Raw genomic sequence first — 144,179 nt, forward strand, 5'->3', positions numbered from 1 at the left:
ATTCAAAATTTATATCGATTTTCTTAGTGTGGTTAGCATAACAGAGCTGCCAGGCTTATTTATATCAATAATTATTTAAGTTTATAGATTTGTTAATGAATTGCTAGTGTTAATGTTTCTTCAAAACCCTGATTGACTGAAGAAATTTACCAAAATTTGGCATTTCAACACGGCAATCTGCCAGATAAATGGATTTTGGGGCTGGAAATATTCATAATTCTTAAGAATTCATTCAAAATTTATATCGATTTTCTTAGTGTGGTTAGCTTAACAGAGCTGCCAGACTTATTTATATCAATAATTATTCAAGTTTATAGATTTGTTAATGAATTGCTAGTGTCAATGTTTCTTCAAAACCTTGTTTGACTGAAGAAATTTACCAAAATTTGGCATTTCAACACGGCAATCTGCCATATAAATGGATTTTGGAGCTGGAAATATTCATAATTCTTAAGAATTAATTCAAAATTTATATTTATTTTCTTAGTGTAATTAACAAAACTGAGCTGCCAGGCTTATTTATATCAATAATTATTGAAGTTTATAGATTTGTTAATGAATTGCTAGTGTTAATGTTTCTTCAAAACCCTGTTTGACTGAAGAAATTTACCAAAATTTGGCATTTCAACACGGCAATCTGCCAGATAAATGGATTGTGGAGCTGGAAATATTCATAATTCTTAAGAATTAATTCAAAATTTATATTTAATTTCTTATTGTGGTTAGCATAACAGAGCTGCCAGGCTTATTTATATCAATAATTATTTAAGTTTCTTGATTTGTTAATCAATTGCTAGTGTCAATGTTTCTTTAAATCCTGTTTGACTGAAGAAATTTAAAAAAATTTGGCATTTCAACACGGCAATCTTGCCAGATAAATGGATTTTGGAGCTGAAAAATATTCATAATTCTTAAGAATTAATTCAAAATTAAATTTATTTTCTTAGTGTGGTTAACAAAACTGAGCTGCCAGACTTATTTATATCAATAATTATTCCAGTTTATAGATTTGTTAATGAATTGCTAGTGTCAATGTTTCTTCAAAACCCTGATTGACTGAAGAAATTAACCAAAATTTAATATTTCAACACGGCAATCTGCCAGATAAATGGATTTTGGAGTTGGAAATATTCATATTTCTTAAGAATTAATTCAAAATTTATATTTATTTTCTTAGTGTGGTTAACAAAACTGAGCTGCCAGACTTATTTATATCAATAATTATTCAAGTTTATAGATTTGTTAATGAATTGCTAGTGTCAATGTTTCTTCAAAACCTTGTTTGACTGAAGAAATTTACCAAAATTTGGCATTTCAACACGGCAATCTGCCATATAAATGGATTTTGGAGCTGGAAATATTCATAATTCTTAAGAATTAATTCAAAATTTATATTTATTTTCTTAGTGTAATTAACAAAACTGAGCTGCCAGGCTTATTTATATCAATAATTATTCAAGTTTATAGATTTGTTAATGAATTGCTAGTGTCAATGTTTTTTCAAATCCTGTTTGACTGAAGAAATTTAAAAAAAATGGCATTTCAACACGCCAATCTGCCAGATAAATGGATTTTGGAGCTGGAAATATTCATAATTTTCAAGAATTAATTCAAAATTTATATCGATTTTCTTAGTGTGGTTAGCATAACAGAGCTGCCAGTCTTATTTATATAAATAATTATTTAAGTTTCTTGATTTGTTAATCAATTGCTAGTGTCAATGTTTGTTCAAAACCCTGATTGACTGAAGAAATTAACCAAAATTTAGTATTTCAACACGGCAATCTGCCAGATAAATACATTTTGGAGCTGGAAATATTCATAATTCTTAAGAATTAATTCAAAATTTAAATTTATTTTCTTAGTCTGGTTAACAAAACTGAGCTGCCAGGCTTATTCGTATCAATAATTATTCAAGTTTATAGATTTGTTAATGAGTTGCTAGTGTCAATGTGTCTTCAAAACCCTGTTTGACTGAAGAAATTTACAAAAATTTGGCATTTCAACACGGCAATCTGCCAGATAAATGGATTTTGGAGCTGGAAATATTCATAATTCTTAAGAATTCATTCAAAATTTATATCGAGTTTCTTAGTGTGGTTAGCTTAACAGAGCTGCCAGGCTTATTTATATAAATAATTATTCAAGTTTCTTGATTTGTTAAACAATTGCTAGTGTCAATGTTTCTTCAAAACCCTGTGAGACAAGAAATTTACCAACATTTGGCATTTCAACACGGCAATCTGCCAGATAAATGGATTTTGAAGCTGGAAATATTCATAATTCTTAAGAATTAATTCAAAATTTATATTTAATTTCTTATTGTGGTTAGCATAACAGAGCTGCCAGGCTTATTTATATCAATAATTATTTAAGTTTCTTGATTTGTTAATAAATTGCTAGTGTCAATGTTTCTTCAAAACCCTGTTTGACTAAAGAAATTTACCAAAATTTGGCATTTCAACACGGCAATCTGCTAGATAAATGGATTTTGGCGCTGGAAATATTCATAATTCTTAAGAATTAATTCAAAATTTATATTTATTTTCTTAGTGTGGTTAACAAAACTGAGCTGCCAGGCTTATTTATATCAATAATTATTCAAGTTTATAGATTTGTTAATGAATTGCTAGTGTCAATGTTTCTTCAAATCCTGTTTGACTGCAGAAATTTAAAAAAATTTGGCATTTCAACACGGCAATCTGCCAGATAAACGGATTTTGGAGCTGAAAAATTTTCATAATTCTTAAGAATTAATTCAAAATTTAAATTTATTTTCTTAGTGTAGTTAACAAAACTGAGCTGCCAGACTTATTTATATCAATAATTATTCCAGTTTATAGATTTGTTAATGAATTGCTAGTGTCAATGTTTCTTCAAAACCCTGATTGACTGAAGAAATTAACCAAAATTTATTATTTCAACACGGCAATCTGCCAGATAAATGGATTTTGGAGTTGGAAATATTCATATTTCTTAAGAATTAATTCAAAATTTATATTTATTTTCTTAGTGTGGTTAACAAAACTGAGCTGCCAGACTTATTTATATCAATAATTATTCAAGTTTATAGATTTGTTAATGAATTGCTAGTGTCAATGTTTCTTCAAAACCTTGTTTGACTGAAGAAATTTACCAAAATTTGGCATTTCAACACGGCAATCTGCCAGATAAACGGATTTTGGAGCTGAAAAATTTTCATAATTCTTAAGAATTAATTCAAAATTTAAATTTATTTTCTTAGTGTAGTTAACAAAACTGAGCTGCCAGACTTATTTATATCAATAATTATTCCAGTTTATAGATTTGTTAATGAATTGCTAGTGTCAATGTTTCTTCAAAACCCTGATTGACTGAAGAAATTAACCAAAATTTAATATTTCAACACGGCAATCTGCCAGATAAATGGATTTTGGAGTTGGAAATATTCATATTTCTTAAGAATTAATTCAAAATTTATATTTATTTTCTTAGTGTGGTTAACAAAACTGAGCTGCCAGACTTATTTATATCAATAATTATTCAAGTTTATAGATTTGTTAATGAATTGCTAGTGTCAATGTTTCTTCAAAACCTTGTTTGACTGAAGAAATTTACCAAAATTTGGCATTTCAACACGGCAATCTGCCATATAAATGGATTTTGGAGCTGGAAATATTCATAATTCTTAAGAATTAATTCAAAATTTATATTTATTTTCTTAGTGTAATTAACAAAACTGAGCTGCAAGGCTTATTTATATCAATAATTATTCAAGTTTATAGATTTGTTAATGAATTGCTAGTGTCAATGTTTTTTCAAATCCTGTTTGACTGAAGAAATTTTAAAAAAAATGGCATTTCAACACGCCAATCTGCCAGATAAATGGATTTTGGAGCTGGAAATATTCATAATTCTCAAGAATTAATTCAAAATTTATATCGATTTTCTTAGTGTGGTTAGCATAACAGAGCTGCCAGTCTTATTTATATAAATAATTATTTAAGTTTCTTGATTTGTTAATCAATTGCTAGTGTCAATGTTTGTTCAAAACCCTGATTGACTGAAGAAATTAACCAAAATTTAGTATTTCAACACGGCAATCTGCCAGATAAATACATTTTGGAGCTGGAAATATTCATAATTCTAAAGAATTCATTCAAAATTTATATCGATTTTCTTAGTGTGGTTAGCATAACAGAGCTGCCAGTCTTATTTATATAAATAATTATTTAAGTTTCTGGATTTGTTAATCAATTGCTAGTGTCAATGTTTGTTCAAAACCCTGATTGACTGAAGAAATTAACCAAAATTTAGTATTTAAACACGGCAATCTGCCAGATAAATACATTTTGGAGCTGGAAATATTCATAATTCTAAAGAATTCATTCAAAATTTATATCGATTTTCTTAGTGTGGTTAGCATAACAGAGCTGCCAGGCTTATTTATATAAATAATTATTTAAGTTTCTTGATTTGTTAATGAATTGCTAGTGTCAATGTTTCTTCAAAACCCTGATTGACTGAAGAAATTTACCAAAATTTGGCATTTCAACACGGCAATCTGCCCGATAAATGGATATTGGAGCTGGAAATATTCATAATTCTTAAGAATTAATTCAAAATTTAAATTTATTTTCTTAGTCTGGTTAACAAAACTGAGCTGCCAGGCTTATTTGTATCAATAATTATTCAAGTTTATAGATTTGTTAATGAATTGCTAGTGTCAATGTTTCTTCAAAACCCTGTTTGACTGAAGAAATTTACCAAAATTTGGCATTTCAACACGGCAATCTGCCAGATAAATGGATTTTGGAGCTGGAAATATTCATAATTCTTAAGAATTAATTCAAAATTTAAATTTATTTTCTTAGTGTGGTTAACAAAACTGAGCTGCCAGGCTTATTTATATCAATAATTATTGAAGTTTATAGATTTGTTAATGAATTGCTAGTGTTAATGTTTCTTCAAAACCCTGTTTGACTGAAGAAATTTACCAAAATTTGGCATTTCAACACGGCAATCTGCCAGATAAATGGATTGTGGAGCTGGAAATATTCATAATTCTTAAGAATTAATTCAAAATTTATATTTAATTTCTTATTGTGGTTAGAATAACAGAGCTGCCAGGCTTATTTATATCAATAATTATTTAAGTTTCTTGATTTGTTAATCAATTGCTAGTGTCAATGTTTCTTTAAATCCTGTTTGACTGAAGAAATTTAAAAAAATTTGGCATTTCAACACGGCAATCTTGCCAGATAAATGGATTTTGGAGCTGAAAAATATTCATAATTCTTAAGAATTAATTCAAAATTAAATTTATTTTCTTAGTGTGGTTAACAAAACTGAGCTGCCAGACTTATTTATATCAATAATTATTCCAGTTTATAGATTTGTTAATGAATTGCTAGTGTCAATGTTTCTTCAAAACCCTGATTGACTGAAGAAATTAACCAAAATTTAATATTTCAACACGGCAATCTGCCAGATAAATGGATTTTGGAGTTGGAAATATTCATATTTCTTAAGAATTAATTCAAAATTTATATTTATTTTCTTAGTGTGGTTAACAAAACTGAGCTGCCAGACTTATTTATATCAATAATTATTCAAGTTTATAGATTTGTTAATGAATTGCTAGTGTCAATGTTTCTTCAAAACCTTGTTTGACTGAAGAAATTTACCAAAATTTGGCATTTCAACACGGCAATCTGCCATATAAATGGATTTTGGAGCAGGAAATATTCATAATTCTTAAGAATTAATTCAAAATTTATATTTATTTTCTTAGTGTAATTAACAAAACTGAGCTGCCAGGCTTATTTATATCAATAATTATTCAAGTTTATAGATTTGTTAATGAATTGCTAGTGTCAATGTTTTTTCAAATCCTGTTTGACTGAAGAAATTTAAAAAAAATGGCATTTCAACACGCCAATCTGCCAGATAAATGGATTTTGGAGCTGGAAATATTCATAATTCTCAAGAATTAATTCAAAATTTATATTTATTTTCTTAGTGTGGTTAACAAAACTGAGCTGCCAGGCTTATTTATATCAATAATTATTCAAGTTTCTTGATTTGTTAAACAATTGCTAGTGTCAATGTTTCTTCAAAACCCTGTTTGACTGAAGAAATTTAACAAAATTTGGCATTTCGAAACGGGAATCTGCCAGATAAATGGATTTTGGAGCTGGAAATATTCATAATTCTTAAGAATTAATTCAAAATTTATATCGATTTTCTTAGTGTGGTTAGCTTAACAGAGCTGCCAGGCTTATTTATATAAATAATTATTCAAGTTTCTTGATTTGTTAAACAATTGCTAGTGTCAATGTTTCTTCAAAACCCTGTGAGACAAGAAATTTACCAACATTTGGCATTTCAACACGGCAATCTGCCAGATAAATGGATTTTGAAGCTGGAAATATTCATAATTCTTAAGAATTAATTCAAAATTTATATTTAATTTCTTATTGTGGTTAGCATAACAGAGCTGCCAGGCTTATTTATATCAATAATTATTTAAGTTTCTTGATTTGTTAATAAATTGCTAGTGTCAATGTTTCTTCAAAACCCTGTTTGACTAAAGAAATTTACCAAAATTTGGCATTTCAACACGGCAATCTGCTAGATAAATGGATTTTGGCGCTGGAAATATTCATAATTCTTAAGAATTAATTCAAAATTTATATTTATTTTCTTAGTGTGGTTAACAAAACTGAGCTGCCAGGCTTATTTATATCAATAATTATTCAAGTTTATAGATTTGTTAATGAATTGCTAGTGTCAATGTTTCTTCAAATGCTGTTTGACTGCAGAAATTTAAAAAAATTTGGCATTTCAACACGGCAATCTGCCAGATAAACGGATTTTGGAGCTGAAAAATTTTCATAATTCTTAAGAATTAATTCAAAATTTAAATTTATTTTCTTAGTGTAGTTAACAAAACTGAGCTGCCAGACTTATTTATATCAATAATTATTCCAGTTTATAGATTTGTTAATGAATTGCTAGTGTCAATGTTTCTTCAAAACCCTGATTGACTGAAGAAATTAACCAAAATTTAATATTTCAACACGGCAATCTGCCAGATAAATGGATTTTGGAGTTGGAAATATTCATATTTCTTAAGAATTAATTCAAAATTTATATTTATTTTCTTAGTGTGGTTAACAAAACTGAGCTGCCAGACTTATTTATATCAATAATTATTCAAGTTTATAGATTTGTTAATGAATTGCTAGTGTCAATGTTTCTTCAAAACCGTGTTTGACGGAAGAAATTTACCAAAATTTGGCATTTCAACACGGCAATCTGCCAGATAAATGGATTTTGAAACTGGAAATATTCATAATTCTTAAGAATTAATTCAAAATTTATATTTAATTTCTTATTGTGGTTAGCATAACAGAGCTGCCAGGCTTATTTATATAAATAATTATTTAAGTTTCTTGATTTGTTAATGAATTGCTAGTGTCAATGTTTCTTCAAAACCCTGATTGACTGAAGAAATTTACCAAAATTTGGCATTTCAACACGGCAATCTGCCCGATAAATGGATATTGGAGCTGGAAATATTCATAATTCTTAAGAATTAATTCAAAATTTAAATTTATTTTCTTAGTCTGGTTAACAAAACTGAGCTGCCAGGCTTATTTGTATCAATAATTATTCAAGTTTATAGATTTGTTAATGAATTGCTAGTGTCAATGTTTCTTCAAAACCCTGTTTGACTGAAGAAATTTACCAAAATTTGGCATTTCAACACGGCAATCTGCCAGATAAATGGATTTTGGAGCTGGAAATATTCATAATTCTTAAGAATTAATTCAAAATTTAAATTTATTTTCTTAGTGTGGTTAACAAAACTGAGCTGCCAGGCTTATTTATATCAATAATTATTGAAGTTTATAGATTTGTTAATGAATTGCTAGTGTTAATGTTTCTTCAAAACCCTGTTTGACTGAAGAAATTTACCAAAATTTGGCATTTCAACACGGCAATCTGCCAGATAAATGGATTGTGGAGCTGGAAATATTCATAATTCTTAAGAATTAATTCAAAATTTATATTTAATTTCTTATTGTGGTTAGCATAACAGAGCTGCCAGGCTTATTTATATCAATAATTATTTAAGTTTCTTGATTTGTTAATCAATTGCTAGTGTCAATGTTTCTTCAAATCCTGTTTGACTGAAGAAATTTAAAAAAATTTGGCATTTCAACACAGCAATCTGCCAGATAAATGGATTTTGGAGCTGAAAAATATTCATAATTCTTAAGAATTAATTCAAAATTTAAATTTATTTTCTTAGTGTGGTTAACAAAACTGAGCTGCCAGACTTATTTATATCAATAATTATTCAAGTTTATAGATATGTTAATGAATTGCTAGTGTCAATGTTTCTTCAAAACCCTGTTTGACTGAAGAAATTTACCAAAATTTGGCATTTCAACACGTCAATCTGCCAGATAAATGGATTTTGGAGCTGAAATATTCATAATTCTTAAGAATTAATTCAAAATTTATATTTAATTTCTTATTGTGGTTAGAATAACAGAGCTGCCAGGCTTATTTATATCAATAATTATTTAAGTTTCTTGATTTGTTAATCAATTGCTAGTGTCAATGTTTCTTTAAATCCTGTTTGACTGAAGAAATTTAAAAAAATTTGGCATTTCAACACGGCAATCTTGCCAGATAAATGGATTTTGGAGCTGAAAAATATTCATAATTCTTAAGAATTAATTCAAAATTAAATTTATTTTCTTAGTGTGGTTAACAAAACTGAGCTGCCAGACTTATTTATATCAATAATTATTCCAGTTTATAGATTTGTTAATGAATTGCTAGTGTCAATGTTTCTTCAAAACCCTGATTGACTGAAGAAATTAACCAAAATTTAATATTTCAACACGGCAATCTGCCAGATAAATGGATTTTGGAGTTGGAAATATTCATATTTCTTAAGAATTAATTCAAAATTTATATTTATTTTCTTAGTGTGGTTAACAAAACTGAGCTGCCAGACTTATTTATATCAATAATTATTCAAGTTTATAGATTTGTTAATGAATTGCTAGTGTCAATGTTTCTTCAAAACCTTGTTTGACTGAAGAAATTTACCAAAATTTGGCATTTCAACACGGCAATCTGCCATATAAATGGATTTTGGAGCTGGAAATATTCATAATTCTTAAGAATTAATTCAAAATTTATATTTATTTTCTTAGTGTAATTAACAAAACTGAGCTGCCAGGCTTATTTATATCAATAATTATTCAAGTTTATAGATTTGTTAATGAATTGCTAGTGTCAATGTTTTTTCAAATCCTGTTTGACTGAAGAAATTTAAAAAAAATGGCATTTCAACACGCCAATCTGCCAGATAAATGGATTTTGGAGCTGGAAATATTCATAATTCTCAAGAATTAATTCAAAATTTATATTTATTTTCTTAGTGTGGTTAACAAAACTGAGCTGCCAGGCTTATTTATATCAATAATTATTCAAGTTTCTTGATTTGTTAAACAATTGCTAGTGTCAATGTTTCTTCAAAACCCTGTTTGACTGAAGAAATTTAACAAAATTTGGCATTTCGAAACGGGAATCTGCCAGATAAATGGATTTTGGAGCTGGAAATATTCATAATTCTTAAGAATTAATTCAAAATTTATATCGATTTTCTTAGTGTGGTTAGCTTAACAGAGCTGCCAGGCTTATTTATATAAATAATTATTCAAGTTTCTTGATTTGTTAAACAATTGCTAGTGTCAATGTTTCTTCAAAACCCTGTTTGACTGAAGAAATTTACCAAAATTTGGCATTTCAACACGGCAATCTGCCAGATAAATGGATTTTGGAGCTGGAAATATTCATAATTCTTAAGAATTAATTCAAAATTTAAATTTATTTTCTTAGTCTGGTTAACAAAACTGAGCTGCCAGGCTTATTCGTATCAATAATTATTCAAGTTTATAGATTTGTTAATGAGTTGCTAGTGTCAATGTGTCTTCAAAACCCTGTTTGACTGAAGAAATTTACAAAAATTTGGCATTTCAACACGGCAATCTGCCAGATAAATGGATTTTGGAGCTGGAAATATTCATAATTCTTAAGAATTCATTCAAAATTTATATCGAGTTTCTTAGTGTGGTTAGCTTAACAGAGCTGCCAGGCTTATTTATATAAATAATTATTCAAGTTTCTTGATTTGTTAAACAATTGCTAGTGTCAATGTTTCTTCAAAACCCTGTGAGACAAGAAATTTACCAACATTTGGCATTTCAACACGGCAATCTGCCAGATAAATGGATTTTGAAGCTGGAAATATTCATAATTCTTAAGAATTAATTCAAAATTTATATTTAATTTCTTATTGTGGTTAGCATAACAGAGCTGCCAGGCTTATTTATATCAATAATTATTTAAGTTTCTTGATTTGTTAATAAATTGCTAGTGTCAATGTTTCTTCAAAACCCTGTTTGACTAAAGAAATTTACCAAAATTTGGCATTTCAACACGGCAATCTGCTAGATAAATGGATTTTGGCGCTGGAAATATTCATAATTCTTAAGAATTAATTCAAAATTTATATTTATTTTCTTAGTGTGGTTAACAAAACTGAGCTGCCAGGCTTATTTATATCAATAATTATTCAAGTTTATAGATTTGTTAATGAATTGCTAGTGTCAATGTTTCTTCAAATGCTGTTTGACTGCAGAAATTTAAAAAAATTTGGCATTTCAACACGGCAATCTGCCAGATAAACGGATTTTGGAGCTGAAAAATTTTCATAATTCTTAAGAATTAATTCAAAATTTAAATTTATTTTCTTAGTGTAGTTAACAAAACTGAGCTGCCAGACTTATTTATATCAATAATTATTCCAGTTTATAGATTTGTTAATGAATTGCTAGTGTCAATGTTTCTTCAAAACCCTGATTGACTGAAGAAATTAACCAAAATTTAATATTTCAACACGGCAATCTGCCAGATAAATGGATTTTGCAGTTGGAAATATTCATATTTCTTAAGAATTAATTCAAAATTTATATTTATTTTCTTAGTGTGGTTAACAAAACTGAGCTGCCAGACTTATTTATATCAATAATTATTCAAGTTTATAGATTTGTTAATGAATTGCTAGTGTCAATGTTTCTTCAAAACCTTGTTTGACTGAAGAAATTTACCAAAATTTGGCATTTCAACACGGCAATCTGCCATATAAATGGATTTTGGAGCTGGAAATATTCATAATTCTTAAGAATTAATTCAAAATTTATATTTATTTTCTTAGTGTAATTAACAAAACTGAGCTGCCAGGCTTATTTATATCAATAATTATTCAAGTTTATAGATTTGTTAATGAATTGCTAGTGTCAATGTTTTTTCAAATCCTGTTTGACTGAAGAAATTTAAAAAAAATGGCATTTCAACACGCCAATCTGCCAGATAAATGGATTTTGGAGCTGGAAATATTCATAATTCTCAAGAATTAATTCAAAATTTATATCGATTTTCTTAGTGTGGTTAGCATAACAGAGCTGCCAGTCTTATTTATATAAATAATTATTTAAGTTTCTTGATTTGTTAATCAATTGCTAGTGTCAATGTTTGTTCAAAACCCTGATTGACTGAAGAAATTAACCAAAATTTAGTATTTCAACACGGCAATCTGCCAGATAAATACATTTTGGAGCTGGAAATATTCATAATTCTAAAGAATTCATTCAAAATTTATATCGATTTTCTTAGTGTGGTTAGCATAACAGAGCTGCCAGGCTTATTTATATAAATAATTATTTAAGTTTCTTGATTTGTTAATGAATTGCTAGTGTCAATGTTTCTTCAAAACCCTGATTGACTGAAGAAATTAACCAAAATTTAGCATTTCAACACGGCAATCTGCCAGATAAATGGATTTTGGAGCTGGAAATATTCATAATTTTCAAGAATTAATTCAAAATTTATATCGATTTTCTTAGTGTGGTTAGCATAACAGAGCTGCCAGGCTTATTTATATCCATAATTATTCAAGTTTCTTGATTTGTTAAACAATTGCTAGTGTCAATGTTTCTTCAAAACCCTGTTTGATTGAAGAAATTTAACAAAATTTGGCATTTCGAAACGGGAATCTGCCAGATAAATGGATTTTGGAGCTGGAAATATTCATAATTCTTAAGAATTAATTCAAAATTTATATCGATTTTCTTAGTGTGGTTAGCTTAACAGAGCTGCCAGGCTTATTTATATAAATAATTATTCAAGTTTCTTGATTTGTTAAACAATTGCTAGTGTCAATGTTTCTTCAAAACCCTGTTTGACTGAAGAAATTTACCAAAATTTGGCATTTCAACACGGCAATCTGCCAGATAAATGGATTTTGGAGCTGGAAATATTCATAATTCTTAAGAATTAATTCAAAATTTAAATTTATTTTCTTAGTCTGGTTAACAAAACTGAGCTGCCAGGCTTATTCGTATCAATAATTATTCAAGTTTATAGATTTGTTAATGAGTTGCTAGTGTCAATGTGTCTTCAAAACCCTGTTTGACTGAAGAAATTTACAAAAATTTGCAATTCAACACGGCAATCTGCCAGATAAATGGATTTTGGAGCTGGAAATATTCATAATTCTTAAGAATTCATTCAAAATTTATATCGAGTTTCTTAGTGTGGTTAGCTTAACAGAGCTGCCAGGCTTATTTATATAAATAATTATTCAAGTTTCTTGATTTGTTAAACAATTGCTAGTGTCAATGTTTCTTCAAAACCCTGTGAGACAAGAAATTTACCAACATTTGGCATTTCAACACGGCAATCTGCCAGATAAATGGATTTTGAAGCTGGAAATATTCATAATTCTTAAGAATTAATTCAAAATTTATATTTAATTTCTTATTGTGGTTAGCATAACAGAGCTGCCAGGCTTATTTATATCAATAATTATTTAAGTTTCTTGATTTGTTAATAAATTGCTAGTGTCAATGTTTCTTCAAATCCCTGATTGACTGAAGAAATTAACCAAAATTTAATATTTCAACACGGCAATCTGCCAGATAAATGGATTTTGCAGTTGGAAATATTCATATTTCTTAAGAATTAATTCAAAATTTATATTTATTTTCTTAGTGTGGTTAACAAAACTGAGCTGCCAGACTTATTTATATCAATAATTATTCAAGTTTATAGATTTGTTAATGAATTGCTAGTGTCAATGTTTCTTCAAAACCTTGTTTGACTGAAGAAATTTACCAAAATTTGGCATTTCAACACGGCAATCTGCCATATAAATGGATTTTGGAGCTGGAAATATTCATAATTCTTAAGAATTAATTCAAAATTTATATTTATTTTCTTAGTGTAATTAACAAAACTGAGCTGCCAGGCTTATTTATATCAATAATTATTCAAGTTTATAGATTTGTTAATGAATTGCTAGTGTCAATGTTTTTTCAAATCCTGTTTGACTGAAGAAATTTAAAAAAAATGGCATTTCAACACGCCAATCTGCCAGATAAATGGATTTTGGAGCTGGAAATATTCATAATTCTCAAGAATTAATTCAAAATTTATATCGATTTTCTTAGTGTGGTTAGCATAACAGAGCTGCCAGTCTTATTTATATAAATAATTATTTAAGTTTCTTGATTTGTTAATCAATTGCTAGTGTCAATGTTTGTTCAAAACCCTGATTGACTGAAGAAATTAACCAAAATTTAGTATTTCAACACGGCAATCTGCCAGATAAATACATTTTGGAGCTGGAAATATTCATAATTCTAAAGAATTCATTCAAAATTTATATCGATTTTCTTAGTGTGGTTAGCATAACAGAGCTGCCAGGCTTATTTATATAAATAATTATTTAAGTTTCTTGATTTGTTAATGAATTGCTAGTGTCAATGTTTCTTCAAAACCCTGATTGACTGAAGAAATTAACCAAAATTTAGCATTTCAACACGGCAATCTGCCAGATAAATGGATTTTGGAGCTGGAAATATTCATAATTTTCAAGAATTAATTCAAAATTTATATCGATTTTCTTAGTGTGGTTAGCATAACAGAGCTGCCAGGCTTATTTATATCCATAATTATTCAAGTTTCTTGATTTGTTAAACAATTGCTAGTGTCAATGTTTCTTCAAAACCCTGTTTGATTGAAGAAATTTAACAAAATTTGGCATTTCGAAACGGGAATCTGCCAGATAAATGGATTTTGGAGCTGGAAATATTCATAATTCTTAAGAATTAATTCAAAATTTATATCGATTTTCTTAGTGTGGTTAGCTTAACAGAGCTGCCAGGCTTATTTATATAAATAATTATTCAAGTTTCTTGATTTGTTAAACAATTGCTAGTGTCAATGTTTCTTCAAAACCCTGTTTGACTGAAGAAATTTACCAAAATTTGGCATTTCAACACGGCAATCTGCCAGATAAATGGATTTTGGAGCTGGAAATATTCATAATTCTTAAGAATTAATTCAAAATTTAAATTTATTTTCTTAGTCTGGTTAACAAAACTGAGCTGCCAGGCTTATTCGTATCAATAATTATTCAAGTTTATAGATTTGTTAATGAGTTGCTAGTGTCAATGTGTCTTCAAAACCCTGTTTGACTGAAGAAATTTACAAAAATTTGCAATTCAACACGGCAATCTGCCAGATAAATGGATTTTGGAGCTGGAAATATTCATAATTCTTAAGAATTCATTCAAAATTTATATCGAGTTTCTTAGTGTGGTTAGCTTAACAGAGCTGCCAGGCTTATTTATATAAATAATTATTCAAGTTTCTTGATTTGTTAAACAATTGCTAGTGTCAATGTTTCTTCAAAACCCTGTGAGACAAGAAATTTACCAACATTTGGCATTTCAACACGGCAATCTGCCAGATAAATGGATTTTGAAGCTGGAAATATTCATAATTCTTAAGAATTAATTCAAAATTTATATTTAATTTCTTATTGTGGTTAGCATAACAGAGCTGCCAGGCTTATTTATATCAATAATTATTTAAGTTTCTTGATTTGTTAATAAATTGCTAGTGTCAATGTTTCTTCAAAACCCTGTTTGACTAAAGAAATTTACCAAAATTTGGCATTTCAACACGGCAATCTGCTAGATAAATGGATTTTGGCGCTGGAAATATTCATAATTCTTAAGAATTAATTCAAAATTTATATTTATTTTCTTAGTGTGGTTAACAAAACTGAGCTGCCAGGCTTATTTATATCAATAATTATTCAAGTTTATAGATTTGTTAATGAATTGCTAGTGTCAATGTTTCTTCAAATCCTGTTTGACTGCAGAAATTTAAAAAAATTTGGCATTTCAACACGGCAATCTGCCAGATAAACGGATTTTGGAGCTGAAAAATTTTCATAATTCTTAAGAATTAATTCAAAATTTAAATTTATTTTCTTAGTGTAGTTAACAAAACTGAGCTGCCAGGCTTATTTATATCAATAATTATTGAAGTTTATAAATTTGTTAATGAATTGCTAGTGTTAATGTTTCTTCAAAACCCTGTGAGACAAGAAATTTACCAACATTTGTCATTTCAACACGGCAATCTGCCAGATAAATGGATTTTGGAGCTGGAAATATTCATAATTCTTAAGAATTAATTCAAAATTTATATTTAATTTCTTATTGTGGTTAGCATAACAGAGCTGCCAGGCTTATTTATATCAATAATTATTTAAGTTTCTTGATTTGTTAATCAATTGCTAGTGTCAATGTTTCTTCAAATCCTGTTTGACTGAAGAAATTTAAAAAAATTTGGCATTTCAACACGGCAATCTGCCAGATAAATGGATTTTTTAGCTGAAATATTTTCATAATTCTTAAGAATTAATTCAAAATTTAAATTTATTTTCTTAGTGTGGTTAACAAAACTGAGCTGCCAGACTTATTTATATCAATAATTAGTCTAGTTTATAGATTTGTTAATGAATTGCTAGTGTCAATGTTTCTTCAAAACCCTGATTGACTGAAGAAATTAACCAAAATTTTGTATTTCAACACGGCAATCTGCCAGATAAATGGATTTTGGAGTTGGAAATATTCATAATTCTTAAGAATTAATTCAAAATTTAAATTTATTTTCTTAGTCTGGTTAACAAAACTGAGCTGCCAGGCTTATTTATATCAATAATTATTTAAGTTTCTTGATTTGTTAAACAATTGCTAGTGTCAATGTTTCTTAAAACCCTGTTTGACTGAAGAAATTTAACAAAATTTGGCATTTCGAAACGGGAATCTGCCAGATAAATGGATTTTGGAGCTGGAAATATTCATAATTCTTAAGAATTAATTCAAAATTTATATCGATTTTCTTAGTGTGGTTAGCTTAACAGAGCTGCCAGGCTTATTTATATAAATAATTATTCAAGTTTCTTGATTTGTTAAACAATTGCTAGTGTCAATGTTTCTTCAAAACCCTGTTTGACTGAAGAAATTTATCAAAATTTGGCATTTCAACACGGCAATCTGCCAGATAAATGGATTTTGGAGCTGGAAATATTCATAATTCTTAAGAATTAATTCAAAATTTAAATTTATTTTCTTAGTCTGGTTAACAAAACTGAGCTGCCAGGCTTATTTGTATCAATAATTATTCAAGTTTATAGATTTGTTAATGAATTGCTAGTGTCAATGTGTCTTCAAAACCCTGTTTGACTGAAGAAATTTACCAAAATTTGGCATTTGAACACGGCAATCTGCCAGATAAATGGATTTTGGAACTGGAAATATTCATAATTCTTAAGAATTCATTCAAAATTTATATCGATTTTCTTAGTGTGGTTAGCTTAACAGAGCTGCCAGGCTTATTTATATAAATAATTATTCAAGTTTCTTGATTTGTTAAACAATTGCTAGTGTCAATGTTTCTTCAAAACCCTGTGAGACAAGAAAATTACCAACATTTGGCATTTCAACACGGCAATCTGCCAGATAAATGGATTTTGGAGCTGGAAATATTCATAATTCTTAAGAATTAATTCAAAATTTATATTTAATTTCTTATTGTGGTTAGCATAACAGAGCTGCCAGGCTTATTTATATCAATAATTATTTAAGTTTCTTGATTTGTTAAAAAATTGCCAGTGTCAATGTTTCTTCAAAACCCTGTTTGACTAAAGAAATTTACCAAAATTTGGCATTTCAACACGGCAATCTGCTAGATAAATGGTTTTGGCGCTGGAAATATTCATAATTCTAAAGAATTAATTCAAAATTTATATTTATTTTCTTAGTGTGGTTAACAAAACTGAGCTTCCAGGCTTATTTATATCAATAATTATTCAAGTTTATAGATTTGTTAATGAATTGCTAGTGTCAATGTTTCTTCAAATCCTGTTTGACTGCAGAAATTTAAAAAAAATTGGCATTTCAACACGGCAATCTGCCAGATAAATGGATTTTGGAGCTGAAAAATTTTCATAATTCTTAAGAATTAATTCAAAATTTAAATTTATTTTCTTAGTGTAGTTAACAAAACTGAGCTGCCAGGCTTATTTATATCAATAATTATTGAAGTTTATAAATTTGTTAATGAATTGCTAGTGTTAATGTTTCTTCAAAACCCTGTGAGACAAGAAATTTACCAACATTTGTCATTTCAACACGGCAATCTGCCAGATAAATGGATTTTGGAGCTGGAAATATTCATAATTCTTAAGAATTAATTCAAAATTTATATTTAATTTCTTATTGTGGTTAGCATAACAGAGCTGCCAGGCTTATTTATATCAATAATTATTTAAGTTTCTTGATTTGTTAATCAATTGCTAGTGTCAATGTTTCTTCAAATCCTGTTTGACTGAAGAAATTTAAAAAAATTTGGCATTTCAACACGGCAATCTGCCAGATAAATGGATTTTTTAGCTGAAAAATTTTCATAATTCTTAAGAATTAATTCAAAATTTAAATTTATTTTCTTAGTGTGGTTAACAAAACTGAGCTGCCAGACTTATTTATATCAATAATTAGTCAAGTTTATAGATTTGTTAATGAATTGCTAGTGTCAATGTTTCTTCAAAACCCTGATTGACTGAAGAAATTAACCAAAATTTTGTATTTCAACACGGCAATCTGCCAGATAAATGGATTTTGGAGTTGGAAATATTCATATTTCTTAAGAATTAATTCAAAATTTATATTTATTTACTTAGTGTGGTTAACAAAACTGAGCTGCCAGACTTATTTATATCAATAATTATTCAAGTTTATAGATTTGTTAATGAATTGCTAGTGTCAATGTTTCTTCAAAACCTTGTTTGACTGAAGAAATTTACCAAAATTTGGCATTTCAACACGGCAATCTGCTAGATAAATGGATTTTGGAGCTGGAAATATTCATAATTCTTAAGAATTAATTCAAAATTTATATGTATTTTCTTAGTGTGGTTAACAAAACTGAGCTGCCAGGCTTATTTATATCAATAATTATTCAAGTTTATAGATTTGTTAATGAATTGCTAGTGTCAATGTTTCTTCAAATCCTGTTTGACTGCAGAAATTTAAAAAAAAATGGCATTTCAACAAGGCAATCTGCCAGATAAATGGATTTTGAAGCTGGAAATATTCATAATTCTTAAGAATTAATTCAAAATTTATATCGATTTTCTTAGTGTGGTTAGCATAACAGAGCTGCCAGGCTTATTTATATAAATAATTATTTAAGTTTCTTGATTTGTTAATCAATTGCTAGTGTCAATGTTTCTTCAAAATCCTGACTGACTGAAGAAATTAACCAAAATTTAGCATTTCAACACGGCAATCTGCCAGATAAATGGATTTTTTAGCTGAAAAATTTTCATAATTCTTAAGAATTAATTCAAAATTTATATCGATTTTCTTAGTGTGGTTAGCATAACAGAGCTGCCAGGCTTATTTATATAAATAATTATTTAAGTTTCTTGATTTGTTAATCAATTGCTAGTGTCAATGTTTCTTCAAAATCCTGATTGACTGAAAAAATTAACCAAAATTTGGCATTTCAACACGGCAATCTGCCAGATAAATGGATTTTTTAGCTGAAAAATTTTCATAATTCTTAAGAATTAATTCAAAATTTAAATTTATTTTCTTAGTGTGGTTAACAAAACTGAGCTGCCAGACTTATTTATATCAATAATTAGTCAAGTTTATAGATTTGTTAATGAATTGCTAGTGTCAATGTTTCTTCAAAACCCTGATTGACTGAAGAAATTAACCAAAATTTTGTATTTCAACACGGCAATCTGCCAGATAAATGGATTTTGGAGTTGGAAATATTCATATTTCTTAAGAATTAATTCAAAATTTATATTTATTTACTTAGTGTGGTTAACAAAACTGAGCTGCCAGACTTATTTATATCAATAATTATTCAAGTTTATAGATTTGTTAATGAATTGCTAGTGTCAATGTTTCTTCAAATCCTGTTTGACTGCAGAAATTTAAAAAAAATTGGCATTTCAACAAGGCAATCTGCCAGATAAATGGATTTTGAAGCTGGAAATATTCATAATTCTTAAGAATTAATTCAAAATTTATATCGATTTTCTTAGTGTGGTTAGCATAACAGAGCTGCCAGGCTTATTTATATAAATAATTATTTAAGTTTCTTGATTTGTTAATCAATTGCTAGTGTCAATGTTTCTTCAAAATCCTGATTGACTGAAGAAATTAACCAAAATTTAGCATTTCAACACGGCAATCTGCCAGATAAATGGATTTTTTAGCTGAAAAATTTTCATAATTCTTAAGAATTAATTCAAAATTTATATCGATTTTCTTAGTGTGGTTAGCATAACAGAGCTGCCAGGCTTATTTATATAAATAATTATTTAAGTTTCTTGATTTGTTAATCAATTGCTAGTGTCAATGTTTCTTCAAAATCCTGATTGACTGAAAAAATTAACAAAAATTTGGCATTTCAACACGGCAATCTGCCAGATAAATGGATTTTTTAGCTGAAAAATTTTCATAATTCTTAAGAATTAATTCAAAATTTAAATTTATTTTCTTAGTGTGGTTAACAAAACTGAGCTGCCAGACTTATTTATATCAATAATTAGTCAAGTTTATAGATTTGTTAATGAATTGCTAGTGTCAATGTTTCTTCAAAACCCTGATTGACTGAAGAAATTAACCAAAATTTTGTATTTTAACACGGCAATCTGCCAGATAAATGGATTTTGGAGTTGGAAATATTCATAATTCTTAAGAATTAATTCAAAATTTATATGTATTTTCTTAGTGTGGTTAACAAAACTGAGCTGCCAGGCTTATTTATATCAATAATTATTCAAGCTTATAGATTTGCTAATGAATTGCTAGTGTCAATGTTTCTTCAAATCCTGTTTGACTGCAGAAATTTAAAAAAAATTGGCATTTCAACAAGGCAATCTGCCAGATAAATGGATTTTGAAGCTGGAAATATTCATAATTCTTAAGAATTAATTCAAAATTTATATCGATTTTCTTAGTGTGGTTAGCATAACAGAGCTGCCAGGCTTATTTATATAAATAATTATTTAAGTTTCTTGATTTGTTAATCAATTGCTAGTGTCAATGTTTCTTCAAAATCCTGATTGACTGAAGAAATTAACCAAAATTTAGCATTTCAACACGGCAATCTGCCAGATAAATGGATTTTGGAGCTGGAAATATTCATAATTCTTAAGAATTCATTCAAAATTTATATCGATTTTCTTAGTGTGGTTAGCTTAACAGAGCTGCCAGGCTTATTTATATCAATAATTATTCAAGTTTCTTGATTTGTTAAACAATTGCTAGTGTCAATGTTTCTTCAAAACCCTGTTTGACTGAAGAAATTTACCAAAATTTGGCATTTCAACACGGCAATCTTCCAGATAAATGGATTTTGGAGCTGGAAATATTCATAATTCTTAAGAATTAATTCAAAATTTAAATTTATTTTCTTAGTCTGGTTAACAAAACTGAGCTGCCAGGCTTATTTGTATCAATAATTATTCAAGTTTATAGATTTGCTAATGAATTGCTAGTGTCAATGTTTCTTCAAAACCCTGTTTGACTGAAGAAATTTACCAAAATTTGGCATTTCAACACGGCAATCTGCCAGATAAATGGATATTGGAGCTGAAAAATATTCATAATTCTTAAGAATTAATTCAAAATTTAAATTTATTTTCTTAGTGTGGTTAACAAAACTGAGCTGCCAGGCTTATTTATATCAATAATTATTGAAGTTTATAAATTTGTTAATGAATTGCTAGTGTTAATGTTTCTTCAAATCCTGTTTGACTGAAGAAATTTAAAAAAAAATGGCATTTTAACACGGCAATCTGCCAGATAAATGGATTTTGAAGCTGGAAATATTCATAATTCTTAAGAGTTAATTCAAAATTTATATCGATTTTCTTAGTGTGGTTAGCATAACAGAGCTACCAGGCTTATTTATATAAATAATTATTTAAGTTTCTTGATTTGTTAATCAATTGCTAGTGTCAATGTTTCTTCAAAACCCTGATTGACTGAAGAAATTAACCAAAATTTAGCATTTAAACACGGCAATCTGCCAGATAAATGGATTTTGGAGCTGGAAATATTCATAATTCTTAAGAATTCATTCAAAATTTATATCGATTTTCTTAGTGTGGTTAGCTTAACAGAGCTGCCAGGCTTATTTATATCAATAATTATTCAAGTTTCTTGATTTGTTAAACAATTGCTAGTGTCGATGTTTCTTCAAAACCCTGTTTGACTGAAGAAATTTACCAAAATTTGGCATTTCAACACGGCAATCTGCCAGATAAATGGATTTTGGAGCTGGAAATATTCATAATTCTTAAGAATTAATTCAAAATTTAAATTTATTTTCTTAGTCTGGTTAAGAAAACTGAGCTGCCAGGCTTATTTGTATCAATAATTATTCAAGTTTATAGATTTGCTAATGAATTGCTAGTGTCAATGTTTCTTTGACTGAAGAAATTTACCAAAATTTGGCATTTCAACACGGCAATCTGCCAGATAAATGGATTTTGGAGCTGGAAATATTCATAATTCTTAAGAACTAATTCAAAATTTAAATTTATTTTCTTAGTGTGGTTAACAAAACTGAGCTGCCAGGCTTATTTGTATCAATAATTATTCAAGTTTATAGATTTGCTAATGAATTGCTAGTGTCAATGTTTCTTCAAAACCCTGTTTGACTGAAGAAATTTACCAAAATTTGGCATTTCAACACGGCAATCTGCCAGATAAATGGATATTGGAGCTGAAAAATATTCATAATTCTTAAGAATTAATTCAAAATTTAAATTTATTTTCTTAGTGTGGTTAACAAAACTGAGCTGCCAGGCTTATTTATATCAATAATTATTGAAGTTTATAAATTTGTTAATGAATTGCTAGTGTTAATGTTTCTTCAAATCCTGTTTGACTGAAGAAATTTAAAAAAAATGGCATTTTAACACGGCAATCTGCCAGATAAATGGATTTTGAAGCTGGAAATATTCATAATTCTTAAGAGTTAATTCAAAATTTATATCGATTTTCTTAGTGTGGTTAGCATAACAGAGCTACCAGGCTTATTTATATAAATAATTATTTAAGTTTCTTGATTTGTTAATCAATTGCTAGTGTCAATGTTTCTTCAAAACCCTGATTGACTGAAGAAATTAACCAAAATTTAGCATTTCAACACGGCAATCTGCCAGATAAATGGATTTTGGAGCTGGAAATATTCATAATTCTTAAGAATTCATTCAAAATTTATATCGATTTTCTTAGTGTGGTTAGCTTAACAGAGCTGCCAGGCTTATTTATATCAATAATTATTCAAGTTTCTTGATTTGTTAAACAATTGCTAGTGTCAATGTTTCTTCAAAACCCTGTTTGACTGAAGAAATTTACCAAAATTTGGCATTTCAACACGGCAATCTGCCAGATAAATGGATTTTGGAGCTGGAAATATTCATAATTCTTAAGAATTAATTCAAAATTTAAATTTATTTTCTTAGTCTGGTTAACAAAACTGAGCTGCCAGGCTTATTTGTATCAATAATTATTCAAGTTTATAGATTTGCTAATGAATTGCTAGTGTCAATGTTTCTTCAAAACCCTGTTTGACTGAAGAAATTTACCAAAATTTGGCATTTTAACACGGCAATCTGCCAGATAAATGGATTTTGGAGCTGGAAATATTCATAATTCTTAAGAATTAATTCAAAATTTAAATTTATTTTCTTAGTGTGGTTAACAAAACTGAGCTGCCAGACTTATTTGTATCAATAATTATTCAAGTTTATAGATTTGTTAATGAATTGCTAGTGTCAATGTTTCTTCAAATCCTGTTTGACTGCAGAAATTTAAAAAAATTTGGCATTTCAACACGGCAATCTGCCAGATAAACGGATTTTGGAGCTGAAAAATTTTCATAATTCTTAAGAATTAATTCAAAATTTAAATTTATTTTCTTAGTGTAGTTAACAAAACTGAGCTGCCAGACTTATTTATATCAATAATTATTGAAGTTTATAAATTTGTTAATGAATTGCTAGTGTTAATGTTTCTTCAAATCCTGTTTGACTGAAGAAATTTAAAAAAAATGGCATTTTAACACGGCAATCTGCCAGATAAATGGATTTTGAAGCTGGAAATATTCATAATTCTTAAGAGTTAATTCAAAATTTATATCGATTTTCTTAGTGTGGTTAGCATAACAGAGCTACCAGGCTTATTTATATAAATAATTATTTAAGTTTCTTGATTTGTTAATCAATTGCTAGTGTCAATGTTTCTTCAAAACCCTGATTGACTGAAGAAATTAACCAAAATTTAGCATTTCAACACGGCAATCTGCCAGATAAATGGATTTTGGAGCTGGAAATATTCATAATTCTTAAGAATTCATTCAAAATTTATATCGATTTTCTTAGTGTGGTTAGCTTAACAGAGCTGCCAGGCTTATTTATATCAATAATTATTCAAGTTTCTTGATTTGTTAAACAATTGCTAGTGTCAATGTTTCTTCAAAACCCTGTTTGACTGAAGAAATTTACCAAAATTTGGCATTTCAACACGGCAATCTGCCAGATAAATGGATTTTGGAGCTGGAAATATTCATAATTCTTAAGAATTAATTCAAAATTTAAATTTATTTTCTTAGTCTGGTTATCAAAACTGAGCTGCCAGGCTTTTTTATATCAATAATTATTGAAGTTTATAGATTTGTTAATGAATTGCTAGTGTTAATGTTTCTTCAAAACCCTGTTTGACTGAAGAAATTTACCAAAATTTGGCATTTCAACACGGCAATCTGCCAGATAAATGGATTTTGGAGCTGGAAATATTCATAATTCTTAAGAATTAATTCAAAATTTAAATTTATTTTCTTAGTCTGGTTAACAAAACTGAGCTGCCAAGCTTTTTTATATCAATAATTATTGAAGTTTATAGATTTGTTAATGAATTGCTAGTGTTAATGTTTCTTCAAAACCCTGTTTGACTGAAGAAATTTACCAAAATTTGGCATTTTAACACGGCAATCTGCCAGATAAATGGATATTGGAGCTGAAAAATATTCATAATTCTTAAGAATTAATTCAAAATTTAAATTTATTTTCTTAGTGTGGTTAACAAAACTGAGCTGCCAGGCTTATTTATATCAATAATTATTGAAGTTTATAAATTTGTTAATGAATTGCTAGTGTTAATGTTTCTTCAAAACCCTGTGAGACAAGAAATTTACCAACATTTGGCATTTCAACACGGCAATCTGCCAGATAAATGGATTTTGGAGCTGGAAATATTCATAATTCTTAAGAGTTAATTCAAAATTTATATCAATTTTCTTAGTGTGGTTAGCATAACAGAGCTACCAGGCTTATTTATATAAATAATTATTGAAGTTTATAAATTTGTTAATGAATTGCTAGTGTTAATGTTTCTTCAAATCCTGTTTGACTGAAGAAATTTAAAAAAAAATGGCATTTTAACATGGCAATCTGCCAGATAAATGGATTTTGAAGCTGGAAATATTCATAATTCTTAAGAGTTAATTCAAAATTTATATCGATTTTCTTAGTGTGGTTAGCATAACAGAGCTACCAGGCTTATTTATATAAATAATTATTTAAGTTTCTTGATTTGTTAATCAATTGCTAGTGTCAATGTTTCTTCAAAACCCTGATTGACTGAAGAAATTAACCAAAATTTAGCATTTCAACACGGCAATCTGCCAGATAAATGGATTTTGGAGCTGGAAATATTCATAATTCTTAAGAATTCATTCAAAATTTATATCGATTTTCTTAGTGTGGTTAGCTTAACAGAGCTGCCAGGCTTATTTATATCAATAATTATTCAAGTTTCTTGATTTGTTAAACAATTGCTAGTGTCAATGTTTCTTCAAAACCCTGTTTGACTGAAGAAATTTACCAAAATTTGGCATTTCAACACGGCAATCTGCCAGATAAATGGATTTTGGAGCTGGAAATATTCATAATTCTTAAGAATTAATTCAAAATTTAAATTTATTTTCTTAGTCTGGTTAAGAAAACTGAGCTGCCAGGCTTATTTGTATCAATAATTATTCAAGTTTATAGATTTGCTAATGAATTGCTAGTGTCAATGTTTCTTCAAAACCCTGTTTGACTGAAGAAATTTACCAAAATTTGGCATTTCAACACGGCAATCTGCCAGATAAATGGATATTGGAGCTGAAAAATATTCATAATTCTTAAGAATTAATTCAAAATTTAAATTTATTTTCTTAGTGTGGTTAACAAAACTGAGCTGCCAGGCTTATTTATATCAATAATTATTGAAGTTTATAAATTTGTTAATGAATTGCTAGTGTTAATGTTTCTTCAAATCCTGTTTGACTGAAGAAATTTAAAAAAAATGGCATTTTAACACGGCAATCTGCCAGATAAATGGATTTTGAAGCTGGAAATATTCATAATTCTTAAGAGTTAATTCAAAATTTATATCGATTTTCTTAGTGTGGTTAGCATAACAGAGCTACCAGGCTTATTTATATAAATAATTATTTAAGTTTCTTGATTTGTTAATCAATTGCTAGTGTCAATGTTTCTTCAAAACCCTGATTGACTGAAGAAATTAACCAAAATTTAGCATTTCAACACGGCAATCTGCCAGATAAATGGATTTTGGAGCTGGAAATATTCATAATTCTTAAGAATTCATTCAAAATTTATATCGATTTTCTTAGTGTGGTTAGCTTAACAGAGCTGCCAGGCTTATTTATATCAATAATTATTCAAGTTTCTTGATTTGTTAAACAATTGCTAGTGTCAATGTTTCTTCAAAACCCTGTTTGACTGAAGAAATTTACCAAAATTTGGCATTTCAACACGGCAATCTGCCAGATAAATGGATTTTGGAGCTGGAAATATTCATAATTCTTAAGAATTAATTCAAAATTTAAATTTATTTTCTTAGTCTGGTTAACAAAACTGAGCTGCCAGGCTTATTTGTATCAATAATTATTCAAGTTTATAGATTTGCTAATGAATTGCTAGTGTCAATGTTTCTTCAAAACCCTGTTTGACTGAAGAAATTTACCAAAATTTGGCATTTTAACACGGCAATCTGCCAGATAAATGGATTTTGGAGCTGGAAATATTCATAATTCTTAAGAATTAATTCAAAATTTAAATTTATTTTCTTAGTGTGGTTAACAAAACTGAGCTGCCAGGCTTATTTGTATCAATAATTATTCAAGTTTATAGATTTGCTAATGAATTGCTAGTGTCAATGTTTCTTCAAAACCCTGTTTGACTGAAGAAATTTACCAAAATTTGGCATTTCAACACGGCAATCTGCCAGATAAATGGATATTGGAGCTGAAAAATATTCATAATTCTTAAGAATTAATTCAAAATTTAAATTTATTTTCTTAGTGTGGTTAACAAAACTGAGCTGCCAGGCTTATTTATATCAATAATTATTGAAGTTTATAAATTTGTTAATGAATTGCTAGTGTTAATGTTTCTTCAAATCCTGTTTGACTGAAGAAATTTAAAAAAAATGGCATTTTAACACGGCAATCTGCCAGATAAATGGATTTTGAAGCTGGAAATATTCATAATTCTTAAGAGTTAATTCAAAATTTATATCGATTTTCTTAGTGTGGTTAGCATAACAGAGCTACCAGGCTTATTTATATAAATAATTATTTAAGTTTCTTGATTTGTTAATCAATTGCTAGTGTCAATGTTTCTTCAAAACCCTGATTGACTGAAGAAATTAACCAAAATTTAGCATTTCAACACGGCAATCTGCCAGATAAATGGATTTTGGAGCTGGAAATATTCATAATTCTTAAGAATTCATTCAAAATTTATATCGATTTTCTTAGTGTGGTTAGCTTAACAGAGCTGCCAGGCTTATTTATATCAATAATTATTCAAGTTTCTTGATTTGTTAAACAATTGCTAGTGTCAATGTTTCTTCAAAACCCTGTTTGACTGAAGAAATTTACCAAAATTTGGCATTTCAACACGGCAATCTGCCAGATAAATGGATTTTGGAGCTGGAAATATTCATAATTCTTAAGAATTAATTCAAAATTTAAATTTATTTTCTTAGTCTGGTTAACAAAACTGAGCTGCCAGGCTTTTTTATATCAATAATTATTGAAGTTTATAGATTTGTTAATGAATTGCTAGTGTTAATGTTTCTTCAAAACCCTGTTTGACTGAAGAAATTTACCAAAATTTGGCATTTCAACACGGCAATCTGCCAGATAAATGGATTTTGGAGCTGGAAATATTCATAATTCTTAAGAATTAATTCAAAATTTAAATTTATTTTCTTAGTCTGGTTAACAAAACTGAGCTGCCAAGCTTTTTCATATCAATAATTATTGAAGTTTATAGATTTGTTAATGAATTGCTAGTGTTAATGTTTCTTCAAAACCCTGTTTGACTGAAGAAATTTACCAAAATTTGGCATTTCAACACGGCAATCGGCCAGATAAATGGATTTTGGAGCTGGAAATATTCATAATTCTTAAGAATTAATTCAAAATTTATATTTAATTTCTTAATGTGGTTAGCATAACAGAGCTGCCAGGCTTATTTATATCAATAATTATTCAAGTTTATAGATTTGTTAATGAATTGCTAGTGTCAATGTTTCTTCAAATCCTGTTTGACTGCAGAAATTTAAAAAAAATGGCATTTCAACACGGCAATCTGCCAGATAAATGGATATTGGAGCTGAAAAATATTCATAATTCTTAAGAATTAATTCAAAATTTAAATTTATTTTCTTAGTGTGGTTAACAAAACTGAGCTGCCAGGCTTATTTATATCAATAATTATTGAAGTTTATAAATTTGTTAATGAATTGCTAGTGTTAATGTTTCTTCAAAACCCTGTGAGACAAGAAATTTACCAACATTTGGCATTTCAACACGGCAATCTGCCAGATAAATGGATTTTGGAGCTGGAAATATTCATAATTCTTAAGAGTTAATTCAAAATTTATATCGATTTTCTTAGTGTGGTTAGCATAACAGAGCTACCAGGCTTATTTATATAAATAATTATTGAAGTTTATAAATTTGTTAATGAATTGCTAGTGTTAATGTTTCTTCAAATCCTGTTTGACTGAAGAAATTAAAAAAAAAATGGCATTTTAACACGGCAATCTGCCAGATAAATGGATTTTGAAGCTGGAAATATTCATAATTCTTAAGAGTTAATTCAAAATTTATATCGATTTTCTTAGTGTGGTTAGCATAACAGAGCTACCAGGCTTATTTATATAAATAATTATTTAAGTTTCTTGATTTGTTAATCAATTGCTAGTGTCAATGTTTCTTCAAAACCCTGATTGACTGAAGAAATTAACCAAAATTTAGCATTTCAACACGGCAATCTGCCAGATAAATGGATTTTGGAGCTGGAAATATTCATAATTCTTAAGAATTCATTCAAAATTTATATCGATTTTCTTAGTGTGGTTAACAAAACTGAGCTGCCAGGCTTTTTTATATCAATAATTATTGAAGTTTATAGATTTGTTAATGAATTGCTAGTGTTAATGTTTCTTCAAAACCCTGTTTGACTGAAGAAATTTAAAAAAAATTGGCATTTCAACACGGCAATCTGCCAGATAAATGGATTTTGGAGCTGGAAATATTCATAATTCTTAAGAATTCATTCAAAATTTATATCGATTTTCTAAGTGTGGTTAGCTTAACAGAGCTGCCAGGCTTATTTATATCAATAATTATTCAAGTTTATAGATTTGTTAATGAATTGCTAGTGTCAATGTTTCTTCAAATCCTGTTTGACTGCAGAAATTTAAAAAAAATTGGCATTTCAACACGGCAATCTGCCAGATAAATGGATATTGGAGCTGAAAAATATTCATAATTCTTAAGAATTAATTCAAAATTTAAATTTATTTTCTTAGTGTGGTTAACAAAACTGAGCTGCCAGGCTTATTTATATCAATAATTATTGAAGTTTATAAATTTGTTAATGAATTGCTAGTGTTAATGTTTCTTCAAAACCCTGTGAGACAAGAAATTTACCAACATTTGGCATTTCAACACGGCAATCTGCCAGATAAATGGATTTTGGAGCTGGAAATATTCATAATTCTTAAGAATTAATTCAAAATTTATATTTAATTTCTTATTGTGGTTAGCATAACAGAGCTGCCAGGCTTATTTATATCAATAATTATTCAAGTTTCTTGTGTTGTTAAACAATTGCTAGTGTCAATGTTTCTTCAAAACCCTGTTTGACTGAAGAAATTTACCAAAATTTGGCATTTCGAAACGGGAATCTGCCAGATAAATGGATTTTGGAGCTGGAAATATTCATAATTCTTAAGAATTAATTCAAAATTTAAATTTATTTTCTTAGTCTGGTTAACAAAACTGAGCTGCCAGGCTTATTTGTATCAATAATTATTCAAGTTTATAGATTTGTTAATGAATTGCTAGTGTCAATGTTTCATCAAAACCATGTTTGACTGAAGAAATTTACCAAAATTTGGCATTTCAACACGGCAATCTGCCAGATAAATGGATTTTGGAGCTGGAAATATTCATAATTCTTAAGAGTTAATTCAAAATTTATATCGATTTTCTTAGTGTGGTTAGCATAACAGAGCTACCAGGCTTATTTATATAAATAATTATTTAAGTTTCTTGATTTGTTAATCAATTGCTAGTGTCAATGTTTCTTCAAAACCCTGATTGACTGAAGAAATTAACCAAAATTTAGCATTTCAACACGGCAATCTGCCAGATAAATGGATTTTGGAGCTGGAAATATTCATAATTCTTAAGAATTCATTCAAAATTTATATCGATTTTCTTAGTGTGGTTAGCTTAACAGAGCTGCCAGGCTTATTTATATCAATAATTATTCAAGTTTCTTGATTTGTTAAACAATTGCTAGTGTCAATGTTTCTTCAAAACCCTGTTTGACTGAAGAAATTTACCAAAATTTGGCATTTCAACACGGCAATCTGCCAGATAAATGGATTTTGGAGCTGGAAATATTCATAATTCTTAAGAATTAATTCAAAATTTAAATTTATTTTCTTAGTGTGGTTAACAAAACTGAGCTGCCAGGCTTATTTGTATCAATAATTATTCAAGTTTATAGATTTGCTAATGAATTGCTAGTGTCAATGTTTCTTCAAAACCCTGTTTGACTGAAGAAATTTACCAAAATTTGGCATTTCAACACGGCAATCTGCCAGATAAATGGATATTGGAGCTGAAAAATATTCATAATTCTTAAGAATTAATTCAAAATTTAAATTTATTTTCTTAGTGTGGTTAACAAAACTGAGCTGCCAGGCTTATTTATATCAATAATTATTGAAGTTTATAAATTTGTTAATGAATTGCTAGTGTTAATGTTTCTTCAAATCCTGTTTGACTGAAGAAATTTTAAAAAAATGGCATTTTAACACGGCAATCTGCCAGATAAATGGATTTTGAAGCTGGAAATATTCATAATTCTTAAGAGTTAATTCAAAATTTATATCGATTTTCTTAGTGTGGTTAGCATAACAGAGCTACCAGGCTTATTTATATAAATAATTATTTAAGTTTCTTGATTTGTTAATCAATTGCTAGTGTCAATGTTTCTTCAAAACCCTGTTTGACTGAAGAAATTTACCAAAATTTGGCATTTCGACACGGCAATCTGCCAGATAAATGGATTTTGGTGCTGGAAATATTCATAATTCTTAAGAATTAATTCAATATTAAAATTTATTTTCTAAGTCTGGTTAACAAAACTGAGCTGCCAGGCTTATTTGTATCAATAATTATTTAAGTTTATAGATTTGTTAATGAATTGCTAGTGTCAATGTTTCTTCAAAACCCTGATTGACTGAAGAAATTAACCAAAATTTAGCATTTCAACACGGCAATCTGCCAGATAAATGGATTTTGGAGCTGGAAATATTCATAATTCTTAAGAATTCATTCAAAATTTATATCGATTTTCTTAGTGTGGTTAGCATAACAGAGCTACCAGGCTTATTTATATAAATAATTATTTAAGTTTCTTGATTTGTTAATCAATTGCTAGTGTCAATGTTTCTTCAAAACCCTGATTGACTGAAGAAATTAACCAAAATTTAGCATTTCAACACGGCAATCTGCCAGATAAATGGATTTTGGAGCTGGAAATATTCATAATTCTTAAGAATTCATTCAAAATTTATATCGATTTTCTTAGTGTGGTTAGCTTAACAGAGCTGCCAGGCTTATTTATATCAATAATTATTCAAGTTTCTTGATTTGTTAAACAATTGCTAGTGTCAATGTTTCTTCAAAACCCTGTTTGACTGAAGAAATTTACCAAAATTTGGCATTTCAACACGGCAATCTGCCAGATAAATGGATTTTGGAGCTGGAAATATTCATAATTCTTAAGAATTAATTCAAAATTTAAATTTATTTTCTTAGTCTGGTTAACAAAACTGAGCTGCCAGGCTTTTTTATATCAATAATTATTGAAGTTTATAGATTTGTTAATGAATTGCTAGTGTTAATGTTTCTTCAAAACCCTGTTTGACTGAAGAAATTTACCAAAATTTGGCATTTCAACACGGCAATCTGCCAGATAAATGGATTTTGGAGCTGGAAATATTCATAATTCTTAAGAATTAATTCAAAATTTAAATTTATTTTCTTAGTCTGGTTAACAAAACTGAGCTGCCAAGCTTTTTTATATCAATAATTATTGAAGTTTATAGATTTGTTAATGAATTGCTAGTGTTAATGTTTCTTCAAAACCCTGTTTGACTGAAGAAATTTACCAAAATTTGGCATTTCAACACGGCAATCGGCCAGATAAATGGATTTTGGAGCTGGAAATATTCATAATTCTTAAGAATTAATTCAAAATTTATATTTAATTTCTTAATGTGGTTAGCATAACAGAGCTGCCAGGCTTATTTATATCAATAATTATTCAAGTTTATAGATTTGTTAATGAATTGCTAGTGTCAATGTTTCTTCAAATCCTGTTTGACTGCAGAAATTTAAAAAAAATTGGCATTTCAACACGGCAATCTGCCAGATAAATGGATATTGGAGCTGAAAAATATTCATAATTCTTAAGAATTAATTCAAAATTTAAATTTATTTTCTTAGTGTGGTTAACAAAACTGAGCTGCCAGGCTTATTTATATCAATAATTATTGAAGTTTATAAATTTGTTAATGAATTGCTAGTGTTAATGTTTCTTCAAAACCCTGTGAGACAAGAAATTTACCAACATTTGGCATTTCAACACGGCAATCTGCCAGATAAATGGATTTTGGAGCTGGAAATATTCATAATTCTTAAGAGTTAATTCAAAATTTATATCGATTTTCTTAGTGTGGTTAGCATAACAGAGCTACCAGGCTTATTTATATAAATAATTATTGAAGTTTATAAATTTGTTAATGAATTGCTAGTGTTAATGTTTCTTCAAATCCTGTTTGACTGAAGAAATTAAAAAAAAAATGGCATTTTAACACGGCAATCTGCCAGATAAATGGATTTTGAAGCTGGAAATATTCATAATTCTTAAGAATTCATTCAAAATTTATATCGATTTTCTTAGTGTGGTTAGCTTAACAGAGCTGCCAGGCTTATTTATATCAATAATTATTCAAGTTTCTTGATTTGTTAAACAATTGCTAGTGTCAATGTTTCTTCAAAACCCTGTTTGACTGAAGAAATTTACCAAAATTTGGCATTTCAACACGGCAATCTGCCAGATAAATGGATTTTGGAGCTGGAAATATTCATAATTCTTAAGAATTAATTCAAAATTTAAATTTATTTTCTTAGTGTGGTTAACAAAACTGAGCTGCCAGGCTTATTTATATCAATAATTATTGAAGTTTATAAATTTGTTAATGAATTGCTAGTGTTAATGTTTCTTCAAAACCCTGTGAGACAAGAAATTTACCAACATTTGGCATTTCAACACGGCAATCTGCCAGATAAATGGATTTTGGAGCTGGAAATATTCATAATTCTTAAGAATTAATTCAAAATTTATATTTAATTTCTTATTGTGGTTAGCATAACAGAGCTGCCAGGCTTATTTATATCAATAATTATTCAAGTTTCTTGTGTTGTTAAACAATTGCTAGTGTCAATGTTTCTTCAAAACCCTGTTTGACTGAAGAAATTTACCAAAATTTGGCATTTCGAAACGGGAATCTGCCAGATAAATGGATTTTGGAGCTGGAAATATTCATAATTCTTAAGAATTAATTCAAAATTTAAATTTATTTTCTTAGTCTGGTTAACAAAACTGAGCTGCCAGGCTTATTTGTATCAATAATTATTCAAGTTTATAGATTTGTTAATGAATTGCTAGTGTCAATGTTTCATCAAAACCATGTTTGACTGAAGAAATTTACCAAAATTTGGCATTTCAACACGGCAATCTGCCAGATAAATGGATTTTGGAGCTGGAAATATTCATAATTCTTAAGAATTAATTCAAAATTTAAATTTATTTTCTTAGTGTGGTTAACAAAACTGAGCTGCCAGGCTTATTTATATCAATAATTATTGAAGTTTATAGATTTGTTAATGAATTGCTAGTGTTAATGTTTCTTCAAAACCCTGTTTGACTGAAGAAATTTACCAAAATTTGGCATTTCAACACGGCAATCTGCCAGATAAATGGATTTTGGAGCTGGAAATATTCATAATTCTTAAGAATTAATTCAAAATTTTAATTTATTTTCTTAGTCTGGTTAACAAAACTGAGCTGCCAGGCTTATTTGTATCAATAATTATTCAAGTTTATCGATTTGTTAATGAATTGCTAGTGTCAATGTTTCTTCAAAACCCTGTTTGACTGAAGAAATTTACCAAAATTTGGCATTTCAACACGGCAATCTGCCAGATAAATGGATTTTGGAGCTGGAAATATTCATAATTCTTAAGAATTCATTCAAAATTTATATCGATTTTCTTAGTGTGGTTAGCTTAACAGAGCGGCGAGGCTTATTTATATCAATAATTATTCAAGTTTCTTGATTTGTTAAACAATTGCTAGTGTCAATGTTTCTTCAAAACCCTGTTTGACTGAAGAAATTTACCAAAATTTGGCATTTCGACACGGCAATCTGCCAGATAATTTAATTTTGGTGCTGGAAATATTCATAATTCTTAAGAATTAATTCAATATTAAAATTTATTTTCTAAGTCTGGTTAACAAAACTGAGCTGCCAGGCTTATTTGTATCAATAATTATTTAAGTTTATAGATTTGTTAATGAATTGCTAGTGTCAATGTTTCATCAAAACCCTGTTTGACTGAAGAAATTTACCAAAATTTGGCATTTCGACACGGCAATCTGCCAGATAAATGGATTTTGGTGCTGGAAATATTCATAATTCTTAAGAATTAATTCAATATTAAAATTTATTTTCTAAGTCTGGTTAACAAAACTGAGCTGCCAGGCTTATTTGTATCAATAATTATTTAAGTTTATAGATTTGTTAATGAATTGCTAGTGTCAATGTTTCTTCAAAACCCTGTGAGACAAGAAATTTACCAACATTTGGCATTTCAACACGGCAATCTGCCAGATAAATGGATTTTGGAGCTGGAAATATTCATAATTCTTAAGAATTAATTCAAAATTTAAATTTATTTTCTTAGTCTGGTTAACAAAACTGAGCTGCCAGGCTTATTTGTATCAATAATTATTCAAGTTTATAGATTTGTTAATGAATTGCTAGTGTCAATGTTTCATCAAAACCATGTTTGACTGAAGAAATTTACCAAAATTTGGCATTTCAACACGGCAATCTGCCAGATAAATGGATTTTGGAGCTGGAAATATTCATAATTCTTAAGAATTAATTCAAAATTTAAATTTATTTTCTTAGTGTGGTTAACAAAACTGAGCTGCCAGGCTTATTTATATCAATAATTATTGAAGTTTATAGATTTGTTAATGAATTGCTAGTGTTAATGTTTCTTCAAAACCCTGTTTGACTGAAGAAATTTACCAAAATTTGGCATTTCAACACGGCAATCTGCCAGATAAATGGATTTTGGAGCTGGAAATATTCATAATTCTTAAGAATTAATTCAAAATTTTAATTTATTTTCTTAGTCTGGTTAACAAAACTGAGCTGCCAGGCTTATTTGTATCAATAATTATTCAAGTTTATAGATTTGTTAATGAATTGCTAGTGTCAATGTTTCTTCAAAACCCTGTTTGACTGAAGAAATTTACCAAAATTTGGCATTTCAACACGGCAATCTGCCAGATAAATGGATTTTGGAGCTGGAAATATTCATAATTCTTAAGAATTCATTCAAAATTTATATCGATTTTCTTAGTGTGGTTAGCTTAACAGAGCGGCGAGGCTTATTTATATCAATAATTATTCAAGTTTCTTGATTTGTTAAACAATTGCTAGTGTCAATGTTTCTTCAAAACCCTGTTTGACTGAAGAAATTTACCAAAATTTGGCATTTCGACACGGCAATCTGCCAGATAATTTAATTTTGGTGCTGGAAATATTCATAATTCTTAAGAATTAATTCAATATTAAAATTTATTTTCTAAGTCTGGTTAACAAAACTGAGCTGCCAGGCTTATTTGTATCAATAATTATTTAAGTTTATAGATTTGTTAATGAATTGCTAGTGTCAATGTTTCATCAAAACCCTGTTTGACTGAAGAAATTTACCAAAATTTGGCATTTCGACACGGCAATCTGCCAGATAAATGGATTTTGGTGCTGGAAATATTCATAATTCTTAAGAATTAATTCAATATTAAAATTTATTTTCTAAGTCTGGTTAACAAAACTGAGCTGCCAGGCTTATTTGTATCAATAATTATTTAAGTTTATAGATTTGTTAATGAATTGCTAGTGTCAATGTTTCTTCAAAACCCTGTGAGACAAGAAATTTACCAACATTTGGCATTTCAACACGGCAATCTGCCAGATAAATGGATTTTGGAGCTGGAAATATTCATAATTCTTAAGAATTCATTCAAAATTTATATCGATTTTCTTAGTGTGGTTAGCTTAACAGAGCTGCCAGGCTTATTTATATCAATAATTATTCAAGTTTCTTGATTTGTTAAACAATTGCTAGTGTCAATGTTTCTTCAAAACCCTGTGAGACAAGAAATTTACCAACATTTGGCATTTCAACACGGCAATCTGCCAGATAAATGGATTTTGGAGCTGAAAAATATTCATAATTCTTAAGAATTCATTCAAAATTTATATCGATTTTCTTAGTGTGGTTAGCTTAACAGAGCTGCCAGGCTTATTTATATCAATAATTATTCAAGTTTCTTGATTTGTTAAACAATTGCTAGTGTCAATGTTTCTTCAAAACCCTGTGAGACAAGAAATTTACCAACATTTGGCATTTCAACACGGCAATCTGCCAGATAAATGGATTTTGGAGCTGGAAATATTCATAATTCTTAAGAATTTATTCAAAATTTATATTTAATTTCTTATTGTGGTTAGCATAACAGAGCTGCCAGGCTTATTTATATCAATAATTATTTAAGTTTCTTAATTTGCTAATAAATTGCTAGTGTCAATGTTTCTTCAAAACCCTGTTTGTCTGAAGAAATTTACCAAAATTTGGCATTTCAACACGGCAATCTGCCAGATAAATGGATATTGGAGCTGAAAAATATTCATAATTCTTAAGAATTAATTCAAAATTTAAATTTATTTTCTTAGTGTGGTTAACAAAACTGAGCTGCCAGGCTTATTTATATCAATAATTATTGAAGTTTATAAATTTGTTAATGAATTGCTAGTGTTAATGTTTCTTCAAAACCCTGTGAGACAAGAAATTTACCAACATTTGGCATTTCAACACGGCAATCTGCCAGATAAATGGATTTTGGAGCTGGAAATATTCATAATTCTTAAGAATTAATTCAAAATTTATATTTAATTTCTTATTGTGGTTAGCATAACAGAGCTGCCAGGCTTATTTATATCAATAATTATTTAAGTTTCTTGATTTGTTAATCAATTGCTAGTGTCAATGTTTCTTCAAATCCTGTTTGACTGAAGAAATTTAAAAAAAATTGGCATTTCAACACGGCAATCTGCCAGATAAATGGATTTTGGAGCTGGAAATATTCATAATTCTTAAGAATTAATTCAAAATTTATATCGATTTTCTTAGTGTGGTTAGCATAACAGAGCTGCCAGGCTTATTTATATAAATAATTATTTAAGTTTCTTGATTTGTTAATCAATTTCTAGTGTCAATGTTTCTTCAAAATCCTGATTGACTGAAGAAATTAACCAAAATTTAGCATTTCATCACGGCAATCTGCCAGATAAATGGATTTTGGAGCTGGAAATATTCATAATTCTTAAGAATTCATTCAAAATTTATATCGATTTTCTTAGTGTGGTTAGCTTAACAGAGCGGCGAGGCTTATTTATATCAATAATTATTCAAGTTTCTTGATTTGTTAAACAATTGCTAGTGTCAATGTTTCTTCAAAACCCTGTTTGACTGAAGAAATTTACCAAAATTTGGCATTTCGACACGGCAATCTGCCAGATAATTTAATTTTGGTGCTGGAAATATTCATAATTCTTAAGAATTAATTCAATATTAAAATTTATTTTCTAAGTCTGGTTAACAAAACTGAGCTGCCAGGCTTATTTGTATCAATAATTATTTAAGTTTATAGATTTGTTAATGAATTGCTAGTGTCAATGTTTCATCAAAACCCTGTTTGACTGGAGAAATTTACCAAAATTTGGCATTTCAACACGGCAATCTGCCAGATAAATGGATTTTGGAGCTGGAAATATTCATAATTCTTAAGAATTCATTCAAAATTTATATCGATTTTCTTAGTGTGGTTAGCTTAACAGAGTTGCCAGGCTTATTTATATCAATAATTATTCAAGTTTCTTAATTTGTTAAACAATTGCTAGTGTCAATGTTTCTTCAAAACCCTGTTTGACTGAAGAAATTTACCAAAATTTGGCATTTCGACACGGCAATCTGCCAGATAAATGGATTTTGGTGCTGGAAATATTCATAATTCTTAAGAATTAATTCAATATTAAAATTTATTTTCTAAGTCTGGTTAACAAAACTGAGCTGCCAGGCTTATTTGTATCAATAATTATTTAAGTTTATAGATTTGTTAATGAATTGCTAGTGTCAATGTTTCTTCAAAACCCTGTGAGACAAGAAATTTACCAACATTTGGCATTTCAACACGGCAATCTGCCAGATAAATGGATTTTGGAGCTGGAAATATTCATAATTCTTAAGAATTCATTCAAAATTTATATCGATTTTCTTAGTGTGGTTAGCTTAACAGAGCTGCCAGGCTTATTTATATCAATAATTATTCAAGTTTCTTGATTTGTTAAACAATTGCTAGTGTCAATGTTTCTTCAAAACCCTGTGAGACAAGAAATTTACCAACATTTGGCATTTCAACACGGCAATCTGCCAGATAAATGGATTTTGGAGCTGAAAAATATTCATAATTCTTAAGAATTCATTCAAAATTTATATCGATTTTCTTAGTGTGGTTAGCTTAACAGAGCTGCCAGGCTTATTTATATCAATAATTATTCAAGTTTCTTGATTTGTTAAACAATTGCTAGTGTCAATGTTTCTTCAAAACCCTGTGAGACAAGAAATTTACCAACATTTGGCATTTCAACACGGCAATCTGCCAGATAAATGGATTTTGGAGCTGGAAATATTCATAATTCTTAAGAATTTATTCAAAATTTATATTTAATTTCTTATTGTGGTTAGCATAACAGAGCTGCCAGGCTTATTTATATCAATAATTATTTAAGTTTCTTAATTTGCTAATAAATTGCTAGTGTCAATGTTTCTTCAAAACCCTGTTTGTCTGAAGAAATTTACCAAAATTTGGCATTTCAACACGGCAATCTGCTAGATAAATGGATTTTGGAGCTGGAAATATTCATAATTCTTAAGAATTAATTCAAAATTTATATTTATTTTCTTAGTGTGGTTAACAAAACTGAGCTGCCAGGCTTATTTATATAAATAATTATTCAAGTTTATAGATTTGTTAATGAATTGCTAGTGTCAATGTTTCTTCAAATCCTGTTTGACTGCAGAAATTTAAAAAAATTTGGGATTTCAAAACGGCGATCTGCCAGATAAATGGATATTGGAGCTGAAAAATATTCATAATTCTTAAGAATTAATTCAAAATTTAAATTTATTTTCTTAGTGTGGTTAACAAAACTGAGCTGCCAGGCTTATTTATATCAATAATTATTGAAGTTTATAAATTTGTTAATGAATTGCTAGTGTTAATGTTTCTTCAAAACCCTGTGAGACAAGAAATTTACCAACATTTGGCATTTCAACACGGCTATCTGCCAGATAAATGGATTTTGGAGCTGGAAATATTCATAATTCTTAAGAATTAATTCAAAATTTATATTTAATTTCTTATTGTGGTTAGCATAACAGAGCTGCCAGGCTTATTTATATCAATAATTATTTAAGTTTCTTGATTTGTTAATCAATTGCTAGTGTCAATGTTTCTTCAAATCCTGTTTGACTGAAGAAATTTAAAAAAAATTGGCATTTCAACACGGCAATCTGCCAGATAAATGGATTTTTTAGCTGAAAATTTTTCATAATTCTTAAGAATTAATTCAAAATTTAAATTTATTTTCTTAGTGTGGTTAACAAAACTGAGCTGCCAGACTTATTTATATCAATAATTAGTCAAGTTTATAGATTTGTTAATGAATTGCTAGTGTCAATGTTTCTTCAAAACCCTGATTGACTGAAGAAATTAACCAAAATTTTGTATTTCAACACGGTAATCTGCCAGATAAATGGATTTTGGAGTTGGAAATATTCATATTTCTTAAGAATTAATTCAAAATTTATATTTATTTACTTAGTGTGGTTAACAAAACTGAGCTGCCAGACTTATTTATATCAATAATTATTCAAGTTTAAAGATTTGTTAATGAATTGCTAGTGTCAATGTTTCTTCAAAACCTTGTTTGACTGAAGAAATTTACCAAAAATGGCATTTCAACACGGCAATCTGCTAGATAAATGTATTTTGGAGCTGGAAATATTCATAATTCTTAAGAATTAATTCAAAATTTATATGTATTTTCTTAGTGTGGTTAACAAAACTGAGCTGCCAGGCTTATTTATATCAATAATTATTCAAGTTTAAAGATTTGTTAATGAATTGCTAGTGTCAATGTTTCTTCAAAACCTTGTTTGACTGAAGAAATTTACCAAAAATGGCATTTCAACACGGCAATCTGCCAGATAAATGGATTTTGGAGCTGGAAATATTCATAATTCTTAAGAATTTATTCAAAATTTATATTTAATTTCTTATTGTGGTTAGCATAACAGAGCTGCCAGGCTTATTTATATCAATAATTATTTAAGTTTCTTAATTTGCTAATAAATTGCTAGTGTCAATGTTTCTTCAAAACCCTGTTTGTCTGAAGAAATTTACCAAAATTTGGCATTTCAACACGGCAATCTGCTAGATAAATGGATTTTGGAGCTGGAAATATTCATAATTCTTAAGAATTAATTCAAAATTTATATTTATTTTCTTAGTGTGGTTAACAAAACTGAGCTGCCAGGCTTATTTATATAAATAATTATTCAAGTTTATAGATTTGTTAATGAATTGCTAGTGTCAATGTTTCTTCAAATCCTGTTTGACTGCAGAAATTTAAAAAAATTTGGGATTTCAAAACGGCGATCTGCCAGATAAATGGATATTGGAGCTGAAAAATATTCATAATTCTTAAGAATTAATTCAAAATTTAAATTTATTTTCTTAGTGTGGTTAACAAAACTGAGCTGCCAGGCTTATTTATATAAATAATTATTCAAGTTTATAGATTTGTTAATGAATTGCTAGTGTCAATGTTTCTTCAAATCCTGTTTGACTGCAGAAATTTAAAAAAATTTGGGATTTCAAAACGGCAATCTGCCAGATAAATGGATATTGGAGCTGAAAAATATTCATAATTCTTAAGAATTAATTCAAAATTTAAATTTATTTTCTTAGTGTGGTTAACAAAACTGAGCTGCCAGGCTTATTTATATCAATAATTATTGAAGTTTATAAATTTGTTAATGAATTGCTAGTGTTAATGTTTCTTCAAAACCCTGTGAGACAAGAAATTTACCAACATTTGGCATTTCAACACGGCTATCTGCCAGATAAATGGATTTTGGAGCTGGAAATATTCATAATTCTTAAGAATTAATTCAAAATTTATATTTAATTTCTTATTGTGGTTAGCATAACAGAGCTGCCAGGCTTATTTATATCAATAATTATTTAAGTTTCTTGATTTGTTAATCAATTGCTAGTGTCAATGTTTCTTCAAATCCTGTTTGACTGAAGAAATTTAAAAAAAATTGGCATTTCAACACGGCAATCTGCCAGATAAATGGATTTTTTAGCTGAAAATTTTTCATAATTCTTAAGAATTAATTCAAAATTTAAATTTATTTTCTTAGTGTGGTTAACAAAACTGAGCTGCCAGACTTATTTATATCAATAATTAGTCAAGTTTATAGATTTGTTAATGAATTGCTAGTGTCAATGTTTCTTCAAAACCCTGATTGACTGAAGAAATTAACCAAAATTTTGTATTTCAACACGGCAATCTGCCAGATAAATGGATTTTGGAGTTGGAAATATTCATATTTCTTAAGAATTAATTCAAAATTTATATTTATTTACTTAGTGTGGTTAACAAAACTGAGCTGCCAGACTTATTTATATCAATAATTATTCAAGTTTAAAGATTTGTTAATGAATTGCTAGTGTCAATGTTTCTTCAAAACCTTGTTTGACTGAAGAAATTTACCAAAAATGGCATTTCAACACGGCAATCTGCTAGATAAATGTATTTTGGAGCTGGAAATATTCATAATTCTTAAGAATTAATTCAAAATTTATATGTATTTTCTTAGTGTGGTTAACAAAACTGAGCTGCCAGGCTTATTTATATCAATAATTATTCAAGTTTATAGATTTGTTAATGAATTGCTAGTGTCAATGTTTCTTCAAATCCTGTTTGACTGCAGAAATTTAAAAAAAATTGGCATTTCAACACGGCAATCTGCCAGATAAATGGATTTTGAAGCTGGAAATATTCATAATTCTTAAGAATTAATTCAAAATTTATATCGATTTTCTTAGTGTGGTTAGCATAACAGAGCTGCCAGGCTTATTTATATAAATAATTATTTAAGTTTCTTGATTTGTTAATCAATTTCTAGTGTCAATGTTTCTTCAAAATCCTGATTGACTGAAGAAATTAACCAAAATTTAGCATTTCATCACGGCAATCTGCCAGATAAATGGATTTTGGAGCTGGAAATATTCATAATTCTTAAGAATTCATTCAAAATTTATATCGATTTTCTTAGTGTGGTTAGCTTAACAGAGCTGCCAGGCTTATTTATATCAATAATTATTCAAGTTTCTTGATTTGTTAAACAATTGCTAGTGTCAATGTTTCTTCAAAACCCTGTTTGACTGAAGAAATTTACCAAAATTTGGCATTTCAACACGGCAATCTTCCAGATAAATGGATTTTGGAGCTGGAAATATTCATAATTCTTAAGAATTCATTCAAAATTTATATCGATTTTCTTAGTGTGGTTAGCTTAACAGAGTTGCCAGGCTTATTTATATCAATAATTATTCAAGTTTCTTAATTTGTTAAACAATTGCTAGTGTCAATGTTTCTTCAAAACCCTGTTTGACTGAAGAAATTTACCAAAATTTGGCATTTCGACACGGCAATCTGCCAGATAAATGGATTTTGGTGCTGGAAATATTCATAATTCTTAAGAATTAATTCAATATTAAAATTTATTTTCTAAGTCTGGTTAACAAAACTGAGCTGCCAGGCTTATTTGTATCAATAATTATTTAAGTTTATAGATTTGTTAATGAATTGCTAGTGTCAATGTTTCTTCAAAACCCTGTGAGACAAGAAATTTACCAACATTTGGCATTTCAACACGGCAATCTGCCAGATAAATGGATTTTGGAGCTGGAAATATTCATAATTCTTAAGAATTCATTCAAAATTTATATCGATTTTCTTAGTGTGGTTAGCTTAACAGAGCTGCCAGGCTTATTTATATCAATAATTATTCAAGTTTCTTGATTTGTTAAACAATTGCTAGTGTCAAAGTTTCTTCAAAACCCTGTGAGACAAGAAATTTACCAACATTTGGCATTTCAACACGGCAATCTGCCAGATAAATGGATTTTGGAGCTGAAAAATATTCATAATTCTTAAGAATTCATTCAAAATTTATATCGATTTTCTTAGTGTGGTTAGCTTAACAGAGCTGCCAGGCTTATTTATATCAATAATTATTCAAGTTTCTTGATTTGTTAAACAATTGCTAGTGTCAATGTTTCTTCAAAACCCTGTGAGACAAGAAATTTACCAACATTTGGCATTTCAACACGGCAATCTGCCAGATAAATGGATTTTGGAGCTGGAAATATTCATAATTCTTAAGAATTTATTCAAAATTTATATTTAATTTCTTATTGTGGTTAGCATAACAGAGCTGCCAGGCTTATTTATATCAATAATTATTTAAGTTTCTTAATTTGCTAATAAATTGCTAGTGTCAATGTTTCTTCAAAACCCTGTTTGTCTGAAGAAATTTACCAAAATTTGGCATTTCAACACGGCAATCTGCTAGATAAATGGATTTTGGAGCTGGAAATATTCATAATTCTTAAGAATTAATTCAAAATTTATATTTATTTTCTTAGTGTGGTTAACAAAACTGAGCTGCCAGGCTTATTTATATAAATAATTATTCAAGTTTATAGATTTGTTAATGAATTGCTAGTGTCAATGTTTCTTCAAATCCTGTTTGACTGCAGAAATTTAAAAAAATTTGGGATTTCAAAACGGCGATCTGCCAGATAAATGGATATTGGAGCTGAAAAATATTCATAATTCTTAAGAATTAATTCAAAATTTAAATTTATTTTCTTAGTGTGGTTAACAAAACTGAGCTGCCAGGCTTATTTATATAAATAATTATTCAAGTTTATAGATTTGTTAATGAATTGCTAGTGTCAATGTTTCTTCAAATCCTGTTTGACTGCAGAAATTTAAAAAATTTTGGGATTTCAAAACGGCAATCTGCCAGATAAATGGATATTGGAGCTGAAAAATATTCATAATTCTTAAGAATTAATTCAAAATTTAAATTTATTTTCTTAGTGTGGTTAACAAAACTGAGCTGCCAGGCTTATTTATATCAATAATTATTGAAGTTTATAAATTTGTTAATGAATTGCTAGTGTTAATGTTTCTTCAAAACCCTGTGAGACAAGAAATTTACCAACATTTGGCATTTCAACACGGCAATCTGCCAGATAAATGGATTTTGGAGCTGGAAATATTCATAATTCTTAAGAATTAATTCAAAATTTATATTTAATTTCTTATTGTGGTTAGCATAACAGAGCTGCCAGGCTTATTTATATCAATAATTATTTAAGTTTCTTGATTTGTTAATCAATTGCTAGTGTCAATGTTTCTTCAAATCCTGTTTGACTGAAGAAATTTAAAAAAAATTGGCATTTCAACACGGCAATCTGCCAGATAAATGGATTTTTTAGCTGAAAAATTTTCATAATTCTTAAGAATTAATTCAAAATTTAAATTTATTTTCTTAGTGTGGTTAACAAAACTGAGCTGCCAGACTTATTTATATCAATAATTAGTCAAGTTTATAGATTTGTTAATGAATTGCTAGTGTCAATGTTTCTTCAAAACCCTGATTGACTGAAGAAATTAACCAAAATTTTGTATTTCAACACGGCAATCTGCCAGATAAATGGATTTTGGAGTTGGAAATATTCATATTTCTTAAGAATTAATTCAAAATTTATATTTATTTACTTAGTGTGGTTAACAAAACTGAGCTGCCAGACTTATTTATATCAATAATTATTCAAGTTTAAAGATTTGTTAATGAATTGCTAGTGTCAATGTTTCTTCAAAACCTTGTTTGACTGAAGAAATTTACCAAAAATGGCATTTCAACACGGCAATCTGCTAGATAAATGTATTTTGGAGCTGGAAATATTCATAATTCTTAAGAATTAATTCAAAATTTATATGTATTTTCTTAGTGTGGTTAACAAAACTGAGCTGCCAGGCTTATTTATATCAATAATTATTCAAGTTTATAGATTTGTTAATGAATTGCTAGTGTCAATGTTTCTTCAAATCCTGTTTGACTGCAGAAATTTAAAAAAAATTGGCATTTCAACACGGCAATCTGCCAGATAAATGGATTTTGAAGCTGGAAATATTCATAATTCTTAAGAATTAATTCAAAATTTATATCGATTTTCTTAGTGTGGTTAGCATAACAGAGCTGCCAGGCTTATTTATATAAATAATTATTTAAGTTTCTTGATTTGTTAATCAATTTCTAGTGTCAATGTTTCTTCAAAATCCTGATTGACTGAAGAAATTAACCAAAATTTAGCATTTCATCACGGCAATCTGCCAGATAAATGGATTTTGGAGCTGGAAATATTCATAATTCTTAAGAATTCATTCAAAATTTATATCGATTTTCTTAGTGTGGTTAGCTTAACAGAGCTGCCAGGCTTATTTATATCAATAATTATTCAAGTTTCTTGATTTGTTAAACAATTGCTAGTGTCAATGTTTCTTCAAAACCCTGTTTGACTGAAGAAATTTACCAAAATTTGGCATTTCAACACGGCAATCTTCCAGATAAATGGATTTTGGAGCTGGAAATATTCATAATTCTTAAGAATTAATTCAAAATTTAAATTTATTTTCTTAGTCTGGTTAACAAAACTGAGCTGCCAGGCTTATTTGTATCAATAATTATTCAAGTTTATAGATTTGCTAATGAATTGCTAGTGTCAATGTTTCTTCAAAACCCTGTTTGACTGAAGAAATTTACCAAAATTTGGCATTTCAACACGGCAATCTGCCAGATAAATGGATATTGGAGCTGAAAAATATTCATAATTCTTAAGAATTAATTCAAAATTTAAATTTATTTTCTTAGTGTGGTTAACAAAACTGAGCTGCCAGGCTTATTTATATCAATAATTATTGAAGTTTATAAATTTGTTAATGAATTGCTAGTGTTAATGTTTCTTCAAATCCTGTTTGACTGGAGAAATTTAAAAAAAAATGGCATTTTAACACGGCAATCTGCCAGATAAATGGATTTTGAAGCTGGAAATATTCATAATTCTTAAGAATTAATTCAAAATTTATATCGATTTTCTTAGTGTGGTTAGCATAACAGAGCTACCAGGCTTATTTATATAAATAATTATTTAAGTTTCTTGATTTGTTAATCAATTGCTAGTGTCAATGTTTCTTCAAAACCCTGATTGACTGAAGAAATTAACCAAAATTTAGCATTTCAACACGGCAATCTGCCAGATAAATGGATTTTGGAGCTGGAAATATTCATAATTCTTAAGAATTCATTCAAAATTTATATCGATTTTCTTAGTGTGGTTAGCTTAACAGAGCTGCCAGGCTTATTTATATCAATAATTATTCAAGTTTCTTGATTTGTTAAACAATTGCTAGTGTCAATGTTTCTTCAAAACCCTGTTTGACTGAAGAAATTTACCAAAATTTGGCATTTCAACACGGCAATCTTCCAGATAAATGGATTTTGGAGCTGGAAATATTCATAATTCTTAAGAATTAATTCAAAATTTAAATTTATTTTCTTAGTCTGGTTAACAAAACTGAGCTGCCAGGCTTATTTGTATCAATAATTATTCAAGTTTATAGATTTGCTAATGAATTGCTAGTGTCAATGTTTCTTCAAAACCCTGTTTGACTGAAGAAATTTACCAAAATTTGGCATTTCAACACGGCAATCTGGCAGATAAATGGTTATTGGAGCTGAAAAATATTCATAATTCTTAAGAATTAATTCAAAATTTAAATTTATTTTCTTAGTGTGGTTAACAAAACTGAGCTGCCAGGCTTATTTATATCAATAATTATTGAAGTTTATAAATTTGTTAATGAATTGCTAGTGTTAATGTTTCTTCAAATCCTGTTTGACTGAAGAAATTTAAAAAAAAATGGCATTTTAACACGGCAATCTGCCAGATAAATGGATTTTGGAGCTGGAAATATTCATAATTCTTAAGAATTCATTCAAAATTTATATCGATTTTCTTAGTGTGGTTAGCTTAACATAGCTGCCAGGCTTATTTATATCAATAATTATTCAAGTTTCTTGATTTGTTAAACAATTGCTAGTGTCAATGTTTCTTCAAAACCCTGTTTGACTTAAGAAATTTACCAAAATTTGGCATTTCAACACGGCAATCTGCCAGATAAATGGATTTTGGAGCTGGAAATATTCATAATTCTTAAGAATTAATTCAAAATTTAAATTTATTTTCTTAGTCTGGTTAACAAAACTGAGCTGCCAGGCTTATTTGTATCAATAATTATTCAAGTTTATAGATTTGCTAATGAATTGCTAGTGTCAATGTTTCTTCAAAACCCTGTTTGACTGAAGAAATTTACCAAAATTTGGCATTTCAACACGGCAATCTGCCAGATAAATGGATTTTGGAGCTGGAAATATTCATAATTCTAAAGAATTAATTCAAAATTTAAATTTATTTTCTTAGTGTGGTTAACAAAACTGAGCTGCCAGGCTTATTTATATCAATAATTATTGAAGTTTATAAATTTGTTAATGAATTGCTAGTGTTAATGTTTCTTCAAAACCCTGTTTGACTGAAGAAATTTACCAAAATTTGGCATTTCAACACGGCAATCTGCCAGATAAATGGATTTTGGAGCTGGAAATATTCATAATTCTTAAGAATTCATTCAAAATTTATATCGATTTTCTTAGTGTGGTTAGCTTAACAAAGCTGCCAGGCTTATTTATATCAATAATTATTTAAGTTTATAGATTTGTTAATGAATTGCTAGTGTCAATGTTTCTTCAAAACCCTGTTTGACTGAAGAAATTTACCAAAATTTGGCATTTCAACACGTCAATCTGCCAGATAAATGGATTTTCGAGCTGGAAATATTCATAATTCTTAAGAATTAATTCAAAATTTATATTTAATTTCTTAATGTGGTTAGCATAACAGAGCTGCCAGGCTTATTTATATCAATAATTATTCAAGTTTATAGATTTGTTAATGAATTGCTAGTTTCAATGTTTCTTCAAATCCTGTTTGACTGCAGAAATTTAAAAAAATTGGCATTTCAACACGGCAATCTGCCAGATAAATGGATATTGGAGCTGAAAAATATTCATAATTCTTAAGAATTAATTCAAAATTTAAATTTATTTTCTTAGTGTGTTTAACAAAACTGAGCTGCCAGGCTTATTTATATCAATAATTATTGAAGTTTATAAATTTGTTAATGAATTGCTAGTGTTAATGTTTCTTCAAATCCTGTTTGACTGAAGAAATTTAAAAAAAAATGGCATTTTAACACGGCAATCTGCCAGATAAATGGATTTTGAAGCTGGAAATATTCATAATTCTTAAGAATTAATTCGAAATTTATATCGATTTTCTTAGTGTGGTTAGCATAACAGAGCTACCAGGCTTATTTATATAAATAATTATTTAAGTTTCTTGATTTGTTAATCAATTGCTAGTGTCAATGTTTCTTCAAAACCCTGATTGACTGAAGAAATTAACCAAAATTTAGCATTTCAACACGGCAATCTGCCAGATAAATGGATTTTGGAGCTGGAAATATTCATAATTCTTAAGAATTCATTCAAAATTTATATCGATTTTCTTAGTGTGGTTAGCTTAACAGAGCTGCCAGGCTTATTTATATCAATAATTATTCAAGTTTCTTGATTTGTTAAACAATTGCTAGTGTCAATGTTTCTTCAAAACCCTGTTTGACTGAAGAAATTTACCAAAATTTGGCATTTCAACACGGCAATCTTCCAGATAAATGGATTTTGGAGCTGGAAATATTCATAATTCTTAAGAATTAATTCAAAATTTAAATTTATTTTCTTAGTCTGGTTAACAAAACTGAGCTGCCAGGCTTATTTGTATCAATAATTATTCAAGTTTATAGATTTGCTAATGAATTGCTAGTGTCAATGTTTCTTCAAAACCCTGTTTGACTGAAGAAATTTACCAAAATTTGGCATTTCAACACGGCAATCTGGCAGATAAATGGATATTGGAGCTGAAAAATATTCATAATTCTTAAGAATTAATTCAAAATTTAAATTTATTTTCTTAGTGTGGTTAACAAAACTGAGCTGCCAGGCTTATTTATATCATTAATTATTGAAGTTTATAAATTTGTTAATGAATTGCTAGTGTTAATGTTTCTTCAAATCCTGTTTGACTGAAGAAATTTAAAAAAAATGGCATTTTAACACGGCAATCTGCCAGATAAATGGATTTTGAAGCTGGAAATATTCATAATTCTTAAGAATTAATTCAAAATTTATATCGATTTTCTTAGTGTGGTTAGCATAACAGAGCTACCAGGCTTATTTATATAAATAATTATTTAAGTTTCTTGATTTGTTAATCAATTGCTAGTGTCAATGTTTCTTCAAAACCCTGATTGACTGAAGAAATTAACCAAAATTTAGCATTTCAACACGGCAATCTGCCAGATAAATGGATTTTGGAGCTGGAAATATTCATAATTCTTAAGAATTCATTCAAAATTTATATCGATTTTCTTAGTGTGGTTAGCTTAACATAGCTGCCAGGCTTATTTATATCAATAATTATTCAAGTTTCTTGATTTGTTAAACAATTGCTAGTGTCAATGTTTCTTCAAAACCCTGTTTGACTGAAGAAATTTACCAAAATTTGGCATTTCAACACGGCAATCTGCCAGATAAATGGATTTTGGAGCTGGAAATATTCATAATTCTTAAGAATTAATTCAAAATTTAAATTTATTTTCTTAGTCTGGTTAACAAAACTGAGCTGCCAGGCTTATTTGTATCAATAATTATTCAAGTTTATAGATTTGCTAATGAATTGCTAGTGTCAATGTTTCTTCAAAACCCTGTTTGACTGAAGAAATTTACCAAAATTTGGCATTTCAACACGGCAATCTGCCAGATAAATGGATTTTGGAGCTGGAAATATTCATAATTCTAAAGAATTAATTCAAAATTTAAATTTATTTTCTTAGTGTGGTTAACAAAACTGAGCTGCCAGGCTTATTTATATCAATAATTATTGAATGTTATAGATTTGTTAATGAATTGCTAGTGTTAATGTTTCTTCAAAACCCTGTTTGACTGAAGAAATTTACCAAAATTTGGCATTTCAACACGGCAATCTGCCAGATAAATGGATTTTGGAGCTGGAAATATTCATAATTCTTAAGAATTCATTCAAAATTTAAATTTATTTTCTTAGTCTGGTTAACAAAACTGAGCTGCCAGGCTTATTTGTATCAATAATTATTCAAGTTTATAGATTTGCTAATGAATTGCTAGTGTCAATGTTTCTTCAAAACCCTGTTTGACTGAAGAAATTTACCAAAATTTGGCATTTCAACACGGCAATCTGCCAGATAAATGGATTTTGGAGCTGGAAATATTCATAATTCTAAAGAATTAATTCAAAATTTAAATTTATTTTCTTAGTGTGGTTAACAAAACTGAGCTGCCAGGCTTATTTATATCAATAATTATTGAATGTTATAGATTTGTTAATGAATTGCTAGTGTTAATGTTTCTTCAAAACCCTGTTTGACTGAAGAAATTTACCAAAATTTGGCATTTCAACACGGCAATCTGCCAGATAAATGGATTTTGGAGCTGGAAATATTCATAATTCTTAAGAATTCATTCAAAATTTATATCGATTTTCATAGTGTGGTTAGCTTAACAGAGCTGCCAGGCTTATTTATATCAATAATTATTTAAGTTTATAGATTTGTTAATGAATTGCTAGTGTCAATGTTTTTTCAAAACCCTGTTTGACTGAAGAAATTTACCAAAATTTGGCATTTCAACACGTCAATCTGCCAGATAAATGGATTTTGGAGCTGGAAATATTCATAATTCTTAAGAATTAATTCAAAATTTAAATTTATTTTCTTAGTCTGGTTAACAAAACTGAGCTGCCAGGCTTATTTGTATCAATAATTATTCAAGTTTATAGATTTGCTAATGAATTGCTAGTGTCAATGTTTCTTCAAAACCCTGTTTGACTGAAGAAATTTACCAAAATTTGGCATTTCAACACGGCAATCTGGCAGATAAATGGATATTGGAGCTGAAAAATATTCATAATTCTTAAGAATTAATTCAAAATTTAAATTTATTTTCTTAGTGTGGTTAACAAAACTGAGCTGCCAGGCTTATTTATATCAATAATTATTGAAGTTTATAAATTTGTTAATGAATTGCTAGTGTTAATGTTTCTTCAAATCCTGTTTGACTGAAGAAATTTAAAAAAAAATGGCATTTTAACACGGCAATCTGCCAGATAAATGGATTTTGAAGCTGGAAATATTCATAATTCTTAAGAATTAATTCAAAATTTATATCGATTTTCTTAGTGTGGTTAGCATAACAGAGCTACCAGGCTTATTTATATAAATAATTATTTAAGTTTCTTGATTTGTTAATCAATTGCTAGTGTCAATGTTTCTTCAAAACCCTGATTGACTGAAGAAATTAACCAAAATTTAGCATTTCAACACGGCAATCTGCCAGATAAATGGATTTGGGAGCTGGAAATATTCATAATTCTTAAGAATTCATTCAAAATTTATATCGATTTTCTTAGTGTGGTTAGCTTAACATAGCTGCCAGGCTTATTTATATCAATAATTATTCAAGTTTCTTGATTTGTTAAACAATTGCTAGTGTCAATGTTTCTTCAAAACCCTGTTTGACTGAAGAAATTTACCAAAATTTGGCATTTCAACACGGCAATCTGCCAGATAAATGGATTTTGGAGCTGGAAATATTCATAATTCTTAAGAATTAATTCAAAATTTAAATTTATTTTCTTAGTCTGGTTAACAAAACTGAGCTGCCAGGCTTATTTGTATCAATAATTATTCAAGTTTATAGATTTGCTAATGAATTGCTAGTGTCAATGTTTCTTCAAAACCCTGTTTGACTGAAGAAATTTACCAAAATTTGGCATTTCAACACGGCAATCTGCCAGATAAATGGATTTTGGAGCTGGAAATATTCATAATTCTAAAGAATTAATTCAAAATTTAAATTTATTTTCTTAGTGTGGTTAACAAAACTGAGCTGCCAGGCTTATTTATATCAATAATTATTGAAGTTTATAGATTTGTTAATGAATTGCTAGTGTTAATGTTTCTTCAAAACCCTGTTTGACTGAAGAAATTTACCAAAATTTGGCATTTCAACACGGCAATCTGCCAGATAAATGGATTTTGGAGCTTGAAATATTCATAATTCTTAAGAATTCATTCAAAATTTATATCGATTTTCTTAGTGTGGTTAGCTTAACAGAGCTGCCAGGCTTATTTATATCAATAATTATTTAAGTTTATAGATTTGTTAATGAATTGCTAGTGTCAATGTTTCTTCAAAACCCTGTTTGACTGAAGAAATTTACCAAAATTTGGCATTTCAACACGTCAATCTGCCAGATAAATGGATTTTCGAGCTGGAAATATTCATAATTCTTAAGAATTAATTCAAAATTTATATTTAATTTCTTAATGTGGTTAGCATAACAGAGCTGCCAGGCTTATTTATATCAATAATTATTCAAGTTTATAGATTTGTTAATGAATTGCTAGTGTCAATGTTTCTTCAAATCCTGTTTGACTGCAGAAATTTAAAAAAATTGGCATTTCAACACGGCAATCTGCCAGATAAATGGATATTGGAGCTGAAAAATATTCATAATTCTTAAGAATTAATTCAAAATTTAAATTTATTTTCTTAGTGTGGTTAACAAAACTGAGCTGCCAGGCTTATTTATATCAATAATTATTGAAGTTTATAAATTTGTTAATGAATTGCTAGTGTTAATGTTTCTTCAAAACCCTGTGAGACAAGAAATTTACCAACATTTGGCATTTCAACACGGCAATCTGCCAGATAAATGGATTTTGGAGCTGGAAATATTCATAATTCTTAAGAATTAATTCAAAATTTATATTTAATTTCTTATTGTGGTTAGCATAACAGAGCTGCCAGGCTTATTTATATCAATAATTATTTAAGTTTCTTTATTTGTTAATCAATTGCTAGTGTCAATGTTTCTTCAAATCCTGTTTGACTGAAGAAATTTAAAAAAATTTGGCATTTCAACACGGCAATCTGCCAGATAAATGGATTTTGGAGCTGAAAAATATTCATAATTCTCAAGAATTAATTTAAAATTTATATTTATTTTCTTAGTGTGGTTAACAAAACTGAGCTGCCAGGCTTATTTATATAAATAATTATTCAAGTTTATAGATTTGTTAATGAATTGCTACTGTCAATGTTTCTTCAAAACCGTGTTTGACGGAAGAAATTTACCAAAATTTGGCATTTCAACACGGCAATCTGCCAGATAAATGGATTTTGAAACTGGAAATATTCATAATTCTTAAGAATACATTCAAAATTTATATCGATTTTCTTAGTGTGGTTAGCTTAACAGAGCTGCCAGGCTTATTTATGTCAATAATTATTCAAGTTTCTTGATTTGTTAAACAATTGCTAGTGTCAATGTTTCTTCAAAACCCTGTTTGACTGAAGAAATTTACCAAAATTTGGCATTTCAACACGGCAATCTGCCAGATAAATGGATTTTGGAGCTGGAAATATTCATAATTCTTAAGAATTCATTCAAAATTTATATCGATTTTCTTAGTGTGGTTAGCTTAACAGAGCTGTCAGGCTTATTTATATCAATAATTATTTAAGTTTATAGATTTGTTAATGAATTGCTAGTGTCAATGTTTCTTCAAAACCCTGTTTGACTGAAGAAATTTACCAAAATTTGGCATTTCAGCACGGCAATCTGCCAGATAAATGGATTTTGGAGCTGGAAATATTCATAATTCTTAAGAATTAATTCAAAATTTAAATTTATTTTCTTAGTCTGGTTAACAAAACTGAGCTGCCAGACTTATTTGTATCAATAATTATTCAAGTTTATAGATTTGTTAATGAATTGCTAGTGTCAATGTTTCTTCAAAACCCTGTTTGACTGAAGAAATTTACCAAAATTTGCCATTTCAACACGGCAATCTGCCAGATAAATGGATTTTGGAGCTGGAAATATTCATAATTCTTAAGAATTCATTCAAAATTTATATCGATTTTCTTAGTGTGGTTAGCTTAACAGAGCGGCCAGGCTTATTTATATCAATAATTATTCAAGTTTCTTGATTTGTTAAACAATTGCTAGTGTCAATGTTTCTTCAAAACCCTGTTTGACTGAACAAATTTACCAAAATTTGGCATTTCGACACGGCAATCTGCCAGATAAATGGATTTTGGTGCTGGAAATATTCATAATTCTTAAGAATTAATTCAATATTTAAATTTATTTTCTAAGTCTGGTTAACAAAACTGAGCTGCCAGGCTTATTTGTATCAATAATTATTCAAGTTTATAGATTTGTTAATGAATTGCTAGTGTCAATGTTTCATCAAAACCCTCTTTGTCTGAAGAAATTTACCAAAATTTGGCATTTCAACACGGCAATCTGCCAGATAAATGGATTTTGGAGCTGGAAATATTCATAATTCTTAAGAATTGATTCAAAATTTATATCGATTTTCTTAGTGTGGTTAGCTTAACATATTGGCCAGGCTTATTTATATCAATAATTATTCAAGTTTCTTGGTTTGTTAAACAATTGCTAGTGTCAATGTTTCTTCAAAACCCTGTTTGACTGAAGAAATTAACCAAAATTTGGCATTTCGAAACGGGAATCTGCCAGATAAATGGATTTTGGAGCTGGAAATATTCATAATTCTTAAGAATTAATTCAAAATTTAAATTTATTTTCTTAGTCTGGTTAACAAAACTGAGCTGCCAGGCTTATTTGTATCAATAATTATTCAAGTTTATATATTTGTTAATGAATTGCTAGTGTCAATGTTTCATCAAAACCCTGTTTGACTGAAGAAATTTACCAAAATTTGGCATTTCAACACGGCAATCTGCCAGATAAATGGATTTTGGAGCTGGAAATATTCATAATTCTTAAGAATTAATTCAAAATTTAAATTTATTTTCTTAGTCTGGTTAACAAAACTGAGCTGCCAGGCTTATTTGTATCAATAATTATTCAAGTTTATAGATTTGTTAATGAATTGCTAGTGTCAATGTTTCTTCAAAACCCTGTTTGACTGAAGAAATTTACCATAATTTGGCATTTCAACACGGCAATCTGCCAGATAAATGGATTTTGGAGCTGGAAATATTCATAATTCTTAAGAATTAATTCAAAATTTAAATTTATTTTCTTAGTGTGGTTAACAAAACTGAGCTGCCAGGCTTATTTATATCAATAATTATTGAAGTTTATAGATTTGTTAATGAATTGCTAGTGTTAATGTTTCTTCAAAACCCTGTTTGACTGAAGATATTTACCAAAATTTGGCATTTCAACACGGCAATCTGCCAGATAAATAAATTTTGGAGCTGGAAATATTCATAATTCATAAGAATTCATTCAAAATTTATATCGATTTTCTTAGTGTGGTTAGCTTAACAGAGCTGCCAGGCTTATTTATATCAATAATTATTCAAGTTTCTTGATTTGTTAAACAATTGCTAGTGTCAATGTTTCTTCAAAACCCTGTTTGACTGAAGAAATTTACCAAAATTTGGCATTTCGAAACGGGAATCTGCCAGATAAATGGTTTTTGGAGCTGGAAATATTCATAATTCTTAAGAATTAATTCAAAATTTAAATTTATTTTCTTAGTCTGGTTAACAAAACTCAGCTGCCAGGCTTATTTGTATCAATAATTATTCAAGTTTATAGATTTGTTAATGAATTGCTAGTGTCAATGTTTCATAAAAACCCTGTTTGACTGAAGAAATTTACCAAAATTTGGCATTTCAACACGGCAATCTGCCAGATAAATGGATTTTGGAGCTGGAAATATTCATAATTCTTAAGAATTCATTCAAAATTTATATCGATTTTCTTAGTGTGGTTAGCTTAACAGAGCTGTCAGGCTTATTTATATCAATAATTATTCAAGTTTCTTGATTTGTTAAACAATTGCTAGTGGCAATGTTTCTTCAAAACCCTGTTTGACTGAAGAAATTTACCAAAATTTGGCATTTCAACACGGCAATCTGCCAGATAAATGGATTTTGGAGCTGGAAATATTCATAATTCTTAAGAATTCATTCAAAATTTATATCGATTTTCTTAGTGTGGTTAGCTTAACAGAGCGGCCAGGCTTATTTATATCAATAATTATTCAAGTTTCTTGATTTGTTAAACAATTGCTAGTGTCAATGTTTCTTCAAAACCCTGTTTGACTGAAGAAATTTACCAAAATTTGGCATTTCGACACGGCAATCTGCCAGATAAATGGATTTTGGTGCTGGAAATATTCATAATTCTTAAGAATTAATTCAATATTAAAATTTATTTTCTTAGTCTGGTTAACAAAACTGAGCTGCCAGATTTATTTGTATCAATAATTATTCAAGTTTATAGATTTGTTAATGAATTGCTAGTGTCAATGTTTCATCAAAACCCTGTTTGACTGAAGAAATTTACCAAAATTTGGCATTTCAACACGGCAATCTGCCAGATAAATGGATTTTGGAGCTGGAAATATTCATAATTCTTAAGAAATAATTCAAAATTTAAATTTATTTTCTTAGTCTGGTTAACAAAACTGAGCTGCCAGGCTTATTTGTATCAATAATTATTCAAGTTTATAGATTTGTTAATGAATTGCTAGTGTCAATGTTTCTTCAAAACCCTGTTTGACTGAAGAAATTAACCAAAATTTGGCATTTCAACACGGCAATCTGCCAGATAAATGGATTTTGGAGCTGGAAATATTCATAATTCTTAAGAATTAATTCAAAATTTAAATTTATTTTCTTAGTGTGGTTAACAAAACTGAGCTGCCAGGCTTATTTATATCAATAATTATTGAAGTTTATAGATTTGTTAATGAATTGCTAGTGTTAATGTTTCTTCAAAACCCTGTTTGACTGAAGAAATTTACCAAAATTTGGCATTTCAACACGGCAATCTGCCAGATAAATGGATTTTGGAGCTGGAAATATTCATAATTCTTAAGAATTCATTCAAAATTTATATCGATTTTCTTAGTGTGGTTAGCTTAACAGAGCTGCCAGGCTTATTTATATCAATAATTATTCAAGTTTCTTGATTTGTTAAACAATTGCTAGTGTCAATGTTTCTTCAAAACCCTGTTTGACTGAAGAAATTTACCAAAATTTGGCATTTCAACACGGCAATCTTCCAGATAAATGGATTTTGGAGCTGGAAATATTCATAATTCTTAAGAATTAATTCAAAATTTAAATTTATTTTCTTAGTCTGGTTAACAAAACTGAGCTGCCAGGCTTATTTGTATCAATAATTATTCAAGTTTATAGATTTGCTAATGAATTGCTAGTGTCAATGTTTCTTCAAAACCCTGTTTGACTGAAGAAATTTACCAAAATTTGGCATTTCAACACGGCAATCTGCCAGATAAATGGATTTGGGAGCTGGAAATATTCATAATTCTTAAGAATTCATTCAAAATTTATATCGATTTTCTTAGTGTGGTTAGCTTAACATAGCTGCCAGGCTTATTTATATCAATAATTATTCAAGTTTCTTGATTTGTTAAACAATTGCTAGTGTCAATGTTTCTTCAAAACCCTGTTTGACTGAAGAAATTTACCAAAATTTGGCATTTCGACACGGCAATCTGCCAGATAAATGGATTTTGGTGCTGGAAATATTCATAATTCTTAAGAATTAATTCAATATTAAAATTTATTTTCTTAGTCTGGTTAACAAAACTGAGCTGCCAGATTTATTTGTATCAATAATTATTCAAGTTTATAGATTTGTTAATGAATTGCTAGTGTCAATGTTTCATCAAAACCCTGTTTGACTGAAGAAATTTACCAAAATTTGGCATTTCAACACGGCAATCTGCCAGATAAATGGATTTTGGAGCTGGAAATATTCATAATTCTTAAGAAATAATTCAAAATTTAAATTTATTTTCTTAGTCTGGTTAACAAAACTGAGCTGCCAGGCTTATTTGTATCAATAATTATTCAAGTTTATAGATTTGTTAATGAATTGCTAGTGTCAATGTTTCTTCAAAACCCTGTTTGACTGAAGAAATTAACCAAAATTTGGCATTTCAACACGGCAATCTGCCAGATAAATGGATTTTGGAGCTGGAAATATTCATAATTCTTAAGAATTAATTCAAAATTTAAATTTATTTTCTTAGTGTGGTTAACAAAACTGAGCTGCCAGGCTTATTTATATCAATAATTATTGAAGTTTATAGATTTGTTAATGAATTGCTAGTGTTAATGTTTCTTCAAAACCCTGTTTGACTGAAGAAATTTACCAAAATTTGGCATTTCAACACGGCAATCTGCCAGATAAATGGATTTTGGAGCTGGAAATATTCATAATTCTTAAGAATTCATTCAAAATTTATATCGATTTTCTTAGTGTGGTTAGCTTAACAGAGCTGCCAGGCTTATTTATATCAATAATTATTCAAGTTTCTTGATTTGTTAAACAATTGCTAGTGTCAATGTTTCTTCAAAACCCTGTTTGACTGAAGAAATTTACCAAAATTTGGCATTTCAACACGGCAATCTTCCAGATAAATGGATTTTGGAGCTGGAAATATTCATAATTCTTAAGAATTAATTCAAAATTTAAATTTATTTTCTTAGTCTGGTTAACAAAACTGAGCTGCCAGGCTTATTTGTATCAATAATTATTCAAGTTTATAGATTTGCTAATGAATTGCTAGTGTCAATGTTTCTTCAAAACCCTGTTTGACTGAAGAAATTTACCAAAATTTGGCATTTCAACACGGCAATCTGCCAGATAAATGGATATTGGAGCTGAAAAATATTCATAATTCTTAAGAATTAATTCAAAATTTAAATTTATTTTCTTAGTGTGGTTAACAAAACTGAGCTGCCAGGCTTATTTATATCAATAATTATTGAAGTTTATAAATTTGTTAATGAATTGCTAGTGTTAATGTTTCTTCAAATCCTGTTTGACTGAAGAAATTTAAAAAAAAATGGCATTTTAACACGGCAATCTGCCAGATAAATGGATTTTGAAGCTGGAAATATTCATTATTCTTAAGAATTAATTCAAAATTTATATCGATTTTCTTAGTGTGGTTAGCATAACAGAGCTACCAGGCTTATTTATATAAATAATTATTTAAGTTTCTTGATTTGTTAATCAATTGCTAGTGTCAATGTTTCTTCAAAACCCTGTTTGACTGAAGAAATTTACCAAAATTTGGCATTTCAACACGGCAATCTGCCCGATAAATGGATTTTGGAGCTAGAAATATTCATAATTCTTAAGAATTAATTCAAAATTTAAATTTATTTTCTTAGTCTGGTTAACAAAACTGAGCTGCCAGGCTTATTTGTATCAATAATTATTCAAGTTTATAGATTTGTTAATGAATTGCTAGTGTCAATGTTTCTTCAAAACCCTGTTTGACTGAAGAAATTTACCAAAATTTGGCATTTCAACACGGCAATCTGCCAGATAAATGGATTTTGGAGCTGGAAATATTCATAATTCTTAAGAATTAATTCAAAATTTAAATTTATTTTCTTAGTGTGGTTAACAAAACTGAGCTGCCAGGCTTATTTATATCAATAATTATTGAAGTTTATAGATTTGTTAATGAATTGCTAATGTTAATGTTTCTTCAAATCCCTGTTTGACTGAAGAAATTTACCAAAATTTGGCATTTCAACACGGCAATCTGCCAGATAAATTAATTTTGGAGCTGGAAATATTCATAATTTTTAAGAATTCATTCAAAATTTATATCGATTTTCTTATTGTGGTTAGCTTAACAGAGCGGCCAGGCTTATTTATATCACTAATTATTCAAGTTTCTTGATTTGTTAAACAATTGCTAGTGTCAATGTTTCTTCAAAACCCTGTTTGACTGAAGAAATTTACCAAAATTTGGCATTTTGACACGGCAATCTGCCAGATAAATGGATTTTGGTGCTGGAAATATTCATAATTCTTAAGAATTAATTCAATATTTAAATTTATTTTCTAAGTCTGGTTAACAAAACTGAGCTGCCAGGCTTATTTGTATCAATAATTATTCAAGTTTATAGATTTGTTAATGAATTGCTAGTGTCAATGTTTCATCAAAACCCTGTTTGACTGAAGAAATTTACCAAAATTTGGCATTTCAACACGGCAATCTGCCAGATAAATAGATTTTGGAGCTGGAAATATTCATAATTCTTAAGAATTCATTCAAAATTTATATCGATTTTCTTAGTGTGGTTAGCTTAACAGATTGGCCAGGCTTATTTATATCAATAATTATTCAAGTTTCTTGAATTGTTAAACAATTGCTATTGTCAATGTTTCTTCAAAACCCTGTTTGACTGAAGAAATTTACCAAAATTTGGCATTTCGAAACGGGAATCTGTTAGATAAATGGATTTTGGAGCTGGAAATAATCATAATTCTTAAGAATTAATTCAAAATTTATATCGATTTTCTTAGTGTGGTTAGCTTAACAGAGCTGCCAGGCTTATTTATATCAATAATTATTCAAGTTTCTTGATTTGTTAAACATTTGCTAGTGTCAATGTTTCTTCAAAACCCTGTTTGACTGAAGAAATTTACCAAAATTTGCCATTTCAACACGGCAATCTGCCAGACAAATGGATTTTGGAGCTGGAAATATTCATCATTCTTAAGAATTAATTCAAAATTTAAATTTATTTTCTTAGTCTGGTTAACAAAACTGAGCTGCCAGGCTTATTTGTATCAATAATTATTTAAGTTTATAGATTTGTTATTGAATTGCTAGTGTCAATGTTTCTTCAAAACCCTGTTTGACTGAAGAAATTTACCAAAATTTGGCATTTCAACACGGCAATCTGCCAGATAAATGGATTTTGGAGCTGGAAATATTCATAATTCTTAAGAATTAATTCAAAATTTAAATTTATTTTCATAGTGTGGTTAACAAAACTGAGCTGCCAGGCTTATTTATATCAATAATTATTGAAGTTTATAGATTTGTTAATGAATTGCTAGTGTTAATGTTTCTTCAAAACCCTGTTTGACTGAAGAAATTTACCAAAATTTGGCATTTCAACACGGCAATCTGCCAGATAAATGGATTTTGGAGCTGGAAATATTCATAATTCTTAAGAATTCATTCAAAATTTATATCGATTTTCTTAGTGTGGTTAGCTTAACAGAGCGGCCAGGCTTATTTATATCAATAATTATTCAAGTTTCTTGATTTGTTAAACAATTGCTAGTGTCAATGTTTCTTCAAAACCCTGTTTGACTGAAGAAATTTACCAAAATTTGGCATTTCGACACGGCAATCTGCCAGATAAATGGATTTTGGTGCTGGAAATATTCATAATTCTTAAGAATTAATTCAATATTAAAATTTATTTTCTAAGTCTGGTTAACAAAACTGAGCTGCCAGGCTTATTTGTATCAATAATTATTTAAGTTTATAGATTTGTTAATGAATTGCTAGTGTCAATGTTTCATCAAAACCCTGTTTGACTGGAGAAATTTACCAAAATTTGGCATTTCAACACGGTAATCTGCCAGATAAATGGATTTTGGAGCTGGAAATATTCATAATTCTTAAGAATTGATTCAAAATTTATATCGATTTTCTTAGTGTGGTTAGCTTAACATATTGGCCAGGCTTATTTATATCAATAATTATTCAAGTTTCTTGGTTTGTTAAACAATTGCTAGTGTCAATGTTTCTTCAAAACCCTGTTTGACTGAAGAAATTAACCAAAATTTGGCATTTCGAAACGGGAATCTGCCAGATAAATGGATTTTGGAGCTGGAAATATTCATAATTCTTAAGAATTAATTCAAAATTTAAATTTATTTTCTTAGTCTGGTTAACAAAACTGAGCTGCCAGGCTTATTTGTATCAATAATTATTCAAGTTTATATATTTGTTAATGAATTGCTAGTGTCAATGTTTCATCAAAACCCTGTTTGACTGAAGAAATTTACCAAAATTTGGCATTTCAACACGGCAATCTGCCAGATAAATGGATTTTGGAGCTGGAAATATTCATAATTCTTAAGAATTAATTCAAAATTTAAATTTATTTTCTTAGTCTGGTTAACAAAACTGAGCTGCCAGGCTTATTTGTATCAATAATTATTCAAGTTTATAGATTTGTTATTGAATTGCTAGTGTCAATGTTTCTTCAAAACCCTGTTTGACTGAAGAAATTTACCAAAATTTGGCATTTCAACACGGCAATCTGCCAGATAAATGGATTTTGGAGCTGGAAATATTCATAATTCTTAAGAATTAATTCAAAATTTAAATTTATTTTCTTAGTGTGGTTAACAAAACTGAGCTGCCAGGCTTATTTATATCAATAATTATTGAAGTTTATAGATTTGTTAATGAATTGCTAGTGTTAATGTTTCTTCAAAACCCTGTTTGACTGAAGAAATTTACCAAAATTTGGCATTTCAACACGGCAATCTGCCAGATAAATGGATTTTGGGGCTGGAAATATTCATAATTCATAAGAATTCATTCAAAATTTATATCGATTTTCTTAGTGTGGTTAGCTTAACAGAGCTGCCAGGCTTATTTATATCAATAATTATTCAAGTTTCTTGATTTGTTAAACAATTGCTAGTGTCAATGTTTCTTCAAAACCCTGTTTGACTGAAGAAATTTACCAAAATTTGGCATTTCGAAACGGGAATCTGCCAGATAAATGGTTTTTGGAGCTGGAAATATTCATAATTCTTAAGAATTAATTCAAAATTTAAATTTATTTTCTTAGTCTGGTTAACAAAACTCAGCTGCCAGGCTTAATTGTATCAATAATTATTCAAGTTTATAGATTTGTTAATGAATTGCTAGTGTCAATGTTTCATAAAAACCCTGTTTGACGGAAGAAATTTACCAAAATTTGGCATTTCAACACGGCAATCTGCCAGATAAATGGATTTTGGAGCTGGAAATATTCATAATTCTTAAGAATTCATTCAAAATTTATATCGATTTTCTTAGTGTGGTTAGCTTAACAGAGCTGTCAGGCTTATTTATATCAATAATTATTCAAGTTTCTTGATTTGTTAAACAATTGCTAGTGGCAATGTTTCTTCAAAACCCTGTTTGACTGAAGAAATTTACCAAAATTTGGCATTTCAACACGGCAATCTGCCAGATAAATGGATTTTGGAGCTGGAAATATTCATAATTCTTAAGAATTCATTCAAAATTTATATCGATTTTCTTAGTGTGGTTAGCTTAACAGAGCTGCCAGGCTTATTTATATCAATAATTATTCATGTTTCTTGATTTGTTAAACATTTGCTAGTGTCAATGTTTCTTCAAAACCCTGTTTGACTGAAGAAATTTACCAAAATTTGCCATTTCAACACGGCAATCTGCCAGACAAATGGATTTTGGAGCTGGAAATATTCATCATTCTTAAGAATTAATTCAAAATTTAAATTTATTTTCTTAGTCTGGTTAACAAAACTGAGCTGCCAGGCTTATTTGTATCAATAATTATTTAAGTTTATAGATTTGTTAATGAATTGCTAGTGTCAATGTTTCTTCAAAACCCTGTTTGACTGAAGAAATTTACCAAAATTTGGCATTTCAACACGGCAATCTGCCAGATAAATGGATTTTGGAGCTGGAAATATTCATAATTCTTAAGAATTAATTCAAAATTTAAATTTATTTTCTTAGTGTGGTTAACAAAACTGAGCTGCCAGGCTTATTTATATCAATAATTATTGAAGTTTATAGATTTGTTAATGAATTGCTAGTGTTAATGTTTCTTCAAAACCCTGTTTGACTGAAGAAATTTACCAAAATTTGGCATTTCAACACGGCAATCTGCCAGATAAATGGATTTTGGAGCTGGAAATATTCATAATTCTTAAGAATTCATTCAAAATTTATATCGATTTTCTTAGTGTGGTTAGCTTAACAGAGCGGCCAGGCTTATTTATATCAATAATTATTCAAGTTTCTTGATTTGTTAAACAATTGCTAGTGTCAATGTTTCTTCAAAACCCTGTTTGACTGAAGAAATTTACCAAAATTTGGCATTTCGACACGGCAATCTGCCAGATAAATGGATTTTGGTGCTGGAAATATTCATAATTCTTAAGAATTAATTCAATATTAAAATTTATTTTCTAAGTCTGGTTTTCAAAACTGAGCTGCCAGGCTTATTTGTATCAATAATTATTTAAGTTTATAGATTTGTTAATGAATTGCTAGTGTCAATGTTTCATCAAAACCCTGTTTGACTGGAGAAATTTACCAAAATTTGGCATTTCAACACGGCAATCTGCCAGATAAATGGATTTTGGAGCTGGAAATATTCATAATTCTTAAGAATTGATTCAAAATTTATATCGATTTTCTTAGTGTGGTTAGCTTAACATATTGGCCAGGCTTATTTATATCAATAATTATTCAAGTTTCTTGGTTTGTTAAACAATTGCTAGTGTCAATGTTTCTTCAAAACCCTGTTTGACTGAAGAAATTAACCAAAATTTGGCATTTCGAAACGGGAATCTGCCAGATAAATGGATTTTGGAGCTGGAAATATTCATAATTCTTAAGAATTAATTCAAAATTTAAATTTATTTTCTTAGTCTGGTTAACAAAACTGAGCTGCCAGGCTTATTTGTATCAATAATTATTCAAGTTTATATATTTGTTAATGAATTGCTAGTGTCAATGTTTCATCAAAACCCTGTTTGACTGAAGAAATTTACCAAAATTTGGCATTTCAACACGGCAATCTGCCAGATAAATGGATTTTGGAGCTGGAAATATTCATAATTCTTAAGAATTAATTCAAAATTTAAATTTATTTTCTTAGTCTGGTTAACAAAACTGAGCTGCCAGGCTTATTTGTATCAATAATTATTCAAGTTTATAGATTTGTTAATGAATTGCTAGTGTCAATGTTTCTTCAAAACCCTGTTTGACTGAAGAAATTTACCAAAATTTGGCATTTCAACACGGCAATCTGCCAGATAAATGGATTTTGGAGCTGGAAATATTCATAATTCTTAAGAATTAATTCAAAATTTAAATTTATTTTCTTAGTGTGGTTAACAAAACTGAGCTGCCAGGCTTATTTATATCAATAATTATTGAAGTTTATAGATTTGTTAATGAATTGCTAGTGTTAATGTTTCTTCAAAACCCTGTTTGACTGAAGAAATTTACCAAAATTTGGCATTTCAACACGGCAATCTGCCAGATAAATGGATTTTGGGGCTGGAAATATTCATAATTCATAAGAATTCATTCAAAATTTATATCGATTTTCTTAGTGTGGTTAGCTTAACAGAGCTGCCAGGCTTATTTATATCAATAATTATTCAAGTTTCTTGATTTGTTAAACAATTGCTAGTGTCAATGTTTCTTCAAAACCCTGTTTGACTGAAGAAATTTACCAAAATTTGGCATTTCGACACGGCAATCTGCCAGATAAATGGATTTTGGTGCTGGAAATATTCATAATTCTTAAGAATTAATTCAATATTAAAATTTATTTTCTTAGTCTGGTTAACAAAACTGAGCTGCCAGATTTATTTGTATCAATAATTATTCAAGTTTATAGATTTGTTAATGAATTGCTAGTGTCAATGTTTCATCAAAACCCTGTTTGACTGAAGAAATTTACCAAAATTTGGCATTTCAACACGGCAATCTGCCAGATAAATGGATTTTGGAGCTGGAAATATTCATAATTCTTAAGAAATAATTCAAAATTTAAATTTATTTTCTTAGTCTGGTTAACAAAACTGAGCTGCCAGGCTTATTTGTATCAATAATTATTCAAGTTTATAGATTTGTTAATGAATTGCAGGTGTCAATGTTTCTTCAAAACCCTGTTTGACTGAAGAAATTTACCAAAATTTGGCATTTCAACACGGCAATCTGCCAGATAAATGGATTTTGGAGCTGGAAATATTCATAATTCTTAAGAATTAATTCAAAATTTAAATTTATTTTCTTAGTGTGGTTAACAAGACTGAGCTGCCAGGCTTATTTATATCAATAATTATTGAAGTTTATAGATTTGTTAATGAATTGCTAGTGTTAATGTTTCTTCAAAACCCTGTTTGACTGAAGAAATTTACCAAAATTTGGCATTTCAACACGGCAATCTGCCAGATAAATGGATTTTGGAGCTGGAAATATTCATAATTCTTAAGAATTCATTCAAAATTTATATCGATTTTCTTAGTGTGGTTAGCTTAACAGAGCTGCCAGGCTTATTTATATCAATAATTATTCAAGTTTCTTGATTTGTTAAACAATTGCTAGTGTCAATGTTTCTTCAAAACCCTGTTTGACTGAAGAAATTTACCAAAATTTGGCATTTCAACACGGCAATCTTCCAGATAAATGGATTTTGGAGCTGGAAATATTCATAATTCTTAAGAATTAATTCAAAATTTAAATTTATTTTCTTAGTCTGGTTAACAAAACTGAGCTGCCAGGCTTATTTGTATCAATAATTATTCAAGTTTATAGATTTGCTAATGAATTGCTAGTGTCAATGTTTCTTCAAAACCCTGTTTGACTGAAGAAATTTACCAAAATTTGGCATTTCAACACGGCAATCTGCCAGATAAATGGATATTGGAGCTGAAAAATATTCATAATTCTTAAGAATTAATTCAAAATTTAAATTTATTTTCTTAGTGTGGTTAACAAAACTGAGCTGCCAGGCTTATTTATATCAATAATTATTGAAGTTTATAAATTTGTTAATGAATTGCTAGTGTTAATGTTTCTTCAAATCCTGTTTGACTGAAGAAATTTAAAAAAAAATGGCATTTTAACACGGCAATCTGCCAGATAAATGGATTTTGAAGCTGGAAATATTCATAATTCTTAAGAATTAATTCAAAATTTATATCGATTTTCTTAGTGTGGTTAGCATAACAGAGCTACCAGGCTTATTTATATAAATAATTATTTAAGTTTCTTGATTTGTTAATCAATTGCTAGTGTCAATGTTTCTTCAAAACCCTGTTTGACTGAAGAAATTTACCAAAATTTGGCATTTCAACACGGCAATCTGCCCGATAAATGGATTTTGGAGCTAGAAATATTCATAATTCTTAAGAATTAATTCAAAATTTAAATTTATTTTCTTAGTCTGGTTAACAAAACTGAGCTGCCAGGCTTATTTGTATCAATAATTATTCAAGTTTATAGATTTGTTAATGAATTGCTAGTGTCAATGTTTCTTCAAAACCCTGTTTGACTGAAGAAATTTACCAAAATTTGGCATTTCAACACGGCAATCTGCCAGATAAATGGATTTTGGAGCTGGAAATATTCATAATTCTTAAGAATTAATTCAAAATTTAAATTTATTTTCTTAGTGTGGTTAACAAAACTGAGCTGCCAGGCTTATTTATATCAATAATTATTGAAGTTTATAGATTTGTTAATGAATTGCTAGTGTTAATGTTTCTTCAAATCCCTGTTTGACTGAAGAAATTTACCAAAATTTGGCATTTCAACACGGCAATCTGCCAGATAAATTAATTTTGGAGCTGGAAATATTCATAATTTTTAAGAATTCATTCAAAATTTATATCGATTTTCTTAGTGTGGTTAGCTTAACAGAGCGGCCAGGCTTATTTATATCACTAATTATTCAAGTTTCTTGATTTGTTAAACAATTGCTAGTGTCAATGTTTCTTCAAAACCCTGTTTGACTGAAGAAATTTACCAAAATTTGGCATTTTGACACGGCAATCTGCCAGATAAATGAATTTTGGTGCTGGAAATATTCATAATTCTTAAGAATTAATTCAATATTTAAATTTATTTTCTAAGTCTGGTTAACAAAACTGAGCTGCCAGGCTTATTTGTATCAATAATTATTCAAGTTTATAGATTTGTTAATGAATTGCTAGTGTCAATGTTTCATCAAAACCCTGTTTGACTGAAGAAATTTACCAAAATTTGGCATTTCAACACGGCAATCTGCCAGATAAATAGATTTTGGAGCTGGAAATATTCATAATTCTTAAGAATTCATTCAAAATTTATATCGATTTTCTTAGTGTGGTTAGCTTAACAGATTGGCCAGGCTTATTTATATCAATAATTATTCAAGTTTCTTGATTTGTTAAACAATTGCTATTGTCAATGTTTCTTCAAAACCCTGTTTGACTGAAGAAATTTACCAAAATTTGGCATTTCGAAACGGGAATCTGTTAGATAAATGGATTTTGGAGCTGGAAATAATCATAATTCTTAAGAATTAATTCAAAATTTATATCGATTTTCTTAGTGTGGTTAGCTTAACAGAGCTGCCAGGCTTATTTATATCAATAATTATTCAAGTTTCTTGATTTGTTAAACATTTGCTAGTGTCAATGTTTCTTCAAAACCCTGTTTGACTGAAGAAATTTACCAAAATTTGCCATTTCAACACGGCAATCTGCTAGATAAATGGATTTTGGAGCTGGAAATATTCATAATTCTTAAGAATTAATTCAAAATTTATATTTATTTTCTTAGTGTGGTTAACAAAACTGAGCTGCCAGGCTTATTTATATAAATAATTATTCAAGTTTATAGATTTGTTAATGAATTGCTAGTGTCAATGTTTCTTCAAATCCTGTTTGACTGCAGAAATTTAAAAAAAATTGGGATTTCAAAACGGCAATCTGCCAGATAAATGGATATTGGAGCTGAAAAATATTCATAATTCTTAAGAATTAATTCAAAATTTAAATTTATTTTCTTAGTATGGTTAACAAAACTGAGCTGCCAGGCTTTTTATATCAATAATTATTGAAGTTTATAAATTTGTTAATGAATTGCTAGTGTTAATGTTTCTTCAAAACCCTGTGAGACAAGAAATTTACCAACATTTGGCATTTCAACACGGCAATCTGCCAGATAAATGGATTTTGGAGCTGGAAATATTCATAATTCTTAAGAATTAATTCAAAATTTATATTTATTTTCTTAGTGGGGTTAACAAAACTGAGCTGCCAGGCTTATTTATATAAATAATTATTCAAGTTTATAGATTTGTTAATGAATTGCTAGTGTCAATGTTTCTTCAAAACCCTGATTGACTGAAGAAATTAACCAAAATTTAGTATTTCAACACGGCAATCTGCCAGATAAATGGATTTTGGAGTTGGAAATATTCATATTTCTTAAGAATTAATTCAAAATTTATATTTATTTTCTTAGTGTGGTTAACAAAACTGAGCTGCCAGACTTATTTATATCAATAATTATTCAAGTTTATAGATTTGTTAATGAATTGCTAGTGTCAATGTTTCTTCAAAACCTTGTTTGACTGAAGAAATTTACCAAAATTTGGCATTTCAACACGGCAATCTGCCAGATAAATGGATTTTGGAGCTGGAAATATTCATATTTCTTAAGAATTAATTCAAAATTTATATTTATTTTCTTAGTGTGGTTAACAAAACTGAGCTGCCAGGCTTATTTATATCAATAATTATTTAAGTTTATAGATTTGTTAATGAATTGCTAGTGTCAATGTTTCTTCAAATCCTGTTTGACTGAAGAAATTTTTTAAAAAATGGCATTTCAACACGGCAATCTGCCAGATAAATGGATTTTGGAGCTGGAAATATTCATAATTCTCAAGAATTAATTCAAAATTTATATCGATTTTCTTAGTGTGGTTAGCATAACAGAGCTGCCAGGCTTATTTATATAAATAATTATTAAAGTTTCTTGATTTGTTAATCAATTGCTAGTGTCAATGTTTCTTCAAAACCCTGATTGACTGAAGAAATTAACCAAAATTTAGTATTTCAACACGGCAATCTGCCAGATAAATGGATTTTGGAGCTGGAAATATTCATAATTCTTAAGAATTCATTCAAAATTTATATCGATTTTCTTTAGTGTGGTTAACAAAACTGAGCTGCCAGGCTTATTTATATCAATAATTATTGAAGTTTATAAATTTGTTAATGAATTGCTAGTGTTAATGTTTCTTCAAAACCCTGTGAGACAAGAAATTTACCAACATTTGGCATTTCAACACGGCAATCTGCCAGATAAATGGATTTTGGAGCTGGAAATATTCATAATTCTAAAGAATTAATTCAAAATTTATATTTAATTTCTTATTGTGGTTAGCATAACAGAGCTGCCAGGCTTATTTATATCAATAATTATTTAAGTTTCTTGATTTGTTAATAAATTGCTAGTGTCAATGTTTCTTCAAAACCCTGTTTGACTGAAGAAATTTACCAAAATTTGGCATTTCAACACGGCAATCTGCCAGATAAATGGATTTTGGAGCTGGAAATATTCATAATTCTTAAGAATTCATTCAAAATATATATCGATTTTCTTAGTGTGGTTAGCTTAACAGAGCTGCCAGGCTTATTTATATCAATAATTATTCAAGTTTCTTAATTTGTTAAACAATTGCTAGTGTCAATGTTTCTTCAAAACCCTGTTTGACTGAAGAAATTTACCAAAATTTGGCATTTCAACACGGCAATCTGCCAGATAAATGGATTTTGGAGCTGGAAATATTCATAATTCTTAAGAATTCATTCAAAATTTATATCGATTTTCTTAGTGTGGTTAGCTTAACAGAGCTGCCAGGCTTATTTATATCAATAATTATTCAAGTTTCTTGATTTGTTAAACAATTGCTAGTGTCAATGTTTCTTCAAAACCCTGTGAGACAAGAAATTTACCAACATTTGGCATTTCAACACGGCAATCTGCCAGATAAATGGATTTTGGAGCTGAAAAATATTCATAATTCTTAAGAATTCATTCAAAATTTATATCGATTTTCTTAGTGTGGTTAGCTTAACAGAGCTGCCAGGCTTATTTATATCAATAATTATTCAAGTTTCTTGATTTGTTAAACAATTGCTAGTGTCAATGTTTCTTCAAAACCCTGTGAGACAAGAAATTTACCAACATTTGGCATTTCAACACGGCAATCTGCCAGATAAATGGATTTTGGAGCTGAAAAATATTCATAATTCTTAAGAATTCATTCAAAATTTATATCGATTTTCTTAGTGTGGTTAGCTTAACAGAGCTGCCAGGCTTATTTATATCAATAATTATTCAAGTTTCTTGATTTGTTAAACAATTGCTAGTGTCAATGTTTCTTCAAAACCCTGTGAGACAAGAAATTTACCAACATTTGGCATTTCAACACGGCAATCTGCCAGATAAATGGATTTTGGAGCTGGAAATATTCATAATTCTTAAGAATTCATTCAAAATTTATATTTATTTTCTTAGTGTGGTTAACAAAACTGAGCTGCCAGGCTTATTTATATAAATAATTATTCAAGTTTATAGATTTGTTAAACAATTGCTAGTGTCAATGTTTCTTCAAAACCCTGTGAGACAAGAAATTTACCAACATTTGGCATTTCAACACGGCAATCTGCCAGATAAATGGATTTTGGAGCTGAAAAATATTCATAATTCTTAAGAATTCATTCAAAATTTATATCGATTTTCTTAGTGTGGTTAGCTTAACAGAGCTGCCAGGCTTATTTATATCAATAATTATTCAAGTTTCTTGATTTGTTAAACAATTGCTAGTGTCAATGTTTCTTCAAAACCCTGTGAGACAAGAAATTTACCAACATTTGGCATTTCAACACGGCAATCTGCCAGATAAATGGATTTTGGAGCTGGAAATATTCATAATTCTTAAGAATTCATTCAAAATTTATATTTATTTTCTTAGTGTGGTTAACAAAACTGAGCTGCCAGGCTTATTTATATAAATAATTATTCAAGTTTATAGATTTGTTAATGAATTGCTAGTGTCAATGTTTCTTCAAATCCTGTTTGACTGCAGAAATTTAAAAAAATTTGGGATTTCAAAACGGCAATCTGCCAGATAAATGGATATTGGAGCTGAAAAATATTCATAATTCTTAAGAATAAATTCAAAATTTAAATTTATTTTCTTAGTATGGTTAACAAAACTGAGCTGCCAGGCTTTTTATATCAATAATTATTGAAGTTTATAAATTTGTTAATGAATTGCTAGTGTTAATGTTTCTTCAAAACCCTGTGAGACAAGAAATTTACCAACATTTGGCATTTCAACACGGCAATCTGCCAGATAAATGGATTTTGGAGCTGGAAATATTCATAATTCTTAAGAATTAATTCAAAATTTATATTTATTTTCTTAGTGTGGTTAACAAAACTGAGCTGCCAGGCTTATTTATATAAATAATTATTCAAGTTTATAGATTTGTTAATGAATTGCTAGTGTCAATGTTTCTTCAAAACCCTGATTGACTGAAGAAATTAACCAAAATTTAGTATTTCAACACGGCAATCTGCCAGATAAATGGATTTTGGAGCTGGAAATATTCATAATTCTTAAGAATTCATTCAAAATTTATATCGATTTTCTTTAGTGTGGTTAACAAAACTGAGCTGCCAGGCTTATTTATATCAATAATTATTGAAGTTTATAAATTTGTTAATGAATTGCTAGTGTTAATGTTTCTTCAAAACCCTGTGAGACAAGAAATTTACCAACATTTGGCATTTCAACACGGCAATCTGCCAGATAAATGGATTTTGGAGCTGGAAATATTCATAATTCTAAAGAATTAATTCAAAATTTATATTTAATTTCTTATTGTGGTTAGCATAACAGAGCTGCCAGGCTTATTTATATCAATAATTATTTAAGTTTCTTGATTTGTTAATAAATTGCTAGTGTCAATGTTTCTTCAAAACCCTGTTTGACTGAAGAAATTTACCAAAATTTGGCATTTCAACACGGCAATCTGCCAGATAAATGGATTTTGGAGTTGGAAATATTCATATTTCTTAAGAATTAATTCAAAATTTATATTTATTTTCTTAGTGTGGTTAACAAAACTGAGCTGCCAGACTTATTTATATCAATAATTATTCAAGTTTATAGATTTGTTAATGAATTGCTAGTGTCAGTGTTTCTTCAAAACCTTGTTTGACTTAAGAAATTTACCAAAATTTGGCATTTCAACACGGCAATCTGCCAGATAAATGGATTTTGGAGCTGGAAATATTCATATTTCTTAAGAATTAATTCAAAATTTATATCGATTTTCTTAGTGTGGTTAGCATAACAGAGCTGCCAGGCTTATTTATATAAATAATTATTTAAGTTTCTTGATTTGTTAATCAATTGCTAGTGTCAATGTTTCTTCAAAACCCTGATTGACTGAAGAAATTAACCAAAATTTAGTATTTCAACACGGCAATCTGCCAGATAAATGGATTTTGGAGCTGGAAATATTCATAATTCTTAAGAATTCATTCAAAATTTATATCGATTTTCTTAGTGTGGTTAGCTTAACAGAGCTGCCAGGCTTATTTATATCAATAATTATTCAAGTTTCTTGATTTGTTAAACAATTGCTAGTGTCAATGTTTCTTCAAAACCCTGTTTGACTGAAGAAATTTACCAAAATTTGGCATTTCGAAACGGGAATCTGCCAGATAAATGGATTTTGGAGCTGGAAATATTCATAATTCTTAAGAATTCATTCAAAATTTAAATTTATTTTCTTAGTCTGGTTAACAAAACTGAGCTGCCAGGCTTATTTGTATCAATAATTATTCAAGTTTATAGATTTGTTAATGAATTGCTAGTGTCAATGTTTCATCAAAACCCTGTTTGACTGAAGAAATTTACCAAAATTTGGCATTTCAACACGGCAATCTGCCAGATAAATGGATTTTGGAGCTGGAAATATTCATAATTCTTAAGAATTCATTCAAAATTTATATCGATTTTCTTAGTGTGGTTAGCTTAACAGAGCTGTCAGGCTTATTTATATCAATAATTATTCAAGTTTCTTGATTTGTTAAACAATTGCTAGTGGCAATGTTTCTTCAAAACCCTGTTTGACTGAAGAAATTTACCAAAATTTGGCATTTCAACACGGCAATCTGCCAGATAAATGGATTTTGGAGCTGGAAATATTCATAATTCTTAAGAATTAATTCAAAATTTAAATTTATTTTCTTAGTCTGGTTAACAAAACTGAGCTGCCAGGCTTATTTGTATCAATAATTATTCAAGTTTATAGATTTGTTAATGAATTGCTAGTGTCAATGTTTCTTCAAAACCCTGTTTGACTGAAGAAATTTACCAAAATTTGGCATTTCGACACGGCAATCTGCCAGATAAATGGATTTTGGAGCTGGAAATATTCATAATTCTTAAGAATTCATTCAAAATTTATATCGATTTTCTTAGTGTGGTTAACTTAACAGAGCGGCCAGGCTTATTTATATCAATAATTATTCAAGTTTATAGATTTGTTAATGAATTGCTAGTGTCAATGTTTCATCAAAACCCTGTTTGTCTGAAGAAATTTACCAAAATTTGGCATTTCAACACGGCAATCTGCCAGATAAATGGATTTTGGAGCTGGAAATATTCATAATTCTTAAGAATTAATTCAAAATTTAAATTTATTTTCTTAGTCTGGTTAACAAAACTGAGCTGCCAGGCTTATTTGTATCAATAATTATTCAAGTTTATAGATTTGTTAATGAATTGCTAGTGTCAATGTTTCTTCAAAACCCTGTTTGACTGAAGAAATTTACCAAAATTTGGCATTTCGACACGGCAATCTGCCAGATAAATGGATTTTGGAGCTGGAAATATTCATAATTCTTAAGAATTCATTCAAAATTTATATCGATTTTCTTAGTGTGGTTAACTTAACAGAGCGGCCAGGCTTATTTATATCAATAATTATTCAAGTTTATAGATTTGTTAATGAATTGCTAGTGTCAATGTTTCTTCAAAACCCTGTTTGACTGAAGAAATTTACCAAAATTTGGCATTTCGACACGGCAATCTGCCAGATAAATGGATTTTGGAGCTGGAAATATTCATAATTCTTAAGAATTCATTCAAAATTTATATCGATTTTCTTAGTGTGGTTAACTTAACAGAGCAGCCAGGCTTATTTGTATCAATAATTATTCAAGTTTATAGATTTGTTAATGAATTGCTAGTGTTAATGTTTCTTCAAAACCCTGTTTGACTGAAGAAATTTACCAAAATTTGGCATTTCAACACGGCAATCTGCCAGATAAATGGATTTTGGAGCTGGAAATATTCATAATTCTTAAGAAATAATTCAAAATTTAAATTTATTTTCTTAGTCTGGTTAACAAAACTGAGCTGCCAGGCTTATTTGTATCAATAATTATTCAAGTTTATAGATTTGTTAATGAATTGCTAGTGTCAATGTTTCTTCAAAACCCTGTTTGACTGAAGAAATTTACCAAAATTTGGCATTTCAACACGGCAATCTGCCAGATAAATGGATTTTGGAGCTGGAAATATTCATAATTCTTAAGAATTAATTCAAAATTTAAATTTATTTACTTAGTGTGGTTAACAAAACTGAGCTGCCAGGCTTATTTATATCAATAATTATTGAAGTTTATAGATTTGTTAATGAATTGCTAGTGTTAATGTTTCTTCAAAACCCTGTTTGACTGAAGAAATTTACCAAAATTTGGCATTTCAACACGGCAATCTGCCAGATAAATGGATTTTGGAGCTGGAAATATTCATAATTTTTAAGAATTCATTCAAAATTTATATCGATTTTCTTAGTGTGGTTAGCTTAACAGAGCGGCCAGGCTTATTTTTATCAATAATTATTCAGGTTTCTTGATTTGTTAAACAATTGCTAGTGTCAATGTTTCTTCAAAACCCTGTTTGACTGAAGAAATTTACCAAAATTTGGCATTTCGACACGGCAATCTGCCAGATAAATGGATTTTGGTGCTGGAAATATTCATAATTCTTAAGAATTAATTCAATATTTAAATTTATTTTCTAAGTCTGGTTAACAAAACTGAGCTGCCAGGCTTATTTGTATCAATAATTATTCAAGTTTATAGATTTGTTAATGAATTGCTAGTGTCAATGTTTCATCAAAACCCTGTTTGACTGAAGAAATTTACCAAAATTTGGCATTTCAACACGGCAATCTGCCAGATAAATAGATTTTGGAGCTGGAAATATTCATAATTCTTAAGAATTCATTCAAAATTTATATCGATTTTCTTAGTGTGGTTAGCTTAACAGATTGGCCAGGCTTATTTATATCAATAATTATTCAAGTTTCTTGATTTGTTAAACAATTGCTAGTGTCAATGTTTCTTCAAAACCCTGTTTGACTGAAGAAATTTACCAAAATTTGCCATTTCAACACGGCAATCTGCCAGATAAATGGATTTTGGAGCTGGAAATATTCATAATTCTTAAGAATTAATTCAAAATTTAAATTTATTTTCTTAGTCTGGTTAACAAAACTGAGCTGCCAGGCTTATTTGTATCAATAATTATTCAAGTTTATAGATTTGTTAATGAATTGCTAGTGTCAATGTTTCTTCAAAACCCTGTTTCACTGAAGAAATTTACCAAAATTTGGCATTTCAACACGGCAATCTGCCAGATAAATGGATTTTGGAGCTGGAAATATTCATAATTCTTAAGAATTAATTCAAAATTTAAATTTATTTTCTTAGTGTGGTTAACAAAACTGAGCTGCCAGGCTTATTTGTATCAATAATTATTCAAGTTTATAGATTTGTTAATGAATTGCTAGTGTCAATGTTTCATCAAAACCCTGTTTGACTGAAGAAATTTACCAAAATTTGGCATTTCAACACGGCAATCTGCCAGATAAATAGATTTTGGAGCTGGAAATATTAATAATTCTTAAGAATTCATTCAAAATTTATATCGATTTTCTTAGTGTGGTTAGCTTAACAGATTGGCCAGGCTTATTTATATCAATAATTATTCAAGTTTCTTGATTTGTTAAACAATTGCTAGTGTCAATGTTTCTTCAAAACCCTGTTTGACTGAAGAAATTTACCAAAATTTGCCATTTCAACACGGCAATCTGCCAGATAAATGGATTTTGGAGCTGGAAATATTCATAATTCTTAAGAATTAATTCAAAATTTAAATTTATTTTCTTAGTGTGGTTAACAAAACTGAGCTGCCAGGCTTATTTATATCAATAATTATTGAAGTTTATAGATTTGTTAATGAATTGCTAGTGTTAATGTTTCTTCAAAACCCTGTTTGACTGAAGAAATTTACCAAAATTTGGCATTTCAACACGGCAATCTGCCAGATAAATGGATTTTGGAACTGGAAATATTCATAATTCTTAAGAATTCATTCAAAATTTATATCGATTTTCTTAGTGTGGTTAACTTAACAGAGCAGCCAGGCTTATTTGTATCAATAATTATTCAAGTTTATAGATTTGTTAATGAATTGCTAGTGTCAATGTTTCTTCAAAACCCTGTTTGACTGAAGAAATTTACCAAAATTTGGCATTTCAACACGGCAATCTGCCAGATAAATGGATTTTGGAGCTGGAAATATTCATAATTCTTAAGAATTAATTCAAAATTTAAATTTATTTTCTTAGTGTGGTTAACAAAACTGAGCTGCCAGGCTTATTTATATCAATAATTATTGAAGTTTATAGATTTGTTAATGAATTGCTAGTGTTAATGTTTCTTCAAAACCCTGTTTGACTGAAGAAATTTACCAAAATTTGGCATTTCAACACGGCAATCTGCCAGATAAATGGATTTTGGAGCTGGAAATATTCATAATTCTTAAGAAATAATTCAAAATTTAAATTTATTTTCTTAGTCTGGTTAACAAAACTGAGCTGCCAGGCTTATTTGTATCAATAATTATTCAAGTTTATAGATTTGTTAATGAATTGCTAGTGTCAATGTTTCTTCAAAACCCTGTTTGACTGAAGAAATTTACCAAAATTTGGCATTTCAACACGGCAATCTGCCAGATAAATGGATTTTGGAGCTGGAAATATTCATAATTCTTAAGAATTAATTCAAAATTTAAATTTATTTACTTAGTGTGGTTAACAAAACTGAGCTGCCAGGCTTATTTATATCAATAATTATTGAAGTTTATAGATTTGTTAATGAATTGCTAGTGTTAATGTTTCTTCAAAACCCTGTTTGACTGAAGAAATTTACCAAAATTTGGCATTTCAACACGGCAATCTGCCAGATAAATGGATTTTGGAGCTGGAAATATTCATAATTCTTAAGAATTCATTCAAAATTTATATCGATTTTCTTAGTGTGGTTAGCTTAACAGAGCGGCCAGGCTTATTTTTATCAATAATTATTCAGGTTTCTTGATTTGTTAAACAATTGCTAGTGTCAATGTTTCTTCAAAACCCTGTTTGACTGAAGAAATTTACCAAAATTTGGCATTTCGACACGGCAATCTGCCAGATAAATGGATTTTGGTGCTGGAAATATTCATAATTCTTAAGAATTAATTCAATATTTAAATTTATTTTCTAAGTCTGGTTAACAAAACTGAGCTGCCAGGCTTATTTGTATCAATAATTATTCAAGTTTATAGATTTGTTAATGAATTGCTAGTGTCAATGTTTCATCAAAACCCTGTTTGACTGAAGAAATTTACCAAAATTTGGCATTTCAACACGGCAATCTGCCAGATAAATAGATTTTGGAGCTGGAAATATTCATAATTCTTAAGAATTCATTCAAAATTTATATCGATTTTCTTAGTGTGGTTAGCTTAACAGATTGGCCAGGCTTATTTATATCAATAATTATTCAAGTTTCTTGATTTGTTAAACAATTGCTAGTGTCAATGTTTCTTCAAAACCCTGTTTGACTGAAGAAATTTACCAAAATTTGCCATTTCAACACGGCAATCTGCCAGATAAATGGATTTTGGAGCTGGAAATATTCATAATTCTTAAGAATTAATTCAAAATTTAAATTTATTTTCTTAGTCTGGTTAACAAAACTGAGCTGCCAGGCTTATTTGTATCAATAATTATTCAAGTTTATAGATTTGTTAATGAATTGCTAGTGTCAATGTTTCTTCAAAACCCTGTTTCACTGAAGAAATTTACCAAAATTTGGCATTTCAACACGGCAATCTGCCAGATAAATGGATTTTGGAGCTGGAAATATTCATAATTCTTAAGAATTAATTCAAAATTTAAATTTATTTTCTTAGTGTGGTTAACAAAACTGAGCTGCCAGGCTTATTTGTATCAATAATTATTCAAGTTTATAGATTTGTTAATGAATTGCTAGTGTCAATGTTTCATCAAAACCCTGTTTGACTGAAGAAATTTACCAAAATTTGGCATTTCAACACGGCAATCTGCCAGATAAATAGATTTTGGAGCTGGAAATATTAATAATTCTTAAGAATTCATTCAAAATTTATATCGATTTTCTTAGTGTGGTTAGCTTAACAGATTGGCCAGGCTTATTTATATCAATAATTATTCAAGTTTCTTGATTTGTTAAACAATTGCTAGTGTCAATGTTTCTTCAAAACCCTGTTTGACTGAAGAAATTTACCAAAATTTGCCATTTCAACACGGCAATCTGCCAGATAAATGGATTTTGGAGCTGGAAATATTCATAATTCTTAAGAATTAATTCAAAATTTAAATTTATTTTCTTAGTGTGGTTAACAAAACTGAGCTGCCAGGCTTATTTATATCAATAATTATTGAAGTTTATAGATTTGTTAATGAATTGCTAGTGTTAATGTTTCTTCAAAACCCTGTTTGACTGAAGAAATTTACCAAAATTTGGCATTTCAACACGGCAATCTGCCAGATAAATGGATTTTGGAACTGGAAATATTCATAATTCTTAAGAATTCATTCAAAATTTATATCGATTTTCTTAGTGTGGTTAGCTTAACAGAGCGGCCAGGCTTATTTATATCAATAATTATTCAAGTTTTTTGATTTGTTAAACAATTGCTAGTGTCAATGTTTCTTCAAAACCCTGTTTGACTGAAGAAATTTACCAAAATTTGGCATTTCGACACGGCAATCTGCCAGATAAATGGATTTTGGTGCTGGAAATATTCATAATTCTTAAGAATTAATTCAATATTAAAATTTATTTTCTAAGTCTGGTTAACAAAACTGAGCTGCCAGGCTTATTTGTATCAATAATTATTTAAGTTTATAGAGTTGTTAATGAATTGCTAGTGTCAATGTTTCTTCAAATCCTGTTTGACTGCAGAAATTTAAAAAAATTTGGGATTTCAAAACGGCAATCTGCCAGATAAATGGATATTGGAGCTGAAAAATATTCATAATTCTTAAGAATTAATTCAAAATTTAAATTTATTTTCTTAGTGTGGTTAACAAAACTGAGCTGCCAGGCTTATTTATATCAATAATTATTGAAGTTTATAAATTTGTTAATGAATTGCTAGTGTTAATGTTTCTTCAAAACCCTGTTTGACTGAAGAAATTTACCAAAATTTGGCATTTCAACACGGCAATCTGCTAGATAAATGGATTTTGGAGCTGGAAATATTCATAATTCTTAAGAATTAATTCAAAATTTATATTTATTTTCTTAGTGTGTTTAACAAAACTGAGCTGCCAGGCTTATTTATATAAATAATTATTCAAGTTTATAGATTTGTTAATGAATTGCTAGTGTCAATGTTTCTTCAAATCCTGTTTGACTGCAGAAATTTAAAAAAATTTGGGATTTCAAAACGGCAATCTGCCAGATAAATGGATATTGGAGCTGAAAAATATTCATAATTCTTAAGAATTAATTCAAAATTTAAATTTATTTTCTTAGTGTGGTTAACAAAACTGAGCTGCCAGGCTTATTTATATCAATAATTATTGAAGTTTATAAATTTGTTAATGAATTGCTAGTGTTAATGTTTCTTCAAAACCCTGTGAGACAAGAAATTTACCAACATTTGGCATTTCAACACGGCAATCTGCCAGATAAATGGATTTTGGAGCTGGAAATATTCATAATTCTTAAGAATTCATTCAAAATTTATATCGATTTTCTTAGTGTGGTTAGCTTAACAGAGCTGCCAGGCTTATTTATATCAATAATTATTCAAGTTTCTTGATTTGTTAAACAATTGCTAGTGTCAATGTTTCTTCAAAACCCTGTGAGACAAGAAATTTACCAACATTTGGCATTTCAACACGGCAATCTGCCAGATAAATGGATTTTGGAGCTGGAAATATTCATAATTCTTAAGAATTCATTCAAAATTTATATTTAATTTCTTATTGTGGTTAGCATAACAGAGCTGCCAGGCTTATTTATATCAATAATTATTTAAGTTTCTTAATTTGCTAATAAATTGCTAGTGTCAATGTTTCTTCAAAACCCTGTTTGACTGAAGAAATTTACCAAAATTTGGCATTTCAACACGGCAATCTGCTAGATAAATGGATTTTGGAGCTGGAAATATTCATAATTCTTAAGAATTAATTCAAAATTTATATTTATTTTCTTAGTGTGGTTAACAAAACTGAGCTGCCAGGCTTATTTATATAAATAATTATTCAAGTTTATAGATTTGTTAATGAATTGCTAGTGTCAATGTTTCTTCAAATCCTGTTTGACTGCAGAAATTTAAAAAAATTTGGGATTTCAAAACGGCAATCTGCCAGATAAATGGATATTGGAGCTGAAAAATATTCATAATTCTTAAGAATTAATTCAAAATTTAAATTTATTTTCTTAGTGTGGTTAACAAAACTGAGCTGCCAGGCTTATTTATATCAATAATTATTGAAGTTTATAAATTTGTTAATGAATTGCTAGTGTTAATGTTTCTTCAAAACCCTGTTTGACTGGAGAAATTTACCAAAATTTGGCATTTCAACACGGCAATCTGCCAGATAAATGGATTTTGGAGCTAGAAATATTCATAATTCTTAAGAATTCATTCAAAATTTATATCGATTTTCTTAGTGTGGTTAGCTTAACAGAGCTGCCAGGCTTATTTATATCAATAATTATTCAAGTTTCTTAATTTGTTAAACAATTGCTAGTGTCAATGTTTCTTCAAAACCCTGTTTGACTGAAGAAATTTACCAAAATTTGGCATTTCAACACGGCAATCTGCCAGATAAATGGATTTTGGAGCTGGAAATATTCATAATTCTTAAGAATTCATTCAAAATTTATATCGATTTTCTTAGTGTGGTTAGCTTAACAGAGCTGCCAGGCTTATTTATATCAATAATTATTCAAGTTTCTTGATTTGTTAAACAATTGCTAGTGTCAATGTTTCTTCAAAACCCTGTGAGACAAGAAATTTACCAACATTTGGCATTTCAACACGGCAATCTGCCAGATAAATGGATTTTAGAGCTGGAAATATTCATAATTCTTAAGAATTCATTCAAAATTTATATCGATTTTCTTAGTGTGGTTAGCTTAACAGAGCTGCCAGGCTTATTTATATCAATAATTATTCAAGTTTCTTGATTTGTTAAACAATTGCTAGTGTCAATGTTTCTTCAAAACCCTGTGAGACAAGAAATTTACCAACATTTGGCATTTCAACACGGCAATCTGCCAGATAAATGGATTTTGGAGCTGGAAATATTCATAATTCTTAAGAATTCATTCAAAATTTATATTTAATTTCTTATTGTGGTTAGCATAACAGAGCTGCCAGGCTTATTTATATCAATAATTATTTAAGTTTCTTAATTTGCTAATAAATTGCTAGTGTCAATGTTTCTTCAAAACCCTGTTTGACTGAAGAAATTTACCAAAATTTGGCATTTCAACACGGCAATCTGCTAGATAAATGGATTTTGGAGCTGGAAATATTCATAATTCTTAAGAATTAATTCAAAATTTATATTTAATTTCTTATTGTGGTTAGCATAACAGAGCTGCCAGGCTTATTTATATCAATAATTATTTAAGTTTCTTGATTTGTTAATAAATTGCTAGTGTCAATGTTTCTTCAAAACCCTGTTTGACTGAAGAAATTTACCAAAATTTGGCATTTCAACACGGCAATCTGCCAGATAAATGGATTTTGGAACTGAAAAATATTCATAATTCTTAAGAATTAATTCAAAATTTAAATTTATTTTCTTAGTGTAGTTAACAAAACTGAGCTGCCAGACTTATTTATATCAATAATTATTCAAGTTTATAGATTTGTTAATAAATTGCTAGTGTCAATGTTTCTTCAAAACCCTGATTGACTGAAGAAATTAACCAAAATTTAGTATTTCAACACGGCAATCTGCCAGATAAATGGATTTTGGAGTTGGAAATATTCATATTTCTTAAGAATTAATTCAAAATTTATATTTATTTTCTTAGTGTGGTTAACAAAACTGAGCTGCCAGACTTATTTATATCAATAATTATTCAAGTTTATAGATTTGTTAATGAATTGCTAGTGTCAATGTTTCTTCAAAACCTTGTTTGACTGAAGAAATTTACCAAAATTTGGCATTTCAACACGGCAATCTGCCAGATAAATGGATTTTGGAGCTGGAAATATTCATATTTCTTAAGAATTAATTCAAAATTTATATTTATTTTCTTAGTGTGGTTAACAAAACTGAGCTGCCAGGCTTATTTATATCAATAATTATTCAAGTTTATAGATTTGTTAATGAATTGCTAGTGTCAATGTTTCTTCAAATCCTGTTTGACTGAAGAAATTTTTAAAAAAATGGCATTTCAACACGGCAATCTGCCAGATAAATGGATTTTGGAGCTGGAAATATTCATAATTCTCAAGAATTAATTCAAAATTTATATCGATTTTCTTAGTGTGGTTAGCATAACAGAGCTGCCAGGCTTATTTATATAAATAATTATTAAAGTTTCTTGATTTGTTAATCAATTGCTAGTGTCAATGTTTCTTCAAAACCCTGATTGACTGAAGAAATTAACCAAAATTTAGTATTTCAACACGGCAATCTGCCAGATAAATGGATTTTGGAGCTGGAAATATTCATAATTCTTAAGAATTCATTCAAAATTTATATCGATTTTCTTAGTGTGGTTAACAAAACTGAGCTGCCAGGCTTATTTATATCAATAATTATTGAAGTTTATAAATTTGTTAATGAATTGCTAGTGTTAATGTTTCTTCAAAACCCTGTGAGACAAGAAATTTACCAACATTTGGCATTTCAACACGGCAATCTGCCAGATAAATGGATTTTGGAGCTGGAAATATTCATAATTCTTAAGAATTAATTCAAAATTTATATTTAATTTCTTATTGTGGTTAGCATAACAGAGCTGCCAGGCTTATTTATATCAATAATTATTTAAGTTTCTTGATTTGTGAATAAATTGCTAGTGTCAATGTTTCTTCACACCCTGTTTGACTGAAGAAACTTACCAAAATTTGGCATTTCAACACGGCAATCTGCCAGATAAACGGATTTTGGAGCTGAAAAATATTCATAATTCTTAAGAATTAATTCAAAATTTATATTTATTTTCTTAGTGTGGTTAACAAAACTGAGCTGCCAGACTTATTTATATCAATAATTATTCAAGTTTATAGATTTGTTAATGAATTGCTAGTGTCAATGTTTCTTCAAAACCTTGTTTGACTGAAGAAATTTACCAAAATTTGGCATTTCAACACGGCAATCTGCCAGATAAATGGATTTTGGAGCTGGAAATATTCATATTTCTTAAGAATTAATTCAAAATTTATATTTATTTTCTTAGTGTGGTTAACAAAACTGAGCTGCCAGGCTTATTTAATTCAATAATTATTCAAGTTTATAGATTTGTTAATGAATTGCTAGTGTCAATGTTTCTTCAAATCCTGTTTGACTGAAGAAATTTAAAAAAAATGGCATTTCAACACGGCAATCTGCCAGATAAATGGATTTTGGAGCTGGAAATATTCATAATTCTCAAGAATTAATTCAAAATTTATATCGATTTTCTTAGTGTGGTTAGCATAACAGAGCTGCCAGGCTTATTTATATAAATAATTATTTAAGTTTCTTGATTTGTTAATCAATTGCTAGTGTCAATGTTTCTTCAAAACCCTGATTGACTGAAGAAATTAACCAAAATTTAGTATTTCAACACGGCAATCTGCCAGATAAATGGATTTTGGAGCTGGAAATATTCATAATTCTTAAGAATTCATTCAAAATTTATATTTATTTTCTTAGTGTGTTTAACAAAACTGAGCTGCCAGGCTTATTTATATAAATAATTATTCAAGTTTATAGATTTGTTAATGAATTGCTAGTGTCAATGTTTCTTCAAATCCTGTTTGACTGCAGAAATTTAAAAAAATTTGGGATTTCAAAACGGCAATCTGCCAGATAAATGGATATTGGAGCTGAAAAATATTCATAATTCTTAAGAATTAATTCAAAATTTAAATTTATTTTCTTAGTGTGGTTAACAAAACTGAGCTGCCAGGCTTATTTATATCAATAATTATTGAAGTTTATAAATTTGTTAATGAATTGCTAGTGTTAATGTTTCTTCAAAACCCTGTGAGACAAGAAATTTACCAACATTTGGCATTTCAACACGGCAATCTGCCAGATAAATGGATTTTGGAGCTGGAAATATTCATAATTCTTAAGAATTCATTCAAAATTTATATCGATTTTCTTAGTGTGGTTAGCTTAACAGAGCTGCCAGGCTTATTTATATCAATAATTATTCAAGTTTCTTGATTTGTTAAACAATTGCTAGTGTCAATGTTTCTTCAAAACCATGTGAGACAAGAAATTTACCAACATTTGGCATTTCAACACGGCAATCTGCCAGATAAATGGATTTTGGAGCTGGAAATATTCATAATTCTTAAGAATTCATTCAAAATTTATATTTAATTTCTTATTGTGGTTAGCATAACAGAGCTGCCAGGCTTATTTATATCAATAATTATTTAAGTTTCTTAATTTGCTAATAAATTGCTAGTGTCAATGTTTCTTCAAAACCCTGTTTGACTGAAGAAATTTACCAAAATTTGGCATTTCAACACGGCAATCTGCTAGATAAATGGATTTTGGAGCTGGAAATATTCATAATTCTTAAGAATTAATTCAAAATTTATATTTATTTTCTTAGTGTGGTTAACAAAACTGAGCTGCCAGGCTTATTTATATAAATAATTATTCAAGTTTATAGATTTGTTAATGAATTGCTAGTGTCAATGTTTCTTCAAATCCTGTTTGACTGCAGAAATTTAAAAAAATTTGGGATTTCAAAACGGCAATCTGCCAGATAAATGGATATTGGAGCTGAAAAATATTCATAATTCTTAAGAATTAATTCAAAATTTAAATTTATTTTCTTAGTGTGGTTAACAAAACTGAGCTGCCAGGCTTATTTATATCAATAATTATTGAAGTTTATAAATTTGTTAATGAATTGCTAGTGTTAATGTTTCTTCAAAACCCTGTTTGACTGGAGAAATTTACCAAAATTTGGCATTTCAACACGGCAATCTGCCAGATAAATGGATTTTGGAGCTAGAAATATTCATAATTCTTAAGAATTCATTCAAAATTTATATCGATTTTCTTAGTGTGGTTAGCTTAACAGAGCTGCCAGGCTTATTTATATCAATAATTATTCAAGTTTCTTAATTTGTTAAACAATTGCTAGTGTCAATGTTTCTTCAAAACCCTGTTTGACTGAAGAAATTTACCAAAATTTGGCATTTCAACACGACAATCTGCCAGATAAATGGATTTTGGAGCTGGAAATATTCATAATTCTTAAGAATTCATTCAAAATTTATATCGATTTTCTTAGTGTGGTTAGCTTAACAGAGCTGCCAGGCTTATTTATATCAATAATTATTCAAGTTTCTTGATTTGTTAAACAATTGCTAGTGTCAATGTTTCTTCAAAACCCTGTGAGACAAGAAATTTACCAACATTTGGCATTTCAACACGGCAATCTGCCAGATAAATGGATTTTAGAGCTGGAAATATTCATAATTCTTAAGAATTCATTCAAAATTTATATCGATTTTCTTAGTGTGGTTAGCTTAACAGAGCTGCCAGGCTTATTTATATCAATAATTATTCAAGTTTCTTGATTTGTTAAACAATTGCTAGTGTCAATGTTTCTTCAAAACCCTGTGAGACAAGAAATTTACCAACATTTGGCATTTCAACACGGCAATCTGCCAGATAAATGGATTTTGGAGCTGGAAATATTCATAATTCTTAAGAATTCATTCAAAATTTATATTTAATTTCTTATTGTGGTTAGCATAACAGAGCTGCCAGGCTTATTTATATCAATAATTATTTAAGTTTCTTAATTTGCTAATAAATTGCTAGTGTCAATGTTTCTTCAAAACCCTGTTTGACTGAAGAAATTTACCAAAATTTGGCATTTCAACACGGCAATCTGCTAGATAAATGGATTTTGGAGCTGGAAATATTCATAATTCTTAAGAATTAATTCAAAATTTATATTTAATTTCTTATTGTGGTTAGCATAACAGAGCTGCCAGGCTTATTTATATCAATAATTATTTAAGTTTCTTGATTTGTTAATAAATTGCTAGTGTCAATGTTTCTTCAAAACCCTGTTTGACTGAAGAAATTTACCAAAATTTGGCATTTCAACACGGCAATCTGCCAGATAAATGGATTTTGGAACTGAAAAATATTCATAATTCTTAAGAATTAATTCAAAATTTAAATTTATTTTCTTAGTGTAGTTAACAAAACTGAGCTGCCAGACTTATTTATATCAATAATTATTCAAGTTTATAGATTTGTTAATGAATTGCTAGTGTCAATGTTTCTTCAAAACCCTGATTGACTGAAGAAATTAACCAAAATTTAGTATTTCAACACGGCAATCTGCCAGATAAATGGATTTTGGAGTTGGAAATATTCATATTTCTTAAGAATTAATTCAAAATTTATATTTATTTTCTTAGTGTGGTTAACAAAACTGAGCTGCCAGACTTATTTATATCAATAATTATTCAAGTTTATAGATTTGTTAATGAATTGCTAGTGTCAATGTTTCTTCAAAACCTTGTTTGACTGAAGAAATTTACCAAAATTTGGCATTTCAACACGGCAATCTGCCAGATAAATGGATTTTGGAGCTGGAAATATTCATATTTCTTAAGAATTAATTCAAAATTTATATTTATTTTCTTAGTGTGGTTAACAAAACTGAGCTGCCAGGCTTATTTATATCAATAATTATTCAAGTTTATAGATTTGTTAATGAATTGCTAGTGTCAATGTTTCTTCAAATCCTGTTTGACTGAAGAAATTTTTAAAAAAATGGCATTTCAACACGGCAATCTGCCAGATAAATGGATTTTGGAGCTGGAAATATTCATAATTCTCAAGAATTAATTCAAAATTTATATCGATTTTCTTAGTGTGGTTAGCATAACAGAGCTGCCAGGCTTATTTATATAAATAATTATTAAAGTTTCTTGATTTGTTAATCAATTGCTAGTGTCAATGTTTCTTCAAAACCCTGATTGACTGAAGAAATTAACCAAAATTTAGTATTTCAACACGGCAATCTGCCAGATAAATGGATTTTGGAGCTGGAAATATTCATAATTCTTAAGAATTCATTCAAAATTTATATCGATTTTCTTAGTGTGGTTAACAAAACTGAGCTGCCAGGCTTATTTATATCAATAATTATTGAAGTTTATAAATTTGTTAATGAATTGCTAGTGTTAATGTTTCTTCAAAACCCTGTGAGACAAGAAATTTACCAACATTTGGCATTTCAACACGGCAATCTGCCAGATAAATGGATTTTGGAGCTGGAAATATTCATAATTCTTAAGAATTAATTCAAAATTTATATTTAATTTCTTATTGTGGTTAGCATAACAGAGCTGCCAGGCTTATTTATATCAATAATTATTTAAGTTTCTTGATTTGTGAATAAATTGCTAGTGTCAATGTTTCTTCACACCCTGTTTGACTGAAGAAATTTACCAAAATTTGGCATTTCAACACGGCAATCTGCCAGATAAACGGATTTTGGAGCTGAAAAATATTCATAATTCTTAAGAATTAATTCAAAATTTATATTTATTTTCTTAGTGTGGTTAACAAAACTGAGCTGCCAGACTTATTTATATCAATAATTATTCAAGTTTATAGATTTGTTAATGAATTGCTAGTGTCAATGTTTCTTCAAAACCTTGTTTGACTGAAGAAATTTACCAAAATTTGGCATTTCAACACGGCAATCTGCCAGATAAATGGATTTTGGAGCTGGAAATATTCATATTTCTTAAGAATTAATTCAAAATTTATATTTATTTTCTTAGTGTGGTTAACAAAACTGAGCTGCCAGGCTTATTTAATTCAATAATTATTCAAGTTTATAGATTTGTTAATGAATTGCTAGTGTCAATGTTTCTTCAAATCCTGTTTGACTGAAGAAATTTAAAAAAAATGGCATTTCAACACGGCAATCTGCCAGATAAATGGATTTTGGAGCTGGAAATATTCATAATTCTCAAGAATTAATTCAAAATTTATATCGATTTTCTTAGTGTGGTTAGCATAACAGAGCTGCCAGGCTTATTTATATAAATAATTATTTAAGTTTCTTGATTTGTTAATCAATTGCTAGTGTCAATGTTTCTTCAAAACCCTGATTGACTGAAGAAATTAACCAAAATTTAGTATTTCAACACGGCAATCTGCCAGATAAATGGATTTTGGAGCTGGAAATATTCATAATTCTTAAGAATTCATTCAAAATTTATATCGATTTTCTTAGTGTGGTTAGCATAACAGAGCTGCCAGGCTTATTTATATAAATAATTATTTAAGTTTCTTGATTTGTTAATGAATTGCTAGTGTCAATGTTTCTTCAAATCCTGTTTGACTGAAGAAATTTAAAAAAAAATTGGCATTTTAACACGGCAATCTGCCAGATAAATGGATTTTGAAGCTGGAAATATTCATAATTCTTAAGAATTAATTCAAAATTTATATCGATTATCTTAGTGTGGTTAGCATAACAGAGCTGCCAGGCTTATTTATATAAATAATTATTTAAGTTTCTTGATTTGTTAATCAATTGCTAGTGTCAATGTTTCTTCAAAACCCTGATTGACTGAAGAAATTAACCAAAATTTTGCATTTCAACACGGCAATCTGCCAGATAAATGGATTTTGGAGCTGGAAATATTCATAATTCTTAAGAATTAATTCAAAATTTAAGTTTATTTTCTAAGTCTGGTTAACAAAACTGAGCTGCCAGGCTTATTTGTATCAATAATTATTCAAGTTTATAGATTTGTTAATGAATTGCTTGTGTCAATGTTTCTTCAAAACCCTGTTTGACTGAAGAAATTTACCAAAATTTGGCATTTCAACACGGCAATCTGCCAGATAAATGGATTTTGGAGCTGGAAATATTCATATTTCTTAAGAATTAATTCAAAATTTAAGTTTATTTTCTTAGTGTGGTTAACAAAACTGAGCTGCCAGACTTATTTATATCAATAATTATTCAAGTTTATAGATTTGTTAATGAATTGCTAGTGTCAATGTTTCTTCAAAACCTTGTTTGACTGAAGAAATTTACCAAAATTTGGCATTTCAACACGGCAATCTGCCAGATAAATGGATTTTGGAGCTGGAAATATTCATATTTCTTAAGAATTAATTCAAAATTTATATTTATTTTCTTAGTGTGGTTAACAAAACTGAGCTGCCAGGCTTATTTATATCAATAATTATTCAAGTTTATAGATTTGTTAATGAATTGCTAGTGTCAATGTTTCTTCAAATCCTGTTTGACTGAAGAAATTTTTAAAAAAATGGCATTTCAACACGGCAATCTGCCAGATAAATGGATTTTGGAGCTGGAAATATTCATAATTCTCAAGAATTAATTCAAAATTTATATCGATTTTCTTAGTGTGGTTAGCATAACAGAGCTGCCAGGCTTATTTATATAAATAATTATTAAAGTTTCTTGATTTGTTAATCAATTGCTAGTGTCAATGTTTCTTCAAAACCCTGATTGACTGAAGAAATTAACCAAAATTTAGTATTTCAACACGGCAATCTGCCAGATAAATGGATTTTGGAGCTGGAAATATTCATAATTCTTAAGAATTCATTCAAAATTTATATCGATTTTCTTAGTGTGGTTAACAAAACTGAGCTGCCAGGCTTATTTATATCAATAATTATTGAAGTTTATAAATTTGTTAATGAATTGCTAGTGTTAATGTTTCTTCAAAACCCTGTGAGACAAGAAATTTACCAACATTTGGCATTTCAACACGGCAATCTGCCAGATAAATGGATTTTGGAGCTGGAAATATTCATAATTCTTAAGAATTAATTCAAAATTTATATTTAATTTCTTATTGTGGTTAGCATAACAGAGCTGCCAGGCTTATTTATATCAATAATTATTTAAGTTTCTTGATTTGTGAATAAATTGCTAGTGTCAATGTTTCTTCACACCCTGTTTGACTGAAGAAATTTACCAAAATTTGGCATTTCAACACGGCAATCTGCCAGATAAACGGATTTTGGAGCTGAAAAATATTCATAATTCTTAAGAATTAATTCAAAATTTATATTTATTTTCTTAGTGTGGTTAACAAAACTGAGCTGCCAGACTTATTTATATCAATAATTATTCAAGTTTATAGATTTGTTAATGAATTGCTAGTGTCAGTGTTTCTTCAAAACCTTGTTTGACTGAAGAAATTTACCAAAATTTGGCATTTCAACACGGCAATCTGCCAGATAAATGGATTTTGGAGCTGGAAATATTCATATTTCTTAAGAATTAATTCAAAATTTATATTTATTTTCTTAGTGTGGTTAACAAAACTGAGCTGCCAGGCTTATTTAATTCAATAATTATTCAAGTTTATAGATTTGTTAATGAATTGCTAGTGTCAATGTTTCTTCAAATCCTGTTTGACTGAAGAAATTAACCAAAATTTTGCATTTCAACACGGCAATCTGCCAGATAAATGGATTTTGGAGCTGGAAATATTCATAATTCTTAAGAATTAATTCAAAATTTAAGTTTATTTTCTAAGTCTGGTTAACAAAACTGAGCTGCCAGGCTTATTTGTATCAATAATTATTCAAGTTTATAGATTTGTTAATGAATTGCTTGTGTCAATGTTTCTTCAAAACCCTGTTTGACTGAAGAAATTTACCAAAATTTGGCATTTCAACACGGCAATCTGCCAGATAAATGGATTTTGGAGCTGGAAATATTCATAATTCTTAAGAATTCATTCAAAATTTATATCGATTTTCTTAGTGTGGTTAGCTTAACAGAGCTGCCAGGCTTATTTATATCAATAATTATTCAAGTTTCTTGATTTGTTAAACAATTGCTAGTGTCAATGTTTCTTCAAAACCCTGTTTGACTGAAGAAATTTGCCAAAATTTGGCATTTCAACACGGCAATCTGCCAGATAAATGGATTTTGGAGCTGGAAATATTCATAATTCTTAAGAATTAATTCAAAATTTAAATTTATTTTCTTAGTCTGGTTAACAAAACTGAGCTGCCAGGCTTATTTATATCAATAATTATTTAAGTTTATAAATTTGTTAATGAATTGCTATAGTTAATGTTTCTTCAAAACCCTGCCTAAGACGGAAGATTTTTGCAGTTTTCCAACAGCAAATCGACTCACGGAATTCATTTAAGAAATACACATTTATTGTTATTCGCCTCGGTCATAACGGCTTAAAAGTCTGAACGACACTAACATTTTGATAACGAAAAAAATTAACCTAAGTGATTTAAGATTTAATAAAACCGGCATCACTTTAATGTAAGAAACACTTAGAAAATCGATATAAATATTGAATTAATTCTTAAGAATGAAGAATTTTTCCAGTTTCCAAAATCCATATATCTGGCAGATTGCCGTGTTGAAATACAAAAATTTGGTAAATTGCTTCAGTCAAACAGGGTTTTGATGGAAAATTGACACTAGCAATTGATTAACAAATAAATAAATCCTGAAAACTTATTAATACAAATAAACCTGGTAGCTCTGTTCTGTTTGTCACATTACATAAAATTCTTAACTTTTTCATTTTTATAACCAGCTTGATCTGCCTAAGAAGGAAGAGCAGTAATGCGACTCACGGAATTCATTGAAGAAATACACATTTCTAGTTAGTCGCCTAGGTCAATAACGTCTTAAAAGTCTGAACGACACTAACATTTTGATAACGAAAAAATTAACCTAAGTGATTTAAGATTTAATAAAACCGGCATCACTTTAATGTAAGAAACACTTAGAAAATCGATATAAATGTTGAATTAATTCATAAGAATGTAGAATTTTTCCAGTTTCCAAAATCCATATATCTGGCAGATTGCCGTGTAGAAATACAAAAATTTGGTAAATTGCTTCAGTCAAACAGGGTTTTGATGGAAAATTGACACTAGCAATTGATTAACAAATAAATAAATCCTGAAAACTTATTGATACAAATAAACCTGGTAGCTTTGTTATGTTAATCACATTACATAAAATTCTTAACTTTTTCAGTTTTATAACCAGCTTGATCTGCCTAACACGGAAGATTTTTGCAGTTTTCCAACAGCAAATCGACTCACGGAATTCATTTAAGAAATACACATTTATTGTTATTCGCCTCGGTCATAACGGCTTAAAAGTCTGAACGACACTAACATTTTGATAACGAAAAAAATTAACCTAAGTGATTTAAGATTTAATAAAACCGGCATCACTTTAATGTAAGAAACACTTAGAAAATCGATATAAATATTGAATTAATTCATAAGAATGAAGAATTTTTCAAGTTTCCAAAATCCATATATCTGGCAGATTGCCGTGTTGAAATACAAAATTTGGTAAATTGCTTCAGTCAAACAGGGTTTTGATGGAAAATTGACACTAGCAATTGATTAACAAATAAATAAATCCTGAAAACTTATTGATACAAATAAACCTGGGAGCTCTGTTATGTTAGTCACATTACATAAAATTCTTAACTTTTTCAGTTTTATTACTAGCTTGATCTGCCTAAGAAGGAAGATTTTGGCAAATTTCCAACAGCAAAGCAACTTACGGAATTTTTGTCGTAATACCGATTTCTAGTTAGTCGCCTCGGTCAATTACGTCTTAAAAGTCTGAACGACACTACCATTTTGATAACGAAATAATTAACCTTATTGATTAAAAATTTATAAAACTGGCAACACTTTTACGTAAGAAACACTTAGAAAATCGATATAAATATTGAATTAATTCTTAAGAATGAAGAATTTTTCCAGTTTCCAAAATCCATATATCTGGCAGATAGCCGTGTTGAAATACAAAAATTTGGTAAATTGCTTCAGTCAAACAGGGTTTTGATGGAAAATTGACACTAGCAATTGATTAACAAATAAATAAATCCTGAACACTTATTGATCCAAATAAACCTGGTAGCTCTATTATGTTAGTCACATTACATAAAATTCTTAACTTTTTCAGTTTTATAACCAGCTTGATCTGCCTAAGAAGGAAGATCAGTAATGCGACTCACGGAATTCATTGAAGAAATACACATTACTAGTTAGTCGCCTCGGTCAATTACGTCTTAAAAGTCTGAAAGACCCTACCATTTTGATAACGAAATAATTAACCTTAGTGATTAAAAATTTAATAAAACTGGCAACACTTTAACGTAAGAAACACTTAGAAAATCGATATAAATATTGAATTAATTCTTAAGAATGAAGAATTTTTCCATGTTCCAAAATCCATATATCTGGCAGATTGCCGTGTTGAAATCCAAAAATTTGATAAATTGCTTCAGTCAAACAGGGTTTTGATGGAAAATTGACACTAGCAATTGATTAACAAATAAATAACACCTGAAAACTTATTGATCCAAATAAACTTGGTAGCTCTATTATGTTAGTCACAATACATAAAATTCTTAACTTTTTCAGTTTTATAACTAGCTTGATCTGCCTAAGAAGGAAGATTTTGGCAAATTTCCAACAGCAAAGCAACTTACGGAATTTTTGTCGTAATACCGATTTCTAGTTAGTCGCCTCGGTCAATCACGTCTTAAAAGTCTGAACGACACTACCATTTTGATAACGAAAAAATTAACCTTAGTGAATAAAAATTTAATAAAACTGGCAACACTTTAACGTAAGAAACACTTTGGAAATCGATATAAATATTGAATTAATTCTTAAGAATGAAGAATTTTTCCAGTTTCCAAAATCCGTATATCTGGCAGATTGCCGTGTTGAAATACAAAAATTTGGTAAATTGCTTCAGTCAAACAGGGTTTTGATGGAAAATTGACACTAGCAATTGATTAACAAATAAATAAATCCTGAAAACTTATTGATACAAATAAACCTGGTAGCTTTGTTATGTTAGTCACATTACATAAAATTCTTAAATTTTTCAGTTTTATAACCAGCTTGATCTGCCTAAGACGGAAGATTTTTGCAGTTTTCCAACAGCAAATCGACTCACGGAATTCATTTAAGAAATACACATTTATTGTTATTCGCCTCGGTCATAACGGCTTAAAAGTCTGAACGACACTAACATTTTGATAACGAAAAAAATTAACTTAAGTGATTTAAGATTTAATAAAACCGGCATCACTTTAATGTAAGAAACACTTAGAAAATCGATATAAATATTGAATTAATTCATAAGAATGAAGAATTTTTAAAGTTTCCAAAATCCATATATCTTGCAGATTGCCGTGTTGAAATACAAAAATTTGGTAAATTGCTTCAGTCAAACAGGGTTTTGATGGAAAATTGACACTAGCAATTGATTAAAAAATAAATAAATCCTGAAAACTTATTGAACCAAATAAACTTGGTAGCTTTGTTATGTTAGTCACATTACATAAAATTCTTAACTTTTTCAGTTTTATAACCAGCTTGATCTGCCTAAGAAGGAAGATTTTGCCAAATTTCCAACAGCAAAGCAACTTACGGAATTTTTGTCGTAATACCGATTTCTAGTTAGTCGCCTCGGTCAATCACGTCTTAAAAGTCTGAACGACACTACCATTTTGATAACGAAAAAATTAACCTTCATGATTAAAAATTTAATAAAACTGGCAACACTTTAACGTAAGAAACACTTAGCAAATCGATATAAATATTGAATTAATTCTTAAGAATGAAGAATTTTTCCAGTTTCCAAAATCCATATATCTGGCAGATTGCCGTGTTGAAATACAAAAATTTGGTAAATTGCTTCAGTCAAACAGGGTTTTGAAGGAAAATTGACACTAGCAATTGAGTAACAAATAAATAAATCCTGAAAACTTATTGATACAAATAAACCTGGTAGCTCTGTTATGTTAGTCACATTACATAAAATTCTTAACTTTTTCAGTTTTATAAAAAGCTTGATCTGCCTAAGAAGGAAGATCAGTAATGCGACTCACGGAATTCATTGAAGAAATACACATTACTAGTTAGTCGCCTCGGTCAATTACGTCTTAAAAGTCTGAACGACCCTACCATTTTGATAACGAAATAATTAACCTTAGTTATTAAAAATTTAATAAAACTGGCAACACTTTTACGTAAGAATCACTTAGAAAATCGATATAAATATTGAATTAATTCTTAAGAATGAAGAATTTTTCCATGTTCCAAAATCCATATATCTGGCAGATTGCCGTGTTGAAATACAAAAATTTAATAAATTGCTTCAGTCAAACAGGGTTTTGATGGAAAATTGACACTAGCAATTGATTAACAAATAAATAAATCCTGAAAACTTATTGATACAAATAAACCTGGTAGCTCTGTTATGTTAGTCACATTACATAATATTCTTAACTTTTTCAGTTTTATAACCAGCTTGATCTGCCTAAGAAGGAAGGTTCTTAAAAATTACGTTTTTCGACGCGATTAACGCTGCAGCGAGGACGCAAAAAATAAGACCGCCTCCTTTTCCCCTCCCCCCCCCCTTAGCGCGACGGGCTTAGGGGCTCAACGTGTCCGTCGATAGTCTTGACATATTCATTCTCCCTGAGTAGAAATAAATACATTCTTGTTATAACTAAATACCTAAAGGAGGGCTTACAAGTCGCAAGATGACTTAGCCCTCTAATCTCTGTAAAACTTTTTTTTAATAGAAAAATAAAAATAAATTCCAATTCAAATAAATTCAGAATTCGCTGAAAGCAGAATGATCGCTTGGTAGGTTGGCTTTGCTTTCAATCTCTTTGAGAAAACGTTGGTCGTTTATAAAAACCAAGTCTAGGGTACTTCTTTTTCGAGTCGGAAATGTCACAGTTTTTTGTAGTCCCAATCCGAGAAGAGTATCGCACAAAAATTGCTCCTTGGCAGAACTAGGAGATGGATTTACCCAGTCAAAGTGCAGGTTGAAATCTCCCATCAGGAAGAAAACATCATGAGGCGAGAGAGTCTCGTGCAAAAATCCTAAAATTTCACAGAGTCTGGCTACATATTCCACGGAAGAACTCGGTGACATATAGGCGCAACCTGCCACAACAGTTCGTGTACCACACGTGAAAGTCGAAAAGATTGCCTCAATGACCACACCGTCATCAGTTTGTAGTAATTCATTTGGTACATGTACTGGAAGAGGATGGAGAGAGTCGTGAATGGCGAGAAGGGCACCACCACCTCGCGTAGGACGGTCGCAATGAAAAGTAACATAATCTTGAGGAAATAATTCCGAGTCCAAAACAGAGGGGTCCAGCCACGTTTCAGTGAGACCAATAACGTCATAACGCTCCAAATTTAAAATTGATCTTGTTACGCAAGCTACGAACATTGGAGAGAAGAAAGGTGACATTGCTGGAACGTTTTGGCGGCTTTAAAATCGATAGAGAATCATCAAATCCAGTTGAATTTGTAAACGTACAGTCCCCAACAGCAAAAAAAAACAAATAACTGAATGCGGGTAATGCGCACGTCGGACAAGTGTACGGTTCGTTTGCGGAGCTAATACGGTGGTATTCTACGCGGGTCATATTGACGCATTTAATATGAAACCATTTTTGACATAGAACTCCAACGCAAAATAGACTCATCTGGTTCTTCGAAACAGGCTTCTCGCAATGTCCACAAATCCACTTAACGCATGAAACAGGTCCAGGGTTGCTTTCAACATCTCCGCAACACGAAAGGTCATTAAAACGTGCGGCAATCCGAGGCGAAATTCTGCACTCAACGTTGAAGAGTATCGTAGATGGCAGCGAACGAAAACGGCACCGGTGGACAAACATCTTGTCACGGCGAAACGGAGAAAAATCCAACGAAGTAGCGTACCAACAAGTAGTATCCAAATTCACCAAACCATAACGGAGAGCCCTCGTTTCCGAATCCAAACAGAAGAGTAAAGAACCGTAAAAAACAATCCAAATGGTGAACATCCATAATATTCGCGTGGAAAAGCTAAACCTGGAACTGGAATTTCGCGCCACTAAGCCTGCAACAAATTTGTGAGGCTGCATTTCCAAAAACCAGACCACTCAGCTAATTTTATAAACAAAATAACGAAAAAAGCTTGACACTAAGCCTAAAATTTTGAAAAATTTCCAAATTTGAGCTAAAACTAACGGATAGAGGAGGTTTGAAATTAAAAATCGCGAACAAAGAAAAAACACCACGTAATTAATAATATATACCATTCTTCTAATAAAACGTTTCACCTAGGAATAACCAGTACACTTGCACGACTAAGATAAAAAATTTGGATTTGCCGTGGACGTAAAGTAGTCAAGAACATGATATTAAAATGTCTGACGTGTCGCAGACTGAAGGTGAAGCCTGCTACTCAAGAAATGGCTCCTTTACCTCGAGAAAGAATATTGTAAGCTCCACCATTTCAGGTGTCAGGGGTTGACTTTGCTGGACCTTTGATGATAAAATGCGAATATACAAAATATACAAAGAAAACTTATATTGCGTTATTCACATGCGCAGTGACTCGCGTAATACATCTGGAAATGGTTAGTGACCTAAATACAGATAAATTTATTTTTGCGTTAAAACGATTTATAGCCAAAAGAGGATTACTTAAAATAATATTTTAATTAAAACCTTTCAAGTTCGATTCACCAGTCATCCTGGCGTTCAATTTAACAGTTGTTTACACAAAAGATCGTTGGTCACATGATCTCGTGAAGTACGGCCATAATAAAATCTCAAGGGTGGCTAAAATTCAAGCGAGCTCTCGGCTGTTGTGTCGCCTGCTATAAAAAAGTGACGACGCTTACAATGCAATAGTGTATCCAAGCGTGTAACATGCGGTTCTCGGTGCGACTTGCTGAGCAGCCGAATTTTAGCAGACAACGGTTTGCTCAACCATAACGAACTCCCATAAGCAAAAATTTTTTGCGATGCTTTTGACGTCTAAGCATCCAAATGGCAAGGTTACCAACAAATGTTGACGGTATACGTCTTACTTGGGATCGCATCGGGTGGATTTCGAATCCGAGTCCTCCTGCATGACAGGCGGGCGTTCTACCAAAGAAACACCGATACGTATTTCACGTTGTTGAAAATTAGAAATTCAGTTTCATCAAACGCGTATATTAATAGTGTTTTAGTTTTCCCTTCTTATGTAAATTAGAACGAATGGGAATTAGAGGTCTTACCTTGGACTGGGTAAGAAGTTACTTAACTAACAGACAATGCCAAACCAAGATAAACCATACATATTCCACCCCTAAAAATATCGCCATTGGGGTACCACAGGGCTCCATCTTATCACCTTTACTTTTTAACATTTACATAAATGATTTAATAAATATACTCCCTGCTGGTTTACTTAAGCTCTATGCTGATGACGCAATATTAATATTGAAAAACCTATGTTCGACAACTCTCTTTAAAAATGCAAATAGCTTCATAAATACAATACACTCGTGGTTAATAGCTAATGGTCTGAAATTAAATAAAACAAAAACGGAGTATATCGTCTTTGCGAATCGTGGAAAGTATCTTGATAAAGCAATATGTAAAATTAAAATTCTTGATGAAGAAATAAATAGAGTAAGCAGCTACAAATATTTGGGAGTATGGTTTGACGAGAAACTTGACTGGAATGAGCATGTAAATAAAGTTTGTCATTCATTGTCGCGGACTGTCTATATTTTACGAAAGTGCAAAGACCTTTTCCCGCGGAAGCTCCTATTCGAACTTTATTATAGCTTATTTTACTCACACTTGATGTATGGAACAATAGTTTGGGGCAATACATCTAAATATAATTTAAACAGATTGCAAGTCCTTCAAAAAAGAGTTCTCAGAAACATTTATAACGTAGAATGGCTGGCCCCAACCAAAGTGTTATTTCAAAAAAGTTGTTTGTTAAATATTGAGCAAATATGTAGATATAATAACTTACTATTTATTCATAAGAATTGAAGTTTCCAAAACCCCCAACTATTCACGATAAATACAACAAAATCTAAAACGAGATCAACCGATATCTTAAATTTACCCAAATGTAACACTAGCAAGAAAATTACATCAGTTTTCTACTATGGAGTAAAACTGTCTAACTTGATATATGCAAAAATAAAGGAATGTAGGACTCTGTACGCGATCAAAAAGTGTTTAAAATCTGAAATTCTGAAAAACGAGATGTTTTAATAATAACCTTTAATCTAATGTTATTTTTTTTCCTTTTTATATTGTTAACTTTTTATTTTTTTATTTTATTTTTTTATACCTGTTATATTGTTTCAAATATTTTCAATCCAGTGCTAGTATAATTCTCTGAAATCTTACAAAAGAGGGCTATAAGTCACTAGACGACTTGGCCCTTAATACCAAACAAATGTAAACTTTCTAGAAAATAAAATTGAAATTGAAATTGAAATTGAAATATAACGAGATTTTGGGTTCGATTTAAATTATTGCGCAGAAGAAATTGAAATTTTGTGACTCGTGTATTACCAAAAGTGTATTACTTGAAGTTACGATATTGTTTGTAAATTAATTTAATATGGACTTGAAGTTACGATATTGTTTGTAAATTAATTTAATATGGACTTGAAGTTACGATATTGTTTGTAAATTAATTTAATATGGACTTGAAGTTACGATATTGTTTGTAAATTAATTTAATATGGACTTGAAGTTACGATATTGTTTGTAAATTAATTTAATATGGACTTGAAGTTACGATATTGTTTGTAAATTAATTTAATATGGACTTGAAGTTACGATATTGTTTGTAAATTAATTTAATATGGACTTGAAGTTACGATATTGTTTGTAAATTAATTTAATATGGACTTGAAGTTACGATATTGTTTGTAAATTAATTTAATATGGACTTGAAGTTACGATATTGTTTGTAAATTAATTTAATATGGACTTGAAGTTACGATATTGTTTGTAAATTAATTTAATATGGACTTGAAGTTACGATATTGTTTGTAAATTAATTTAATATGGACTTGAAGTTACGATATTGTTTGTAAATTAATTTAATATGGACTTGAAGTTACGATATTGTTTGTAAATTAATTTAATATGAACATAAAACACCTTCTAAAACAAGTCCCCGACAGATGACAATACTAATACTAAATTGCGAAATTTCCGTCTCGCTTTTGTAGTATTTTTACCTCTCCGAGGGGACAAAGTCTGTTTGTCAGGCCTGCGAACGCGTTCGCATTTTCGGGGCAAAGGGTAATCACTGCGTACGCAATTTCTCGAAGGGTTGGCAAAACCACCGTGTGACGGTGAGCGTTAACGGATTGGTTTGCGGTTGGGTTTGGTTTGGCTGGTCTTTTTTCGTCAACGCTCACCGGATATTTCTTTGTTGTTATGTTGTAGGTTGTGAATGTTGAGTTCGTGTTGTGATTATTGTGGGTATTAAGTTTGTGTTATGATTGTTGTGAGTGTTGAGTTTGTGTTATGATGGTTGTGGATGTTGAGTGTTTGTATGGGCGTTTTCTCTCCAACTTCTTCTTAATGACTTTGGGACGGACCGAGTGCTGAGTGTAATGCTACCTCTCAACGTCCAATGGCAGGGTTTCCACCAGTTGTACACGGTATTCGTCTTAATCTCAATCTGCGATGTTTTGGCGCCAGCCGGGAATCGAACCCGGGTCTGCCTCGTGCAAGAGATGTACTCTAACCACTCAGCCACCAACGCTTGTTAATTTATGGTGTTTTTCTAAAAAACAGCTTTGGCGAATGTCCTTTACAAAGTTATAACGTTAGGTACTATAATTTATTCTACATCATTTTAAATATTTATAAATTAAATTAATCTTATATTTAATTAAATATTTATAAATTATATTAATCTTATATTTAATTAAATATTTATAAATTATATTTATCTTATATTTAATTAAATATTTAAAAATTAAATTAATCTTATATTTAATTAAATATTTATAAATTATATTAATCTTATATTTAATTAAATATTTATAAATTATATTAATCTTATATTTAATTAAATATTTATACATTATATTAATCTTATATTTAATTAAATATTTATAGATTATATTAATCTTATATTTAATTAAATATTTTAGTATTTTAATGTAAAATTTGATCGCGATCAGGAATTGATCTCGGGTCGCATTGTTACAATGCGGATAGCTCACCGCCGAGCCATTGACTTCCTTACGGAAAATATTCAAGTAAAGGAACAATTATGATAAGGCGGGTTTTTTTACTAATCGGATTAATACAATATCTGTATATATTGTTTATTGAATGATAATTATTCAAAACTCCCGCGGAAACTATATCAAAGTAATAATATAGCGCCACCGTGTGGAGAACTATCAATCAAACCGGGTAAAAAATATAATCTCTTAAATTTTTCGAACTTTAGTCAAATCTTGACGGGTCTAAAAAACGCCAAATAAAAGTATATAAAGCCGTTGCCGTCAATATAGAAGATTTAGTCTTTCTTAGTTCTTGGCTGTCAGTCGAACTACTACAGGACGGGGTCCTGGTGTCGGTCAAAAGTTATGAGGTAACTTTGCGGTTTTAATTAGTATGTTCGGTCTTCGGTCTTCGGTCAAGAAAAGAGTTTAATTGTGTTTCGCGTTTGGAACGTGAGTGAATGGACTTAAGTGTATGAACAGTGCGTGTTTAAGACTGAAAGTGTTAAAGTAATTGTGAACTAACTCAAGTCAGCTGTAAGATAAAATTGATTGTTTTTATTTTTTGAATTGGAATAACCTAATTATACCCTTGAAATTATCAACTCAACCTGTGAGGCTAAGTAAGTAGATTGGAAGTAATTAGTAGCGAACAGCTCTCAGCTGTTAATTAAGACAAGAGTTTATAGTAAGGTAGTTTGAATTTAGTTAAAATTACTCAGTATAATTTATGATATTTACTTAAGTGTAAGTATGTTTTGGTTTATTTTTCAATCACGATGAACTAAGACCAATCTAGTCTTAGACACTTGAGTACCAGTTCTGTACAATTACGTAGGAGATATATATATTGTTGGGTTATTGAGGAAAGTTAAATCTAGAACGTTCCATAGACTGTTCTGAATAAAAATAAACATTTATAATTTTGCATAATTCTGGTTGCCATTTTATTTTCTAATCACTCGCCTACAACATTAAAGTTCTGGCAATCCCGAATCAACTAAATTGTCGATATAACGGCGACGGGAAATTATTCTCGTAAATTTATCGCGCGGCCTTTGGGAATATTCTTTTAACAAAATTTCGATAATCTATCGTTTAATTAAAATCGGCCCGATTCCGTTAAAATTATAAACCAAAAAGCGAACGGTCGTTATAATACCCTTTGTAGATATTTCTTTCATTAAAATTTGCTTTGTATTATATTCAACTGACAAACTTATACTGTAAATAGGGTTTAATTCAATTGTGCATTGTTATAGTACGTCTAACTCACTGTTGTAACTACTTAACTTATGATATTCTGAATAAATTAAAATTGGTCGTTTCGTCTCAATTATTTTAATTACAATTAAAATTTTATACCGGGCGGGATAGAACTGGGATAACATTTTTAACAAATAACTCTACATTTCGGAAATATATCTTTAAGGGTTATCTCGAGAAATTAATACCACTAGGGACAATTCTTCCGAGGAGAGGTATATTTTGGCTGGCCAACTTGTTTGCTTTTGTAAACGTGTCGACTCCTTATAGAGATGAGCCTTAGGCCCGCTAAAGGCGGGCTTACCCGACCCGACCCGACCCGACCCGACCCGACCCGACCCGAGCCCGCCTTGGGGAGGCCTGGGTTTAGGATATTGAAGTTTTGGGCGGGTCGGGTCGGGTCGGGTTTCATTTTATAGTGTTTTTCGGGCCGGGCCGGGTCGGTCTTTTTTTTAACGGGTCTGGTCGGGTCGGGCTTTTATATATTAATGATCGGGCCTTCCGAGTTTCTATTCTATTCCCAACCGCTAATCTCATCATGCAGAAAGCGAATTATTTCATTAAATATTGCTTGTTAACAAAAGTGACATGATAACACTCAAAAACGTTTAAAAGCTAGCTTTGCCATCACAATTTTTTTTCACAACAGAGTACAGACTACATAGCCTACTAATTGGAAAAAATACTTAATATTTGGTCTATAAGCCCTGGTGCCTTTTCACTCTTAGATTTACTCGCCCTTAGAGAGACATACGTTCTAAAACGCCTCACTTGGCGGCGCTGAAGTGGACCAAAATTTTAATTTGGTTTACCTATGATTCCCCCCTCTCCCGAGTCTCCCACGTGACTCTATCTTTTCACTTCGTGACAAGCGTTGTTGTGGGAAACAGAGAGGTTCACAGTTCATGCGGTAACTAGTCAACTAGTCATAGCAATTGAAATTTTGAATTCGGGAGCTTGCTCTGGCATATAGTACAAGCTTATACTATAACCATAAAAAGTGCAAGATTATCAGGCGGGTCGGGTTGGGTCGGGTTTCAGTTTTAAAGAATTTTGGCGGGTCGGGTTGGGTCGGGTTTCAGTTTTAAAGAATTTTGTCGGGTCGGGTCGGGTCGGGTCGGGTCGGGTCGGGTCGGGTCGGGTTTCAGTTTTAATGAATTTTGGCGGGCCGGGCCGGGTCGGGTCGGGTCGGGTTTCAGTTTTAATGAATTTTGGCGGGCCGGGTCGGGTCGGGTTTTAGAAATAGCCGGCCCGACTCCTTACAAGGTTGGTAAAAATACTACGAATAATGGACTCCTTAGTTCTCAGTACCTACATTCATTCTAAATGAAACGTTTCGACGCTTTCTTTTGCATTTCGAAGAAAATAATTCAGATTACTGTGTTTCGGGGCATTACTAAAATCCTAAAATTCTAAATTTATTTTTAGATAAGAACTGTAATAATAAATGAGTTGATGTATCAAGCTTGATAATTTTATGTTATATAATTCATTTGGACTTTCTAGCTCAAAGCTTTCCTTTTTGATTGACTAAACGGTATGTTTATTTATTAGTTTTAACGTGTCTTAAAAATGAAAAAAATAGATAGTTAATAATTTTACTTTTACTTTTATATAAATATTTGTAGACAAAATATAAAATTATTCATTAAATAAATATTAATTCATTTGAATGACTTCATTTTCATTTTGTTTTGAAAATTATCAGCGTGTTGGACATTCAACCAAGTTTTCCGAGTCCACTCTTTGGTCCCGTTTTTCTGGCAGCTTTTTTTCCCAGTTGGCATTTTACCTTGGGATCCCACTTAGACATATAATCTGGAAAATCATCCGCGCATTTCTATATAAAAAGGTCTTCGTTACAGACTCGTTCGAGTTTAGAAAATATTTAGGTCAAAACTCGCCTTGCATATTTCGAACGCTTTCGCGGAGGCTTTGATGGTATCTTCTTTGCTATTCAATTTCATTAATTTTTTCATGTTTTTCACAATGCATTTTTTGCTTTTATCTTTGTCCTGTGAAGTTAAAATGGAGTTAAAACGCGTACACACAAACATATAAATAAAACTATTGAAAATTGAATATGGGCAAAGTCCTTTCCCTTTACGGTACTTTTATTTAAATTAGTTCGTATGTAGAAGATTATTTTGCTGCTCAGAAATTTATAAAATATTCCGGAAAACATTGTCAATAGTAAGTTGGATTTTGGAAACGCTATAAGCCTCTTCTGCTTACATAGAGCCACGTAAAGAGACATAAATCAAAAGGCGTCTGCTTAGCTTCGAGTTGGCCTGAAAAGGCTAATTGAAGAAAGTGTAGAGCTTACGCAGGCCTTGGAGCAGACGCAGGCGTAAATTCCTTCCCAGGTCGAAGTTCCTACTTCGTTGTTTCCACAGCCAGCAAAAATATCTTTCAGCTAGAATAATTACGCTCATTATTGACTGGAAACCATTTAATAGGCTCCCCAGAAACCTCGACAATTATTTAAGTTTTTTAATAACCGATTTTATTATAGTAAAATAGAGACATTCTTAAATCATTTTTTTTATATTTCGGATATAAACCTTCTGATACGAACGGAACATTTGTAAACGTAATGCTAACGCAACGATTTTAGTTGGACTTTCTTGGAGCAATTGTATTTCCTCCTATTTTAAGAAACTTAGTAGTGTGGTGGCGGAGTGGTTAGCGCTTTCGCCTCGCAGCAAGATTAACCGGCAGTGCCGTAACTAGCCTTTCATGGGCCCTGTGCAAGGACTTTATTTTGAGCCCCCATTATATAGAAATCACAAGAATTCAATTTATGGGCCCCCATATGGGTCGTGGGCCCTGTGCGGCCGCACCTGTCGCACCTGCCTTGTTACGGCACTGGGAACCGGGCTCGATCAAAGCTTGTGGCGTTGAGTTTGCAAGTTCTCTCCCCACTGATTAAAGGGGTTTTCACCCGAGGTCTTCGGTTTCCCCTTCGCGCAAAAATTTGCAGAGGTTTTAATGCAATAGTTAGTGTAGGGATGCTAGTAGTTAGTTGTGGCAGGGCTAGCCACCACCCTCCCACATATTATCACTGTTAAAAGGGCCTCAGGGCTGTTACGATGCGGGTTATCAAAACTAGATTTTATTATATTAATCGATGACATTTTAATAAAATATTTAGTGAACTGAATTTTGGCTACGTAGAGTTATATGAAATTAAAATAAGTTAGTAATTTGTCCCTACGTTTTGTGTATAGTACGCAAACTTACACTGTATCCGATATTTTTCTCCTGGACGCAGCAATCAAATATTTCCACCATCGTGTTATCTTTCTCAGCCTCTTAACGCGAAATAACCAAATAAAGGTAGACGGATGTCATTATTTAATTGACTCAATGTATATTTAATGTGGCTCACGGCAAGCGGCGTCGATCCTTTGAATGACGTAATCTTCGGGAATAGTGGCGTTAACGAGACCCGCAATGAGCCAAAAGGCGCACACTCCGAGAACAAATTTGGTCCTCATAATAGTTGAGCTGTAACTTCGCCGCCCAAATAAGAACTAAATCAAAGCTAGTGTATTGAAGTATATACTTTCAATGTCGGTGTTTGCATCGCCCAGTTGAGTGAAATTTCTCCAAGGCCTACAGAATTCGTGTTTGAACGTGAAAAGCTTCGGATAGATTCGTTAAAAATACAAAAGGAAGGCGGGGGGGGGGGCTTTTTCTAATTATTTTTTCCTTAACAAACGTACTTTTATAATTACCCAGCTGTTTAACTTTTTCCCAATTTCGAAAACTAGTAACGAATTTCGGGATAAATATTTGAAATTACAAGTCGAAAAGGCACGTTACGTCAATCATATGATAGCTAAGGGTCAACTAACGTAACCAATAGATTTAAAGCTCCGCAATTAAACCTATAGACCGTATCTACTTCAAAGGGGCTTTCAACTTCGTCTGTATTGATTAAACACTATAATTCGGCTACTGAGAACAAGCTTATAGTCTATCCATTTTTGCTGATTATTTTCATCGCAATATATTCCAATGAAAAAGCGTTTTTATATCACATTTAGAAAAAAGTACGTTCAGAAACCCAGCGATTACTTATGATGGCCAATTTTATGTTCCTATTCAAAAATTGGTCATTATTTCGCCGAAGTAAGAGTTACTAAGGCGTTTCAATTTTTGATAGGCCTTGTCTCAAGCAAAAGCTAGCTGACGATGGAGATTTCCCGCGATCGTTGCGTCGTTTATAGTGCCATTAAAGACATTTCGATTTTAATGTAATTTTTTTTAGATAACTAAATAATGACCATAAAATAATAAGTCGTTTTAAATTCACCCTCTCTAATCGTTCTCTCTGTGTTAAGTCTAATAAAAAGATTAAGCCTTGTTGTTTTAACGAGAACTTTGAACACTTTAACAGCGAAATTAAAGTATGGTAGAAATCGGGGGTAAACGGATAAATTATCCGCCAAAATTTCAATTAATCATATAAAATTCGATTAATTCTTTATTTATGGATATTATTCACGACTATTTTACGATTTAATACGCAACAAATAAGTTTTTATTCGGATAATTTTTGGATATGGATATAAAAGAAATGATCGGGAAATTTTCTATCCGAACGCCGAGCCCTAAAGTAGAGTGGCTGTGTGGTTGGTAAGAGAGGCCAGGTTCGACCCCTCACGCGGCACTGGATGCAAATTCTGGTTTTCCTCAGAGTTCTTCGGTTTAACCTTGTCATAAAATCGTCTTGAGGTTAACGGTAATAGTTAGAATAGGGAGCTGTTGGCTCTCGTGGCATGAAGAGCTTACCACTACGCTCCTACGCATTGTTACCCGGCCACCTGTTTAAAAGGTTTTAAAAGTCACTAGCTTATTTGAGCCAGCTAGGGTATTAGCCTAGCTGAAAATTATATAGCGGAACTGTGCAAACCCGAAGCCGTTCCCTTTCATTAAATCGGGCTCTTAGACTCTCTAAGTGGGGAATTCTAATATTATTTAAACCAATCAAATCGCGGTATTTCGGTTCGTAAGGATAAGCGTAATATCGATGATACTCGCATTAAGCACGACGCTTTGTAGCATATTAAAAGGTGTATTGATAACTTATTTACTTATAAGTACAAACTTATTTTTTCCAAATTTCTATGGTAAAATATTTCGCGTCAAAAAAGCAATCATATTTTATCCGGTTTTTTGTTGTTTTGAATTGTCCGCGGGGGTTTGGTAACCTCGCATCATTTTGGACGCCGCTTCTTGGGCTACTTTAGTTCCGTTCTCCCAAAATTCCTTCATCTTTTTTTGACTTTCCTGAAAGATTTTAGCTTGCGCAGCCTGCGCTTCATCCGCCAGCTTTTTCGCTACGAACAAACTACATTCCTACACGGTAAAGCATTGAAAAGTTCATTGATTTGTGAAAATTCCTGTATTCGGCTCGGTTCACACTCAACGGAAAATATGCCGGAATTACATGAAGGAAATTGTTTCCCAATCGAAGATATCGTTGCGGCACTGCCTTACGCGACTATTTTACCGTTGAGTGTGAACAATTGAAACCTCGCGTTCACACTACCTTTGCTATGTGTAGTGACTTTTTGGAGAGTTCGACAATATCGATCTTCGGGGCGCTTTTTGCGATGTTTTTCACTACGCAACTGATGACTTTAGCTTTGTTTTGTTGCTATATATAATTAAAAGGAAATTTTTCTCAAAAGCTCTTAGAAGAAATCGGTATTAATAATTTGGACCAACCTTTCCTCCTCCTTTGCAAGTGTAATTGAAGATTCCGTCGTATTTCTTCATGTCCAAACCGGATAGTTTCGAACAAGGTCCAAACACTTTGGGCAACTGCGAAGACATAAGCGTAAGTAACATAATAACAGTAAGTATGACGCTTTATATTGTTTTAATGCTAATTTCCTGACTTAAACTTTTTTCGACATTGGACTTAATTGCACTCAAACTGCGTATCGTGTTATGGTCCTTGGTAGTATACATAGTATACTTCGCCTTAGGCATATTTAGACAAGAGGGGGCTCTGTGCTGAGAACTAAACCTAGATTGCGCCACAGCTCTGAAAATCAGTTCGGTTATAATTTTTCCTAACTGAGTATGACTCTTCCAATTCTCGCAAATGATAGCTAGTCTGTCTCGCCAATGAATATTTAAATCACGACGCGAGTCTTTGTAACGATGCCGAGAAAATCACATTTTCAACTGATCAACCAAGGCTTATCGAAATGTAAGGTTAAAAGTAACCACCTATGGACTGTAATGCAAAGGATGATAAAATTAGTGAATTAGTAGATTAGTCCATTATAAAGTAAGATAAAAAAGCTAAACCCTAAACAAATTTGAAGACAATTTAAGAACTTACATAGCTCGTACCGATAGGTCTTCGAGCAAACAAAAGACGCGAGTGAAAAACTAAATTAAAAATAAATAAAATAGCCAGAATTTCCAACGGTAGACCGATTTCGTCCTAGTTGGGACTCATCAGTACCGTGCGGGAAATCTGGCTTGCGACTATTAAACCGAAAAGAGAAACTAAGCCTAAACATTAAAAATTTCAAAACGAGTTGCGTAGCAACGGAAAGCCGAATAGGGGGAGAGTGGTGGAGAATAGTAAATACGAAATGTAAGGTTAATTTTATCAAGGTTAATTTTATCAAGGCTTATTGAAAATTAAAACCTTTTCAAAAGTAAAAAGAACATTTAATTTGGCAAAAATATGATGATTTATTCAATCAGAATATGAAATGTATTGTTAGTAACGCTAGCTTCGTTTCTGAAAGTGCATATTTTGGAATTTAAAACATCAACGCGTTTTCACACTATTTATCGCCATAAAACTATGATTCATTTTCCAAAACTTATCATTTCTCAATCGCTATATTGGTTCTCGGTCATACTTAATAATTTTACTTATAGTATTTATAATAACGCATAAAGTCTTGATCTTTCGATATTTTTTAATAACTTACGCTGTAGGGATTTCCATGAGTTTCTAGACATTCGTCGAACATTTGCGTCGTCAATGGTGCAACTTGTATATCTGAGGGAATATAATAATTTTCTATGAATAAATTACAAAAAAGCAGTGATGGGCACTCTCCTCTCACCGTGAGATCAGTGAGAGCAATTGAGAGGACGTGAGATGCTCTAAGGTTCCAATGGAGAGGAGCGTGAGATGAGTTTCCAAGCTATGAATTTAAGTGAGAGGAGAGTGAGTGGAAATAAGATTTTTCAAAGAATGTATTTGGAGTGTGAGCGAGATTAGTGAAATGTGATGAGACGAGATCCGCTAAAAAGTTAGTTTGTGGTGGTGAGAGGAGGTGAGTTTGAGTTTAGATGTAAGAAAACCAAAACAAAGGAAATATAAAAACATGACCTTCTTGGAAATAATTATGTTACTTTGGCCAATAACAAAGCCCAAACGTACAATAACATAATATGCTGACGTTAGAAGGCTATAAAGAAGTTAAAGACAGTAAATCTAATATGGCCACCGGCCTGTGATTGTCTTTGTTCTACCCCTGTGAGACAGTGAGAGAATCTGAGAGGTGAGATGCGCAAAACTTCAAAAGGAGAGGAGCGTGAGAGGAGTTTCACAAAGTACGCATTTCAGAGAGAGGAGATTGAATTTATTGAAAGGAGATATTTTATGACTTCCATAAACGGAAAAGAGCGTGAGATGAGATCAGATTTTTCAACAAAACTAGCGGGACTGTGGGCGAGGTTAGATTAATTAGAGAAATTCGATGAGAGGAGCTGAGATAAAAAGTTAGTTTGCGGTGGTTAGAGGAGATGAGTTTGAGCTTAAAATTTTAGAATCGGGAATGAGGTGAAGTGAGAGTTATCACAAAATTTTCAAAAATGCCCATCACTGCAAAAAATCGCATAATTTGAATAATAAAAATATTAGTCCAATCAAAACCTACTTTAAGGGGCAAAAACTAACGAGGTTTATTTCCGATTGGACTGTAGCCTCGTAGTTTGCCGGTAAGTTAACTGGAGACATGAGCTTATTTGTACCGAACATTTGCCCAAATATATTTCTCTAAGTAGACAAATTTAGATATAATTCCCTCGAACAGTACTACATTACACCATAAGTAACATAATATCATTAAGTATGTCATTTGTTGCATTGTTTGAGCATTTGCTCTTAGTACCACCTTTCTTCAGCACTGTATTAAAATTCCAATGCCTTCTCGACCCTACTCTGGTATTTTACATAGTTTAACCCCTCCATTGAAGGATTTCTCGCTACGCTACTGCCATTATCAAATTAGTAGGAGTAGCAAATTCATCATTCGCAAATTTAGTAGTTTTTTAGTCAGTCAAACCAAATTCAATCTGTTCGATAATTTTCGGGAAAATGAAAGTTGATGTTGACCAACTCATCAAAAAAGCGTTTAGTCTTGAAATTTTATAAATCTATTGAGCAAACGAGTATTTTAATAATAATAATTAATGTTCCGATTCAATGCCAATAATATAGTATACACTATTTTGCCAAAGTGTTAGTTTTCATTTTGAAAGTGTTTCAATTCAAATGTTAAACAAGAAATTAAAAATTCTATTCAAAATTAAATTTCACGAAGTCGCTACCGAGTGCTGCTATTTCGATATTTTTTCGTCATTCTGAAGAAAACCTTTCCTTAAGCGTCATATTTGTAACGTTACTTAAGGTTAAATAATATAACTCTTCAGGCCTACTTTCACAAAAATTTAATCAGATTAAAAATAATAATTAAACGCGGCGAATTTTAAGCAAACAGTTTCGTCATTAATTTATTGGGTAAATGAATAACTCCGGCCGTAGCTATTCGCATATTGAGGGGGTGATATCGTTTGGATACTTACTGCACGCAATTTTAATCCTTTCATTAGCTATGTGATCTTGAACGGATTCCATGTTAATTTCGTTGAAGAACGTAAAGTGCAAGCACATCCAAATCAATGTGAACACGAAGCGCATTTTACAACACTTTCGAACCACCCTCGGGATGAAGAACTATTCGAGACTTTGCTTTGCAAAATTTATTCGAAATAAAGTTTGTCAATATAAATTTCTATTGAATGTGTTTTCATTAACTCTGGCTCTCAGTGCACGCATTAATTGTTCGTCGGTTGATTTGATAACTTGTCGGGTAAGAATGGGTATGTCCCAAACGCCACATCCTCATCAATTCAGCTGCCCTCTCTGTTGATGTAGGATAAATAATTATTCATTCTTCTTTTGCTATAAAAATTATAAACGACCGTCAAAAAATGTGAATTCACATGAAATTTAATTTTTGGAGACTGAATTTCTTTTTACATGATTTCATTCTTGTCGTTATGTAACACATTATCAACATTATGAGTGTAGTAAAATTGTTGTGTTTTAATTTAAAACTTACTTGATGGTGATAGAAATATCTTAAAGGGGAACGGCCAAGCTTTTCCAAATATGGCCTTATTTCCGTATAAAAAGATTAACAAGACGTTCAATATACGTTAATTTTTAATAATAATACATATTTCTTGTTTAATTGATATTTACAAAAAAAAGGAAAGAAAAAAAAAACAAAAAAACTAGAGGTTGACCAAATAGTCTTCCAGGGAAGCACCCGGCGGGAAGGTGCGCAACACCGAAGCGGCATTACCGCGTTGAACGGCGACCGCGATGCGCTGGATCAAGTATAAAACGGAGCGCGGTTCACCAGTGACCTAACGAATCCTACGGCCTATGGCGTGGATCAGCGCCAAACCCTCGCGGCCGAAGGAGCCAAGGGTTTCAATGGCCACCGGTTCAAACATATAGCGGTGCGCAAGCGCCGAGTATTTGGAGTTCTTCTTCGTTTCAGCCTGGGTAGCGGCCCAGAGAACTCAAATATGAAGAAGCGAGAGGATCGGTACATGTGAAATCCCATACCAAGGATTTCCCTCCGGTCCACGGGATTAAAGACAAACCATCTGGCCGTTTTCAGTCGTCCCGAGACAGGCCAGACGGCTCCAAAATAGATGGAACACCCGCGGACGCGAGTGCCCGTTTCAAAATATCGTTGACGGCACTGTGGCGGGAGGGACGGCCCGAACTCTTTTTGCAGCTGAGGCCATGTGAACCGAAGAAGTCAACCAGGCTACCACAAACGCAGGAGTGCGGCACACAAATTGTAGCTCCCAACCGAAAGCCGACGGCTACGCGAAATGAATCATCAGAGAGATGGGCTCCGCACGTACCTTTTTTTTGTCTTGAAAAAATAGCTTTTGGCCCAAAAAGTTGAAACGAAAAATAACGCCAGGTGTTTGGGTTTGAATTTTCGCCGCCATCTTAGGGGCTGCCGCTAGCGCCCCTAACCCCGTATGAGCGATTTGCGAACTATCCTAACTTTTAATATCGCGCCATTTAGGCTTAAGTCTCTTATAACTGGAACGCGCCGGGCGTGCAAAACAAATTTTTTTCGTCTTCAGCAGCGCGCGCTTTAACGTTGTTTTTCTGTCTCACCGACTTCTCACCAGGTGTCGCGGCGGACGCGCGCTTTTCGAATTCCCGAAATTTCTTTATTTTATTAAAAATTAACCACTCAATATTTTTTTATGCGGTTTTCGCCATAAATTTTAGTTTTTAATGGGCTATAGGGCTATCTAACTGGTTAAAGCTTGACCGTTCCCCTTTAAAAGTATACATTTTCCTTAACCCAGTCAATAGGGACCGCAATCGTTATCCATTGATTTTACATAAGGTTAGGTATCATCAAGATGACATAATAGTCGAGGCTGGACACAGTTTGTTTCCTTCGTTCGAGCAACTAAATAATCATTTTAGCCCTTCTAAGAAAATTGTTACTAGCTATTATTAAATTATGTTCTATTCCTTTAGAAGATGTGGTTCTGCGTGAAACATTATTTTCTTTTAGCGAATAGCGCTAAGAATTTAAAAAATTCCCATTAGAAACGTATTCAAAAGCATTAGAAAATAAAATATGTTGGTTTAACCCCAAAATCGAGATCTTCGTTTATAGTAGAACTACGCTTACTGTGTCTAATTATGAAATTATATACGTATTAAGACCATTTTGCTTTAAAATTTCAGTGTATTTAAAAATATTCTGTTACAACATGTCAATAGATGATTTTAAGTTAGCCAAGAGCTATCTATTTACGTTTTTTGAAACTTCAGCAGAATGGTTCAACTTTGATGACACGTCACGATGTGCGTAAGTTTATAATTATGTTTCACATAAATGAAATTTTGTAAATTTTTTAGATAATATATACCTCGTATCCTAGATTTGAAATCACTCCTTGTGAGTAGTCCATAGCGTTTACCCACTTCCTGCCGGAACTCAGAAGAAATTTACTTCATGGTAACTACAGCAATCGCATAGAGCTCGATTTTTCTGAGCTCTCTGGCCGGAAATGGGTAATCGCTTCGTTATAAAACCATCAATCACGAGCCTCTATATTTTCAAATACAGATTACGTAGACTATGTTATCTTTGCTAGAACGATCACACATTAGGCCTAATCAGGGGCAGACCGTTAACTTTGGGGGCCCTGGACTAACACTGTTTGGGGCCTACCCAACTTTGGGTTATTTGTGGCGACTCATTCGCCATTGTAAAAATAATTTTTTTACCCTCTTTAATTTTTAATTTAAATTGTTTTTATTTTTTGATCGCGAAGGGGGCCCTTTGATTTAACGGGGCTCTGGGCTGTAGCCCTTAAAGACCATGCCTTCATCCGCCCCTGGGCCTAATATATGTTCTATTAAAGTTGCGCGTTTTTATCGCTGTGAGCGTCTTATCTTGTTGGGTATGACTTCTGTTCTACGTCACTCCACACGGCAATTAGTTCGACTAACTGACACACTTATGGAACATAATTATACGCTAATCACACTGAATAGATAGCGCTTGCTATTTTCAAATCGCCTATTGTAGAGTTTTCAATTTATCCGAATTTTTGATTTTTCAAAGCGTCCATGGGATTTTTGAAGGTTTCCCCGAGCTTTTTCTGAGTTTCCTGGATGAGTTTCGCCGTGGCAGCTTGAGCTTCATCGGCTAGCTTTTTCGCCACAAACAAACTGCATTCCTATAATGTGTTATATATCGTTGAATTATCACGCTATTCTCCTAAATATACGCTATTAGCGTTGGTTATAATCACCTTAGCTATATGCATGGACGTTTTCGCAAGCTCTATAATATCCAAAGTCGGAGCGGATTTTCCAATATTTTGTACTACACAAGTGATCACTTGAGCTCGGTTTTCTTGCTTTTATATGAAAGGAATACAATTACCAAATCCTTATCATTAGAGAGATTAAGCAAAACGCTCTAGAAGGTTGAACAACAACTTCTAGAGTCACGTGATTATTTTTGTCGATTTTCTTTTCGCAATATATTAGTACTTGAAGACGAAGCCATATTTCTGTCGAGCTGTACGAATATTACAATTTTCTAGCTCAATAAATCGAGATAGAATTATGGGAATTCGTTCTTTTTCCAGCAGAATTCGTGGTAAAAAGCGTAAATATTTGTTTAAATTCAAATGCGTCTAAAGGCCTTTTCACACCAGCCAACTTTTTGACCCAACTAGTTGACTCAACTCGAGTTGACTCATCTAGTTGGTTCGTGTGAATAAAAGTTCGATGAGTTGATCCACCAAAAAAGTACGCGAGAAAAAAATGGATAGAATTCTTAACTTTTTCAGTTTTATAACCAGCTTGATCTGCCTAAGAAGGAAGATTTTGGTAAATTTCCAACAGCAAAGCAACTTACGGAATTCATTGTCGAAATTTGAATTTGAATCACTGATCCATTTTTGCTGACTCAGCATTTTGATTTGAAAAGTTGGCTCATGTGAAAAGGTCTTTAGTCTTCTCATCTCTATCGCTCTCCCATAGCTTAATGGCAAACGACGGAACACACGACATTATGACGTAGGGGAAATGAGTATTCACAAAATGAGGGGAACAAAATTTGCACCCACAGACTTTCTAAATTGATAAGGGAAATAGAAGGAAACACATTTGTGGTAAACCAGGGTACACGAAAACAAAGAAAATGTGTGTAGACAATACTCACAGCCATACATAAGGCTTTTTTTTTATTGTTCAAACACGTTTTTCTTGCCGTCGGTTGCACTAAATTAAACCGAAAGCATGTTCTCCCGACGTTGTCGTTCAAACTTCTAGAGGGTTTTGCTTAATCCCTATTTTCGGGGAAAAAGACAGCAACAACAAAAAATACAAATCAAGAAACATAGTCCACTAACCCGGCCTCCTCCTCTGCACGTGTAGTTGAAGATTCCATCGTATTTCGTCATGTCCAAACCAGCAAATTCCGAACAAGGTCCAAACACTTTGGGCAACTGCGAAAACATTTGTTCGCTTTATTTATCATATTATCATTTGCAACATAAGCCCTCTGATAAGTATGCCTCTTTATAACATTTCCATAGAAAAATTTCAATGAGACCGCAAATATAAAATTCTTATATTGCATGTGCTTTTGAAAAAATTACCAAGTAGGCAAAATCTCGTGATCGCGAGGCACTTCACTAATTTCCGTTTCAAATCTGAAAAAATGATTACACATTTTTCGTCACGCAGTTAGAGGTGACGTAATTTATGTCGTATTCCTTCAACCTAGGAGCAAAAAACACAGCACCCCACACAAGGACAACGCAACCCGTCAAAAGTCGTGGATTTTCTTGTGTACGTTTTTCATTGGTTAAACGTTTTAGCGCCTGCTGCCGTCGGAAGGGAAAAATTCGGAAATTGTCCCCCCCCCCCCGTAAAAAGTTCAGCGTAAAGTTTCGTCCAATGAAATTTGTACACAACACAGCGTTAGCGTGTTTAAAGGTTAGCTGAGGTCTCCTTGTGTTTGTTGCTCCTAGATGACATACTTTTAGTGATTATGTGACGTATAATGAAGTCAAATTGGAAGGATCTCGAAAAATGTTAATTATTTGGAAATTTGACTTGCTTTTTGACTGTTCTAAAAAACCATGGATTAATTTAAAAAAAATGATCACAACATACACTATAGGGATTCCCATTGGCTTCCAAGCATTCGTCAAATATTTGCGTCGTTAAAGGTGCAACCTGAATTTCTGTTCCAAGAGAAAGGTAGAATCAGTGGCTTTTTTATCTGGATAGAATCGTAATATTAAAGGTCTGCCTATTTTCTCCTCTAATGGGGAATAATGTTAAAATAACGCGTCAATTTATCATTTAAAAGCTCTCATTAGCCGCAATTTACCATTGATACGTCAAATAATAATAATAATAATAATAATAATAAGGCTTTATTGGGATAACCAGTTCAGTCAGAGACTGATTTCCAACTGGGTCCTGTAATATCTTAAAGATGGTTTATAGATAAAATGTACAATTTGAAACATGACAGTACAAGTTTAAAGTACAAGACAAAATAAAGAATTAAATAACACATGACGCAGAAGAGCGTGACAGTTAATGGCAGATTATGGCAATTAAATTTGTAAGGTAGGTACAAATCCTAGGAGTTCACGTCTGAACTGTGATAGAGTTGGTTTTTTATGTAATTTTATTACTTTTTTGTTCAGGTCGAAATAAACAAATCAAGCCAAAATCTATTAATTTTTTTTAAGAAAGGGCTGCATGGTACCGAGGGGCAAATTATTTGGACACCCTCGTATGATTAAATCACATTAAAATCATATCTGTAACATTGGCTATAAAGATTGAAATGATTTATTTTTAATCTGGTTCATTAAGACACCCAGTTACAGGGATGTACCCCTGCTGGTACTTACTGCACGCGAGTTTGATCCTTTCATTAGCAATATGATCTTCAACGGATTCCGCGTTAATTTCTTTGACGGAGATGAACAAGAGTAACGCTATTAAAGTTATTAGGCACCACATTTTACAACACTTCCATGAAACACCCCGGGAAGGTCTGTTTGGGACTCCCCTTTTACAATTTATACCAAACGAAGTTAATACATTGAGAGGACATTTTTTTATCATTGTTCAATTATATTTAATTAATTCCACCGCTGGAAATGTAAACAATAATTTCAATATTTTAACATGAGCCCTTTCATTATCTAATTGTTCATTGGTTTGAATGGTTTGTCAGGTATGAGTAGAAACGTCCCGAGAGGAGCATCCACATTATTTCAGCTGTCCGCGCTAATGATTAGAAGAGGAAAAACGTGAATGTCATACTTCCACGATTTAATATTTGGAGATAAATAAACCTTCTCTAAAAACCTCGATTATAATGTTCCCAAAACACGAAGATATTTTCTAATATTTTTCAAATTTTAACTTTAAAATGGAAACAAAAATATAGTCGTAAGCAAAACTCGAAGGAATGTAATTCGTATTGAGTACCTATGCAATATATTAAAACGTATATCATTATATGAGAGACGAACTGACCTAAAATAGCCGGCATTTTTTATTTTTCGTTTTAATTGAATAACGTGAGTTCTATTTTAATTTGTTGTTTTTCGCCAATTTCGATGTTGTAGATATTATAATTATCTGTCATTTGAGGTAGTGGCGTGTTTATATCTTTGAGGGGGTCCCTAGGCTTTTAGTGCCCTAGGCTGAAAATCGCTATTGGATTTAGGTATTGTTGGTTTATATAGAACACTACACTGAAATTATATTTTTCCGCAATGGTATTTAACCAAGAAATAAAATAAATGAGCTCAAAATTTGTTAATATCCATGGTTAAAATGGTTTTTATGGTAATTTAAAATAGAAGAATTACATTTTTAAAACAACCTTAATAAAAGTTTTTAATTTTTAAAAATGACGCAATGTGTAATTCTTCTATTTTAAATTACCATAATTAAATGGGATAAAAATAGAAATTTCCGTGCTGTAACAAAAGTCTTGGAATTTCTGGTGCCATCTTGAAAAATGGAGAATTAATTAGATTAAATTTTCGATAAACGTTTTATTTCGAGAGGATAGTCGGACTGTCACCTGCTTATACAAATTAATTTAATAATACGGAATACATCACGTTCTTTTTTGTTAATTCATTTAATAGGTTAACAAAGTGGGTATAATTTCAATATTTGCACTGTTAAATTAGCTATTGGGCTTAGAAAAAAGACTACATACACATTTTTCGGTTTATAGGTGTCACCATAAGTAACATAATAAACATAAGTATGACACTTCCTATTCACCTAACGCAAATTTTATAATGATAGTCTGTTTCGCCAATGAAAACGTAAACCATTACGTACTGACGGACTGACAACTCTCCGCGAACTGCTCCTAGGAGGATGCCCGGAAAATCGCCGACGATCCGCCGGCAGCCTTTTCAAAAATGTAAATAACGCTTACTTTTGGAAAACAATGATGAATTATTGAATCTGAAGATAAAAATAACTATTATAAACACTGGCTCCATTTCAGAAGTTAGTTTTTTTCAAATTTAAAACCTAAACTCTTGCACGCTCGTATTTCTCGCCATCAAACTAACCAAATATTTTGCCAACGGAAAGAGTAGTAAAAGAACGCGTTTCCTGTTCGGAACTTCCTATTTCGCAATCAATCCACGACAGACTATCATTAACCGAATTCGTTTTGTGACATACCAAAAATACATGAATTCATGTATTTCTGGCCATACTTATGTTTTTTATTTTACTTATGGTATCACTAGATTAAACTGCAAGTATGTCAAATTATTATATTTAACCTTAGGCAATAATGGGAAATATTGCAATAATTGAAGTGCTAAAATTGATTTATCCGAAATCGTTAACTCTCTTTTGCGAATGCGAAGTGATAACGAATTAAAACATAATAATACTTTGTGTCTACGAATCTGAAACGTCATTATTACAAATGACAAGTGAGTGTAACCTATGATGTAGCGTCTACTATAGTCAAATTAAAAAGCCATAAGAACGTTTTTTTAATGCAAAATTGTTTTAAAATGCAAGTAACATTATTTATAAAGTCATATTTACCAATAACGATGAGTAAAAACTACTAGCGTCTGCTTTAGCCGCAACCAGTGGCGAACCAAAGGGGGCGTTGCGATAGAATTTGGTCGCGAATAAAATTTTCCACTTTATAAAAATTATATTTTTGACCGTGTGTGGTTTTGGGGCTTGTTTAATTTCCGTTTGGGCTGCGTGACGTCACTAAATACCTGGTAACTCTGACTCAGGCGTGTTACATGGTGACTATAGTAAGATAGTCTGCGAAACTCGCGTTGATACTAATTTATTGTTATAAAAGTATTTTATTAAATATTAAATAAAAATAACAAATTTTGGCACTCTTATTTTTACAAACTCGCGGTCAATCTAGATATAACTTTAAGAAAAATTTTACGTGAGACAGATATGGGACTGACTCATTTATCTTTATTTACGGATGTCACATAGTTCGCTAGGTAAGCTCGTGTGATGTCAAATTGATAACCTTATGGCTACAAAAAAATTACGAAATAAGATAATATCACTTTGGGCCACGTAAACTTACTGATTTCTAGTGTCACACTTCTTTCTATAGTATAACTTGGACAAGATGGCGCAAGCCACAATAGTGGCCTCATCCCAGAGCTTATCCCACTGGATGGGCCAACCCATACCAAAATAGGAGTCTTGTTTAAGAATGAAATAAGGATGCATTTGGATTACGTCTTATTTAACAAATAAATAAGTCGGCCAAAAATATCGTAACCAAATTTTATTTGTTACATTTAAATATAACTTAATCAAGACTTATGTTAACCTAATAAATTTAATGTTTTGGGAGTAAATTTCACACTCAAATGAGACTTATTTGACAGCATCAATTTTGTTCAGATGAAATTGAAAGAAAATGGTCGATTTAAGACTACAATAAACGTAATTTTAAGGATAAATACAGCTTTAAAATTAAAAACATGAAGACTCTTCAATTATGTTTAATACTTCAGCCTTATTAACCACTAAAAAAGAAAACAAATACTGGGTATAATATTATCATTTTAAATATAAAATAGTTTTAAAATAGCATTGACAATACAAAGTTTTCATAACTAAATTTGCGGCTCAAATAACACTAACTGAACTCTTATATTTGTTTGATTTTTCCAGTTAAAAATTCTGTTTCAATGAAGTCTTAATAAGTTTTAAATTAAGTCTGTAATAAAAGTAAATTCAATATAATATATATATATATATATATATATATATATATATATATATATATCTGAAACATTAAGTTTAAAAAATATTTAATCAGTGGTGGCGCCAGGACGTTTTTAGGGGTAGGTTAATAATTTTCGTCAATTATGGGGTCCCTTTTAAGTTTTAAAGGCAATAATATAATCTCCAACAAATTTATAAATTTGATCCTCAATCAACCAATAATGTTAAATTTTTAGATCGAGGATGTAATAATAATAAAGTGTCATTACCAATTTCGGATTCGGTGTCCCTAAAGTCGATTTGTGGGCCCCTAGTGAAATTAAAATAAGTTATAGCCTGCCGAACCTACCCACTGCGCAGCCACTGCCTTTAATTCTATTGAATAAAGGTGCAGTGTAAGTTATCCTTATTTAGAATAAAATTTGAGGTTCAAATATGACCTATTTCATTCTTAAATAAGCCTGATTTTTAAGAAACATTCCGTTTTACTCAAGTCCTAAATAACATTTCAAATAATACTGTCATAAAAGTATATACAGTATTAAATAAATCAGAAAGGTTTAGCTTAAAAAAAGTCTTAAATAAGGTTTAAAATAGTCTAAATACCCTATTTGAAAACTAAAATACGCAGTGTAAATTTTTCCTTATTTGAACCCTAAAATAGTTTTGCAATACAGCGTTTCTATTATTTAATTTAAGGTTCAAATAAGACTTGTTTTATTCTTCAATGTGTCTGACGTTTAAGTGCACATTCGGTTTTACTCAAGTCTTAAATAAGATTGAAAATAGAGCTGTAGTAAAAGCCCATTCAGTATAAAATAAATCTGAAAAGTTATGCTTAAAACGAGTCTTGAATTAGGTTAAAAAGGTTTAATTACCCTAGATGAAAACTAAAATACGCGGTGTAACTTATTCTTATTAACCTTAATACAGTCTCAAATTACGATATACGATAAAATATAAAATAAATTGGTCTTCAAATTCAAATTATTTTATTATCTTTAGACATTTTTGTACAAATTCGAGGGCCAAGTCATCTTGCGACTTATAGCCCTCTTTTTTAGATAGGAGTAAATAGTTTAAGCATTTGTAAACAAACAAAACAAACAAAATTAAACAATATTAATACTGTTGGTTGTTAGAATCGAACATTGCATATTTATCACACACTAATGAGCTCTTTTCTAAATATAGAATTATGACTATAAAACCATTGTATAATTATTTGACGACCCTATTCCTTTATAATGAACATCACGGTGCTAAACAAATTGTTGTTGAAAATGAAAAAAGAGTCAAAACAAGATTTACGGATATATTTTAACTACCCCTATGTAAAACCACTAAAAAATTAATGTCGCTAATGTATAGTGGTGTTAAGTTATTAAACATTGCTGTACACAATATTAGTATTACTATGAAAGAACCAGTGTTTAAAAGAAACTAAAAGTTCTAATTTTTAATAATGAATTATAATTATGTACTTTAATTTAAAAATGTTATTTTATTTTATTTTCTTTTATCTTGTATATTTTTTTCTCTTTTACCTTAGTTATAAAAATATCAGGGCTTCCAAGTCACAGAGTTGACTTAGCCCTTAGCTCCATGTACTACGTCTAATTATAATAATAAAATTTGAATTTGAATATTTAAATTCTTCGTCAAAACCATCTTTTATTAACTTTAATTCCCTTCGATAATGTTGCAAGGTTCCGCTTACCAAAACAGTAGATTTCTTTTAGGCTGTAATAATGATCAATTGGGATTTAATCTTATTTAAGAAATAATTTTTTGTAATATTTAAATATACGTTAAATTAGGTTTATTTAAGTCTTCAGCAAGTTATATTTTTACCTCTCCGAGGGGACAAAGTCCCGTAGGAGGGGTTATACAACCAGCGTGTCCGTCTGTGGGGGTGTGTGGGTGGGTGTGTGTGTGTGTGTATGACCTGCGAACGCGTTCGCATTTTCGGGGCCAAGGGTTTTTTTTTTTCGTCAACGCCCACCGTCGCTACGTTTGTTATTGGTGCGTATTCTCCAACTCCTTCTTATTGACTTTTGGGACGGACCGAGTGCTGAGTGTTATGGTCCTTATTTAAACTTTGAAATATTCTTTATATAAGATTGGCAGTACATTATTTATAAAACTAACTTTGACGCTCAATTAATGAATTTAACAAAATTTTTCTCTTGGTGGCACTTTCAAAAAAATTTGTTAGTTACAGCAATTGTTCTTCATTTTGTGCCTTAAGATTTCCGTGAAGCAGTGGCGTAGCTGATGGTCTGCAGGGCCCGCGGTGCGGGGGGCCTCGAGCTTCGGGGGGGGCGCTAACCATAAAAAAATTAAGAAGGGGGGCCTCATAGAGATTTTTGCGGGGGGGGCCTCTGAGTTCTCAGCTACGCCACTACCGTGAAGCTCTAGCGGCGTAGACAAGGGGGCTTCCGTGTCCCAACCCCCTTTGGGCGTACCTTTGCCTTAACTTAATATTCATCCCCTTCTCGCCACCTCTGAGCTCCAGCGAATTGCCACGAGATCTAATCGCTATTGTATTTTCCAGATGCCAAAACAGTACTTGATCTGTACGTAACTTTACCAGTATACATACGTCGTCCATCTTCAATCAGCTAACTGGAACCCTAGCCAAGTTCGAACATCTCAAAACATCACAACCAGTGTCTGATCTGTATTCGACCTCAACAGTTTAGCTACGTCGCTCAACCTCGATCATTTAACATCCTAAAGATACGTCAAAACCAACTTTTTGTGCTCAATAGTGCTTATCTACTGTTGTCTCTACGAAATTATAAACTAAATCTATAAAAGTGTCACTCCGCAACTTTCCGGCGTGCAAAGTATTTTTTACAACCTCACCCACGCAACGCAACTACGCCAGATAAGAGATATCCCACACGTTTCTAAAAAAATTGGGAAAAAGAAGTATCAACCTTCAAACCTTTCTAAAAAATTGGACAAACCGAGGATATATAAAGTGTCGCTCTACTGCCGCCGATTCCAGAGCTCCAGCGAATTGCCACGAGATCTAATCGCTATTGTATTTTCCAGGTAACCAAGACATTTTTTTATGTACTCTTGCTCAAATTATCACATCGCTGGTACTGCTCTGAACTTATTTACAACTAAGCTTAGGATAAAGTGTAATCGTATAAATCTACTCAATGGGTAGTGAAATTACCTTAGCAACAATCCTACAAGAACTACAAAGTCTAAGAACCGATAACAAAGCTGAATATGACCAATTAAACACCCCCAACCACAATTTCAGCGTTAAGCTTGATAAAATATGTAAAAAAATAAATGCTCAAGAAAATCGTCTGGAAAACCTAGAAGAAAAGATTAGTGATATAGACTCTTATATACATGCAAACGATAATTTCCGGGAACTATCAAAGCAAAATTCAGAAACTAAAGATAAGCAAATTTCGAACCTAACATCACAAATAGTCACTAGAAACCGAAAAAAGACGAAATAGTATAGTTATATCAGGCTTCCCGGAAAAACCGGGTGAAGACCGTGCTCTATTAACCACAGAAATTGCAACCTTGTTAAAAGAATTACTTAATATAGAAATTACGTTACTACCCCAGCAAGTTTATCGGAGAGGAGAAAAGAAACGTATAATAATAAAATTAGACAATCCTACTACAAAAAATGAAATTATGAAAAATGTGTACAAACTTAAGGGTTCACAAATCTTTATTTCCCATGATTTCACAATTAAACAGGAATTTACGAGATACAAACTTAGACAATTTTTAAAAATACAAGAAAACGAATCAGCTAAATTTAAAACACAGTTCTCGGTTATTAAAAACGATCAAATTTATATTTACAACGATAAAAATAATTGTGTAGAGTTAAAAAACCAAAGTAGTTCATTATTAGCAAACATTTATTACTAATTACTATAAGTTAGATATCAACTAAGACATTTCATCAAACAAGAGGCCAGTAAATTTAACACCCAATTCACTGTAATAAAGGAGGTTCAAACTTATTTTTTTTGACCGAAGACCAAACCGTGTAACTCTAAAAATAATCGATAAATTTGTATTTTATATAAAGTAATCAATTATATTCACCAAAGCTTATATTTTAAAATGAAAATAATTTTTTCGAATATAAATAGCGGCCACGCCAATTTAGATAATTTAATTGTTAACTGCTTTACCGAAAATATAGATATTTTCGCGATAACTGAGTCATGGTTTAGAAATGATTATCACCACTACGTCCCTAATCATATCTTTTCCGGTTCTGGGGACAGACGTGGAGGAGGGGTAGGATTCTACTTAAAAAAAATTTAGTATTTGATGTTAGGAACGATCTCTGCCTCTTTGACTCGGATATAGAAAGTCACTGCATTACTATCGAACCGTCTAATGACATAATATTGGTTATATATCGCCCCCACTCGGCTAAGTTCCAGGATTTTCTTAATAAATGTGAATTCTTAGTTAGTAATCTAGGGAATGACAACGTAAAGAAAGTTATAGCAGGTGACTTTAATTATGATTTTAATCTTGATTCTATCCACTCGCAATCTATCATTAATCTATTTCAAAGCTACGGCCTTCTCAGAAATGTGTTTGCTCCCACAAGACCCGCATCGGGTAAATGCATGGATAGTATATTCTCTAATGTCACGGCAACCGCAACCGTACTTATCGATCTTCGAGTGTCTGATCACACGCCAATTCTATTCACTTATGATTCTAGTCTTACTGAGGCCCCTATAATAATGATGAAAGACCTTTCAGATTAACGAATAGTAGAATTTTCTCTTAGCCCCAACAATTTAAACGTCCATTTCACCACAATAGTTAGCGAAAAAAATGTATCAGATTGTCCTCTTTCCATAAATAATAACTCGTCAACTTGTGCCCTTTTTTTAACTAACGAGAAAGAAGTAGAAGAAATAATTAAATCTCTACCCAAAAACAGTGCCCCGGGTTTGGACGGATTCCATCCTAAGCCCATGAAATTTATCAGTCCTCTCATTCTGGCCCCTCTAGTTTTTATTATAAATCTGTCTTTTACCACCGGAATTTATCCTGATCTATTAAAAAACACAGTTATTACTCCCATATTTAAGAAGGGTGACCCAAATATAGCGAACAATTATCGCCCCATCTCTGTACTTTCCTTTTTTGCCAAGGTTCTGGACAAATGTTACTTACTAAGACTAAACGCCTTTTGCGATAAACATAAACTGCTCTCTGACCACCAATTTGGTTTTAGGGCTGGACGAAACACCGAAACAACTATTGCTACAGTTTATAAATATATTCTAAATGCAATTGACAGTTCGAAGTACTGCCTTGGCTTTTTCCTCGACTTAGAGAAAGCCTTCGACAGCGTCCCCCATGATAGACTCCTTCGCAAACTCGAACGTCTGGGTTTAAGAGGTACATCTTTGAACTGGGTCAGAAGTTATTTGAGCCGCAGACAATGCGTTACAAAAATAAAAAACTTGCTATCTGACCCCCAACCCATAAAAATTGGCCTTCCCCAAGGATCTGTCCTCTCCCCACTCTTCTGCAACTTATATATCAATGATATTATATGTATGCTACCATTCGGGTACTTAACTTTATATGCGGACGACGCCTTACTCCTTTTAGAGAGTTGTGATCTTGACTCCCTAATCGAGGCTGGTAACAACGTTCTGTCGTCGTTAAACACTTGGCTTCTAAACAACGGTTTAAAATTAAACATAGGTAAAACCCAATACATTGTGTTCTCTAATATCGGCAAAATTATACCAGATAATGTGTGCAATATAAAAATTATGGGTGACGTCGTTACTAGAGTCTATAAATACAAATATTTGGGTGTTTGGTTTGACAACTACCTGAATTGGAACGAACATATCAAACAAATGTGTAAAAAACTAGCAAGCTCTTCCCATTTAATTTTCAAATATAAGGATATATTTCCTAGAACCATATTATTCCAAATATATTTTAGCTTCTTTCACTCTCACTTAATGTACGGAATAGTAGCATGGGGCAATACCACCAAAAACAATTTATATCAAGTTTTAAAAATGCAAAAACGTGCGATACGCAATATTTACAAAGCCGATTGGCGACACCCCACTAAAGAATTATACTATAAAAGTAAACTGCTAAACATCGATCAAATGTATAGGTATGCCTGTATATTATTTATTTTTAAAAACATTAAGAATAACTGTATCAATTTATTCCCTTTAAACAATATTATAACCAAAACAAGAATTATAAATTTTTTAAAACTCCCTCAATGTCACACGCAAAAGAAAATCTTGTCGGTTTTTTATTTTGGTGTAAAGCAGTTCAACCAATTGTATGAGTTAATAAAAGACATTTCGCCGGTGCATTATTAAAAAACAAACTAAAAAAACACATACTCGAGAGCGACAATGCCTGTTCTAGCTAAATCTAACTTCATTTCTTTGTTTAATATCCTATTAAAGTGTAACGGATTATTGTTGTTAGTGATTTGTTGGTTCTTTCTAATGAAAAATACAACATCTAATGTTATTTTTTTCTGTTTTTGTGCAAAAATATCGTTTTAAAAAGTTTACAAATCAGTATTATATTTCTTTATTATAAATTTTGTTTTTGTGTTTTGTTGAAATTTTTTTTTATCTAAATTATACATTCCAAAACATTTTGGCTACAAATGTATTCTATTTTACTAAAGTGTTATATTGTATAAATTTTTTTTTAAAAAACTATACAAAAAGGGCTATAAGTCACTGTTGACTTGGCCCTTGCAACTCTTAACAATGTGAAATCAAATGATAAACAATAAACTTGAACTTGAACTTGAACATTTATTGCAATTGCGTAAACCGTTTTGTGGGTAAATTCAAACCATTTATGATTTATTATTTAAACGCAAAAATTGTAAAACCGAAACGGTTTTTGAATAACCTATAAAAAATTTCATAATGGACTTCACAATTTCTTATTGGTATAAATTAGCTTTAAATCGCGTAACTTACATTGTTAGTTCCTTCCTAGAAAACCAATTAATTTCAAGAAATTATTATTTGAATGTTCATTCATATAAACGGCGGCTCAAACAAAATTTGGTATAAAATCCAATTTGTTTTTATTTTATACTTAGTAATTCGAAACCAAAATATTAGTATTGTTTCTTCTAGGTCTCTCGCCAATTAAGAAGATTATACAAACTTATTTAATACTTAAATTGATATCTATCGTGCAACCGAAAATAAATCTAAATTTAGTATAAAAGAATGTACGAATTACGTCTGACCTAACGATGTATTTGGGACTGTGGCAGTCTTTTTTACAGTTTTAATTTTGGTAAGGGAACCTAACACTAAATTCGATGAGTAGCGAGCCCCTGTTGCCCTAAAAAGAACAAAAACTTAGGAACCGGGATCCCTACGGCTCGAAATTCCCTTTTGATTCATATATCACCAAAAGTGACATAATTACCAGAAGTGTGACAATCCCTGTACTTTCGTATGTTAAAGGTTTACTGAATGCTCGACTCGAGATCGACCACATTAAAGACTATTTATTGTCGCCTTTCTGGATATTTTTTATTTTATGGTATTATATCGTAGGTAGATGGCGACAGCATCTCCACAGAAAGACGAAAAATCAAACAATACACTAACTTTGACCAGTGCTACTTAGTTCCTCCGTTCCTCACTACGAGGCGGTATTTGTTGGTTTTAACTTCCTTCCCTCCCCAAGGTATACTTTCTTTTCTCCCCTCCCAACTGGTATTTCGCTCGTAACATTCATTGTGAAATAGGTCCGATTGACACACTTTTGGTAATTATGTCACTTTTGATAACACTAACAATAATTGACCAAACGGTTCCTAATAAATTACATGCCAATTTTATGGGCCCCGATTGTCCAAATTGACATTGTAGCTTAAATTTGAGTTTGATATATTTCCTACCGACTTGATTCATAATTTTAACCCAAATTATTCCAGATAAATAAAATGTAAATTTTGTATGAGTCCCCATTTGTCCAAAATTGATATGGCGATCAAAAGGGCTCGATATTTCCAATCGATTGATGTGTCATACATATTTCTTGAGCTTATGGTTTATGGGCCCCTGATGACTTAAATTGGTTTTGCGCCCGCTAGTTTTCTGTATTTCGTATCGATTCAAGTATCATTGAAAATATTACAAAAACGTGCAATACGAACTATAAACAATGTACCTTTTTTATCGCATACTAAAAGTTTATTTTTGAAAAACAAAATTTTAAATGTCCACCAACTTTACAAATTCCTCTCACTAATATTTTTATATAACGACTATCACGGTAAAAAAAAATTGTAAATATCAATATAAAACAAATAAATACTAGATCTAACAATCTTTGCACTATTCCCCATTGTAAGACGAGTAAAAAGATAACTTCAATGATGTATAGCGGTATAACTCTATTTAATACTGTAGTAGGAACCATAAAAGTAAATGAAAAAGAACATTTATTCAAGAAAAAGCTAAAAATGTTTCTATTAAATGATTATTTTTGAAAAAAAAATAAATAAAAAAAATAAAATAAAAAAATAAATAAATATAACTTAATTTAAAATATTTTTTAAATAACGGTTGCTCTAATTTTGTTTTATTTTTGTTAATTTTAATTTTGTGTTTTATTTATATGCATAAATGTGAAATTTGTAAACTAAGCTAGATAAAGGGCTCACAAGTCACAACGTGACTTAGCCCAACAACTACGTATAAAATACATTAATAATAAATAAAGTTTGATTTTTTTTTGATTTGATCATTAACACTACCATCGTTACCACCACCCACCTGTAGCGTCAGAATTCACAGAAACATATTTTCCGCTGTGGCTATAGCACAGAAACCTATCTTCTTTCTAGTGGCGATGCTTGGCCCAGGTCAGCCTACTTCGTCCAGGGACCAAATTCAATACTTATGGGTATTTGCTTGCTGGGGTACATCTTGTTCATGTGAGGAAGTTCAATTACCTCGGTGTCACACTCCATATCTCAAGGATTGTTACCTGGTCCAGCGAACTCTTTGTTCTCTGGCATCTCAACGACTGTTCCTTCTCTACGAGGACTTCGGCCGCTTGGACTAATTATTACAGAAAATATTCGACTTCTCCAAAATGTAAAGAAAAGAAGACGTTAACTAATCAGTTAGGTAGCGTGTCCTATTTTTAATTTCTACGGAAATTCAGTCAAGATGCTGACAGATAGTGAAAACACATTCTCCCGAGATTCGCACTATCTGCTCGATCATGCTTTTGAGAGTGTTCTAGGCAGCTTGGACTGAGCCATTGGGATCAATATTTACAGGCAAAATATCCAAACAGACAGCATCGAAGTTAGCCCTCTTGAAATCTGGGACTATCCACGGTGACTCGCGAGATGGAAGTCGGACGTGATCAGAGAGCCCAGGGTCACCTATTTCACCGATAAGGCCGGAGTCAGAATCGAGTATGAGGGCCAAGATGTTCCCTCCAGTATCCCTTTTTGGTTCCTTTACGCATTGGGTAAGGTTTAAGTTAAAACTGTGTAGATAAAGCTTGTCACCTAATTAAACGTCGCTAGATGACTGGGGCCTAAAGTGGTGCCTTGGGTATTAGCATTTATTTGTAATTAAAGTCGCCCAGAACGAGAATGTCAGACGATCCTCTCCCGAGTTTCGCAAATGCGGAGACAAGAGGGGGCATTATTAACTCTTGCAGCTTCAGCGTCAAGGGTAGTGTCAAAGACGATCGGGTACGAGTTTTTTTCAGTACTGATGGCAATATAAACTCCCCGACCTCACCTGTTTGGATCACGACTATAAAACATGAAGGAGCCCCCAAATAGCTCCCAAGAAGATAAGATAAGGTGGCGTTAGAGTAGGTTTCAGTAAACGCAATGACGAGTGTCAACTTAGACTCGTAAGGAATGGAAAACTACAACTTCATGGCGCCACCATTTAAGTTTTTCATAGTTCTTAGTACCTCTATGTGATCTTGGTTTTACTAAAATAAAGTTAAAAAAATTATACTATTAATAAAATAAAACGGTTTAATTATAATCGCTATACCATCTAGGAAAGAGATATACTCATATTAAACCTTTAATGGATTGTAAATAAACCGTTTTGGGTTTATAGTTTTTTACGGATTTTAAAAACCACAAAAGGTTTGATTTTATCCACAAATTGGTTTACGAAATATAAATAAACCCTTCCAAAACCATATTAAAACCATTATTTATTACAGTGAAATACGCCACAAAGCATGCAGAATTGTAATGTTTAAGAGTACTATCGTGATTTACGAAAACGGAAGGCATAGTCAGCAATTTGCCTAGATCAGGGAACACTTAACTGTTAAGTGTTCCCTGCCTAGATCTTCGCCGAAAGACGAGTCGTAGACCGGTATTACTGAATCGACTTGGCTGAAAGATTCCGGTCCACTTGCGTTAAGCGGGTTAAGCTCCACCACAGACGACAATTCTGTTACTTATGGGATTTCCACACTAAGAGAAAAACTGTAGATTTTACAGAAATATTTTACAGCACCCGTTCTGTATCTTTTTTAATATAGTACTGTACTGTTGAACTCTAACCATTTTATTACCGTACAATACCGAAGGCACAGTTAATTCTTTTCCTTCATTTTACCCCACTTCTAAAGTCAGAAAGTTGGGATAGCTCTCAGTATCTTTATATATAAAATAGACCAGCAATTTACTGCATGTTTGCAAAAGCCTGAATTTCTAGAATAATAAATAAAACAGGTTACATTAAAGAATTGGGTTTTAATAAAAAATATATTTACCCACTATTGCATGAACAATGGACACTTTCAATGCTGTGTTTTCCATCACCAACTTCAAATTTTAACTTTTGTTTTTAGCATCCGCACACCTTATTCTATGGATCAAGAGTAGACTACTCTCCAATATACTTAAAAATTTCAAGCATGGAGCGATTCACTAATATACCAAATAAAATTATTTAAAATACATTATACATTGTACAAAATGCTGAAGCTACTAGTCTATGAAATTAGAACAATCTGGGCTTGTTCTAATGTGAAGATAATATTAAATTTCCTACATACCTTTAAAACTTTCAAACTGATCCCTTGTTCCCGTCGAGGTCCAGCTTGAGCCTAGAGCTGATCCAAGAAATTTCGTTTCTTTCATCGTAAAAATTCCGAGGGTATCACCGTGGACTCATTCATCCTCTGGCCCCTCAAGCCAAATCGTCCGGGCTCTCCGTGACCCAGGACCCTCAACCGTCGTCGCAAAGACTTGGTCGCGCCCAGCTCTCTCTCCTGTATACCAATGTTAACTCACTAAAGACCAAACACTATGCGCTGCGTGCTTATATCGATGCTCACAGTCCGACTTTCATCGCGATTTCCGAAACAAAACTAGATTCTACCATCTCGTCCTTCGAGCTATTTGGTCCGGATTTCGTGGTCTACCGGAAAGACAGAAACATTCACGGTGGGGGTGTATGTCTCGCTGTCAGTAAGGATTTCAAATCCTATCCCTTAGAACTAAAAACTGATGTCGAAGCGGTAGCTGTGCGGGTGTCTATCGGTTCATCGTGTCTCCGTCTTTGCTGGATCTACAGGTCGCCTACAGCCACCCCAGCGTGACTGGAGCCGAGCAAACATCACACCAATACCTAATTCGGAGACCGATCTGACCCTGCCGAGCACCGCCCTATCGCCCTCCTGTCGCAAGTTCTTAAGACTACTGAGCACGTAAGTGCGTCGGCCATCTCGTCGCACTTCACCTTACACAACTTGATAAGCACCTATCAGCATGGTTTCCGGAGTGGCTTCAGCACCGAAACTCAGCTTCTCTGCTGCATCGAGGATTGGACCTCTGGACTAGAGCAGACCGGACGAGTGGACATTATTTTTCTAGACTTTCGCAAAGCTTTTGACTCGGTTTCACATGAACTTCTCAAAGCGAAACTCCACGCTTACGGAGTAAGAGGCCGCACTCTCAACTGGCTGTCGGCATACCTTGAAAATCGGGAATTCAGGGTTGTCCTTCCAGGAGCCACGTCAGACTGGCTTCCAGCTTCTTCTGGGGTGCCGCAGGGTTCTGTCCTGGGGCCGCTACTTTTCATCATATACATCAATGACGTTGGGGAAAACGTTGTCTCCACTTTGTATATTTTTGCGGATGACGTGGCGCTCTCCCGGATTATCTTCTCGCAGCAGAACTGCGCCATCCTACAATCTGACCTCGACTCTATCGGCAAGTGGAGCGAGCGTTGGCTTCTACCGCTAAATTCAGCCAAATGCTCTGTCCTTTCCCTTCACAGGGTGGGCCAGCCAGAGCAAGTCGCTAAATATGTCCTCCATGGAGTTGATCTCCGACAGGTCCCCTCCCTAAAGTATCTGGTGGTGCCTTGGGTATTAGCCTAGCTGATTATTATTATTATTATTATACACTAGAGTGGACCACACACATCACCCGGGTTACCGCGCAGGCTGCGAGAGCACTGGGTTTCATTCGCCGCCACCTCTCTCACTGTTCCTTCACCACGAAGTCTCTTGGAGTTAAAACATATGTTTTTCCGATCCTAGAGTACTGTTCTGCCGTCTGAGCTCCCTTGACTGTTGCGGGTGTCCATGCGGTTGACCGCATTCAGCGGCGTGCCCTCCGCTTCGCTGCCAGTGTTGGCTTTTCGTGGAATACCTCTATGACCAGAGTTCTCAAAAACTTCAAATGGGATAACATGGCTTCGCGTCGTCACCTTAAGAGATTGGTTATCGTAAATAGTGTTGTACATCGCACTTGTGGTGCCCTCGCTCCGCTTTCAAAGGCCATCTCTGGCTGGCATCGCCCCCCTAGAGGAAATCGTGCGGCCTCTATGGTTCTCCCCGGTTTTCGCCTCGCCGTTCGAAAACATTATTTCCTCCCCTCCTCCATCCGCGAGTGGAATTCTCTTCCGGAGCATCTGAAAGACATTCCGAGCCGTGTTCCTTTCCGGAAGGCACTCTCTTCGTACCTGGACATGTACGAGTAACATTTTTTTAACATTTTTATTGTCTTGACGTGATGGGTTTCGACCCTTTGTTAAGCTATTACTGAACTTAAGAACTTAAGAATAAATTGTCCAAGGCCTACTCATAGTGTTATTAAACTCGAATATTTATACTTATATTTACGAATTCAATACCTATTGGGTCATTCCATGACAAAACGACCTAGTTTTTTTTAATTTTAACACCCGACCCCTTTCGATTTCGCCAAAATTTTGTATACAAGGTTTTTTGGGCCTAGGAAAACGATTTTGACAGTTTCATAACGATCGGTTCAGCCGTTTACGAGATACAGCATACGCGTTTTTTCAAAAGTTCGCCTTGACCCCCTAAATGTTTTCTAGTATATCTTATGACATAATTATCGCAAAATCACATGTAATACCTCATTTTAAAGACAATGCGCACCCTAATATGAATATTTAATCAGAGTTGTCATTTGACGTAAATGTCATTAAAATCTGGGCCTTTAAATAATTTGACCTTTGACCTTGCCCAGACACCTCAGTCGTAGGTCAACGATTTTAGCATTTTTAAAATTCCCACTATCGAATACATAATAATCACTCAAAATCTCAAAGTAATATTTGTAGTTTTCGAGATATTAATTTTTGAAATTTACCCCACCACACACAAAATGAAATACCAAAACCATTTATTTTTATAGTTTACACACCAATTAATTTTTTATTTACACAAAACAGCTTAAACTTCTTTATACATGGAAAAGGCTTTGGTAATTTTATTTTTATCGTGTTCTTTGATTTGATAGCCTTTCGAATTTGGTAAACCTACAAGAATTTCAATTGCACATAGAACATTTTCACTTGACACCCAACTGCTATCGATCCTTCTGGGCCATGTGTATTTGTCCGAAATACCAGGGGGACGCAAAAAGTTTACAAAGAAGTCTCCAAACTCTTCTGATACTTCCTCAATTAATCCAACGTAAAGTTGGCCTTTGTAGACGCTGGCTACCAAATTTCCCACTTTAAAGTTTTCAGCCTCTTGATTTCGAGTATCTGACAATTCTAAAGTCGAAACCTTAACTGTGGTTAGCGAATCGTCATTAGATAACGGAGAAACCATGATTTCATTTAACGATTTCGGAACGAATTTATGAAACCCTCGAGTTCCTTTTACTGTTATGGCTTTAGAAAACCTTTCTTTTAAAAGTTCCTTTTGTCGCTCAATTTCTTCGTTTTTAACATAGATGAACTTGATATTTTCGAAGTTTGATAGGCAGAAATTAAACATATCTGTTGGAGTCAAAATCTGTCCAGTCACTGGTCGCTGAAGACTGACTCTTGCTGTTTTACGCTTCACTGTTCCGCCAATTCCGTCACAAGGTCCCTTGCCATGAGATGTGGCAAAAAAATGCCATTCAGCGTCCAAACCAAAATCTTGTTTGTGGCAACAGAGATTAGAAAAGTTGTATTTGTTTTTATACTGTCCAGCACATCCATCCGTAAAATAAATTAGCTTTCTAACATTAGGAACATGTGTTTTTATATTTGGAATTAGATAAGTTAAAAAACTGTGAACAGTATTGGTTGTATGTGTTCTGGTATCACTGATAATACAAAAATTTAAGTGGTTAAGTTCTCCGCAAAATCACCGAGAACAATTACGTCACCAGGTTTTAGAGTTTTTTTGAGGTTTTTAAGATAATTAGATTGCGACTTAGATGTGTAATGATGACGCGTTAGTTCAAGTAGTTTAATGGCCAAAGAGTCGAAAAAGTTTTCAACACTCTCGCTCAAGGTCATGAGCTTTGTGCTGTCAGTTGTCACCCATTGCATGAACTTTATATTTTCAAAATCTTCTAAAAGGTTCGTTAAATATTCATTTTCAAGTAGACCATTTTTCCCAGGACAGTCCTTGCACACCCTCATCATACAATTCCTGTTTTGAGTGTCACACACGGTGAGCGCCATGAAATCGATATCACATTTTAAAGGACAAGGAGACGGTAGAGCTGATATCATTAGCTTGACATTTTGGTGATAGGTGCAGACACACACTGAATGTGTACCTGACGAACCTGCTAATACACACCAAGGTGGTCGTAGATAACAAAATGACGAAAATCCTAACGTCAAATCATGCTCTTCCTTGAATTTGTTATAGAGCTCTCTCAGGTTCAGCAGTACAAGCCTCTTTTGATGATGTTCTTTTTGACCTGTCTCGTGGTTTCTAACTGACACAAACTCCTTTTGTCCAGGTGTCATACGACTGTTATCGTCATTTTCGTAAAATTCAACGACCTTTGATTTAACGTCTTCGGTCAATATTAATCCCTTCGATTGTTTCTCTGGTAGCGAAAGAATTCCTTGACTAGATTTAAGATTCCTGCTTCGTTTGACCATGTATTCTGGTGCTCCAAATTCCTCCATTGTGCGTTGTATTCCAAATGGTGACAAGGTCAGGATCTGAAGCTTTTCGCCGTATGATGTCTTGGAGTTATTGAATTTCTCTCTCAGTTCGTTCAAAATATTCTCATATAATCGATGTTCTTCGAGCTTTCTAAAAACATCGTCCGTAACCATATTATCGTCTGTTTCTTCAAGAGAAATTTCCATTGACTCTTCTAATTTGCGTTTCAATGAATTGTTCACAGCGTTTAACTTAGTCCTGCTTAGAATTGTTTTTTGGCGAGATGACAAACCTTCTGTACAAAAGTTAAAAAATATATGTATTTATATATGTATACATATATAAATTCTTTCAAATTGAATATATTTCTTACTTCTTTTAACAGGAGATTCTCCCAAGTTTATTAGAGTTTCGTTAACTGCCACTAAAGCTATAGCTTTGTCGTCTTGCGTCGCATCTCCCGATGAACAAGGTTGACTAAATGAAAAAGAATCGCTTTCTTGTGATTCTTGTGCAGTGTGAACTTCTGAAACGTCCAACTGTATTTGGAGTTCATCCTTTACTTTTTTTCCAGCAGACATAAAACACTGGATGCACAACTTATTTCCAGCGATAACTTCAATTCCTCGTAACTTTAATTTTTTGAACAAATCCAATGAAATAGTTTTTAGTCCACTCTTTCTTTCAGCGTCGTGAGTCCCAAAAGGATTCATACACTTCTTTTGACTCGTTGAATACCTTTTCATAAAAAGTTCTTCATGGTGACGACATATGTTTCTTATTTTGGACATAGGTATAGCTGTTCGGCTGCTAAGAACTAATTTGTCATCCTCGGACAGATGGTTGTTGATACCAACTGTTTTCGAAAGTGTTTGCAAATGACATTTACTACTGTCTCTCCAAAACGAACAATTTCGATCCATTTCAGGGCTTTGTTCGAGAATATACAGTTAAATAAATTCTATTTCGCTACTCAATTATCGCTGTTAATATATTTAACTACTCAATTATAACTATTATATATTAAAAAGATATTAAAACATTTTTACGTTATTAAAAACGTAATCGATATGACTAAGAGCAATATTGGGTTTTCTTGAGATATCTAGCACATAATGCACATTTCCATTTTAGGGTGCAGTAAGATACGCTACAATAATATTGAACGCCAGACTATACTAAGGACAAGCAATTTAGTGATGTCTTCTGTCTACAGATAACATGCAAAACTAAAAATAATATGTAAATAACTGAACTTAATTTAAGAATTAGTGTATTTGATATTCTAAACTCAAAATTACCAAAATAATAATATTTTTAATTTATTTAGTAGGGGTCAACTAGTTTCGTGTATAAAATAGCATTTTCATTAATTTGAGGGGTAAATTTCAAAAATTAATATCTCGAAAACTACAAATATTACTTTGAGATTTTGAGTGATTATTATGTATTCGATAGTGGGAATTTTAAAAATGCTAAAATCGTTGACCTACGACTGAGGTGTCTGGGCAAGGTCAAAGGTCAAATTATTTAAAGGCCCAGATTTTAATGACATTTACGTCAAATGATAACTCTGATTAAATATTCATATTAGGGTGCGCATTGTCTTTAAAATGAGGTATTACATGTGATTTTGCGATAATTATGTCTTAAGATATAGTAGAAAACATTTAGGGGGTCAAGGCGTACTTTTGAAAAAACGCGTATGCTGTATCTCGTAAACGGCTGAACCGATCGTTATGAAACTGTCAAAATCGTTTTCCTAGGCCCAAAAAACCCTGTATACAAAATTTGGGCAAAATCGAAAGGGGTCGGGTGTTCTGTGGCAGGCGTTTTGTCATGGAATGACCCTATTGACAGTTCAAAATTAATAAATAAATGTCGTATATACACCTTTGTTAATACAAAACATTAGAACACGCTTTAAAAATATGCTAAAATCGTTAGTAAAATGTTTTAATTGATGTTATAAAACGCGCATTTTCGCATAACGCCATTACCCGTATCACCCAAATATAGTTCTAGGCAGTGTGACTAGGTGGCGCAGCTGTAGTTTTCGGTGGTGAATAGGCCACATTCATCTAATTTTGATATTTTCCTGCAAAAATGTGAAGAAATCGTAAATAATTTTACTATCACTACTTTTAGAAAAACCGTTGTTGGCGATTTTAATTTGGATTTTAATTCAGACACCCCATGTCCTCTAGCCCTTATTGACTTATTTACAAGTTAAGGCCTTAAAAAAACTATAAGCAAACCCACTAGACTATTTTCGGGTAAATGTATAAACAACCTATTTATCACCACTGCTTTTCAATCTTTATATAAACGATATCATTGATACTATTCCCACAAAACTTCTAACTTTATATGCAGATGATACCATACTTCTGATAAAAAATTATAACTTAGACTATCTTATTAAAACTGCAAATGAGTATCTTCAATTAATAAATATATGGCTGGAAAATAACGGCCTTAAACTAAATAAATTAAAAACTGAGTACATGATCTTCTCGAACGCTGGTAAAATTATCCGCGATGATATATGTAAAATTAAAATTAAAGGTGTAGAAATTAAACGCGTGTTAAAATATAAGTACCTTGGAGTTGTGTTTGATCACCGATTAAATTGGAATGATCATATAAATTATATTAGTAAAAAACTGGCTAGCGCCTCGTATGTAATCAAAAAATGTAACGACTTTTTTCCAAGAGCTATTTTGTTTAAACTTTACTACAGTTTTTTCTACTCTCATGTTTTTTTTTGGAATAGTGGCATGGGGAAATACCTCTAAGAATAACATAAAAAGAATAACTGTTTTACAGAAATGCGCCTTACGAAGTATATACAATTTAAAACCAATATCCGCTACTAAACCATTATATGAAAAAAGTAAACTATTAAATATAAAACAAATCTACCAGTATTCCTGTTTAAACTTTATTTATAAAAACTTAAAATTTGATGTTAAGCCAATGTTTGTTTTAAATGCTATTAAAACCGCTACAAGAGCAAAAACAGCAATAACACCGCCGCTCTGTAACACAACAAAAAAATCAACTCTATTTTTTACACGGGAGTTAAAATGTTTAATCATATGTATAATAATTTCAAAGATTTAAAAACATACTCGGCGATCAAAAGATTTTTTAAAAGAGAAATGTTAAATTATAATTAAAATTTCGCGAAATTCTGTCAAGTTCTTTTAACAAAATACTAACTGTTTTAAATATTTTACTAATCGTTTTTTAAGTTTATATTTACTTCTGTTTTTGTTATTTTATGATATACTTGTAAAAAGAGGGCTATAAGTCGCATGAAGACTTGGCCCTCTAATACCTTAGACAAACCTAAAAATAATTAAAATATTTGATTTTATTTGATTTGAAGGTCTTGTCAATTCTTTAACCAACGCTGGAGTTAGTGGTAATGCCTTGACGTGGCTTGTTATCTTCATCACCAAAAGCCATCACGCTGTGGTACTTCAGAGCTGTATCTCAGTACCACTCTCTCGGAAGAGTTGTGTCCCCCAGGGAAGTGTGCTTGGGTCAACCGAATTCTTTAACTCCTTGCCAAGTGTTGTCAATCACTCCTGTCCTTATCTATTTGCTGATGAAATCCAACTCGCATACCCTGTCCCAACTAAACAGGAAAACGTGATCTCCAGCAGGATCTAGATGCAGTTACCTCATGCAACACCACAAATGGGAGGACCTACAACATCCAGAAGAGTGAGATTAGCCAATTGGGTCAGAAGAACTCACGCTACAACGGCTACACTTATGTTATCAGTGGTGTGTAAAGGTTCATTTGTGATTTGAATGAAGGAAACGTGTTAGCCAATTGAACGATTTATTTGCAATAATGACTAATTTATTAATACATAGAGAATGAAAATGCGGCCCTTCATCGTGCGCGTTGAGAAGTGACAGTGTGTCAGAATTTATAGCCCGGTGTACCTAGTAACAGAGACCATACCACCGGAGGCCTATCATCATAGTGCCCTACGCCAGCGTCCCCCTAGCCCGGACAGGTGACAAAACCAGCATGGGTAGCAGAACCCTACTACTGATGGTCTCACCTTTGACGCAAGCCACTCAACCCAGCAGAAGGTGCAGCAATGGGTGGACCAATCCCCACTTCGCACACAGCAGTGGGATTTAGAATGGATAATATAGCAACTCCAGCCGACACCCTACCTATGAAGGTAAGGAGCCAAACCCTTTGGAGAGAGCTCCTAAAGGGGAACGACGAGCACACAGCAGCCCGCATAACCCGGCACAGCTGGCACCGGAGATCCCGGTGGGAGTCCAAAAGGCCGGGAGATGGGTCCACCGTGCCCTCATACGGAGGCTCGCCGCCCCACAGCAGGCTACCCAATCCGCCGAGGCGACCAGTTTGCCTGGACCCTCTCCGTTAGCCTGAACCGAAGTTCAGTATCCAGCCCAAACCTGACCGAAGTCGGAGGTGGAGATAGGACCATTTGATCAGAGCCCGACTCCCCGGTAAAGTCACCAGTTATTGCACACTCTAACCCATTTAGTGACATATGAAACCGCATAGAATCAAGATTCTACGGAGGGGTAGTATGTAGGTGACAGCTAGCATACTACAGTAATTTGCCCTAGGCTGGCGATCAAGGTCCCATCGAAGGTAAGCCGAGAAAATAAAGGAGTTTTTGTTTGGGCTGTTCCCACTACACCCGATGCGCCTCAAAGAGCGTTGTGGAAGTTGGGTTCGGATCACTCCCGGAACAGTTGAACCATCCAAAAGAAAAACGCATTAATATGTAAACAATGCCACGTGACTTTCTCTCCATATGCCTAGCTACGATATTAACTGGGTTTTTGGTGTTCTTAAAGTTTAAAATTAAATTTAATTTTAATTTTAATTCGAAAATATATCTATTCAATCATACGAATAGGCTATTCGTCAGTATAACCAGAAGTAAATTAACCCTTACATTATAGACTTATATCTGATTATGCGAATTTGTTTTGTCCTACCTATGAAATGTTAACTTTTCAATCTTATTACGTACTGAAAAAGCTTATTCTAAAGATTTAAAAATAAAAAAAATTTAAGCCTAATTCAAATCGCCCCGTTATTTGCTTTTTGGAAATATCAATTTTATGGCCACTTATAGATGGCGCTTTGGTCACTACCCCAGGGAAAAATACTATAGTCTGCTTGCTGTCACCTCCGTGTTTTAATACCTCGCCCAGGTCAATTATCTTTCATATGTCTAATGTCTATGGAAGTGAACTACCTGCCAAAATACACATGCATTTAGCGTCGTCACACCAAAACATGGCATATTATCTTTGGTCACACCATTTGCGGTAGAGCTTACAATTAACCTTTGGCGCCGCTACGCCACTTGTAGTCAAAACTTAGAATTAATCTTAACACTCCCCAGGGATGATCCAATAGCCATGGAACTTGGTGTCTGGATGGATTCCTCCCTTACATTTGGTCAGTAGCCCCTCCAAGAATTTTCTGCACATAGGCCCAGCCTGATTTAGAGGCCCCATCTATAATGTTTATTTCAAAAATTTCCTGACTTTTAACGATTGTTTTTAAATTTTGACATGATTTCTAAAAGTTTCCTGTGCAATCGATTTTTTTAAAGGCATTTTAATCTAGGAATGACATTCGTCGATTAGATTTTTCCGAGGGGCAGGTCACTTCCATTTTGGCTGCGTCTTAATCATAGTAAAATGATTAAATCAGGGTAATCGTGATTAAATCAGGGTGATCATCATTAAATGAGGGTAATCAAGATTAAATCAGGGTAATCAAGATTAAAAAATCTAATCTAGATTTAATCAATCTGATGTGTTTGTTCTTGTTAATTAAACATTCTCTATTTAAGCACGGACTGTAAATTTTAGAGGACCGGTATTCCCGAGGTATTGGACCGGTATTCCCGAGGTATTTTACGCCCCGTTCACCGATCAGGCTGAC

Source organism: Leiobunum rupestre, chromosome 4, assembly GCF_980474605.1.
Source record: "Leiobunum rupestre chromosome 4, qqLeiRupe1.1.hap1, whole genome shotgun sequence".
In the NCBI taxonomy this organism is placed as follows: Eukaryota; Metazoa; Arthropoda; class Arachnida; order Opiliones; family Sclerosomatidae; genus Leiobunum; species Leiobunum rupestre.